This window comes from Gasterosteus aculeatus, chromosome 15 (assembly GCF_964276395.1).
Source record: "Gasterosteus aculeatus chromosome 15, fGasAcu3.hap1.1, whole genome shotgun sequence".
NCBI classification, from domain to species: domain Eukaryota; kingdom Metazoa; phylum Chordata; class Actinopteri; order Perciformes; family Gasterosteidae; genus Gasterosteus; species Gasterosteus aculeatus.
In genome coordinates this window covers 15,193,161-15,337,339 of record NC_135703.1, presented here as the reverse complement: position 1 = coordinate 15,337,339, position 144,179 = coordinate 15,193,161, and the positions used below count along the sequence as shown (strand labels likewise).

The following is a 144,179-nucleotide window of genomic DNA, read 5'->3' as shown; positions in this document are numbered from 1 at the left end:
ATGAGAAATGAACGCTCATCTACTTGCAAAACACCAGCCAAACTGATATGAAGGAATTACTTCTAAAAGCGTTGCAAAGAGCCATGAACTGCTTTTCAGTGTATGAACTAGCTATCGGGGGGACGTACATTACTCTGTCTAACAATCTTTTAGGACTTATTTTGTTAAGACCTCGTTCCAGCATAGAGCCTTCCAATACGCGCCACCAACCGCCCTGTGTGATTTTTTGGTTCGGAATTATGTCGATATAAGAACGTTTTTTATTGCTTGTAAACGGTTTAATCTTCACCTTTCCATGTTGTCACATGATAGCAAACAGTGCAAATGCCCAAAGCATTCCGAAGAATTACAAACGCACTTTGCACTGACCCTAACCGCGACAGGTATGGCGTACTACACAGGCAGAAGCTTGCGGGTAAGCCAAGAGTGTTTGGATAAGCAGCGTAGAAGATGACTGACTGACAGACATCCATGTCCTCATTTACACTTTATGTACTGTGATAATTGTGTGTTAAGAAAAATATATCATGCTTTGTGCATTTCAGGAGGAAGACACCGTCACCGGCGCGGTTGATTGAATCCTGAACATCAGAGTCTCTATGTGGTAGATATCATTTTCTAATCCTATTCCTTTTTAAAATACCGATGATAATATATGAAGAATGCGTTTTTTTCTATTCTTGCTTCTCATGAATTCTCAACTCGTCCACAATGAGACCCTGCAGAGGTGCAGTAAACTTTGCCTTTGTATTGGCTGTGTCATGTCCCTTAACTCACCACACCTTAACTTTTAAGGTGTTTGATGCTGAATGCAGCCATTTACAAACAGTTTGCATTAAACAGATATTGCATTAAACAGATATTGCATCTTGAGATTTGTGAACATTATTCAGTAGATATAAAGATCTTGAGTCTTCTGTGGTCGTCTGTGAAATCACGGCTGTACATGTTATAAAATACCATTTGCATATTGGAAACTGTCACCTGAAAGTCCAGAGGTCCCTCCATCAATCTGATGCCCCTCAGATTCTCCTTCCTTTCCCTTCCCCCACTCATCCCAAGACCTGATACCTCTTCCCTCATCTGTTCTCTGTGGCCTTACCAGAACAAATCCTCAGCAGCATCTCCTCCCCTAATCCCCTCATCAACCACCCTCGACACACCATCTCAGGCCCTTTTAATCCTGCCAATTCATCAAAGTTGCCTCGTGGTTTCTGGTCACTGCATTCAGAACTCTGATTCCAAGTATTTTGCTAGTTCCCGGTTAAGTCTGTCAACTTTGTTTTTAACCTTTGTCTGTTCAGAGAAGGTTCACTGAGTTGCTGGAATGCCCCTGTAACAGGTATACAGTTACACATATCTATTTTATTTAAGTTTATGGTATCAATTGGGTTTATTTAATCATGGCTTAGCTCTTTCTTTGTCATGCTTTGTTGGGCCTCACTGTTGAGATTTCTGCATTTTGTATTGCCTTCTTTTAGCTTTCAACTAAAGCACTTTCTGTTTTTAGAGGTGCTAATTAAATAAATGCATTATTAATATTAATATTCTCCCCTTCAAGCTGCCCAGTACAACTACTGTCTGATCCACTGGAGCGGTTGGTATCAATGCCTTGCTCCAGTGGCAGCTGTTTTATCCTTTACCCAACCTACCGACCTCCTCTTGGTCAACTGTGTGTGTTTCATCACCAAACCACTGAATGTGGCTCCTCACCACTGTACCTCACTACCAGTGTGCTATAAAAGCCACACCCTTGATGCCAGTGTCATAAGGTGTTTTGTACTATTGTAAGAGCTGTGTCAAAGGATAACACAGTATAAACCATGCAGCAAACTTCACTTCTAGCTGCATGATATCCTCATTCATCCACCACTCCGACCCTTTGCAAAAGTTACCTACCTTTTCATTCAATAGTGTCACATTAGTCCACCGCACTGTATGAATATGCATAACCCCTGAATGTTTTGAAATTGGATGCAATGATTGCCTGTTGTTAACTCTCACTCATTACAGGTTCTCGGGGTGCTTTAACACTCCAGGTAATTCATCATTTAAACTAAACTGGGGGAGCACTTGACAAAGTCGTGTTCCGGCACAATCACTGTCTAATTTGACCGTGACATGCTGACACACACACCTACAGTGATAACAAATAGCAGAGCGCATTGTCAGAATGTTGAATAACAGATTACATTTTAATCACATCCAGCACTTGAACCCTACCTCCATTTAACTAACTTCATTTTACCAAGCGATACTTCCCCTCGTGTGTTTCCTCACAACGGGAAAGTTACTGGAGACGGCACGTGGCTCTCACTCGTACTTGCTCTCTTTGTCTCACATCTCTGTTGATACTTTCAGCCTCTTCCATCTCCCCTGTCTCCAGCGTACAAGAATAGTCCTCCCCAACCCGCCACTACACGTAGCTTCCAAGTTTAACTCTGCCAGGCTCATTTGAAAGTCAAATGTGCGCCTTCACTTTTCCCAACACACTTCTAGCGCGTCACGTTGGCTGAAAACACTTCATCAAGCCACTGGCACAGAGCTGCAATCAGAGATAACAGGCCGGGAATATGGGTCATCCCGTGCTCCACACTGAGCTTACTGAGCGTCACCAGACGCACAATAATGAGGTGGACCCCACCTCTACTCTTGTTGTCATGGCATGTGTATGTCGCCCAACTGGTGGTTGTTCTTGAGACAACATGGTAGAGTAGAAAAGAAAGGACAGTAGAAAGAGACGGGTTGACCTGCCAGGTTTTGTGTTTCATGTAATAATAATAACAACAACAAGTTACATTTTGTGTAGAGTGTAGAGACACTTAAGACACAAACTCTGATTGATTGTATTTCATTTTGCAGTGCATGTGTGGCATGCTTTGACGAAATGTTTCTATATTTATCCCCAATGTCATGGTGGAATCATCTTGTCACGGTGTGGTTCACTTCCTGTATTATTTTGTAGTTTTCTGCCACTCGTGTCCCGGGTAACTTCACTTCCTGCCTGGTCCTGTCATCCCCTGTGATTGTCGGATTGTTTCCACCTGTGTCCAATCACCTGCACCTCCCTAGTCTATTTAAGTGTGTGTTGTTTGTCACTTGTGGCGTCATTGTCGTTTGTCCTGGATGTTCCTTGTTCCTGCCAGCCTTTTTCCCTTCGGTACTTATGTGTTTTTTGCCCGTTGGCATTTTGCTTTGTTGGAGTTTATGAGTATTAGTCTTTTTGCTTTAAAGTCTGCGTTTGAGTCCTGAATCCCCACAGATCCCTGACACATCTACCATAATAAGCCCCCTTCTCTAGTTAAAGGTACTGTGGAGGTGGTTTGGCTCAGCTGCAGAGGGGGCAGGGTGGGTGAGTGGCTCAGGGAACGGTGCCAGGTGGAGGTGTAATTGGCCTCAGCTGCATTTGATTGCTTGAATTATTTGTCTTCCTGTCTATTTAAGCAGTAGTGGTGATCTGGGCGGAGAGGAGGACAAGTCCGACGAGGAGTACAGGCGCCAAGATTAAAATTACTGCTGCCAGATGATCAAAATATAGTTTATGAACCAGCAATTGCGTGTACTTTGTTTCTGTGAACCCCCAACAACTCCCCTGGCAACCACACTCGTACAGGTACTATATATGACACCAGGAACCACTATGGTCCAGCATCTCAGACTAAACACAAGGGTGTTTTCCAGGTAAATAGTAGTTTTTTAGATCCTGCTCACTGAATGTCATGACATCAAATGAAATCCATGATGAAATGTATGATACAGTGAAGCTTAATCTCAAAAGCCAGCAGTAACTATCTTGAATTTCCTAATCATATAAACATTGACGGATCAACGCTCCCAGTCTCTGGTGTGGGCACTGCTCACGTCTCCATTACGTCTCCCTGATCTTCCAGTGTTGTGGGTAAGTGGGGATATATTACTGTCTCTGTGTGTATGAATTTCTATGCAAAAAGGGCACTTGTGCTTGTTGAAAAGCACATGCCAATTTAAGAAATCGTCCTTGTTGGTATTGTTCAAATAGTAAAACTATTCAAAATTCAAAAAAACTATCACAAGGGGAAAGGAGCTACCCAGAAGCCAGGGGCCCCCATTTAGTGCCTGGCCCAGATGGAGGATCCGACAGCGAGCCGGGCACAGCCCGAAGGAGTGACGCGGCACCCTAGAACTCTATTTCCCATGGGCTCATCACTTATGGGGGAAACCTGGGCGGCACATGCTGGCTCTGGGGACGTGGAACATAACCTCTCTAGAGAAGGAGCCGGAGCTTGTGCGAGAGGTGAATCAGTTGGATCTGGTGGGGCTTACCTCTGCTTTAGAACCGCACTCTTGGATAGGGAATGGACTCTATTCTCCTCTGGAGTGGCCAATGGTGCCAGGCGCCAGCGTGTGTGGGGATACTCGCAAGTCCCTGGCTGAGTGCTGCTAAATTGGAGTTCACCCCGGTGCCGTTGTGTTGTGGGAGGAAAAACGCTGACTGGTTTCTGTGCATATGCACCAAACAGCAGCTTGGAGTTTTCTGCTTTTTACCCTGAATGGAGTCCTGCATGGGGCTCCAGTCCAGAACTCCATAGTCCTACTGGGAGACTTCAATGCGCACATGGGCGACGATGGAGATAACTGGAGAGGCGCGATTGGGAGGATTCTGAATGTCTTTCCTGACGAGTTCCTGTGGCCTCATTTATAAAACCTTGTGTAGGATTTGCGCCAGAAGTGGCGTACGGATGAAACATAGGGCGTGCGTACGCACAGAAATATTCAGACTTATAAAACCGTGCGAATGCACGTCCTACGCAGTTTTCCCTTAATAAATCACAATCTATTCTAAATGCAGTGCAGCTTTTGCGGCTTCATGTCACGCCCATAGTTGCCCATATATAGTCTGTGGAACGCCCACAAATTAATATTCATCGATTGCGAAATTATGGCAAATGAAGAAACGTAACTTCACTCCGTGTGAAGTCTAAATGATCATTGCCGAGGTGGAAAGGAGAAGTCAAATGCTTTTTGGCGGGCACAGTATGGGCATTACTAAAGGCACTTGAGTGGCAAAAGGTTGCACAGCAACGCTGCAGCCTCACAACCTCGGGCCGTGGCCGAAATAAAGAAAAAATGGTCTGACATCAAAGTGGATGCAAAAAAGCGTTTAGCGCGCCATCATTGAAGTGTTCCTGCCACGGGTGGGGGAAAGGGGACACTGGAGCTGTCCCCTCTTGATGAGAGACTGGCAGCAATGATTGGGGATCGGGGACAGGGTCTGGGACAACACCGACATCGGCGTCAGGGGGTTGAGGTACGTTTCGAAAGTTTCGAGGCCACATTATGTAGCACAGCACATGCCAGCACAATTTTGCACACCTTTTCAGGAGTAAACAATAATCTCCCTCCAGCGCAGTCGAGGCAGCGCCATCTGCCCTTAAACAGGCCGATGGTGCGCTGCACTACAGCGCGAATCCTTCCATTTGCCGCATCTTCTAAGAGCGCAAGATCAGCCATCAGCGTCATTACGCATTGTGATGGCATCATTTTATTATCGTCCATTTGATTGCATCTGACAAGCAACAGCTGTGTTTTGAGGATGAATTGCATAAGATGCCAATATTATTGCAGAACATATTGCAATTTTCTTTTTGAAAATGTTAATTCGTATTTGTTTTACGCTGCCGATCGATCAAACGGGTGTTTGTGTTATCAATGAGAGGCAGTATTGGCATTTCTTTTACAACCGTGTAGTTTTACACACTTTCACACATGTTTGCGTGTTTCTTGCATTTGCCGACGGTTCTCATTTCACCCGTTTTTGTGCGTACGCATGGGTCCGAGCTTGCGTGAAGGACTGCACATTTTCCCGTCAACTTTGCTTTTTAGAAATACCAATTCTTGCGTAGAGGGCGGCGTACGCCTTCTTTTGTGCGTACGCAACGTTTATAAATGAGGCCCCTGGTCCTTGTCTGCATTTTGCACTAGGCATTTTGATTTCTTGATTAATAAAGTACTTCTTTATTAACACTGCACTTGGGTCCTGCTTCGGCCTACCCGTTGTGACAGGATGTACTTTAGCTCCAGAAAGAACCCATGTACAAATGACGAGAACAATGGAGCTACTCCCTCAAACATGTAAATGAGTCCTTGATATTTATCCTTCCGTGTTGGTTCCCAGAGGAGCGGTTCTCGGCTAGCTCTTGCCCCCGTACTTCTTTCTGTGGTTAATCACGGTGGGACATCCATTCGGGTGTGCAAACCTGCAGCGTCACTTTGGATCTTAATTTCAGGGCCGCGCCAGCAAAAACATCTGCTCGGGGAGCAGCAGCACTGTCCCCCGCTTTGCTTTTGAGAGCATGTCTCCGGGGGCAGCTGTGCCCGGAAGAAATGAGACGAGTAATGGTCACAGGTTACAAAAGCTCTCATCTTTAACATTTTTTCTTTTTCATTCTAATCATTTTAGATTTTCCCACATCCACAGTTTCTTCATATACCCAAATGATTTTCATATAACATTGGATGCATTCCTCTATATTTGCTTCAAATGTAAAGACCCTACACACAAAAATATGCAGGTGTGGGACTGCAGTCTTTGGATAGAGAAGGAAAACAGATTTTCTCATCTGCTCTACCTTTTTTTTTTATTTTATTTTTTTTCAATTAGGAGCGATTCATTCCATGATTGTCCACACGATCAGCTACATATGCACTTTTGTTTCCAATTCTAAACCTGGGGGCCAAAGGATAACAAAGAACTACTCTATATTTACTAGAATTTACATACTCTAAAAAAATAAAAATAAAGTAATTTTTCTGTAATAGGTGGAAAAGAAATACACATACTGTTGAGCTCATGTCTGCATTACACACCGTCAATCTTGCTAAGTGAGACTTAGCACAATAAACACAGATGGCCATGAAAGGCTGTTTGTGAGGGTGTAAAAGTGGGAGAAGGTAACCAAATTAATTTGAGTTTGCAAATAAGCCTCTGGGGGGACCAAGCATGAATTTGGATTTTGTGTCCTGAATGTTTTGTTGCAGGAAGCCTAAAAACCAAGTTTGCTTTTTGTTGGGCGTTTACTTTTTTACGTTCTATATGAGATCATACGCATGGAAAAAAAAAATCTTTGAAAAAGACACAAGGCATGTAAGGACGTTGGAGGGAAACCATGGTTACAATTGCATACAATACAATAAAAACTGGGCCACTGAGCAGACTGTCTCATGTCGGAAGTGAGAACATGTTGATGCAGTTGAACCAGCTGCACTGTTGTCGTTTTTGGAAGACCGTGTCACAGCTACAACAGAAATTGGCCTATTTCTTTTATACTGGAAACGTCAATTGTTTGTAGGATTCGCCACTACGTTTCTCAGCAGGGGGCAGTGATGCTGTGGTGCCAGTGACACCTGAAAAGGCCTGGGTCATACATCTGTCGATAACTTGGCGCAAATTGCAAGCCGTATCTTGTCAGCTTGACCTGTCAATTTGCCCACTCATATTGGCGTCTCAATATTCCTTTGTACTCCGCAATTGCTGCGGTTTACAAGTGAGCAGCTGTCCACGGCCGCCAAAACGTTGCTTCCGCTACCACAACACGATTGAGATAGATGTAGAGGACAAGAAATCCTCCAGCGATACAGCCAGGGCAAAATGAACGTGGTGCAAGTTGGTTTGCTGGATTGTGTTGCACCTGATTCGGCTTTGGCGATATGGGTATCACCAGCATTGGCAGCAGAGCTGTGCTGCAGGGTTGCAGACGCTGGTGCATGGTGAGAGCATGCCAATTACCGTAATGCAGTCAAAAGGAGGGGTAGCATGATATACGATAACTGAGCTTCAAAAATTCTCAACACAGCGTTCTGTCTTGATAAACAGAAAAACTAACATTTACATTTTTTTTTAATACACTTTTTCATTTCAAAATACAGTATTGAGCTTTCGAAGTTAATAACATTAACGGTGTCAATTGAACCCCTAGTTTTTTTGCTGCTGTCCTAGTTACAGAACGGCAATTAAAATGTTGGACATTTTCACTCTCCGCCAGCCATAACCTGAAGAGATTATGTGTCTGGTTTTGTGTGTGGCTTTGGATGATTTTTGTTGGTAGTACAAACAGGGAGAAATTACCTCATGAATATTGTTGAAAGGTCATTTAGGGATTTTTATCAGCACAAAGTTGAAAATGGAAAAGGTTCATACTTTCTAGATGGCCTAATGAGAACACAAAAAGGCAAGCAGGCAAGCAAATTCTGCCGTTCAAATCATCACATGCAATACAGAAAAATATTTGTGAAAAAGGGGGTGGGGGGTTTTGCATCTTCTCTGTAAAAGGTTGAGATTTGCATATATATGACCATTTTAGTTGATACAACTGCTCCTTGCAGCCTTTATTTAATTTGTGGTCATGTTAATGAGTTGTGCAAATATGGCACAATGTGAGGCATTATATTAGAGTGCAGGTTTTTGAAAGATATTTGACTGCCAAGATTAGAAGCATTGAATGAATGTCCCCCAAATTTACCATAAGCAATACATTCAACTGCTCAACTCTTTCTACCTTGAGTACTGCTAAGGATTTAAAGTATTGCACAAATTAGACTCCCCTCATCCGGTCTTGTATTATATTGACTATCAATATTTTATCTCACGGGGTAGTGTCCCAGCAGTGTGCTGCAGTCGTATGGGATTTGCTGCACATTCAAATCCGGATTCACTTGCAGGGCTGTCCTACATCCTTTTTGCTCATAGACGATCTGACAGGAGAAAAAACTACCAAAAAACCCTCGTGAGGAGACAATTGGGAGAGATCCACCGGGGAAGGCTTCCCCGTCCTTCCCCTAAGCTTTAGCTTTACATTATGGCAGGATAAAATATGTACAGGCACTGAAAAACCGCTTACACAACAGACTGATCTATCCCACATAAGGAAAGGAATTGTTTTGTTGTTGTCAGTGACTAATGGAATGGAAGCCAGTAAACCTTTTGATCCCTGTCCAAATCAATCAAAGCAAAGATCACAGTGGACACAAAATCCACTGACCCCATTTGACAAAAAACAAGAAACATGAAACAAAAAAATATCTGTACATGCACGGCCCATTGATTTTCTATGGACACACCAAGAGCCGCCACGTACAGAATGAGTGTTCTGCTCTCCGCAGCATAATGTTAGTATAACAAGCAACACGTAGTTTACTCTCGGCCTAAACACTCACGACCCTGAGTGAAAGTGAAGGCCTCTGGGACACCAAATGGAACAAACCGAGCCGGTGCATTAAAAGTGGTTGGCAAAGAAATGCGGTTGGGCTTGTGCAATTATTGTCTGGATGGCTGTCACGGTCCTCAATTCAACGGAAAGCACCAGTCCCCCTTTTGATAAACTATAATTACGTTGCATTCATTCACGCTGTTAACATTAATCATGAGGCGCTCGGGATCGGCGGTCAAACACAAAGGCGGGTTTAGATTGTGGAGAAAACCCAAAGCTTTTAAGTACACATCACAACTCAGGTAATAAATCCTTGTGATGACCAAGGGGGACAAGGTGGTTTACAGAGTGCTTTATTAACAAAACTGTTCATTCGTATTACAGGCACAACATGGTTATACTCACATCGGTTTGTGAGAAAAGACATTCTTTTAAAGGAAATGAATCTCTGTGTTCGTCCCCATCTGATGTGTTCTTTCCGTGTCAACGAGTCACAAACCCCTCCAGTGTCTTTTGGGGAAGGCGTGTGAGCTTCTCTTCACAAACTGAACTTTTCTGTCGATAGGAAACTGTCTGCTTGTTACATGCAAGGTTTATAAATTAAATTTTCATGTGTCAAATAGTTTTCTCTCATTATATATTTTTAAAACCAAACTTCCATGATGAAAAGAAACACATTTGTATAAAGTAGTTCATGATTGGATAAATGTACAACATGCTGGACACTGTAGGCTTAGATAGTAATGCTACAAATAAGTAAATATTTTTTCCCCCTTACCTTAGGGCATTTTATTTCACTTAATCTGTGCTTTTCAATTTAACCTTCAAGCTTGGCTTATTGTGGGACTGAAATCAGACCCAACGCGCCCACACATGCAGGAATGGATGCAGAAATACATACACTTATGCAGTAATTGTCTTTTGCTCAAGGCCATCTCAATGTGTTACACTGAGAAAGTGAGATTCACGAGCAATTTGACCTTTTCTATCCTTATGGTCAGGAGTATCTTTGCAAATGCAGCTGTGGCGTAATGGTTTCCTATCCTACCGGCAACGCCACTTGGGATAGGCCCAAGACCTTTTAAAGCACACAGGTTCGTTCCACTCAATAGGCAAGGGCTCGTGGTTCCCAGTTTACAAAAACATTTTTATTCAATAAATATACATTACCATAAAATCTAACATTCATCACAAAATAAGAAAAGAAAACTAATTGCTAAGGCCTAATGGTGAGAAGCACCAGTGAAGGGGAAGGAAAATTAATAAAACAAACTTAGAGAAAACAAACCAGAGTTCACCCAGTGATAGCACAAAAATCCAATGAGACACGACACACGAGGAAAACCACCACCACCCGCACCACCGGCGCCACCACCAGCCGCTAGGAAGGATAACAAAAAAAAAGAAGGTTACAAGAGAATTAAACCAAAAATTTACAACACAAAACAGAAAAAGAAAATAATTCACATAAAAATCGTCCTAATCAAACAATTCACGTAACCCAAACAAAAAGAAAATAAGGGAAACAAACCAAAAGAAATAAACTAAAGGATTAACTACTCAGTTAGTTAGCTAGAATCAAAAACTACACCAGGTCCAAGTCTGGTGCCGGCAATAGACATGCTAGGTACGTCGCGGCGGAGACCAAACTGTGCACTTAACAGCATTTAACAGTGCAGACAGTTACGGACAAGGTTACAGTTAGCAGCAGGCAAAGTTGCAGTTAGCAGCAGGCAAAGTTGCAGTCAAAGCAGCAGGCAAAGTTGCAGGCAAAGCAGCAGTGGCCCCAATCAACTGATAGTGTTGTCACATGAATCACCACCTGTGGATTTTGGCCAGCTGATGAGCATTCCCTGTTTCCCAGGTCAAACCTGCACAGGGAGAGGGAGGGAGAGAAAGACCCACACGGCAGGAAGACATCTACCACCGGTTGAGAGGACCAAAGAGCAAAACGGTGCATGGAGCACTCTGTCGCCACTCTGCGCAGACAGACACCTGACCCTGCATCAGTGGGGCGTGAGTAGGGGGGCAGCCTTTATATACTACCGCCGCCCTAGTGGTCGGCAGGCGCAGTTAACTGTAGCAGGACAATCCTATTTCCATACTGCTACACATCCATCCATCCATCCATTGTCAAACCACTTATCCTGCACACAGGGTCGCGGGGGGGCTGGAGTCCATCCCAGCCAACTTCGGGCGATAGACAGGGTACATCCTGGATTGGTCGCCAGCCAATCGCAGGGCTAACACAGAGACATACAACCATTCACACTCACATTCACACATCTACGGGCAATTTAAAGTCCCCAATTAACCTGATCCCCAGAGCATGTCTTTGAACTGTGGTAGGAAGCCGGAGAACCCGGAGAGAACCCACGCAGACACGGGGAGAACATGCAGACTCCACACAGAAAGGCCACTGGGCGGAATCAAACCCAGGACCTTCTTGCTGTGAGGCAACAGTGCTAACCACCACGCCACCGTGCCGCCACTGCTGCACGATGCTACTGCTACACAGCTAAGATAAAAAGAAACATAAAAAGAACAAAACTCAACACTGAGCATGGTAAAATTTGCTTATATTCGTTGTTAATTTAACTCGCGATCAGGAGAATCTTTGGAACTGTGTGGAGACAAACAAAATGTTGCAGTGAAGGTTTTTCCAAAGGATTCAATGGCCTTGTTTTTCCTTCTTTCATCAAGCTATAGCTCCCAAGGTTCTGTTTTGCTCAACCCGAATCCTTCACCGTAGTATCAGCACTTCACATCCTAAAAAAAGCTTGGTATCAATACTGAGTTTCAATACAATGGTTTCATAAGGTTTGAAGAAATATCCACAGCTTAAAAATAAGTGATATACTGTAGGGCTAGTAATTGGTTTGAAAAGGGCTCTGAATTGATACTAGATTACAGTAATTTGAAATATACTGTAACAGACATCCAATTTATCTCTAAGAAACAAAGACCAGCATTGTTCAAAAGAACAATTCCTTGCAGTGGGTCATATGTGTGATTACATTCAGTGGTAAGTCAGTGGTAAGTCCTATACATTAAAGATCCAATTATTTCAACCAATTATTAGCCAGCATCACTTGTTCAAAAAGTCACTAAAAGGGAAAAGACCATCGGCATCACTTTCTATGGAGCACGCCTGTAATGCATTTACACACAAAGAATGTTATAATCTTATGAAAGTAGTGTATCATTGTTTATAATGCCCAATGAGAAGGATCTGCATTTACAATTACATTTTTTGATTCATAAAATTTCATCGTCTTTGACATATTGTTCACCAAGATGTAAATACGTATTGTGGATTGTCTGGTCTTGCTGTGTTGTTTTTGTTGGTAAGCAGCAACCTGTGGCGGGAACAAAGCCGACCTGGGACGATCACACGGCAGTGGCAAAGTGGCACGATGCTATTGGCAGGGTATTCCAGTGATTACAAGATTCAGTCTTGATTGCTCATTAAGTGACAACTGTTCTGTTGTGAGTGTGTTTTGACAAAACATAAATCTCAAAGCATCAAACACAACGGCTGTGAGAAATCAATTCCAGGAATGACTTAATTATGGGACTAATTGTACTAATAAAGAAAGCAACTACCTTATTTAATTGACTCAACCAATATGCTACTCAATACTCAGGGGGGCATTTAATTGCAGCTATTGAAAATGAACGGAATGCATTGTAAAAAGGCCTCCTTTTCTTCTTTGTAGGTTTCTCATTCAACACAAGCACTAATTGCAATTACAGCGTAGTTGTGATTCCATGTAATTGAAACATGACAGCTGTTATGTTTTTCTGTGTGAAAACCAACAAGACTCTTCTCTTCTTTCAAAGCATAAGAGTAGTGCAGTGAGGGAATTAGCCAAATGTCTTGAGTGTTCTGCCTCTCATCTGTACTTGTGTCCTTGCTTCAGTCCAACCGAAACATCTCCTTTCCAACTATTATTAATGCTGATTGATTGGGTGTGGACGGGGGGGGGGGGGGTTGTGGGACATGCCTTTTAAGTGCTCCTAGCCACCACCAATTTTGACCATCCAACACGGATGCTTTAAGGTAAACAAATGCGCACTCCTGTTTACAAGCTTAGACACGGTAGTGCATGAGGGATGAGACAGAATCCGCACGTTGCTTACGGCGAGTCGGGACACGTCATTGGAGGGTGTTCACACCTTGGACACAATCGGTATGACGCTAATTCACTTTACAGAACAAAACGGCGAGACACAGCGAAGCGCTTCTTGTATTGTGTATTAAAATGCATATGTCTTAATAATTGATTTGGAAGCTTTTGTAACTGCTTGATTACAAACCGCTCATCTGTTAATCCCACAGACAGATGACGTCTGGGCTGACAATGGCTTTGACCTAGCACACAGTTTGAATATAATTTGTGAGCTTTTTCTTCTCCTCTCTATAGTTAGAGGGTTAATATGTGAATGGTAAAAGCTAGTACTAAAAAATAGTGATTTAAAAGCCTCAATATCCTTTCTCCTCACAGACCATTCTCATCATCATCATAAAGCAATTTTTGGGCCCAGGCAAAGTCATTCCCAAGAGCACCTGAAGGTTGGAAGAAGGGAAACCGATATGAAATGTTGCTGACAGGTGAGACTTGTTTAAGTATCTTATTTAGTCGAGTTGAATGGATTCCGGATTCCCGTAGAATGGTGCAATAAAAAAAACATGATATTAGAATCCTATTTGTGGGAGTGTAGTGCCTTTTAAAGTAGCCTGCAAAACTGCATGTTCAATCAAACGATTGTGTGCTGTAAGTAAAGTGCAACGGGAGTGAGACACAGCGACGCTGGCGCTGTGCGGTACCCGCTGGCTGTCATCATAGCCGCACCCCTCGGCTAATGCCATCAGAATTGGCTCTGAATGTACTTCGCCAGCCACACTAGACATAAAGCGTGCCTATTGCATGTCGTTTTTTCTTTTAAGAACAACTTATATGCAGTGTAAATGGGTATTAGTTGGTAATAATGTATTGATCCTGAGTTTAAATGCTGTCCACGATTGGGCGTTTAATCAGCAGGGGCTGTCAGTTACTCAAGCTGTTTATGAGGGGAACGAGAGAGAGAGATTTTTAGAAAACCTTTATTTTATATAAAACAACAAAACAATATAGCAGGTATGTAATATAGAATATCCATAGCACAATATAATCAAAATTGATCTGGACTCCGCCGTTCTCCTCCAGCATCTCCTGCTTTGTCAGTAGGCCGCCCCCCCGATCAGGATCCTCCTCAGCTGGACGGACGCTTCACTCGGTCCCAATAGTACTCCCTCCTTCCTTGGCGATCTTTTAGTAGGAGCTACCTCAGTCGGAAGACCTCCTGCTGGGTGTACTCCCCAGCTCCCTTTTTGGTGCTGCCATGCCAAGCAGAGCGAGTGAACATCTCCATATCGGAGAAGTATTCCTACAGCTTCACTCCTCTTTCGTTCTTGGTGGCCAGCAGGAACTCCTTCACTTGCCCCACCCTGTCAGGGTCTGTCAGGGGTGCGGGTGGAAGGCAGGACTCAAACGCAGACTCGTCGAAAACAAAAAGACTTTAATAGTCCAAAGGCCAAAAACACAGGATCCAGGGGAAAAACAGCAGGCAGGAAACTCCGCGACGAAAGACAATGACATGCGTGGCTAAAGACAATGACGCGACAAGTGACACAAGAGACACACGGCTTAAATACACAAGGGAGGTGCAGGTGATTGGACACAGGTGGAAACTATTAGACAATCACAGGGGACAACGGGACAAGGCAGGAAGTGAAGTTACCCGGGGACACAAGTGGCAGAAAACTACAAAATATAACATGAAGTGAACCACACCGTGACAGTACCCCCCCCTTAAGGGCCGACTTCCAGGCGGCTCACACTAGAGCGAAACAAGGGGTGGGGGGGAGGGAAACCAGAGACAATGGTCGGACCACCCAGGAAACTCTGGCGGGCGGCCCGGCGGGCGGCCAGGGAGCCTCTGGGGGTCGGCCTGGCGGATAGGCACACTGCCGGGGAGCCTCCGGTGGTCGGCCCGGCGGACGGTCATTTGGCCGGCTCCGGAAAGTCTCTGGAATTGCAGGCTCGGGGACACGGGAAACCTCCGGGGTAGTCGGCGGCGGCTCGGGGGCACGGGCAACCTCCGGGGTAGTCGGCGGCGGCTCGGGGACACGGGCAACCTCCGGGGTAGTCGGCGGCGGCTCGGGGACACGGGCAACCTCCGGGGTAGTCGGCGGCGGCTCGGGGACACGGGCAACCTCCGGGGTAGTCGGCGGCGGCTCGGGGACACGGGCAACCTCCGGGGTAGTCGGCGGCGGCTCGGGGACACGGGAAACCTCCGGGGTAGTCGGCGGCGGCTCGGGGACACGGGAAACCTCCGGGGTAGTCGGCGGCGGCTCGGGGACACGGGAAACCTCCGGGGTAGTCGGCGGCGGCTCCAGCTCGGGGACACTGAACACGGCAGCAGTAGTCGTCGGCGGCTCGGGGACACGGAACACTTCCGCAGTAGTCAGCAGCGGCTCCAGCTCAGGGACACGGAACACCTCCGCAGTCGTCGGCTCGGGGACACGGAATACCTCCGCAGTCGGCGGCTCAGCCCCCCCCATAACACACCCCATAGCCCCCCCCTCAAGGGCCGGATCCCAGACGGCCCTCAAATCATCAACGGGAGGGTGGGAGAGGACCATGGGGCGGGAGGGAGGGAATCTGAGTCTCGGAGCGGGGACTGGGGGCGTCGGGGCCATGAGTCTCGGAGCGGGGACTGGGGGCGTCGGGGCCATGAGTCTCGGAGCGGGGACTGGGGGCGTCGGGGCCATGAGTCTCGGAGCGGGGACTGGGGGCGTCGGGGCCATGAGTCTCGGAGCGGGGACTGGGCGCGTCGGGGCCATGAGTCTCGGAGCGGGGACTGGGCGCGTCGGGGCCATGAGTCTCGGAGCGGGGACTGGGCGCGTCGGGGTCGGGGCCGAGAGTCTCGGAGCGGGGACTGGCTGAGTCGGGGTCGAAAGACAGAGTCGGGGAACGGGAGAGCGCTGCGGCGGCCCAGCGGGAACGGGAGAGCGCTGCGGCGGCCCAGCGGGAACGGGAGAGCGCTTCTTCCGCTTGCTCCTCCTTGGGTTAAGGAGGTCCCGGAGCTCGAGGCAGGCGAGCTGATAGCTCCTGGGACCAAAAACAAAATTTGTTTTCCGCTGCCAGAAGGGACTTCTTACGTCCAAGTAGTCCGGGCCGTAGTCTGGCAGCGGGTCTGCTGAGTCCCATGGTCGCGTCATTCTGTCAGGGTCTGTCAGGGGTGCGGGTGGAAGGCAGGACTCAAACGCAGACTCGTCGAAAACAAAAAGACTTTAATAGTCCAAAGGCCAAAAACACAGGATCCAGGGGAAAAACAGCAGGCAGGAAACTCCGCGACGAAAGACAAGGACATGCGTGGCTAAAGACAATGACGCGACAAGTGACACAAGAGACACACGGCTTAAATACACAAGGGAGGTGCAGGTGATTGGACACAGGTGGAAACTATTAGACAATCACAGGGGACAACGGGACAAGGCAGGAAGTGAAGTTACCCGGGGACACAAGTGGCAGAAAACTACAAAATATAACATGAAGTGAACCACACCGTGACACACCCCGTACCTCTTGGTGACTGTCCCACCCGAGGAGGTGCTGATGGCAGAGCCCCTCCCGAAGAGGACTCAGACTCCCCACTTCCCACCTCCCCTCTGCTCGCCGCCCCCCCCTCTTTGCCTGAGAGCCTCCCCTGCTGGCCCTCGTCTTCCTCTTGAGGTGTGGGACCTTAAAGACCCCCTCCTCCATATCCTCCTCGCTGTCCGAGCTTCCACCTCGGACAGGACCCCCACCAACGAGCGTCCCCAAGCTCCTTCACCTACCCGCTGGACCCCCATCCCCTTTTTTACTCTGTCAAAACACACACCTGCCCGCTGGGCTACATTCAACCCCCCGTCCACTCCGACATTCATTCCCTCACCCCCCTGACCGACCGGCTGGGCCTCACCCGTCACCTCACTCACTCCCTCACTCACCCCCTCACCGACTAGCTGAGCCTCACCCGTCCCCTCACTCACCCCCACACTCACTCCCTCACTCACCCCCTCACCGACTGACTGGGCCTCACCCGTCCCCTCACTCACTCCCTCACTCACCCCCTCACCGACCGGTTGGGCCTCACCCACCGCCACACCTCAAACAGATTTATCCTCAAACAGATCTTTAGGCATGCAGGTCGTGTCCAAATTAAATAACAGGGCTGCCCACCTGTCTGTGGTGCTTTCCCCAATGCATGCTGGGATGGAGTCTAGACCCCACAGCGACCCCAAACAGGGACAAACACAGAGAGCAGATGGATTGATGGAGTCAGTTAGTCTCACACATTAACACCCAAAGAGCTGTTATTCAAAAGATGTAGTGATTTTAAATTACCAATAATTATCTACGTAAGGCACAAGACAGAGGAGGTATTTTGTGTGCGTGTTTGTGTCTGTCCTTGTCTAATATTGCATAGCAGCACCTATCAGCGTAATGTGTATTTTTTACTTTAAATGCAAGGACCATTAGTGACACTTTTTGAGTAAAAAAAAATAATTGTATTGATTATTTTATACCATTATCTAAATGTGAGATTCGCTTAATGTGCGGGTCTAGTGACTGTGAGAAAGAATGTGATAGTGGCCACACTCAGGCCAGACCAGTGTTGTCGATCGGAGCACAGGGACAGATCAGTAGTGCAGTTGTCTCATGACAGTAATTGTACAGTGTAAGTCGGTAATGTTTCCCTGTGTCTTGATTCCCAGTATCTTGGGAAAAGTGAAGGCAGTTGTCGGTGAAATCACAAACCGGAGACGAGTGCGCTGCTCTGTGGCACTAAATATAGACATATAGAAGAACAAATCACTGCCTTCTGATTGGACAGGAACCTTACATTCTAGTTTTTTTATACTGTGGCTCCAGATGATATGGTATCATATCCTTACATTCTTATTCATCTGGTTCATGGCTTTGGAGAGGAGATAATAAAGGTTCATAAATAATGGCCACCATGTATAGTACTATGTAATAATAGGAGACTGTCTTCCTTAGAGGTGTCTCTTGAGGGCCCTATGATTGTGCCGGTTGTCTGTCAAAGCCTAATCCGTTATTGTTGCTGCAAAATCTCTTGAAGATGAGTTCAGCATGGATGGGTCAAAGAAGCAATAAACAAAGGAGACCACTATTCATTTGTTCACTGCCGACAATCAAGCTTTATTTCTTTCCCCTGTGACTTAGATTTTTCCCCAACCTTGAAGAGATGCATTTAGAAATATGTTTTATGACAGAAATGAATCAAAGCCTATGTATTTCTCAAAATGTGTTGCTCGTTGTGAGAAAACCATTTTATCAACCTCAATAATCCAGTACCTAGTTTCCTGGAGGTTTTCATATTCTTTTTCTTAGGATTTGGTGGAGACCAAAACAGAGCTACAACAAACATTGCTCCGATGGCAAGAAAAATCATTTAAAGTGTATCCATATAATGCCCACCAACATATCAAATAGACAGTTATTGTTTATAGGCTGATTATGTGAGCGTTGTTTTCACAGATTGTTTGGAATGACCGTCTTTAAGAAGAGTATGGAGTCCATGTGACTTCCTCGATTGGTTTATGGATCACAGTTTTAAAGCCTCGTGTTTGGCATCACACAAGGTTGTGACAGGAAAGGGACGAGCTAAGTTCAGACAAAAAATAAATAAGATATTTTTACCCAACCAGAAAAGATGCAAGAAACTTGTAAAAGTAAAACCTGTATCTTAGCAAACGATCTCTTGTATTTTGGTCTTCGCTTATTCCAAAGACCTAAAAAGGCAGAATTAATCAGTTCATTATTCCCACATACCTTATGATCTTTTCCTGACACCAAAGTAAATATTATTTTCGTGTTCATTTTGGCGGCGCCTTTGGGGATGTTTTCTGTTCCTGTGCCACAGCAGTTCTTCAGCGATTTACAATTTCTACATGTCAATACCATAATTCATATGCAAATGTAAACATTATTTTCCATTTACAGGGTGGCTACCACACATTGCCACGTCAGCACTCAGACCTGGAGAGGTGATTGCTAGCTGAAAAAAGCAAATGAAATTGAAAATACAAGGGACAGCATTTTACAAGTAGGTCTGTAACAATGTCCGCACAAGCCCATATACTCATATATAAGATTCTAAGCAAATGTAAGGGATAACACACAATCAGGCCGACAGAGTGGAAACGGGGGAATCCAAATAAGAAAAGTTTGTTTTGTGCTTTGAACTTTACAAAGTACAAGAGTGATGAGTGGAAAACCGTTTAGTTGGCTTTAGAGGGTAATGACCGGTAGATATTAGCATGTAGAGATGTCCCTGGATTTAATGAAGTGGTGGATAGAATTTGACAGAATCTGTGGAATACAATCCTCCACAGCCTACTGTCACTGTGTTTATAAATGTTTAAAGAAATAAATGCAAATCAATCCTTTGGGTCAATTTCCACTACATGCTCTTTTTAAATATTTTGAAATATGCAATAAGTTTTTGGCAACACATCTAGTTAATCAGTGTATAGGAAGTGTGACGCATTGGGAATAGCAGGGACACTCCACACCAGCAGGTGGGTGCGAGGAAATCGTATATAGTGGATGTGTGCATGAAGAAAAAAGAAGAAAAAAATCAGTGTACCACGGTAACTAAATGTGTTCAGTCGTTTGTCAACATACTAGGGGAAGTCATTACAAACTGGCGAGGAGAATGGTGTGATGGAACCAGAGCCCCAACGCGATATTCAGGAGGGAACGAATGCGAAAATGATAGCGCTCATCGGACACATTGATGCCTTCGACGAAGCCGCGGAGCAATGGTCGACATATGTCGAGAGGTTTGAACATTTTGTCCGTGCCAATGATGTCCCTCAAGCGAAACTGGTGGCTGTGTTTTTGAGTGTAATGGGGGCCACTACGTATGGATTGCTGCGTAGCTTGCTAGCTCCGGCTAATCCGGCAACAAAAACATACGAGTGGACACGCTAAATGCTCACTTTTCGCCGAAGCCCATTATTATTGCGGAAAGATTCCGTTTCCACAAACGTAATCAGGAAGAGGGGGAGAGTGTTGCGCAGTATGTGGCTGTTCTGAAAAAGCTCTCAGAACATTGTGATTTTGGCACTTATCTGCTGGATGCTTTGAGGGATAGACTTGTGTGTGGACTAAGCAATGAAAATATTCAAAGGAAACTGACGGAAGAAGTGCTCAAATTCCCGCCTGCTGTGGACACCGCAATGTCGATGGAAGCTGTAGCTAGAGAATCTCAGCATTTGAAAAGTTCACAACGAACGGGATTGCTACTTTAGGGAACAGCAATGCCACAATTGCAAGAAAACAGGCCACATTGCTCGTTTATGTCAAAGTAAAAGGAGTGATCAGAAATACACAAAGCAAAGATTTGAGGCAAAAATTAACATTAACTATTTGATGCTCTAGGGCTACTGCAGTTGATATCGCTGGGAATAGAGTAAGTGGGGAGGAGTTGTGATGTATTGGGAATAGAAGGGACACTCCACACCAGCAGGGGGGTGCGAGGAAATCGTATATAGTGGATGAATGCGTGAAGAAAAAAATCAGTGTACCACGGTAACTAAATGTGTTTGGTCGTCTGTCAACATACTAGGGGAAGTCATTACAGGAAGAGATTGTAGTTTGGATTAAAATACCTATAAAGTGGCATCCTTTTTCTAGCAGACTTCAAATCACCTGACTAAATCTGGAATCTATCATTATGGATAATTTTTTTACTTTTCATTTCCTGTCATGAAGCTCAGTGAAAAGGTGAATCCGGGTAAAAGCTACCATCCTGTATTTATTTCCCTTATTAAATCCATGGCAATCACAAAGGTGAGGCACGGACAATATCAGTGGATGCACTTCTCATAGACTTTCAAAATGACCAACACGCCATCTCTTTATTTGCATGCCACAATGGGTCTCTGTCACTAATTAACACATTTTCCCTGGGGATTGTGGTCAGTGATCAGTAAATAAATCAAAAATCATGGGAAGACGACGGATACCCAGAGTGGCATATCGACTGATTTCGCCACTGACTGTCACTTGGCCCAATAATTCATCATTTTGTGTCAATGACACTGGCTGCTTTGCTTCAGTAATTGCTCTTACAGATGAAAGAGCATGTGTGAAGGATTAATCATAACAGGATACAACTAATGAGGTGATTTTCCCTTGACCTGTAAAAGGGATTAACAGTGAAATATTTAGAAATAACAAATGGTGACAACCCTGGGATATTCTGTCTCTTCATCAAGCACCATTAAGTTACATTTTACTGTTTTTATAATCAATTGCCATTGAAACTCCCCAAATTCCATTCAGCCTCAGCAGTATTTGTAGTTCATGCTAATTAGCAGCCATTATCACTATAAACTGCTATTAAAATAATGACGATTATTGAGATTGTAAACACCAAATTCCAGCATGTTAATGATGTCATTGAGGTCAGGGTAGTGACAATGTGAGAACAGCCCTCCCAAAAAGCAATAGGCACATTAGATGGATGGGACAGACAAGCACAGTCCACAGTTTGGTTCCTTCTTGAAAACCAAAAGTCAAAATTGTTTTTACATCCCCAACTTAGCCGTGAAAATGTACATCTGCTAATAATGACAAAGTCCTTTAGCTGCATGTTAATTCCATTTTTCCAACACTTTAATGTCACGTATACAATTGCTAGTGTAATCATGTTGAAAATATGTTTTCATTGAAATATTTAGAAGAATGGAGTTAAATTGTAATATACCTTAATTTTTAGCAAACAGGGCTGATAACTGATTTTGTAATTGAAAAATGTACGAGATATTTTTTTTGACATTTTTGACATTAAGTACAGTATTTGGCTGGGATCTTTATGGTATCATCGAGCTGAGTGTCTGGCTTTTTATCAATACTGTTTCGTGATATTGACACTGCTGAGAGAGCAACTATGCACTTTCAGACTATAATGCTTAATGTTTACTTTATAATTGGCAAAATAAAATGCATTTAAGAAAAATGTAGCAATTTGTTAAAATTATCACCTTGACAAGTAAATGGGAGAGAAAGGCTTAAACAGAGATGGTGTATACAGGTATATGAAGGTGGACAGGCTATCAAATCGGGACATGACATTTCACACATGGGGAGAGGTCAACTAATATATCGTAGGAGTAACAAGATCTGCCATGGCAACTGGAAAATTTGTATTTTATTCATTGAGTTCATATAAGCGTGTTGCTTAGTGGATTGTTCGGTTACATCAACAGCGCAGATGCCAGTGTGTCAGCAGGTCAGAGACAGCCCATCAACTCCGTGCCGAAGACAACAGATCGATAGAAACGGAATGACAAACTGAACTCAATCCCCGTCACCTTTGATGGATTGCAACGGCGTCCGAGAGGATCAGGGCCATGTATCTTCACAATAACATTGACAGGTTGCTGTAAAAGAGTGAAGGACAACAACTGTCAATGGGTGAAACTGGGAAATCCTTCTTCTATTTTCCGCCAACAAGCTGTGGTAACGGAAATGCAAATCATTTAAAGACGCAATTGATTTAGCATTTTTCCCTGAGGGAAGCTGATGGTTTTGTGAGCTTCCACCATTTTTACATTCAGCTTTTTTTTCCAACAATGACTAAATAATAATTCTATATTGTATAGGGAAGTCTATAAAAGTTTTAAAAAGGTTTAAAGGTCAGACAGACCTATCCGGGGGCAATCCAGCACCACATTAGCCCAGGTAAAAGGACCGGGCTCCTTTAACACACGGCATGTTGCTGTTAAGCGACTAAAGATTCACTTTGACCTCGAAGTCTTCCATTCAGTAGAAAATAGTTTGATTTCAATAGCTTTCAAAAATATGTTACTAAAAATGGTCCTGCACCAGTGTTAATTTCGTCGACGAAAACTATGACGAAAATTTTTCGTTAACGAACCTTTTTTCCATGACTAAGACGTGACGAAAACGATCTTAAAAAATAAAAACTATGACTAAATCTATTCTAACTTTCGTTAACGAGACAAGACGAACATGTTGGTGGTTGACGAAGTCACGATACTTTTTCCCCCTAAATTCGCCTGCAGCTGACAGACAATAGACAGGCAAAGTACGCGGTTATTAACGCGTCATGATGACGTCATCCACGAACCCAGAACGCTCGTAGCGGTGCAGCGGTGGTTCTTGTGCACCGACTACAGACCGCGACAACTATTTTACGCTGCGGCGAGTTTGAATGTGGCTTCGTTAGTTTAGCTCAGCTGTATCGGTTTAGCTGACTGTTAGCAGGCTGAAGCCGCGCTGCTTCACAGAAACATGAAGACCCGTTTAAAAGACTGTCGGACCTTTCTGCTCTGTTCTCTGGCGACGGCAGGCAGCGTTTCCTCGGTGGATGAGACGGCCCGTCACAAACACGTCTAACATAATAAACTCATTGCAGGTTCTGAAGCCAAGAAAATAATGTATTGCACCGATTGTAGGACGTTAAGGGGTCTCTTTTGTTGGGACAAGAAATTTCACAGTGGAAACAATAGAGGACCATGAAGTTTCCGGTGCCCATGTCAAAAGCGTTGCAAGTAAACAGACAAAGACAACAAAGTGTTGCGTTTATGTCCCTGGTCCTCATGAAGTTGTTACACCTTTGCCAATTTTTTTAATTGCCTTGCAAATAAATGCTTTGCTATTTGTTAAAATCCAAATCCTCTCATGTAATGATTTTTCACATGTCATTTATGTTCGCTCACACAAACACTTCAACCATCTGTTCTTGGCCCGGGTCCTCGGTCACATTTTACAACCCATTGTGGCCCGCGAGTCAAAAAGTTTGCCGACCCCTGCTATAGACCTGTCCTAGGAGGGACATCTAATGGACAACCAAGTACTGCAAGCTAGACTATTATGCAGTTGTAGACACAACACGGGGGTCCCTGGACCTGAGAAGGGCTGGAGTCTATCCCAGCCAACTTCAGGCGATAGACAGGGTACGCTTTGAATTGGTCATCAGCCAATCGCAGGGCTGACACAGAGACATACAATCACATTCACACACCTACGGCCAATTTAGAGCCCCCAATCAACCTGATCCCCAGAGCATGTCTTTGGCCTGTGGGAGGAAGCCGGAGAACCCGGAGAGAACCCACGCAGACATGGGGAGAACATGCAGACTCCACACAGTAAGGCCACTGGGCGAGGTCGAACCCAGGACCTTCTTGCTGTGGTTCGACAGTGCTAACCATCACACCACTGTGTCGCCCACTAATAATTGTACGTTTATGAAAATTACCCCTCTGAACTGCATACTGGGTACAGCTCACAACAATAAGTAACTCTGTTGCTACATGAAAACACAGATACAGCGATACAGGAGCCCGGAGATGCACCATCACAACTTGTGCCCAAGAGAGGAGCTGTGTCTGTTTGGAGGGGTTTTGGTTTTGGAAAATCCAATGTTGGATCAGAAAACGATTCATTAAAAAGTCTGTCGAGCCGGTGGTGGCAACACTAGCAGCCACAACAAGCTAACACGCTAACAAGCTAACTAAGAGTTGCTTTGTTTGACAGACTCTGGGCACATGCCTACAAAGTCAAGAGATCAGAGACCATCTTAGGCAGAAATTACATTGATGTTCTTTTAAATACTTGAATAAAGTAATGATTTGATTTTCTTGAGTATTAATACTGCCATTACAGGACAATCAATAAGTATCAAACAGCCGCATGTTGATCCGTTCACAAGCTGAGCGCACGCATCCGAGGGTTGTATCTTCTTTAAGTGGAATCATTGGACCAATATTATTTCTTTACCCTTTTGAAAACAAGACCATCCAATAATTTGAATTATTCTAGAAAATATGTCTTAGTAAATAATATTCATGTGTTTCCTTTGCATTGGCGATGTTATGAAATGTGAAAACCAAATGTTCTCTCTCACCACTCGACCACAATTGCAATGTTTTAAAAAAAAATGTACACATTAAAACAAACCTTGCATATGAAAAAGAGGAGCATTTAGTTGTATATTTCCTGCATCAGCCATAAACATTTGAGTAATATTTAGATACATATTTGAAAAAGAATGTTCATTGTGCAGAACGTCGGTGCCATTTGTCAGTAGATTGTCATATTTAAATATCTGAAAATGTGCATGAAATGAATGTGCTCCAACTTCAGTCAAATATTTATTATATGTACTTGAACTACTCCTTAACAGTTGCAAATCCGCGGTTATCCGGACAGAACGAGAACGCAGACCAAACATACACTTGCCGCATAACTAACCTCATCCCCTCCCCTCCCCCGATAGGCTACTTTTTGTTTACTGCTAAGGCTGAACACTTTGTAGGCTAAGCTCACGCACTAATCCGCGCCTGGTCCGTAATACCCTGCAGACGACAGTGCACCCGCTGCGGAAAGTGCCAAAAGTGGCGCTCTGCCGCGTAATCACCGCCGCGATCTCGCTCCGGTACGTGACGGCGACGAACCCGTTGTAGTTGTGGCTGACCTGCACTTCTCTCTCTCTCTCCCCCCCTCCCCTCCCCTCCCCTCCCCGGAGGGCTTGGTGGCGTCCAGTGTTATCCGCCGATTTGCGGTCTTTTCCTGCGCGCCCACTTCGCACCTCTCCTTCACCGGCTCCCAGTCGGACAAACAAATAACTCCCCAATTATTGAAAACAAGCAGAAAAAACACTTTTGGATGTACTGGTTATTATTTTGAACTTTCGGCTTGGCTGAGTGTTCTAGGAGCCCCTAGGAAGCTCACGACAAGGACATACAGCCCCGCGGGGAGAAACCGGGAAACCAAAACGCCCGACATACATAGGCGACCACACACATACCGGCGAGCTAGTTATTTTTACTTGAAGAGGGGAGGGGTTGAGGGGTGAGGGGGGGCTGTGGACTGCCAATATGATGTGAAGCTCTTAGTCGCAGCTTGGCTTCCGGCAAAAAAAAACCGCTGGTTTCCACAGCATCTGCTGGTGGGTGAAGGAAACAAAAATACAAGGAGAGAAGCGCCGGAGAAGAAGCGACATTCGGGCTCGGTAGGCAGCTGTTTTTGCGGTTTGTATCCTGGAATTAGTGGATGAATGGGAGCGGCTGTAGCCTCGAACCGGGGGAAACCGAATACACCGCGCAGAGCCTGCGGTGGCGCACAACGGATACATGTCCGTCTCTCAAGGTAAGCAGTAACCCATTTTAACTGTGTGATGCATGCAGGAGTTCCGGCTGCTCTGATATCAGATGCTGTAGTTTTACTGTGTTGCTTTTTCATCTTTTACTCGCCATAGTTTACCTTCAAATCGGTTGCCTGCAAATTAGAACGGAATCCCGTTCGCTTTAACAGTAGGCGGCGTGTGCCTGCTCGGCTATCGTTACTCGCGTGGTCAATCACAGGTATATGCAGAGAAAGTAACCCGAGTCGGTGGGATTCTGTTCTACGCAGTGCAGCTGCGTGCAAATGTTGTTTAAATATAATTTAATCCTATAATTTAAAGTTATTTTAGCGTTGCACGGGGGATCCAGAAAAGGACACGGAGAGCTTGGATAGGTGTGCCTGACGCATACTAATTCCGGGAGTGTATCAAGGTGCGCCCTTTTTTTGGTGTGTGGGGGGGCAAGTGTGTTGGCTTGTGTGTGCATGTGTGTGAGAGAAAGACAGCAGAGTGGGGGGGGGGGGGGGGGGGTAGATTAGCCCCGTCTTCAAAAAAATGACCCCTTGTGATTAGAGTAACTACATTTAATAAACTCCCTTAAAGTTGCACAAATTGACTGCTGTGCGATTGCTCATAAGTGAGATGATTATAATCCCCGTGTGCTGATTTATTTACATCAAAACATGCAGTCCCTTTACGTCTTGAGAATATAATCATATGTGCATGCGCTTGGTGCGTGCGTGTCTGGTTGAGGGATCGATGGAAGCCATGAGGCGCAGCGGGGCAGCAGTGTAACGCCACCACCCACTGCAATCACCAGCCTCTCGATGGATTTCAAGTGGTGGCGTGCCACCTTCAGGGATCGCGATATAAGAGAGAATCCGTTTGTGGGGGAGGACGGAGCACCGCCGGAGCTTGTTTCAGGACCGCGGACAGCGCAGAGAAGAAGAGGGAACTCTGACTCCCACACTGGGGCATTCATCGACATTTGGACGGCTGGTGTTCTCAAAAGAAAATCCCCACCGTGAAATGATTTATCTGAAGAGTACAGAATGTGGTGTGTTTTTTTTTTACCAAGCGCAGCCCTTTAGTTTGCTGTGGAGATTTGACTGTTCATAAAAGAAGAGTGAGGCTAAATGACTCACTGACAAGTGCACCCTCTATTGCTATTTATTGACGAGTCAGTGGAATTGATGGGAGTGGAATTCAGTGTGCAGGTGTAACAGAATATCTAAAAAGAAACAAGAGCCTCTTCATTCTCTATATTTACAGTCTGGTGAATTAACCTTCACACAATAGAAAACGTGTGAGCAAACGCTAGCTTATTTACATATTCAGCAGTTCCAGAGCAACACAATCCTTCATACGCAATGTGTGTGTGTGTGTGTGTGTGATGAATGTGAGTCCAAAATTACGTCTTCTTTAAGCTCTGTTTCTGCTTTGCACCAACGCCTGAGGAAAATGGTTTTATAGTTGCTACATGCTCCTCTGTAACCGGAACTTGTGTGTGTTGCTTATAGAAACATACATTACTAAATGTGCAATACTAAATTGATTAGTGTTTTGTGTGTCTCCAAAACTTGCATTGTGTACCAATTATAACACATAAACAGTGATCTATTTCACGTGACTTGAAACTTGACTTCTTTTGAGCCAACATTTCAGCTGAAGGTTGCGTATAAAATACCAGGGAAAACCCGCCTAACAAGGTATTTTTAACCCAGACTATAATCTTATCCCAAAACCTAATCATGAAGGTTTGTTGCCCACACCCAACTAAGTTGTTCCCCATGGGGGATATTTATTTCATAAAAGTGGTTCACGTAAAAAGCAGAAATTCATATGCGCAAAACTAGAGTTTGGAGTGAAGGTGATGGATGCTCTTGCTATTCCAGAAACGGCACAAGCAGAGACTTTCATCCCCTTTGTATTCATCATTAATCAGGTCCTTAGTTTCCCACCGCCATCGGTCTCAGCAGAGCTTACAACAGTGCTCATCTGATATGCAGTTATTGTCTGTCAACGCTTGATACCAGAATGACGCCGCGGGGTTAATGCCTTCTGTTCCCAGACTGCTCGCTGAAATCGATAGGCCCGCCTTGACGGACGAGCTTAACCTGCGTTTGCAGGCAAGCAAAATTTACGGGTGCAGCAGATAGATGCTGAGGATGCACTCAGAAGTAGGCCACTCTTACCTTGGGGAGAAGCCTCGACACACGCATAGGGCGGAGAACTTTAGAACGTCATATTTTTTTGCAGGGGGAAAACTATGAGAGAGGTGATGAATGGGAACTCTGAGGAATGCATTAAGAACCATGAGCTGGGAAATAATAAAAGGTGGGAAGGGTGGCAATTTCTGCTAGCACAGGAAAGCATAGACAGGAGGCATTTAAAGTTTTTAAAAAAATGCAATGGTAAATAAGTTGATAATTGGTCATAGACCCTCTACGAGCTTCTCAGTGTGGCTCTCATCTCCAAATCGGCTCTGAAGAGATAAAAAAAAAAAGCCTGGTTTCTTTTTTCAGAAAAGTCTGACACCCTCCCCTTTACCTTCTCAACGTCTATGAACGAACCACAGGCAGGGACACACACAGTCACATCTGTTTTTAAGAAGATAAACCTACTGGAGCACTTCTATGGGGCGCAGCTGCGGGGCAGATGTCTTTTTTTCGATGGTTCATCTCATGTTGAAGGGCGTTTTGTTAGATAATATCCCTTTTTTCCTTTCTTGTTAGTTGGAGAAAAAACAACCTCACCTCTAAAAAAATCCACTGCGCCCAGTGACATCACCTGTACAGATGGGATCTTACTGTCCTTTTTGTTGTGTTTTAGCCCCACTTGCTACAAGAAACCTTCAATGTTCTGATGAATACAGTCCATTCTGTTCTTAAATAATATCTGATGAGGTATTTGTTCTGAAATGGGTTTAGTAAAACAAACCGGACCAGATGATGTGAAAAGGGATAGTTAGTGTTCAGCTTTAAGAAAAAGACTGCTGTTCTTTGCCAACTACCTCTTTGGTCTCATGTGTGAGACCAGAGCTTCCCACCAGCTGAGCCAAGATGGAGTTCCCCTGAAGCATTTTCACAGCACTGTGGGCTCTACCTGCGTGAGCATTACACGAAACACCTACCGACCTATGCAGCAGCCATCTACAAACCTATCTACTATCTATTACCTATGTCAAAAGTTCAAATGTATTAACATATACAGTACATGAAGCCTTTCATTATACTAGCAGTTTGGCTGTCCCCTTTTCAGTCAGCTTCAGATTTCTGCGGTTGATTAGTCAAGGTTTATGCGTTTTTCATGCTTAATTATTTTCCAAGACTGATTGAGCACATGTGGTAAAACATTTTTTTTCATTGTGTTGCTTTTGTGTAATGCTTTGAAGTCTTTTCTACAGACGAGTCAACATTTATTGTTGAGATTTGTTTGAGCATTATTATTGATGACTCAACAATCATGAACAATACACAAACAAACCGCTCTTATTGTGTTACTATTTGAAGGTAAACTGAAATAGCTATTCATTTCCAACCCTGTGGACTTGTGTATTACTCTCTGCCCTTCAGATAGCTCTCAGTCTGCTCTAAAGCGATGCAGGACATAACTTACTCACAAAGGGCTCTTTTTTGGCACATAAGACGCACCTGCACCTGCGCCATGTCCTCTCGCCTACACTCATGTGATGTGGCTTCTCCCTGTTTGTGTCAGCGGGAAGTGTTTTTGGAGCATTGGTGTGTACCTTTGGGGGTTTACCTGTTGTGAAACCAAACTTCTCCTACAATCCAATCACAACACAGCATTTTGAAAACATTAGGAAAAATCCTACCGTGAGTCAGTTTATAAAGGCTACATTTGTCTTGTTTCCCAACCTTCTGAGCTACATATCCTGTCAGTTTGTTTTTCGGGAATCAAAAGGTCTGTGACAGTTGCCATTCTAAATTTACCGCAGACCCTCTCTCCACTCCCACATCAATTCTCTCTTGTGGTTGTTGTTTTTGTTGCACTTTAGAATACAGTGCCCCGCTTTGTTTAATGGCAGGTTCATTCACCAGAGTCAGCAGTTCCAGCCCACTCAAGCTACTGTGTTTTAAACCAAACTTCAACATTTTAAAAGCCTGGGCTCGTGCAGCTCTCAGAGCATTCAGCACAGCTAATGTGCAATCATGTGATGCTCAGTGTCTCACACGGGACTCAAGTATACTGTGTTTGCTTGACGGTGCAACCAAGTATTTTTGAGTGATAAAAGTGTTTTTTTTATGGTTCAGGGCATCAGTACTTTTTAAAGTTTTGGTTCCAAATGTTTAAATTGAGAGTTTTGATATTGCTGTATCGACCCACCCGTCCCAACATCCCAACTATCCTGTCCAGCGTCTGCAGAGGGACCACAGAGAGAGCCGCTGCATCAGTCCGGTACAGCTACTGGCACAACTTGCAAATGATTGTGAAGTCAACAGTCCATCTTGCGGACGCTTCTCCTTTCCGTTCATGACACTAAAGGCCTTGGGGATCCTAACAGTTCTTACCACGGCAATCTGAAGGAAAAGCTACGAGTGCATTCGGGCAAGATCCCGCAGACACAGCAACAGCTTCATCCTGCTAGCTGTCAAAGTCCCCGGCACATCTGCAGCCCCCAAGCTCATCATAACAAGCAAAAGACCTAACCCCCAGTACTGTCCTGTCTTCAGGCCTTAGCGCCTGTGGCTTTATGTACTTTATGTTTTTACTTCTTCATGACCATTCTTGTGCTAGTTAAGTGATAACTCAGGAAATCCTTGAGGATGAAATCATGACCGGTGACATCCTGCGTAACTCGGTGTGGGTTTCCTGTTTTATTTTCCCGTCTCTTGTGTCCCTGGGTTGATTTCACTTCCTGCCCTGATGTGTTTTTGCCGCCCTCTGTAATTGTCTGCCTTGTCCCTGATTGTTTCCTGGTGTCTCCAATCACCTGCATCGCCCCAGTGAAATTAAACCATATGTGTCTCCTGGTCGGTTTGTTAATCATTGTTGGTTAGTCTGTGTGAACTGTCTACTCCCGTGTTCGTCTGGGTTAAATAAAGTATTTATTTCTGCTTGAATCTGCTGGTCTGCATTTGAATCCTGATTCTCGGCTGTTGAACCGAGGTCCACTGCATGCTGATCTTGGACAATACAGTCTCTTATCTCTATAGAATTTGCACAGTGAGGCAAAGATGTACTAACACACAGTGATCTGCTAGTGATATGTAAGGTTTTATATTTTAGTATGTAAAAACAATGTGCGTTGTTATATTGAGTAAAGTGAAGCTGGGTCGTCGTGGCGCAGGGGTTAGAGAAGGTGTGCAAGGTTGGTGGTTCGAGTCCAGGCTGCCCCATGTTCCACGTCGAAGTGTCCCTGAGCAAGACACCTAACCCCTAATTGCTCCCCAGGCAAAAATGTGAAAAAGCCATGGGTTTAAAGTGTAATGTAAGTCGCTTTGGATAAAAGCGTCTGCTAAATGACATGTAATGTAATGAAGCTGCTGCAAAAGTGCCTTAAAATCTTGATTTAAGAATCAAAACATCTAAATCTCTATTTTCATGTCTCCTTCAAAACAGCATAATCTTTATTCAGTAAGTTATAATTCATTAAGGGTAAAACAGACCATACACCAGAGTATAGTTTCATAAGACCCTTACAAAAATTAACCCTTAAATCCGTCAATGTATGAGCCTTTGGGTTATATTTTCATACTTTTTCATACCTTTTTTTTATGCCGTTGTTGTGGTGGTCACGTCGCCATCATCTGATTTACAGTTTACACCAGTCGCACATCTGTCCATCTTGGCACATCGTTACCTTATTTATCTCTCATCTTTTTCTCTCTCTTAACATGTCGCTCTGTGTCTCTCGCTCTATTTGTTTGGTTTTCTCTCGCTCTACTCGTCTGTAACATGAGCTGCTCTGGGCGTGTTGCTCGAACACAATTCTTATCACGTTGGTTCCGGTTCCGCTTAAGTTGTTTTTATTTCCTTTGTATTTCTTAGGTGCAACTATATGATGTAGTGCCCGATCTTTACAGCTTTATTTCATATCGTCTTACCGATGTGTGTCTGTGTGGGTTCTTGAGGAATTTGTGCCCCGCTACCACTGCATCTATGAAACTCTAACAGTACAACACAGCTTGAGGGTCAATGTGTTTCCTCAAAAATATTTGGAGGGCTTCCACATAACTGTCCCTTGCTTTTTTTCCCACTGTGTTGTCAAAGTTAGCGCTGAGAGCAAGGCGGCAGCTCCGTTACGCCGGCTCCACTAACTTGCCGATGTATGGCGAGCCCCGAGGTTAGCGACAAAGAGGAAATACTGAAGCTGCAGAGAGGTAAATGGAGGGCTCCTCGTGCCGCTACGCAGAGATAACATTCAGGCTCTGTTGGGGATGACGCCATTGTGATGAAGCTGTTCAGAGAGGGGTTGGTAAAAGCTTATCTTCCTAAGCCCCAGAGCAAAATAAAGAAATACTGAAGGGAGAAAAAAAAGACACAAGCAAGGATCCACTGTTACCACTCTTAAGCGAACAGTAGTAAAACAAAAGAACGCTCTTTGGGGGAAGATGCCCCACTTATTATTCATGGGATTTTTGTTGAGACTGGAAGCCACCTGAACTGGGTCCAAAAAGACAATAAATGAGAGAGGCCACGCCCAAGCGTTTGGGCTAACCGAATGCTGAGACAACGTAACCACGTTGGATTAGTAAGCAACAATATTCCCTCTCCCTTTGGTCGGATTTCATGTTTATTTGAATCCCTTTTATGAAAAGTACACAAGCAGGTATTAACTTATTCTGGTTTACACTTATCGTCGCTATAACCAAGTACAAAATCACACTGATATGCAGTTGCACAACTTTGCTCATTATAATTGGATTATAAAGATTGAAGTTTGAGTTCTCCATGCTCTGTTATACATTTCAGTCATTAAAGAAGGAAATGTCCCCAATTCTTCTGTAAAAGTTGAAGTTCCCCCTCTGCAACATCTTTGATGAATTGCTGGCGGGTCTTTAAATCTTGCTGTGCTCCTTTGGGGTCGTCAACAATGATTGCTCTGTTGTTGTGTTCTTTGCAAAGAGCCGTCCTTGTCTCACACAAGTGAGTTTAGGCTTGGTATGCACACAGTGTCCTCGCCGCTGCCTTTTGAACACAGCCTGATTATTAGGTATTCATATAAGAAATTGCAGAAGATTAGACTGTTGACTGGTTTTTATTACCGTGTAAATCTTTTACCCTATTTACTGTGTAAGGTTTAGTTTAGTTGCCACTCATGCCTGTCTGTTGTTTAAACGGTTATTGTTAAAGGAGTTTTCTCTAACATTCACAGCATTAATGAAACAGCAATCAACTGAGTGATGTCGACCCTCGTTGTGTGTTTTACTCTGACCTTCGCTGTGCTTAGTGGACAACGTTGTCCAGACTAAGCGTGCTTTAATGTATGTATGGTACTAAATATGTTTATTTCATAATACATAAATGAATATAGTATCTAGTATCATATTATCATTTCTAGCGCTAGGCGTGCTTTTCTGTATAATATGGCTTATCTGGTTTCGGCATCCTTGCCCCTGGATTATCCTACAGTCTCTTCAGTTTGAAATGTAATTGCCAGAAAACTCCCTAGCAACGGTATAGATGTATGTCTATCATTTTCTCTAAATCCAATGTGCACACTAAATATTGGGAAAATTGATGATGCAATGCACAAAATATGATGTAAAACCTACAATTTACCATTTCATTGATGTCTTTTTTTTGTTTGATGCACATTGGATTCCACATGTACTGTATAATTTCCGTTTCGTACAAGGCACTTATTACATATATTTCTAAGAGTAAGTGAATTGCTATTTTTGTAAACTGTAATAAGCAGCATAGTTATGATTAAAATGTAGTCAGTATTGTATTGTTTACATTTATTTGCGGTTTCAAGTTTAGATGTCTCAGAACGAGGTTCGTTTCTTCAATTATGATTGGATAAGGCCATTCATGATGTTAAACACACTAGAATTTAGGCTAAAATCGTGTAATTGTATTGTGTAAAAGTGTATTGTTTAATTATTTCTATCTATTGTCAATAATTAAGTGAAGAACACCATCTGCCTTTGGCTGGAGACTGTAGAATTTCCTGGAAAAGCTTGCGATGCCTCCATTGGCCAATGCCATGCGTCTCCGTGATTGGCTCAGCTGATTCCGAGTGGTGAAAAACGCTGCATGATTGGCTGACAGCAGATTTATTGATCGATTCACCTTTTAATCTATATCCCACCACAGAAAGCCATTTTGCACCGAGAGCTGCTGCACACACATGAACCGAAAAGACGAAATTTAAAAAAGCAATTTGTAGGCACTATTTTCTCCACTAATGGTGCCCGTCTCCCATTTCACAAATGACTGCCAAAGCCACAAATTGCAGATACATTTGAGAGTTTTGTGCTCATGCATGGCTTTTTTATTGATTGGTCAATATGTTTGCGAGAGGAAATGATATGCTTCATATTTTGTGAAACAAGCATCCAATCTAACCCTAAACACTGGTTGCAGCATTTGCCCATTAAAACTGTGGCCCATAGTCTTCCTTAACGTATGTTGGACGATATTGTGGCCAGCTGTGACTGTTTAGTTTGTTTCTATCAATTGCTGAACAGTAAGTAAAAGGTACAACAGTTTGATTTTGAAAATAGCCAATTAAATTATTTTTTTTTGGAAACCAAGAAGTCAAAAGAACCAATGCCAAGTAGTCAACTCAAATACAGGCCATCATGTACTGGCAATCAAGTCTCGACAAATCAAAAATCCGCTTACCCAATTGGAAATGCACCGGATAATGTTAAAATGTGAACAGCACATAGCTGAAAGAGAGCCAGTTAGTTATCAGCAAGTGAAAAGGAAGTAACAGAGCTAACAGGTAACGAACGCTGCGGTTCGATTACAATGTGTTCAAGCAGTATCCGAGTATAGTGTAGAGTGTTTGTGGAAGTAGATTCATTTTTTATTTAAACAGTTACTACAATACTACCAGCTAGTGGCTACTTAATGTCTCTGTATACATAAATTAGAAGGTTACAATCACAAAGAAAACGTTCCTTGCTGTGCTGTGTCTTTAGGTTTGTGAAATGTGTGACTTATTGTTGTGCCTTGATTGTTAATATGTTCCATTTAAAATGTGTCTGAGCAATTATTATACAGAGATGTGTCGACTGAAGGCTATGATTATACAGATTCTAGTCAGATATTCTTTATTGTTCCTATAGCGTACACACAGTCAGCCCTTGAATTGTAACACTGCATATCCTGTATTCCAAGTCATTACATAAAGTGGTGTAATGCTGTATAATTAGCTTTAATATGCTGCTGGCAAGCACATCATTGGATGCAAGAAAAAACTGCCAAAAAGAGAAATCATAAATAGAATTAGACAAGCTAAAGGATGGGCCTCTGATGATCACTTTGTGCAACTGTAAAGAATACAAATCAAACCCACAGCGAACACTCGTGAGGTGCAGAACGTCCCATCTGATCAATCAACACTTGTGATCTGCATTCATAGTGTTATTGTCAATTGAGATGTCGAGTTTTTGCTCCCAATCTGTGACGGGAAAAAAATGACAAAAGCCCAACAATATTTGAGTTTTTTCTTTTTGTTGGTGAAGCGAACAAAGAAAGAAAAAAAAAGCCACAGGGCCTAAAGCGTTGAGCCCGTATAATCCCACAGCAGGCTCTCCTTTAGATGTCAACAGTGGCAACAAAGCCTCAATTTGTTGCTTGGATGAAGTGGGTGCTGAATAGAAGCAAGCAGACGCAGACGCGACCTCTAAGAAGAAATATACCAAAATATATTGTCAAGAACTATTAAAAATACTTCTCGACAATATATTTTTGGTTTTATTGCTGCTAGTCAGGAACCCAGGTGTACCAGAATCTTATCACTTCAGTAACAGTTTGGCCAAAGTTCTTTGTAGGCCTAAAACTGCGGCCTAACCCGAGGCCGTACCAGTGTCTCTATTAAAACATGGGCAGTGAGGAAGTACACATAAAGCGGATGGGAGTTGAGGTTGGATGGTTCAAACACAGGGCTGTTAACTGGGAGGCAACTCTTCTTATCCCGTGTAAAACAACGTTGCATTTAACTTTTGTTTTGTTCTGAAACTTACCATCAGCGCCAGCTACACAACAAACACTTTTTTATTTAAACATACTTATTTATACCCAACCTATCAGGCATCAGTACACCTACACATTATAAACAAACTAACTTGTGAAGTTTTCATGTATTTTGAAAACAGACTGCAGCAACAAGCAGAAACTGATCATTCCCTGCAAAAACAGTAATTATTTTTCCAAAAGACTCTGGATATGTAATGGGCTTTTTGTGTGTTGTTGAAATTGGCATGCTAACCCGTTGCATTAACCCGTTGCATTAACCCGATTCACTGAGGTGTCCAGCATTTGCTCAGTCCAGATGTGAAAAAGAGGAGGCCCCGCCTTGCCCCCCAGCAGTCAGTCATTTAGAATGGTTAGGTGAAGAAATAAGGTCAAAGATTCTTCTTAAAGATTCTGGAAAAAATCTTGTTGAACCATGTCTGATGTTACACCCACCTTTGTAGTAAGCTAGTGGCATGTATGTGTCTTGGGCATCCATCATGCTGCACATTTGTAATGTGCATCTCACTGCCCAGGATCCATTGGGTGTGTTTTTCAAGCACAGTAAAGTATCGAGCTGTAACCCTGTTACCAATGTCCTCCCTGACGGGAGTTGAGCTCCCTTTGTCCGCATCATTCAGCCTTGCTGAAAGGGAAATTATCCCAGAAACCTTTTCTTGATTATTCAGCTCGAGTAAATTGTTTCCCCCCTCCCTGTAGCAACAATAGCCGTCTCATTGACTTTCTGGACCTTCTCACTCAATGTTTCTCTGGAGTCCATCATGCGGCTTTTTTTACCAAGTGGTGTAATAGTAATGACGCCTCAATACAGAGGTAGTCAGATATTAAAGAACTTTACTTAAGTTGATGTTATAGAAATCAACCTATTAAAACGTAGGCGGTGTACAGTGTTTCATGGTAATCTTGAGGGGTGTTTTTAAGTCAGTGAAAGTAGTAGTAGTAGTATGGAAAATGGGGAAACTAACAGTAATGATAAATGTTGCCATCCGTCAAATTCACTTTGATTATTGCGCATTTTGTCTGACAAATGAGTAACACATTTATAATACAAGTAGAGGGAAGTGGACTAGATTCAAAAGTTGCTGGAATATTTCTTCAAAATTATAATATCTTTAGTCATGAGTAACATGATATCAATGTGTTTATTTTTCATCTAACGTTATTATCAATCTATCACCAGTCTGTCGCAATACTACCAGAGATGGGGGCTTTATAATGTAACAGTATACTGAAACCTCCCCCCAGGTAAACTTTTACATAACTAAAAATGTTAAACTACAAAGCAAAAAACACATTACTTCCAGCTTCTGTTATGACTCATGATTTTGTCTGTTGCAGGAGTTTAAAAGAGGTTTGTGCACCTTGGAAGAGGGTGGGATCTAACCTCAAATCTAGTTGGATTAGGGGACATAAAACAGACGGTATTATTGGAGATTGATACCATTTGTCTACCATTTCTGTCTGAATCCTTTTTATTTTGCACAGCGTGTAAAAGCGGGGACTCTGATGGAAAAAAAACCTGATATTTGCCATGAATTTAGAAATTTATGGGGCGGAATCTGTGTCAGGTGCTGGCCTTGTTGCTTATGTTTGCGTAAGGGTTGCACTGATACCGAATATGCTATTTGAAATCAGTATGTCTGGAAAAGTCTTTGAGTGTAAAACCTAATAATTGGACCCGCATTCAGTTTCTGTAGTGGAGACACTTTCAACTAGTTTATACTCACTAGGAATGTAGTTCATCCTTTGATGGCAAAAGCATGTAACTGTTTGAAATAACTAAATACAAGTCCTTCTACGCAAGAGGAAAATGATGGCCATCGTCACTTTTATCAAATGTTTCAGCGGTGGGATAAATCCATGAGTAATGTTTTTTCTGACACCACAACAGATGTTGCAAAGGCTACTTGAAGCGGCGGGCGGACTGAAGACAACCTGTGTTAGTGATGACAGTTACTGTGCACGTCTCTCGAGCCCCCGACAGAATTGCAAAGGGAGCGCTGGGACGGACTAATAAACATCACAGAGTGCCGGGTCCACCCTGGACTGGTCCACCAAAACACACGGCGTCTTTGTGCCAATGCCTGAATTGATAGCTGTGGTAGTTTGGCTTCTGAGAAAGGCTGCTCTCTGTCTTTCTGAATGATGCCCTTCACCCGCTGTGGCTACAATGGCCTTTTAGATTGGGATGCAAATGTTTCCTGTTCTTCATTCAGTCGTATTTGCTCTTTTTTGAGGCGGTAAAAAAACATAGAAGGCAATGTAAAGTTTAGTTATTAGCAAAATGCCTGCCAATTTAGAGTTGACTTCAAACTGATCTTAGCCACGATTCAGACTCTTTAGGTTCCGGTTCTCAGCCTTCAAAGCGGCGAAACACTCTAGAACCATTTGTCCCGACCCGGCCGCCTGGCTTCAACAACAAAGAGGGGATAACAAGCAAATTGTCAACAGAAATGGGTTTTATTTAACTTCAGGTAGCACAACAGTAGTGCGTGGAGTCAGTAGCTTCTCAGGGCGGATACACACAGGGAGACCACCAGAGGCCTTTTAACACAGTGCACTGCCACATAAATGTGTTGCCAGTGCTGCTGATGACGTCAGGTGTTTCCACTCACCTGGTGACCCTTTGCCACGTCCACCTGTAAGACCTGCAGGGACGACAGCACAGTGGGGGGGAGGGTTTTCACACATTACATAAATATCAACCACTTGAGTGCCAAATGTGACTCTCACCATTACAGCTTTTATGGCTTTACATATTGCTTTACATAACTGTGAACGCCAAAGAAGCAGCCAACAGATGTTATATCACCGGGCCAGATGTGTCTCAATAAGTCTAAAGTCCTTGTGTAAACATCGCCACTGGCGTCGCCATATTTGTAAGATGGGAAAAACAGGCCCAGTGTGCAACTTTACAATGACAGTGATAGCTTGTGATGATAGCGGTTTGTTGATAAATAAAGTGCTCTTCGCACATTCAAGTGAACAGGTCCAGTGAAACAAATAGAGACGGTGGATCTCCAGCATCATTCAATGAGAAGTGAGATTTTGATGAGAAGTCAAATGATTTTTCACAAAGGGAGAACAAGCTCAACTACCTGCAATAATGGAACTTACTGCTGACAGTACAAATGGAAAAGAGAGGGATTAAACATGGCCTTTGGCAGGTGCGCGGCAATATATATATATCACTTTTGAAGACATTATCATTCATTCAAAGTCTGTTTGTGACCACTTGGTGAATTTAAATCCAACATTCTCTTTATTTCCTCTCTCTCTTTTTGTCTCTACCAACTCCTCAAGGATATATTGTTCTTTAGCTACCAAACGCTCCACTATGCTCACCAGCTAGTTGCTGATTGTGCTGACCGACCAGGTTGTGTACTCGAGAGCGGTCTTTACCAGAACAGTAAAGCTTTGGGTTAAGACAATGAGCCAAAACTCTCTACAAAGGGATCTGAAGACTCAAGCGATGGTTCCCTCCAGGTTTGAAAATTGTCACAGTGGTTTCCTGTGGTCATTTCATACATTGTTCATATGAAAATGTCAGTTAGCAATTTTACGCTTAACAAGTAGGCCCACAGTTTCAATGCCTCTTCAACACGAGCTGTAGTGATTTGACGATTCTATTCTGGGCCTTTCCTGGTTTGTGCTTTTCACGCTGTTGGTAAATGGGCTGCTGGCTCTCTGCAGTTCCAGAACACCAAACAGCCATGTAGAATTATGATCAGCTGTATGGACTCAGCGATTGATGAATCAGTGGGGGACAACTTATTCCTCACTCAGCTGACTGTATCTCACGCAAAAGCACAAAATAGTATTCCTTTGTTATTCAAAGTCATACATTCCTTAGTGGTTCTGCATAGAAACAGACGCTATCTGTACTGGCAAGTTTTTTTTTTTCTTTCTCTCATTTATTGAATGCTTTTGGCCTAAATCAAAACTTTACTTCAGCTGTTGATATATTTTCCCTACCTTTAAAATAGCTGATTCCAATTTATCTTGCAATATTAATATGATATTGACTTGATTTCCGTGACTGTTACTTTACGTGCGGATCCCCTTTAAAAAGGTTTTCCAACTGCGAAGTTGGGCAATTCCAAAGAAGGGAATTCTTTTTTCTTATCTACCAAATTAACGGCATGTTTGATTGGCTTTTGTATCTTCACTGAGTACGTTTAATTGCTTGCTTTTTTTCAAAATGCCTCCAAAGAGGGGAGATTAACGTCCCATGGACCAAAGTAGCGCTAATCCGGGCAATTCTCCTCTATTGCCCTCATGCATCAGGTGACAGTGCATGTAGTTGGCCTCGGTTTTCACACTCCAGGAAGGTGGATGAAGTCCAATGTATTTTTTTCCAAATAGTTTTTCTCATTGATTTTCCTTGGTTAAATCCTAGTGAAGTAGTTTGGGTTTGTATGTGTGTTTGGCTTACCCATAATTAAATTGTTTTTTTGGAAAATCAACAGCTGCATGTTTAAACTACAAATCATCCTTAAGTACATCATCATGAAATAAAACACTGTTTCACCAGCATAATAGGGTTCTTAATTTAAAAGACAAATACCATTTACATTTCCATGTCCAGGAATTTTTGCTAAAAAAGGTTTTCCTACTTTAGTGTTAAAAGATGGAATGTATTTCTCCACACTGTCTGTCTGAATATAACTGTATTCACCCCGTCTGTGAAGCTCCATTTTAGCACCGGTGTCTTACAGAGGCAGGTGCTAAAATCAGAGCACAGAGGGTACCCTCCCAAAAAGCCCTGTGTGCTCTGATTCTTCACAGCCTAGTGTATATATAGTAATTGAGGCTGGCGCATGCTTCTGCATCTGCGTCTTTGTGTGTGGAAGTCGTTGGTTTGTTTATTTATTTATCATAGACTTTATTGCCCCGTGCATCGCCACTGCTGCTTTTCATCGCGGACATATTTGTCCCGTATTTTCCTCCACAACCTTGTGCACCTCTCGACCGGCAAACCAACGTTTGCGGAGATCTCCCTCCATGAATCCGACCCGCCAATGACGTTGTAGAAGTGGTCATATTTACGCATTTCTTCCGACAAAAGTTCTTCAATCTGATCCGTTCTCTCGTAAACATTCTTCGTTTTAGTAATGGCGGTATTGTGCTATGAAAGCGGGAATGTGAGACTCCGTAAACGATGTAGTTAGCAGACCAATCGCAGCCTTGTGCGTTTCGAGGCTTGCGGCGCTTTCGACGCAAGCCTCGAAAAATGGGTCGATGCATGCAAGGTGTGAAAAGGCACGCAAGGGACACGCAAGGGGCTCTTGCGTCTGCGTTTCCTTGCGTCGCTCTGAAAACGCAGAAGCATAAACTAGGCTTTAGATCTGCCTTACAATCCTAAAAGACAAAGGAAAAAAAGGCTTTATACAACATGGGACCTTTTAAATATATATTGATCAATTCCACAGTCATTAACACGACTGTATAAACCTTTTAAACTGCAGTGTTAATACTATGATGGCATGGGAATGTGTCAAATAGTAGTATGCACTTAAAGTAAACAAGGCCCTGCCCACTGCTATCGTTAAATGCCAGCCAGCCTTCTTCAGAGACTCCCGCAGTGTGAGAGTGTTGTGCAAAGCAGCAAGCTCACTCCGGAGGGAGATCATGGATTTTTCTTTTTTTCTCTTGGATAACGAGGCTTGACCGACTTGGGTGCTTGCCGGAGTTCGATTGCTTCCCTTTTCTGCTGGTTGTCCATACAAATCTCAGACAAACGCTTCACGACTACAAATATCTTCACGCAGCTGTGGATGTCTTTGTGGATGCTCAGTCTTCATTCAGGTTGAGAAGTAAAGCGTCTGATGTCTACTCAGTGGGACTGGAAGTGAGAGTAAAAATAGGGGTAGAATTTAGCAGCAGCAATCAATAGGAGCTTTGATTCATTAAATGACACCCCTTTGCACCAAAACTGAATTTTTTGAAAGTTTTTCACAGCGCCACATTCAATAATGCAGCCGCAGCTGGGAATATATCACAACGTCTCAAGGGAGGCATTTACAATGCAGTGTGACACACATCAGTGCTAGAGCGTTTACTTTATCATTGATGGTTTTTTCTAGACAGAAATTAAAACCAAGAAACATAAAACAGGGCCATTTGCTGACAAAATTATTCATCATATAAATGAGAATTCCAAAGTCTAAATATTACCATGATGATCTTGATTTCCCAGCATTATAGAATAACTGTTATCATTACATGTCATTTAGCTGACGATTTTATCCGAAGTGACTTACATTACATTTTTGACCCGTGGCTTTTTATATTTTTGCCCGGGGAGCAATTAGGGGTTAGGTGTCTTGCTCAGGGACACTTCGACATGGGACATGGAGCAGCCGGGGCGCAATCCGCCAACCTTGCGGTACCTGGTGCCCCCGCTCTACTCCATGCTAATATGTTAAGGATTTTCATACAAGCAAGTTCCAATTAAAATTTTTCGTAATGTTTTGGGGGAGTTATTTATAGGGCCGCTGTTGATCCATTGGGGCCCAATAAAATGCAACATAGTCATCACAGCAAAATGAGGAAAGAAATGAATGGAAATTGATGAAAATTGTGTTGATAAGATCCTATAAAATTCAAAGAGTGGATGGATTTAATAGCTATGTGTTTGGCAGGAGAAGACAAACATGTTTCTCTCTAGAGGGCTGATCAGTTTTTGAAGGAAAGATGGTGGGAACAGAAGGAGAAAAAACGTGCATGTTAATATTCAGGCATACAAAGCTAAAAGTCTGAATGCTGTCACATGAAGATGCAGCATTTGTTGTATTTTCTGAGAAAAAACACAGTTTGTACAGAGAAGAGTGTAAAATGATATAGGGCTAAAGTGTTTTTCAGTTGTGAGGAAGGTGGTGGTCAGCCCAACATACATTAAACCTAAATATAGTGTGTGGACCAGACTGATGGCTCTCAGCACTCACGCTCCCCCAGTACAAAGACCAAGCATGTTAATCCTATACTGAACAGAAGATGGCTTGACACCAACAACAACAACAGCAGAGTGCTGTCATCTGTCCTTTTTTCCCAGCATGCCCAGCACTCAAACTCCACTGCCAGTTGCTGCATATCGGCTGTTATGAATAATAGAGAGCTCTGTGGATTGGGAATACGTGTACCTAAAACAATTCAGGCGCCTCATTGTTTTGGTCTTGCCAAGTTTACATCGAGCCCCATTACACATTAATGAGGTGCACGGCTCATAACCTGCTTTTATTCTTTGAAAGCAATTTTGATTTTTTTTTCATGGCAGAGTTTTTGACATCCACTGTCTGTGGTAAGATTTTATTGACCGAGAGCTTTTTGTCTGAAGCGGCCTGGTATCAGAAAACAAGGATTCAGCTTACAGCCGTGCAACTTTAATGGCCTTGGCCCGGGTCTGTAAACAAAAGATATACTTTACTGTTACGGCGAGGCCTCCTGCCTGTATCGTGTGGTAAGGGTGTGGCTCCAAACTGAGCGCCCCCATAATCCCTGATTACACCTTACCTGACCTGCCTTCAATCAACAAATCACCTTGCAGTATATCCACTCTGGTTCTTCATCGACTTGTTGTTTTCAACCAACCTGACTGCTCAGTATAAGAGTGACGTCAGAGATCTAGCTTTGTTGCTTTTCCTTTGACCCTGGCTTTGTGTCCTCGTGTCCTCGCAGTCATCCACCCTCCCGGGTCCCCAGTCTGTCTGCCGTTCCCTGCCATTTCCTGACTGTCTCCATAGCTGTTTTCCTAGGATTAAATAAGTTGCCGCCCCCGTACCTGGTCAGTCTGCATTTGGGTTTTCTACCACGTATCGTAACACTACTGCTAGAAAATAAAGATTGAATATAACGGAGTTCAACATCTGCCAATTTAAGTCTGTATGCTCAATGTTTTAGTAGTAGTACATTGCATTTTGCTCTATTGTACAATAAAGCATACAATTGAATGAATAGGCTACCAGTTTTAGAAGAGTAGTCGATACCTTAAGAAATAGCCACCTCTGCTTTTCCCCCTTCAGTTCTTGCTTATCAAAAGCCCAACGGTCCGGCGTTTACCATTTCCGCTGTTTTATTGCAAATGTTGGAAGTGCCAGTCAAAATAGAGGCTGCAATATGTTCACAATATATTTTTAAAAAGTTAAAAAGGGAAGTTGAATCGTCATCACGTGTTTTTCTTTAGCACTTGAAATCTCGTTATTGACCTTGACATAATGTGTACAGCAAGGTTCACTTCCCTGCAATCACCCCCGCCCTCTCACCCCAATTAACTACCCATCATTATCTTAAAATTGTATATAGCAGTAAAGTGCTGTCCTATTCAAATTTCTAAAGACTTTCTGGCACGGTACTTTACTGGCTTGAATACAACTTGAAAGAGAAAGAATACTTTGTCTAGCAAATCAGAGCGGACTGAAAGACATGTAGTGTTCCACAAGGTTCAATTCTGGGGCCTCTTTTGTTCAATATCTATGTCTGTGTTACTGGTAGCGATGCATGCTGAAACGCAAACAAATCCCAGAGGGCCAGGTGGGGAATCAGACGAGGACAGGCGGGGTCAGAATCATGACGGTGATCAGGCAGGCGATCAAATGAAGGAGCAGGCAGGGAATCCGTGGTGAAAAGGCAGGCTAGGTCACAACAAAAGTATAAATCGGGCAAAAAACAAGTGAGATAAAAACAAACTAGGATGTGGTCAAATGTGTGACAACATGCTTTCATTAGCTCAGAATATGGAAGGAAAGTATTCCATCATAATTATGTAGACGGTGTGGCATCACACAGGGACAAGCAGTAGATGCGTGCTACTTCCCCTTTAAGGGACAGCTGCACCCTACAAAATGGCGGCCACAGTCTAACTACAGTCCCCAGAAGGCCTCAACACTTACAAAGGTGTAAGTGTTAAGGCCACCTACTTAAGGGTGTGACAAGGGGAAGGAAAGGGGGAATGTATCGGGAGAGAATCGATGGGAAAGATTGAATACCTCCAAGGAACGTGGGCAAGGACAAAGTCTGCTGAAGTTGAGTGATTTGATTAAGAGCTTGCTATCTCCTCTGGGACGCTTTAAGTTATTTGTGATTTTTTTGGGGATATACATTTTTTTGCTGGAAACTAAATACCTGAGTTTGGATGGGCCACGACAGAATAAAACGTATTTTTCCTCTCTCTATTGAGTTTTTTGGTCAACTCTCATACACTCTGCCTGCCTAACAGGCCGTAAGCCCCCCCCCCCGCCCCCCCCGTGAACTTACAACGGCTTAAAAATTGACATAATTATATCGCTAAGGGACTACAAACCCATACAACGGTTGGGTAAATACATCAAACAAATCCCGAACTGGATAAACCCGGAGTTGGAAAACCATGTCCATGCATTCATTTTAAGTAGGCTGAACTATTGTAATGGTGTGTTCAAAGGTCACTACAGCTGATTCCGAACGCTGCAGGTCGAGACCTCACTAAGACAAGAAAGTGGATCACACCTCTTCAGTTCTGAGGTCTTTACACTGGCTTACTGGCCAACAAAGAATTTACTTAAAAGTCCTGCTGTTGGTTTATAAAGCACTTAAGGGTTTAGGGCCAAAGTACACGTCTGACCTGCTGCGTGCGACCCCTCAGGTCGTCTGGGACGGGTCTCCTTTAGGTTCTTTGAGTCAGAACGAAACATGGAGAAGCAGGTTCGGGTCAGTGTAGCAGCGAGGAACATAAATGAACTTGCTTTATTGTGTTGCATGCCTTATGCAACCTCTTTTCACTAAAATCTACCCTTTTCTGGTCTCCTGGTTTTATTTTATAAATATTTAATTGTGTGATTAAAAGCGCTCCAGGCTGGTAACCGCTCATCTGGTAAACAAATGTGTTTTAGCTGTTTTCTTTTAAGAGTGCTATGGATATTATGGAATCCATTAAGGATAAAGGAAGTTTTCTCGGAAGAAAAGAATGTACAAAAGATGAGTTTTTAAGGATAAGAGCAGAACAACTTATTTGCCAAATTGGATGGTCTCTTATGCACATTTGCATTACCTCTTGATGGCCCATGATAATGCACTGTCACTCCCCAAATAGAACTTCTTACCCCAAACTGGAGAGCTAATGAAGCATGGAAACAAGGCAGTTATATGAAAGCATTGCAGCATAGGGGAGACTGGGGTGATTTGTGCCAGGGGGGAAGTTGATCCACCCATTGTTTCTGGAAAACCATAGAAGAAATTGGTCATGTGACCACTTAATTTTGACAAGCCCTCCATTTTACTCATCCTCCAAAGAAAGGAGAGGTAAGCACATTTTAGCTCACAAAACTGTTTTTTCCCTTTAAAAGTAAATTTCTATGACTAAGGTTTTTTGATTGTAGTGCTTGCACAATTATAGACAAGTTTGAAAACATCTGACACATGTTTTAGTGCTTTAGCATGCTACACAATGAGACTATAGAGTTAGCACTCTGTTAGCTCGTTTCTGCTAGATCATGCTAGTTTTTCAAACTTGTGGGTGTGGGGTGATTTGTGCCAAGGGGCCTGGGTTAAGTTGTGCCAGTGGCACAACTCTCCCCATTTATGATTATTTTCAACATATTATTAATTAGTAATTGTACTCTTACATTTTATCACTTAAACCATGTGACATTCTTAATTTTAGACCAAAACCCGTCATGCCACTCACTTATAAACGGAAGACAGACAGGGCTTCAACTCCTCTTTTGGAGTTGGAAAGAGCAGTTAAAGAGGTGCAACAGGGAAAGACCATACGTCAGGTGGCAAAGGAGATGAAAATCTGCAGGATGACCTTGAAAAGATTCATGGAGAAGAAAAAGGTCGTATCAAAGACAGGATATGAGAGAACATGGCACAAATGATGTGTGAATGTGTGGCAGCAGATGAGCATTATACCTCTAGCAATGATGTGATTTAATCCTGCTCTCTTAAGTCAAAATATATCAACTAGATCAATAGTCCCAATTAACTATATTTAGATCTCTCAAATGAGAAGGTTTGCTGCTGGTTTTGTATCAGTGTTGAAGGATTTCTTGAGTGGCTGTACCACAAATTGATGTAGAATAACTGCTCTTTTTATCATACTTTTTGTCTAGTTGTTTTGGGTACATATTGGTTTGTATTATGTTTTCAACCTCTACTCCATCAAAATAAGCATTCAAAATGTAACTTTGATAAATGTAGTAGGTTTTGGCTATACAACTGACACGAGCTATGAGTAGCTTACAGTACTGATGACGAAAAGATGACATCACCGTCATCAAAGTGTGTCCCTCCCAGCCGCTGTTCGGCTGCTTTGCAGTGTGTCATGGCCAACAGAGCACAGAAATCACCCACGGAGATTCAAATCCGCAAACCATAATTATCAACTAATTGTTGACGGTAGCATTTTAGCTTGAAGCGGTACTGTGGCTCGGCAGAGACTTTAGGGGTTTTCACACCAAACGCGCCCCAAATTTTTTGCGTCCCCTCAAACGCGCCGCGTACTCACAGGGAACCATTAGTGGTCAATTTCCACAAATTGTGTCATAATGTCCCCATAAAAGAGTTAAACTTTCCGCCATTTTTCTTTCCTCCGCACCAACCATGGGAGACATAACGACTATGTACCTATTTCAGACAATCTGGCTCGTTTACAGCCATTTATGTGCTTCTCTCAGTTAGCAGATGTCTAATTGAGGTTAAAGGAACTAGGAATGAATAAACTAAGCCTTGAGGGAAAACACACATCTCTTGACTGGGATTTGTCTGCTAGGCGTAGCCAGTTAGATCTCTGCAAGAGCTTGCTCCGTGTGTTTTATTCAAGATCACATGGGCTCACGAACTGCAAGTGAGGGAGCTAACTGAAAGAAAAGCTTTCAACTTTTCATCTGCCAGTTTATTCCACTGTGAAGGTCAAGTCTAGGATTTAGAGTCCCACAGTAGGCTGTGCAGGAATAAAGACGTGTTTGCTTTTGCAACTATGGAATGACAGTGTTACTGGGTGATTGTGTAACAGTCAGACTCACTAGCAATAGTAATGAACCAAGTTGACAGTTTTCCCTGTTGGCATTCAGTGTCCTTGTTGTGCTCCTGGTGTGTATGTTAATTCTAGTGTGCATGTTGAACAGTGAAATATCCCAGTGGAATCTGCCATCAGAACCACCACCTGTTGTTGAACTGAAATTGCATTCTCCAGTCTTTGTGTAAAATAATATACAGAATGATTTACACAGGGGCTAATGTGGAGGAGGACCGTCGAAGCATTTGACAAACACTGCAGCTTTGTCAGTGGCCCTTGGGGTCTGATACAGAAGAACCAATGCAGCGTCTTTATGAGACCCAGGTAGACCCATATCCACCGGTGTAAGACTCAGACCCAATGTTTAGTATTTTAGATTTTTTAGATTTTAGATAGAAGAAAGTCTGCCCAAGGCAGATGGGAGGAGAGACTGGACAGATTACCAACAGTGACGTTTTTTGTAAACCCAACAAAGTACTTTGTTGCCCAAGTCAACCCAAAAAGTAGTTTAATTGGGGCAAATGCTACTGTCTGAGGAGCAATTGGACTGCCTACCAGTATTTAGGCCCTTTCTAATGTGACCAACTTCTACAAGAAATGTGTGGAAGAATCCGAGCACAGTGAAGGGCTCCCTTCGGCTAACTGGGCTAAGTAGCTTCCTGTACCAGACTGAGAGCCAGTTGCCGAGTCAGTGTGGAGTTCAAGGCAGCTCCCGCACACTCAGTGCTGTGTTGTTCCTCTTTGTTTTCAAAGGAGGGGTTCCAGTCGAACTGCAACAGTTCAAAAAATTAATGAATAAACGAAGACTTGGATGTCTAGTTTACGTTATTTTTTAACTGTTATGTTAAAGGCAGATAACTAATAGGCAGAGGCAGAGAACACTAGAGAGAGGAACTGAGAATCACATTTTTTAATAGCCACATTGTGACAGTAAGCTTGCCGTTCCTTTTACACGCTTTGTCCGACAGCTAATAGAGAGCTGCTGTATGCCACTGAGACTCAGCTAATGAGATCAAACCAGACATTTGATAGTCATATGTGGCTCCGGAGGAGCTAGCAAAGTCAAATCCCCATACTAGGGCCTTAAAGAAAGATCATCCGTGCTTCAAAGGGGTTTTTTCACTCTTTTTATGTGTTACAATTGTTACAATTACTTATCCACATATAACGTCGCGGGTAATGGTGCACAGCTCTCATGAGAGGATAGAGTATATATGTAGGTATGTACAGGAAATGAGAGGTTCAAAGCTGGGTGAGCTGACAGATGAAATGGCTGGACACTAATGACGTCTGTAGCTCCACGCTCGCTGTAAAGGTCGCTCTCCCTGCTGCTGAAAAGCCATTCCACTCAGACAACACTGTTAGATAGTTCTCTTTCTTTCTGTTTCGCTTTCTTGCAGCCATCGGGTTGTCTGTATTATAAGGCGTATGATCATTATTTCAATAATTATCCTCATTTTCATGCTGACTAGGTGTGTCTCTCCCCACTTAACCAACGCAAGAATCGCTGGGCTGCCGTCCCCCTCGACATTGAACAGGATAACCAACTCCAAAAATACATGGAAGTGTTCGCGAGTTATTTAAAAGTGAGCGAGTGCAGAAGCAGGCTTGATATCCTGAGCCATTGTTCTCTGCCAATACTTTGATGCCTTATTAATCTAGATTGTGGAGTAAAATGTACAAACTCCACCCTGCCTGAGGAGACGTAGCTCGATGATCTTCCAGCTCAAAGCTGCAAAATTTAAGCATTAGCTGTGTCCACAGGGTGAACTCTGCAGCTGTTATCCACAAGGATCTCTAAAAAAATTTTTTTAATTCAAGCAGGTTGGATATAATCCACTTTAAGATTCATAAGGGCACACAGGAGTAAAGGCCACATTTCTTCAAGTTTAATCCCAGAACTACACACCAAGGCTACAGTTATGAGCTGGTATCCAGGGCTGAAAAAATGTCCAGACGGTAGAAGAAAATATCCCTCACTTGATGAATGTAAGTACATCAGTCACCATCTTTTCAGCTAGGTTTTGGTTCCAACCAACTCCTTTGAGTAAAGACCTGGCTTTTTAGCTCATCAATGATGCAATATGTCACCAAGTTACTGTTAGTTGTTTGGACCTGGTTTTACACTTTTTGGTCTAAGTGACCAACTTACAAAATGGGTTCAGTATTGCTGCAGCAACCAAACACACAGCAAAGCATTCTGCACTATTTGTTTTCATTCACTAAAAGTGCTGTTTGTTGTTCCAACATACAGGCCAATATTGTTTTACACTGTGGCAAAAACATTACATGGACATGAACCATATTTAGTTTTTTACCTTTCGCATGGTCTGGTCCGTCCATTTGCTCAAAGTCTCATTCTGAAACCTTGCGTCAAATCCACATCGTCAAAATCAGCTGAATAATTTAGCCTTGACATTGAAAACCTTTTGGAGAACATGAAGCAAATGTTTTCTGTACTCCAACAGAACACTCGTCAAACATTAGTCTTCTTCTCTGCGACAATTGCATTTCCAACAATGTCTTCTGGCAACAACGAGACCCCTTAGGGGAGTCTCGGTTATGCATAATGATTGGAAAAAGCCAAAGGAAAAGAGCTGGAGGCTCAACTACAAAAACATCAGCCAGGCAGTGAAGAACTTTCATTGGACGTACATTCACGGTGGGAATTGCTTGATAGAAATACATTGTGGGTCGTTTATAAGCCGTAGGTTGCAGCGCTCTCACCATCGAGTCCATAGAGTCCATGTGAAACATACTGAAATTACCCTTTAGGCAATTCAAGAAGAAAATAAGCCTGCGCCAATTTTTCCGTCAATATCTTTGCACCTTTCCCCAAAATAATTTTGAGATATAATAAGCTGCATAAATATATTCATTTAAAGTTATGAGGGTGTGGATAATGAATTTCATACATCTTCAGCTCATTAAGAGGTTCTTAACTGCAACTGCACAGGCTTACCAGGCAAGTTTAAGGCCATTGAAGCAAACTATTTACATATTTGCTATGGAAATAGCCAGGCTCAAAAATAAAGCTGTCTCTATAGATTCTGAAATAACACTATTCAGAGGGAGATCAATTTCTTCAACCGTAAGACTCTTTTTTCACTCAGAGCAAAGCTACCGTTAAAGTATCCAGCCTGCTGAGCAAATGCATAAGCGACAGCTTCACTACTGACAAAAGGTCAGAAGATACAAGAAGCATTCTGATTTGAAGGGCACTCAGTGCTGGCTCCCACTGGACTTTGGCTGCTTTGAAAAAAGAAAACCTGTCAAAGTAAAATGTCAGACAATATAGCAAGAGGCAAAAGGGAACTGAGCTAAGGGGGCAAAGTCATTACTTCAGGCCATTTATCTCTCAATATGTGTGTTGAGAAATGATTAAACTGCAATAAATTAACGAATGCTCTTAATACTCAAGACCTTCTGTTGCTAGGGCGTAAAAGCAAACCATTCAATATTTTATTTCGCAAAGAGTCTGTGAGGGGGGTCGGCTACTTTTCTGCCCTCCTCAGCGTTCTGTAGGCAAACAAGTCGCGGAGGGACGGCAGATTGCAGACGATCACCTTCTCTGCAAAGCAGATGACACGCTGCAGCCACGTTGAATTTCTTCAGCTGCCTCAGGAAGAACGGCCTCTGCTGAGCCTTCTTGGTGATGGAGCTGATGTTCAGCTCCCACTTGAGTTCCTGGGTGATGATGGAGCCCAGGAAGCGCAAGGACAGCGGTGACGGAGGAGTCACACAGGGTGATGGGGGAATCCACCCACCTCCACTGTCTTTAGAGCGTTTAGCTCCAGGTTGTTCTGGCTGCTCCACGTCACCAGATGGACTCCCACCTGCAGCCGGACTCATCCCCACCAGAGATCAGTCCAATGAGGGTGGTGTCATCCGCAAACTTCAGGAGCCTGAAGGACTGGTGACTGGAGGTGCAGCTGTTTGTGTACAGGAAGAAGAGCAGGGGGGAAAGAACGCAGCCTTGGGGGGAACCGGTGCTGATGGACCGAGAGGCAGAGACATGTTTCCCCAGAGGAGAAGTAGTATTTGTCATTCGTGATTGTAGAAGAGATGAGTGCGTACAACTAGATGCAACTATTACCTACTGCTAGATAATAAACTTCACAACATACATTCCTGGACGCGACGTGGTTTTAGTTAGCACCATTTAACTTTGAGAGTGTAAGATCAAACATTACAATGCATTACACTCAACTGTGTATTACTTCCGAATGAGAGAATATCCATTATTATCGCAAATGCCTTGAATGAGGTTGACAGTGTTGCTTACGTACTGTTAAACAAGTAAAATGTTTGGATGATTTATGTGAAAAGAATATGTTGTCCTTAAATCAACACCAAAAAAATGTATTATGCAGGAAATTGATAATTTTACCCTGAATATCTTGCATAAGTTACATGATGTAACGTGACTGAACATAAAACTTGGTTGGCAACAGATAAACTGCAGATCTGATATCTATGTGCTCCTTTGGGATACTAGCTTGCCTCAGGCCTTATTGTTTTATGTATCTTTCTTTCAGTTTTTGGTTTAGGAAACCTCCTGACGCCAGGTGCTATGAGGGCAATACCGTTTTCCACTGCCTTCCTAAGCTAGCCGAACATTGCAAGGAAGACGGCAGGCGGCCAATTCCAACCTTCAATTTAATCGGCATATGTAGTGTGGCACGCTATTGAAAAACATGTATGCCTACTTGCATGTTAGGGGTGAAGCGCAGGGTTGTGGTGTCCGTTAGTTATTGAATTGAATCGAAGGGAGATAAACAGTAGGAGCACCTCTCTCTGTTTGTGTGTGTGTGTGTGTGACAGAAGGGGAGAGCACAGTGGTGTACGCACGTGGAAATAAATAAGCTTCTTTGCACAAGGAGCCTAATAACAACCGTGAAAATAATTGCTTGCAGCAGAACATTGATGTATGAAATATAACAAAGGCGAGCACGCTGTCTATCTGGTGTTGCTATCAGCTACCCTAATTATCCGCATTAGCCCCAACTGGACAGCCGGAAAGAATCTCAGATTACAAACGGACTTCAAGTCCCCGTCGCTCAAAAATCCCAGTGCCGCCCATAAGAGGCCTTACCACAGACTCAAAGTAGGGATAATTTAATGAAACATCAGGATAGAGCACTCCATAGTCCTTTGGCCTAGTGAAAACCAGCAGTTCAGTGGTTGGATGGATTAGTTCCATAGAAAATACAATTGAAATATAGGCGATGAGGCTGTCCTATCATGGATGATCCCGTGTCTTGGACTGAATTTCTCCAGAACAGATTATGTGCAACAGGAGCCTGTTGCCACTCTCCTATGTTATCGGCAGCCACCTATGGTCACAAACGGGGCTGCAAGGTAATGGCACGTTTTTACTGGCAACGCTGATGTTGCGTTCACAGCAAAAGCGAAGCGAATCATTTGCTGGAGTAGATTCCATGCCAAGTCAATGCACAGACTTACAGACGCCTGTTAGTTAGTTGGTGCCTAACCGAGACACCCTGGCACCGACCCAAGCCAACAGGCTATCAAACTGGCTGCTGGTTAGCCTTAAGAAGCGCTGCAAGCGGCAGTAAATTGATAACTGTCTTTACGGAGACGAGCCACGCCCCCTTTCAGTGCAAATTAAGGCAAATTAACTACAACTAGGAGAGTGAACTCGCGCGAGTAGAACTGTGCGAAAATTCGCTTTGCGTTTAGTGTGAACGAAGCATAAATGATTAAAGGCTGTGCCTTTTATTAAAATGCCGGCAGGGGCCGGGGGAAACGTTTTTGTGCAAAGGAGATTCACCACTCATTACCTCTTTGTGCTATGAAGTGTTCTTAAGCTTGGGATTTTAAGCGGGCCCCTGAATAAAGCCTCAAATTAGCTTAATGAGAGGAGCCAGGGACACGACTTAAACCTTCCGTGGAGAGAGTCGCTTGCAGGCATCCCCGGCCGATATGACTATTGCTACAAAGCTACAAAGGTTTGGTCAAAGGCTCGGTTGGGTTGTGTGCAATCGCAGAAGAGCAACAACTTATATGCAAGTGACTGTTGCGCCCGTGTCTGATTCTGCTGGATGGCTACAATTGGAATATACTCAGGAATATGGATTCTTTCAGATGCCATAATGAGGCAAGAGAGAGGCACACAACCGTAAGTTGTCCGTCTCTATTACACACTGTTGGCTTTACCTGGATCCATTGGGTCCATGACAGAAATGTAGCATTGTTTAGTGCACACGGGAGATGAAAACACTATCCCACCTGCATTAGCAATGGTAATGTCTCACCAAAAAATAAAGAAATAGCCATTTAAATGACAAAATGGAACGTTTAAAACAATGCTGATTGTTTTTCCGTGCCGGGTGTTTTTCTGCACATAACTGAGAAAGCAGACGTTTATTTCTGTGTTTTTGACACTTGTATGGGGCTGCTCCTCTGTTGTGCGGTGCACATATTGGTTGGACTGATGCCAGAAGAGATATCTTGCCCTGTCACATAGAAATAAGAGCCCTCACTGCTCATTACCAGTTGGCAGCAGCAGGGCATATGCATGTTTGTGTGTGCACATATGCAAGAGTGTCTGTTTCGCAGCGAAGCAATTTTAAATAATTATTTGACCTTAACTCTTGATCAGACAAAAAAAAGTGTTTTCTCTCCTCATTATTCTCCTACCATTTTCTCTGTGCATTGCCACTGGGGTGCTGGGAAAAAGAGGTCAGACTCTCCTGTGGCTTCACACTCCATTGCGGGTGGAGTACAACTAACAACGCACACAACGCTGTTTTGTTTCCTTCTGAAGGAAATGAGGAAATGAGCTCAGTCTCATTGCATCGATCAAATGTATTGCTTCACGACAGTTTTTATTTTTATTTTTCAGAGTTGTATTAATGTTGTACTTAATGCCTCCTCTGTGCTGATACACATCTTGCTTTGCAGCAGCTCCACGAGCAAAGAAGTGGCTCCTGAATCAAGATTGGCAAATGGAATCTTGTGAAGCCATTTGGCAAAACCTCTCAGTTTAAGAATACGTCTATATTAACTTAGCTGCAAATTCTGGTGCAGGCTGGTGATCCATCTGCTCACACACGCACACCCTTCACAGATCTGCAATGTGCATGATCTAAATGAGTCCACAGGCTTTTTCTGTCAGGTAACACTGACAAGCAGAACACGGAAATCATATTAAACCTTGCATGTGTCATTATCAATCTGCATTTCTGGCTGTGTAGACAAGCGCTAAAGCCTCCATGGTAGCAGTCACGAGGAGGCATACCTTTGATCAAGAAATGTCCACAGTAAATCCATGAGCGGTCCATGAGTGCAGCCAAAAAACAAAATTTGCGGTAGTATTTTTGGATAGCCTTGGATTCGAATGGGAAGCTTTCAGGGGCAAGACACATGTAATTAATGTAGGGTAATCTGAAAGGCCAGTGGAACTGCAGTGCAAATGTCTATTTGGTATTCACTTTCGTTGGCAATTTATTGCATCCAGTCATTGGGTTGGCATCTCTACAATAAATTCTGGATTACTCTAGTTCATTCACAGATGTTTTTTAATGATAGTCTATTAAAGGAAAATAAAGTGTGGTTGAGATGCATTTGTCTCCGCCTGAGGACCGACTGAGACAATATGGCATCTGAAAATGGATGTGAATAATCCACTAGCGCAACAAAAATGTCTTTCACCTAACCTGTTTCTTTATTTCCGTTCAGTGTAATATATCATTTTGGCGAAGTCTCTTTTCCAAAAGTGGATAGCTGCTGTGGCCCCTTAGTCAATACATCGGTGGTCACCAACCTTTTTAAGGCCAAGATCCCTGACCTCTGCCTTGGTGACCAGTAAGATCTACCAATTGAGGCTGTCTAGACTCTATTTACAACTTTTTATTTGGCCTAATTGTAATTGAATGAAATCAAACACTGGTCTGATCCAGCTTTCAAATTGACGTGAACAAGAACACACTAAATGACTCACTGCAACACAAAAAGGAATTTATTTGTCAACCACAATATGAATCAGATAAAACACATTTGCAATGAGCAGGCTGGATGAACTACAAATGTTAACTGTTGTATTTATCAACTAAAGTCACAACTGAACTATATTCTCAGTTGGTGCAATTAATGTAGGTGCATCAGTTCAGCTCTGTGTCCCATCACAATGTCATGTGATGGCTGTGACTGAACACTGCGCATGTCAGCGCTTTCTAGTTTGGCTCACAAGCCCAGGCCGTCTGTGCTGTCTGTCAGCAAGCAGACTCCTGTACTTTGGTGATTTTCATCTGTAAAAATGCCATTTCAGAAAAGTCCAAAGTAGGCACTCACTTTTAGTGCACACACACATCTACATTCTGCAGCAGTATGTCCCCTCTGCACTGGGAGGTTAAGTCTCAGTTTACTCGACCGATGCTCGTTTGCCAGTTTGACATGATTTTTATCAGTCTGAAGTCGCTTGCAAACCCAGTTACACAAGAACACACGGAAGAGCACAGCTGAGAACACTGTTCGGCACTTCAAAAAATGTTCGAGAATGAGTCCCAATGTGTTCATTTTTTTAATTTTAGAGATCAACAGGGAAAGGCTCTGATATTGACTAGGCTGGCAGCCACTGCCATACATGAATGAATGCCCAAAGTGAACCATTGCCACATTTTTGCAGCTTTGAAAACTCTTTCAATTCTATACTAAAGTTCTGGCAGGTTGTAATTGGAATCTTAGCGGCGAGGACTTGCTCGCAAAGCTTGACTGTATTTGTAGGCACTGTTGGACATTATTGTCAATGTGGAAACTGCTTCATATGACTATTATCAAATATACACACTGGATATGTCATTATATTCATATATTAGCAAAGAAAACAGCATGTTAGCCATTTGTCTCTGAAGGACATGCTTCGGGGGGGTAGTACACAATCCTTTTCAACTTTCTTGAACTAGTTTGTTTAAAAATGTACAAGCCTTCAAATTTCTTCCAAGAGAGACATCGTATTTCAAACATACTGAACCTTCTCCTACCTGATCGCAGTCTAAGGGGAAATGGTCAATAATTTGGAACAATATTTTAAGCCAATAATGATACAAATGTTCTCCAGGACAAGTCTTCCGAAAATGATTGTATATGACAGCAAAGCTTTCTTCTAAATATCGTACCTCAATGGGTTGGAGACCAAGAGTTTATAGCAACCCCTTGAGAGTGATTAGTAAGTGGCAAGTCCCTGAGAGAAGGCGCAGTACAGCAGATTTCTCAGCCAGCTTGGATTGCAGTTGAACCATTACCTGCAATAAGAGAGGCTCAAATGAGGCAGACAATAGACTGGAACATTTGAGTAGGGGAGAGTAGGATGTCCTCAAGCTGATGTGCTCCGAAACGGTGGAACGAGCTCTCTGATGACACCAGAACCGCAGAGAGACTTCACATCTTCCGCCGCAAACTAAAGACACACCTCTTCAGACTCTACCTCGACTAAACACTAACAAATTGGAGCACTTAAATTGTACTTATAATTCCACTTATCTATAGCAAATTGTAAATTGGCTTATTTGATGAAATTGCGCTTTCTTGTTTCTTGCTCTTCTGGGTTTGTATCCCTATAGTTGAATGCACTTATTGTAAGTCGCTTTGGATAAAAGCCTCAGCTAAATGACACGTGATGTTTTATGTGCTGGTTCCCAGCAGATTTCTTTGTCCCCAATGCATAAAACGCTGCATGATTATATCTTTCTTTCTTCTTTTCAAAGAAAGGAAGGATGCTTTCCACTCAAAGCGTTGTTCTGATTGAGAAAAGAGACTTTGCTGCAGCTGAGGCCGCTTCATAAAAGCGCCGATAAAGTAATGTATGGCATATTTGACAGCTTGCCAAGATAATTCATGCATTACAACTAATCGCTTACACATGCTAATTCATTGAAACATCCAACATTCTCTTTTAACCTTTCAGACTACAAGCTGAAAAAGCTTTAGAGGAATTATGACACACGCAGTGATTAGGGCATGTTTCATGATGTATTGTCTTCAAACCATAGAAGAAGGTCTAGTGTGAGAGAAATTGAGCCAAGTGTGAAATTGAAAATTCTTACAAATTATTCCTGAAAATTGCAATATACATTCAATACAAAAAATTTCATTTGAGTAGCAAACTAAAGTAAATCCAAAAACAATTCAGGTTCCATATTTACCAATGCAATTTACCAATATTTACCAATCCAATTTCCTAACCTCTTTTGGGGCGCCCCCCCAATACAATGGTATATACCAAGGGTGCCTTGGCGGTCGACTTGGTGGTGCCGGTAGATCTCTGAATGGAAAACTGGTTAGCAAATTAGCAAATTAGTCATTGCTTACTAATGGCCCACTTCTTTATTGTATTTATTTATTAAAAGCAACTCTGGCGGACTCCACTCAGTGCAAGTAATCCGAGTAAGGTAATGAATGTCTGGAATACTTGTGACGGTTTCCTCCTTCTGACAGATGAGAGGATTGTTGTTTTTTTAATATTGCTTTGTTTGGCGCCTACGCTATGCAGCGTTGTTGTTCGGTTTGGTTACCACTAGTACGCGTCCACCCAACTACTGCTACACCCCCCCATCGGCCGCTTCTTGGGGAGGTTTCGTCTTTCTTGGTGGACAGAATATATGTTCTGCACACAAAATAGAGTGGAGAGGATCTCGGCCGCGGGTTTTGTCTTGAGAGAATACTCAGTGTGTATCTGCATCACTGTTCTGCTGGATGACGCCACACCATAGTAACTACACAGGGCCACTTGAATAAATGACTTGAAGAGAAGCAACTGAGATAGCAGCTGCCAAATCAGATCTCACTTTAGTGGGATAATAGCATTTAGGTCCCTGGGGAAGGGAATGAGTAGGAAGGAGGTGTTATAAATTATGAATTTCCATGAGAACACATATGGATGGCGGTGTCATGCAGTAATTGGCACAGCACTTATCTACAAGTGAAACCGGCCAGAGGCCGAGTGACGCTTGCTGCAGGCGGCGGCACCATGAAGAAAACCCCGTCGTAGTGATTTGCAAAGTCAGCATGACTCAAGAGGCGAACCCAATTATCACGTCGACACGATGATGTATGATGTGGCGACCTCATTTCACAAACAGCAGGGCGGCCCGATGGTTCTGAGGTGAGAGGAACTTCCTGAGATGATGGAAGGGAGACTCAAAAATATTTGAATGCCAAAAGATTTCAAGCTCCAGACTGGTGTTGTAAATGTAGGAATTATCTCATCTTAATGCATATCGTGTGCAAAAAAGGTCACTATCAAAATTGTACCAAAATTGATTTATGTATTTCTCAGATGCAAGAGTTCACAGTCAATCGGTTAGGTAGGTTTTATTTACGTCGTATACTTCCTTGTTTATTATGACATGGATAATCGACGAAAGGATTTTAAGGGATATCTACAATATGGGTGCATTATTTTTTGTAGAAGAGATTCAGTGACTGGATCTCGCGCTCCCTTCCCTTATGGTTGTAGCTGGTTGTCATCTACGGTCCACTAACGTAACGTTTTATCTCATAATTACGACTTTCTATCCCCTTTCTTCAGTGCGGAAATGGGCTTCTATAGTTGTGTGAAGGCATCACTCGGGCCAATCCAAAGACGGGGTTTGTAACCAATCAGGTGTAGAGACCATGGTGACTGGCTCCGTCCCCTTACTGTCAAAAAGAACAGAGAGCGCATAGAAAACTCCTTCGAGCGCGAGCAGAGATTCTCCTCGCGAGCAACGAAGTTTTGCTCGCGCGAGACCGGACTTTTGCTCGCGGATGTTTGATTTATGCGAGCGCATCAACCTGAATTGGGCTCTCGAATTTTGGCGGTGATTTCCCGCCCGCCATACCCCCCCCAAAAAAACTCACCGAATCTACACGATTCACGTAGGTGACCTATTTTGGTTTCAAAAAGGCGAATTTCGCCGAAAGGTGAGGGATTTTCATGCCTGCACTATGAAAAACAAGCTCATTGATTATCTCACCTTAACTTAAAGTTAAATGTGTACACAAATAAGAGCATGTAACCTACTTAAAAAGTAGGTTGTGTTCCACCACCCTTTGCATTATAATCCAAGAACCGGTGCCTTGTGATTCAGTAACCCAATTTATTAAAGCTCTTCCCAGCCTAGCTGAATTAAAATCCCTCCTGCATCTTGTGTCGTAAGATTTTCTTCTTTTCTACAAAAGCAGACGTTTGTAGTGACAAAGCGCACACAGAGAAAAAGTCAAATCAAATCAAAAATAATTCTATGAAACGAAGAAAACTGAGAATGGGTCCGGGGCTTTGGGCACACCTGGTATTCCTACTTCTCCTTTCTCACCTCCCCTCTTTTCCTCTTGTTGCCCCCCACAGGGGAAGAAACGGACCTCGGTGCGCGCACACACACACACACACACACACACACTCACAGACGTCTCCTTGCTCCGTTTGTCTGTGAGAGGGGGAGAGACGTGAGGTTGTTTGTTTCCCGTAGGAGGAATTCAAGGTCAGAACGCACAAACACACTCTGATTCCTGAACAAATTAATAGAAGGAGGGAGCTTCTTCTTCTCCACTGCCTGCGTTTGTATTAAGAGGAGTGAAGGGAGTTGATGAGATTCCACGCACGAGTTGCTTTGCTTTCAACAACAAATAATTGGAGAATACATGAAGAATCTGTTTAATATCTAACAGAATTATAAACTCAAAACTAAATCAGGGTCCAGATGAAACATCCTTTTGCTTGCCTTGCCAACCCTTTGCTTATATCTTCTGTGTTTTTTTTCTTAAATATCAGATATCTAAATGATAATCACCAATCAGCACCTTGAAAACAAATATCGCACTGCCCCCCCCCCCCCCCCCTGAAGTCCTCACGCTGGGTAGAATATAGATTTTAATTGCTTCACCACAGATTGCCGCCTCACTGAGAAACTGGGTTAATTGCATAAGCAGAGAGAGTCAGTCGCGACCTTCGCTGAAAGCCGGAAGCTACAGCGACTGGCACAGCCATGAAGGGAGAGAGAAAAAAGGTGTCTGCTGGTTTTATATGAATGTTGACATCTGTATTAAGAAGTTTTTAAACTGTCAGGCCCTCAAACTCGTCTTGACACGATGCTGTGTTTCCTGTGTGATTCCTTGACGTATGTGTGTCGGCGGCGGGGCATTTGGGCTGTTTGGAGTTTTTCAGTGCTGCAATCTCACTACATAATTTGATTTATCAAAGCAGCTCGAAGGAACGGAAAGTTAACTTAGAAAGTCCAAAATAATAAGAGCTATCCTCTTTAACACCGTGTATTTGTGCAGTGGAAGGATGTAAGGATTAACTCCCGTTCCTGGTTGAACAATCCCCTTTAATTGTAATGTTTTTAGACATGTGTGCATCCGCAATGACTTGGCTGAGTGTCATTTAGGAAAACAACGCAAGCACATTTCAGGTATTCTTTGACTTGAGAAGCTTTCAATACTACTTGGTCCCCTTCAATTGTCGTCCTGACTGAATTTACCCCTAATAAGCGTCATTTTGAAAAATAGGGGAACACACAGATTTGGTGAGAAACTTAATGAATACAAGGGTTTTATTTTTAGATTATTTTTTCTTTTAGTCACATTACAAGACAATGATCAAGTGAAATGAAAACATTTTAATTTTAAGTCGATTCACATCTATTCGGGAGGTTTTGGCTTTGTGCCCTTATTTAAACAGGAATCATTAGACAATTGGAGGAATCAATAATGGAATCTTCTCTATAAAATTGGATCAAGTCCATTCCCCATCCATCTCTCCATCTGACTGATGATACCCCCTCATTCCTGCTTCGCCGCACGGCCAATGTGAACAGCTCTCGAAGAGCCAATGATAGCCGTAGATGAGGTCAGGGCCTCCCGTCAGAGAAGGATGCCCGGCCTACAGTCCTTGTAGAATTTTGCCACATGGCCTCGCTAGCTGAGGATAATAACACCAGTTTTGGGAATCCTGTGTCACTGTGAAGGACACGCAGGGGTCAGGTGAAAACACACGCTGTTCTTTTCGTTTCACTGGCAGGGAAATTGTTTAAATATGTGAGAAAGGGTATTGCCCTTGTAGAGGATTTGATGTCATCATACATGATGATTTGCCGCGAATAATCAAAACAGATTCTTGCTCTTGGAACTGAAGTCGATTGAAAATGTGAAATAATCGGGATAGGAAAGACAAAGAAGAGGCAAACGTTGCAAAATATATAAAGTCTTCATCAGTAGCCGGTAGATTTTAGTCACATTAAAGTGCGGTCTCAAGTTTGTTGACAGCAATGTGAGGCGGTATTGGTGCGGACACAAAGCAGCAGTTATTGTTTAAGCTTGTTGTAAAGATTAGCAAGCTATGTTACTACAGAGTAAAGCAATGTTTGGTCTCGACTTTGAGATCCACCGCCCACAAATCAAAGCTACCTTCAGAAAGCAGATTTTAAATGTCATCTCTACAAGCTCACGTTGCCCAATTTAATAATCATTTTTAACAGTCTTGAAGGCAACGCCGACATTCTTTTCACCTTCAGAGTCTGTGTTTGTAAAAAGTGTTATATATTTCTTCTTATATCTCATATCTGTTCATATCTTACAAAAAAATGAATCCTCAATTAGTGTTTTTCAGTCTTATTTTTAGGGAACAAAAGTACTTGGTTGAGTTTAGGGAAAGCTCTTGGTTTGAGTTGAAATATTTACAGAAGTGGTGCCACTTAAAATCTCAACTTTAGGGTCTATCATGTGATGCCTGGGGGCCCAAAAAATGTGAACTATGTTCTACGTACTACTATGTAAAGATTAGGACAAGACGACTTTAAACTAGGGGATCATTTTTTTGAGTGAAATCAATTCCCCAATGCGAACAATTGAATAACCCCTATTTCCAACATTTGGTATATATTTTGAAAAATCACTGCAGAATTTTTAATTGATTAATGAATATCTACAATATTAGTAGATCAATAATGTATTCTGAAGGGAAAAATCCAAATCCTGCTGCTTTCTGTGCATCCAGAAACCTTAAATTTAACACTCATGACTTATTGATGTGACAAATACAGATGTTCCATTAGCTTACTGCCACACACACTCCATCTTCCATACCATGAATATTAATAGTAGGTAATGGAGTATTGATGTGATCTCAATATGTCACTCAGCATATCGAGAGTGAAGTCTAGCTCTCTGTGGACTGATTGTATTACGTTTTAATAAGATGGATTTAATCACACGGGGGTTTGGACTTTTTCATGAGGAATCTTTAAATTAAGCTTTCTGCATAAGTGAACACATAGATTGGCAATTACAGCATTTTGGTATTCAACACTTTTAAATCACAGTCCGCCATTTAACAGGCAGTCATTTTGTTGATTCCCAGTTAAATTAAAGAGTTGTCTATTCAGCTAATTCAAGGAGCATCAATCATTTGATTGCTACTGAGAGGCTGATGTGTTGTTGGACTTTTTTAAAGTGGGTTTTAGGATGAGTGAGGGATGGGGAATGAAAGGCGCCCTGACATTTGGTTCGGTTTAATCATTATTTGCAGCATTATTTGCACTTTCTGTGGATAGCCTGGTCACCTCAAAGTTTCATCCACGAAACAACATAGGCAGTTACGCTCCGAAACACACTCTGTCCGATGACGATTACTTTTGTCTGCGACGTATTATTGTTCCGAATTAAACATACCGCCCATAGGCCCGCTTAAGCAGGAGTGTGGTGTGATGGATGGGTCTAACAAACGCAGGACTTTCACCCAGGAGACCGCTGTGTGTGTCGATGAAGCAAAGCCTGCAGGCTGGTTTCATCTGGATACAGATGCTACTCCCGCATGGAAAGCAGCAACACGATTCCAACACATGCGCTGTCAGTATTCCGCTCCTTTTCTGCCACACTGCTCACTTGAAAGGTAACATCTCCACTTGCTGCTGGTACTGCTGTCACTTCATACCCCTCCCCCCCAACTGTAGAATCTCCTAGGCGGCAAAGTTAGTACCATCAATCAATACGCCCTGATATGCCAAGCTTGTTTCCTTTTGGAAATTGACAGGGTCAAAGCCTCACCATTAACCGTGTCACATAACGGGGACGTACCGTAAAGTACTGGACATGACAGTATTACGGGGACTTCAGACGTTGGGCTACTGTTGGTCACTATTACTTTTCTCTCTGTGTCTGTGTTTATCAGTCACATAAAGCAGCTGTTTATAGGGAGTGCAATCTTGCTTCAATGCACAGCTGAACAAAACGCATAACCAATTTTACGAGAGGCAAAGATAAATAGCCCTGCTGGGCACATGACATGCTGTAATGGAAGTGATGTGCCATCGTTTACATCTTTTTTTGGGAAAGCACAGACGCATTGTTCCCTTTGCAGATATATTTTGACTGTGGGCGTGCTTGGAAGCCTTTGGTGACAGATCTTTGAGAAAAGACAAAAAGAAGGGGGAGCAATGTGATGCGCTTTAAACATAACTCAAAACAAATTGAGTTCAAAGAAGTAAAAGCAAACTTGACAGTCAAACAAAATCTGCTTCATCCCACAGTCGTGCAGATTATATTTAAAAAATAAAAACTGGCTGATGAAACTGAAGCAGCAGAGCTTCTGTGCTGAAAAATGAATGTTGTTTTTTGGCCTCTTCTGACTGAGCTTTGATCAGAAAATATCTGAATGGTGAGATACTCTGAATAGCTCAGCCTCCTACTGCAGCTGTTTTTATGAACTTGTCCTAAAACTGTCATCCTGGATGATGAACGGACAGACATACCCTTCAAGGGTGTAGAATGTGGGATCGCGTCAAAACCTCAAACCCTCAAAAATCCCTTAATGGACTAAGTGCTAAACGTTTGAGTCGTGCTCACCTGCAGGCTGCAAGTAGGATTTTTTCCTTGAGGAAATGCAGTCCAGCAGATGTCTCAGGTGATGTTTGCATGAGTTAACCATCCAACCCGTTAGCTGGGAGCAAGAACTTGTCATGAACAAACAAGAGCTTCAAAAGCTTCTGATGGGTTGTGATTTTATAATATGCTGTTGTGCATACTTTTGTATACTGAACAATTGCGTTGGCTGTAGATACACACATGTTTGATAATGTAAATCAGATCAGAGGACATATTGTAAGAAGACAACCAAAAAAGAATGCAGTTGGGCCACCCATCAACATCAATTCATGTCAGCTGTGACGACGGCAAGCAAAGTAGCTCCCCGTCACCCAGAAGAAGACATTTTTCTCCAAAAAATTGCAGGCTACAAGGTTTCTGATAACATTTAAAATGTATGTTTACCAGGTTGCCAAGAAGAAATCTTATCAAATCCTATTTAAATGATCGCTACGATAATATGAAAGATATCAAACAGTCTAATATTAATCTGCAATTTCAGTACAGTCAGCTCATTAATATAAATTTTAATGTAAATTCCACCAAAAAAGCAAAGTGATTAGATGAACATGGGAGAACTCTGTTATTCCGGCATAATTAGTCAAACTTTTTAGTAATTATCACCCAAGACTTGTTTTGTCAGGGTCTTAAATTGTTTGGCGCTGACATATTTCACATTTTAAACAGCAGGAAAGTAATTTCACAGAAAAGTCCTGGTTGCTCCGTGATTAGGCTCAGTGTCACGCTTAACGCCCTCGCATAAAAGCTTTGTGTTGTCATGGAGAAGTGGTATTCAATCTCATTTCAATTCATGAATGCCCTTTACACGCATTTCATTTATGACTTTTTTTTCCAGTTTTAATAGAATATCTTGTTATAAAGAAACACACAAAGCCACAGGAGAAGATGTGTGGAACGGTACAAAACTAGAACCAGTTATTAGTTATTGCAAAACTGGTATCTCTGACGAGCAAGATTAACATGAGTCACAACACACACACAGACCACGGATGGATGCATTTCAGTTGGCGATCACTCAAGCCGCCATTCTATCAAATAGTCTAACAGAATGTGAAATTGGGTCTGAAAAATCAGACATCTGGAAGCTAAACTTATTTTTCAACTCATAGTCGTAGTCTGCCTTGATTAGAAAGTATTGATTGAGAACAAGAAGGGGGGGCAGGGCTATTTTCTGTTAGTCATGGAGACAAACAACCGAGCACTGCTCCACAAACCCTCAAGGTCAAAATCTAGTTTTAACACCTGTAGTTTCTTTCTAATCCATTTAACCATTTAAAATTTCACGGCCTTGTGTCTTTTAGATCGAGTCCTCCGTGACTTTCATGGAGGGTGAAACCACGGGAGTTAGAGAGCGTTTAGGTCTTTGATGAACCAATATGATCCTATATTTCTTCTGCTACTCCTGTATTGGATCTATGCTTTCTCACGACAATCCCATTCCTGTTATACAAAGAAAAATGCATTCTGAAATTATATAATAAATGAATCAATTGGGAAATAAAAAGTGAAGGAAAAGTAATTAATACATAAAACGCATTTTACGTCAGTTAAAATAAAGGCCAAAAAAATTAAGACCTTACACGGCAACCATTTCCAGGATTAAATATTCAGAAGAAGGCTGTGTGTAAATTGTAAAATAATTGTTCAACCATTTTTTGAGCTTGCATTTATGGTTTATTAACGGCTGCTATTCAGGATTACATTTTTTAATTGCTTGAAGTGGCTAATACACAAGGCAACACTTACAGCTCACATGTAATCTAATCACTGCATTTCCACTTAATCTAATCTGAAATGCAGATTAGATTAAGTGGAAAGATTTTTAGATCTCTTCTCTTTCAGCTTCAATAAAACCTTTTCAATATTTACATGCATATTCCCATATTAGTCAAACTCTTTGTGCAAGTTTTCGCTTTGGTAGTAATCTGCTTTTTATAGCAGAAATTCATGAATTCCTTTTTACCTGAATTAAGCTCTTCATGAATGCGGCAAGGAGAAGCGCAATTAATCCAAAGTGTGGGCGTACACTGACATTTCATGCTGTCTTGGGAACATTTTCAGCCAAATAGCTTCATGGGGATTTTGTAATGATAATAACACTCATTTGGTTTAATTACAGTGCATGTAAATATTGTTTTATCAGAAAAGGAGTTACAAGCTGTTACAGCATTAACCTGAAATCAGTTTAATGATGCCCAATAATTAACAACAGCTAAAGCTCAGAAACGCCAGGTGACAGTCTGCAAAAGGCAGACTCCTTATACATCTCAGGCACTGTCGGAGATCTCAATGGAGGCACAGTGACACGTCTGATGCAAAGTATAACTCGTATGGGGTTGAAGACTAAATGCTGACATTGAATTGACAATGACGTTCTTGCCCTCACCAATTGGCATATGGACGACAGTAAGAACACCTGTCTTAACTTTATCCTTAATTGAGAATAACATTGATCTGCAAATAATGACTAAAAATTAATTAGCAAATACATTCTGAGAAAAAACCTCAGGTCTCTTTTTGGTACGCAAGTCCACTGATGTCCACGAATGTGCTTCCCTCCAACTGATGACATATATGGTACTGTCAGACAACAACACACACATCATGCAAATGTGGAGCCATTTTTCATTTGCCGCATCACAGCACCCTATAGAGTCAGCCGCTGCACGTCTCTCTGGGGTCCAGCTGCTTGTTGCCGTGAGCAGCTGGTTTCCAGCGGCCCCGTGGAATGTTGTCAGGAAACAAATCAGTATTTCATCATAAAGGGAAACAAGAGCCATTCAGTCATACTTCGCTGTAAATATTTTATGCGTGTTTAGAGAAGTTTAACATACGTGACACACAGAGCAGCAGTGCCGCTCAAATATTTTTCAAAGTAGTAAATAACCGACATCTGTACATCTGTCCAACTCTTGTTTTCACTTCTCCTGTGTTTGATACTTTCAATCCATTCTTGATTCGTCATTCACATAACATAAGTAAATGTTACCTTATCTTCTAATATTCTCAAACTAGAGGTCCGTGGGGGGGGATCATGAGATGATAACCGGGTAGGAGAATAAATTATCCTGTTATTAACAAACACATTGACACAATTCTTTGTCTTGTCCCAGGTTGAAAGCCCACTGCTGGGTATTTGATTTCAAAAATATTTTTGGACGTGTAACAACACTTGCTTGCTGTTGTGAAAGAAATCTTCTTTCCTTCACCTTAAACGATCGGTATAAAAACAATTTTCCATCTACTACACAATTACGCACACGGTTCCTCTGTGTTCTGCTTTGTTCTGCTGTGTTCTGCGGCCGGTCACATCGCAGCAGAGTAAGTGGCAGAGAGAACAGGTGGACAGCTGGTTCAGGACTTGTGCGTTCTCTGTTGTTGGACGTGGTTGATGAGGTTGTTATGGGGTAAACCTGAATGCCTACTCTTCCTAAGCTAAGAGCTGCCAATTTGAGAAACCAAGTTATTAAATCTTTTGACATACTTTAAATTAGAACCACAGTTTAATAATTAAGGGACAGTGTGTAGAATTTTGTAGCATCTAAAAGTTGAGGTTTCAGATTGGAGCTCAGATCACCTCCACTTATTCAAAGCTAAACAGAAGAAATCAATTATGAATACCCTTATATTATTAGTTTATATTGTATCAGATATACATGTGTACGGTCCATCTTAGTCTCAGACGAAAAAAAGATTTCCCAGTTGGTATAAACTCTTTCAACATGTTCAGCCACCGCCAACACAAAGAAGAAGCAGAAGTTGAGGGTTGAATAGGATACGGGGGAGTTTTTTAAACCTCTGTAGTACTGTTCAGTGAGGTGTTTCTTACATGTCTGACAGGAAGCATAGTCTGGCTGGCTGTCACTCATTTAGCAGTCAACATCAGGCGTTTGCAACTTCAATTACGAGTTAAAACACCTTTTTTAATTATCAATTGCCGTGGCTGATGAATGGCCCAATACTTTTGATAATTACAGTCTCCGTCCTGACGACGAATGCATCAGCTCTTAGTGTTGTGTGCACCCGGCCTTACGAGGGTGAACAGTGGGTGTCCAGACTGGAAATAGAGCAGTTGAGGTTATTTGTTATAAACGGAGGTTGAGAGGCGAGGGGGCGAAAACAAACTCAAAAGGTTCACGGGGATGGCCGTGGGCGCCAGGGGGCCCCGCCGGACTCTTCCTGGGGTGAGAGACAGCGCAGGTAATCCTCTTCAGGGATACACAGGCAGGCTGCAAGCCTCTTACCTTGCGGCTGGTTTGCACAACGTCTGGTGCTCACTCCTCTTTCGCTCAAGATCGTCTCCCCCCTCTTTGTCTTCTGGTTGATGTTTAAAAAGGTTCCTGATTTCCTGTTTAATTCACTCAACCTGTGAGGGACAACCAGAGAGACATTGCCGGGGGGGGGGTGGGGTCCCCTATGTGAATCCTCCTCTTGGTGGCCCTCGCCTGGCTGTACCACCCCATGTGGGGCACTGCTCGCCGGCTCGGCCGTCGCAGTGTGCAGGATGTTCTAAAATGTCTGAATGTTGGGAATATACCATGTTTTTAGCCCAAAGTTAAGCTGTTCTTTTAGGTAATAATTCGATATAATTAATCAAATATTGTTTTTGACATGTGCATATCACACCCCTGCTCATGCAGTGTTCATTTGTTGGCGTAAACTAAGCTGTGTGCTATGAGTGGAACTGACCATGTTTACCATGTTTTCATACTGCGTAGGGTAACCTTCTAAAATTCCATCCTTTGTCATCAAGGACCGACCCCCTTCTCTGGGAGAGCAGTGTCACCGTGGCAACGCCACCCACGTAAAATTGTCCTTCGTTGAGATCAATGTACTTCAGGGTCCTGGTCCAACAAAACAAATGTTTTGAGGAGGACTGGCATTAAAGTAATTTACAGTGTTCTGCAGCATGCAAGTATTGCTTTGTGTATTTGGGGGTAGATATAAAAAGATGAACTGATGTTGTATTGGGCGGTTTTTGCAAAGTCTGTTTTTGGATGTATTGCAGTGAGCTGACAGTACCATATACATCCTGCAGATAAACATTGAGCCTGGGGTTGGGGCCTCTGTGTAAGCCTAATCCCCAAGACAGATTTTACATCAACAACATTTCGGAATTTAAAATGCATTAATACCTCTGCAGACAAAATGCAACACTCCACCCCACCCTGTGTACTTGAAAATATTTCAGTTTTTGTTCAGCACCAGAGGGCTCAACTAAATTACTGTATGCAGCTTCATCATATACCTTGAATGCAAATTAGACTATAAATACTCCTGACTAATCTCTTAGACGCATCACCCGGTCTCTATGTTAAACAGTGTGCTTTGACACACCGCGGCTCTCTCACGGTGTCACGGCTCTTTGCTACGTTCCACTTTTATGCTGCTGTGACAAAGTTTATTTTCTTTCATGCAGTGTCTGGACTTCAGCCCTGCAAAGCTGGTGGCTACGGATCTTATTTTTGCAAAAGACGTTGAGGTAGAGATAAGAGAAAAAGTGGACATCTTTAACTCTAAAATCTGTAAGAATATTAGTTTGTCATCTTTTGTGGTTTTTGCCCGTGTCCATTTCACGATAGGACTTGAACATAGAATTAGCCATAAAGTTTGCTCTATTCAAATTTGAAATGTAGACACCAAGGAATGATAGATATACAGGTCCAGAAAATCTTTCCAAGACATAGAGATCGATCATCTATTATAAGTGTATAATTATTCAATATTTTCAGATATGAAGTATCTGACCTTGTGTTATCATCTGGCATACCAGCAACACACTGATCTGGCGGGAAGCTTTGTGGTGAGACTGCTTGCAACTTTGAAAGCACCGTGAAAACGAGTAATTGGATGGTGATTTGAGCCTCTGTGCTCACTAATTCCTCTCAGAGCAGATTTTCCTCACACACAGATGAATTATGAAGCAGAGGCCTAGCAAAGCATTTTACAAGCTGTGGCTGTCGATGATGCTGCACAACTAAAGATAGAGCCGGCAACAGGTCAGGTTCGCCTCCCCTGCACAAAGCCCAGCGTGGTGAAAAAACACAGTAGGTTTTACAAAGCGGAGTTAACCCATTAAGCAGAACACACCGTTCGAAACGTTAAGAGTGTTGGCTACAATCTTCACATACCAGTTTGAAAATTCTTCAAACACAACTCAAAATATGCAAATTAGTCCAGATAATTTGTATACGGCGGTTATGTACACTTTTTTCATCAAAGCTAGCAACGTGGCACTGTATCGCTATCTGCTATCCCACGACGAGTATAAAGACGGGTGTAAAGACAATATCTGGACGCCCCTTTAGCGCTGCTGACGCAGTTTGTTGCCACCGGCTAAACCGTTGCCATGTTGCGAGCCATAGAGAGAAGAATATAAATGCTCTCAATCTTGTACACAGCACCATTACATCTGCAGAGGAGGATAAAGAAATTGAGTCTCTGCCTCTATATTTCTAATTACTGGCTTGAGAATTGAGAACAATGAGAACAATGAGAATTTTAATTGTGCAAGAAATTAAAAAGCCACTAGCTTGATGTCCGCACACAGTCTGTCTTTAGAGTAATGTTGCAGACTACACACGTCACGACAGTATATGGTGACTTTAGGGAGCTACTCCTTTGATAGTATCATTCATTAGCATTCAAAAGGGACAGCCCCAGTGTGACCACACAATGTTGGGATCAAAACATTGTCCAAAGCGGGGCAGGGAGATGTGCACAGCAATCCTTCTGACCTTGAGTCTTTGAAGTGCCTCATTTGCAGCACTGGTGTCATGTGCAAATCCCCCCGGATAGATAATGTCACAGGTACACTCAGCAAGCTGTCATGTTATTATGACAGGTGTGTTTGCCGAGAGAGATTAGATCTGATTCAGAACGACAGTACAGCAACTCTTTGAAGATCCACATCATGCTGCTAATGATGGCAGGAAACGTGTGTATGTGTGTTTAGGTTGTGCGCAGGCTTGTGAAAGACGAGACAAAGTCAATGGAAGCTCTGAGGACTTAGGGATTTCCTCACCCATTGCTGCCTAATGCAAGTATACCACCGACTAATAAGGGCCTGATGACTCATTCTGTGATTTTTATTTCTACTGTGTTCAATATAAAGAGGTACTTCTGAAGATTTTGCAAGTCAAATTCAATTTAGTAAACATGGTAGTACTTCTTATCCTGGGAAAACAGTTTTCCAATATCATATAGTTATGGAGCTTTGTCTAAAGCTAAACTAAAGCCATCATGTAGAAATGCAAAAGAGTATCCAATGCTTTGGTTCATGCCCAAATATGCACTAACAAGACATTCAGCCTCAGCTTTTAATTGTGTTAATTAAATAAATCAATTAATTTGTGCTAATTCCCTCATCTTAGCCCGTAAACACATTAAATTAAGATAATGAACATGATTCAACATATATTATATCCCGTAGATGAATTGCCCTTAACAGTAAATTGCCCTTGCTTTCAGAAAATAATTTGTTTCATTCATGAAAATACTGAAAACTTATGTGTATTGTTTTGGTTTTCTTTTCTCAAAATATTTTGGTAATGATATACTTGAATATATTGCTGACTGAAGACTGATGATGCAAATTGTCTTTTTTTTTCATCAGTCAAATGATGAGGTTTTTTGAATGCATGTTGTACTCATTGACTGACATGCAATAAGTAAATACAATGTAATTCTAGAGGAACACAACTTCAGGCTTTGGTTTGGAATCAGATATACAATAAGATTTAGATCTATCATCATCTGAAGCGCTATCAGCGGTGTCCCGACTGATGTTCCCATACTGACTCGGTTTCCTTTATGCAATCAAGCTCCTAACAGCAGGGAGTTGGTTGTGTGAGCCTGCTCATAATAAACTTGTGCTATAACCGCACACTTAAATTATTTGTTGGTGCCCTCACTCCGCCTTGATTGACCCTTTAAAGAGTACATAAATGGCAGCGTGCATTCCTGATTTATTGCTCTTATGCGGCTTACTTTGAACGAAGCGTTCAAAGACCCTGCAGCTTAATTAATTACCTATTAGGCACCCGGTATCTCTCGTCTTATTTGAGGTATTTGACATTCACGAACATGCAGACGCAGCTTGTTTTACATAAAGAAACAGCCATGACAGAAGCATTGTAGCATTTAGAGCGGGAAATAAAACAGATGAATGATGTTCCGTCAACACCAAAGTACGCAGTCCTTGACTAACATGTTGGAGGTCTCCCTTCGCCACGTGTAACATTCACCGTCACGCACTTAGTAAATCCTTTTTCCATTGTTTTGCTCTGTTACGTCAAACGTAATATATAGTGGCAGCTACTTGACGACCCCCGGGACACGGAGCAGCAGCCACGTCTCATTTACAGAGGCGTGAAATTAAATGTCGGAATTCTGGTTGGAGTTCTTTTTTACGGCTTGAGCCCGTTTGCACTCAAACAATCGGAAGCCCACCACAAGGCTGAGTGGGCGCGCCGGGCTGCTGTAGGTGGAGGCTCTGCATGCAGGCATCCGGAATCTCGTTAAGCACATTGTGTTACCGGAATCAAAAGCAGAGGTGTTCTTGGCGGAGGACAACCGACACAGCCGAGGAAGTCGGGGGGAAATCTCCACGGCTTAGTTACACCCCGCATCGCAGAGAGAGCTTGTCAATGGGATTTTGGGAGCACATTCTGCAGCTTGTCACATACAGAGGAAGAATTAACATGACATAACAACTGCAATGGTTTGTAAGGGAGAACAACATTTTGTGTGTAAGTGTATTCTAATTTAACAGAATACAACCTCAGGAAATGTCAAATATTGTGCCAGTTTTGGTCGTCTTAAACCTATTATTCTTAACTCGTCAAACTATGGCGCTCCAGGTTGTCCTAATATCAGTTTTGTACTTGTCATGAATACACTCTCAAAAAAGAAGTATTTCGATTAAATTAGTATTTGACTTTATGCACTGAACCTAATTTGATGAGGTTTACCAAAGGATTTGTGTACAAGCATGTGGGTTAAAGTAAGTCTATTTAATATGTAAATGTAATATTTAGCCTTTCAGTCAGGAAGACAATACTTTTGAATGATTAGACCCATCTGTTTATTTCTCATATCCTGCCACACACCCCTCTCAATAATGCTCACTCACTGCTGTCATTGTTTGGGGCTGTCAATCATGATAACAGCTGTTCTGATTAGATGGTCTCTTATATGCAATAATAGATGACATAATTACATGATGCTTATTATATTACTGCACCCCAGTGCAAACTCCATGCATTCAAAGATCATCGTTGTTTGCCTTTCGTCATTTATGTTGCTTACTGACTTTTAAGTAAATGTCCCAGTTACTATATAAAGTACACAGTTTTATGCAAACCACTTTCATTTGAAATACCAAAGAAACCGTGCCAATGGAAATTTAAATTTAGAATATTTTCTTTTGTGTGCTGGGTTTAACTTCATTTTCTGCCAGTATGTGTTTCCAACCCTTGAGATTGTCTGCCTTGCCCCTGATTGTTTCCTCCTGTGTCCAATCACCAGCACCTCCCCAACGTGTTTGAACCATGTGTGTGCCTTGTCTATGTTGACAGTTTGCCTGGTTTGCCTTGTCTTGCTGGTGGCCGTATTGCACTCGCAAACAGCAGATTAATTTCATAATTTTGCTCAAAACGGCAGAAGATATTTATGATTCACACACTTTGATAACTTGGTGGGTTTTTACATCTCAATTCGTCATGGTTTGTCTGAGAGAAATGTAAAAAGGTATCTCTGGATTTAGTGTGATCTCGGATAGCGGTTTGCCGCATTGTTTTAAGTACCGTATTTTCCGCTCTATAAGGCACACTTAAAAGCCTTTAATTTTCTCAAAAAACAACACTGGTTGTACAAGGCGGTCAAGGCGCTCTGCCAAACATGCCAAAGCTGTTTGACTGCAGTATTTTATGCGCCTTATAATCCGGTGCGCCGTATAGTGCGGAAATTACGGTATTAGCTTTTAAACAATTGTTCAACTTTTACACCGCTGAGTGCACAATTTCTGGACTATTTGCATAGGATGTTTTGATCTTGAAATACTTGTTTGAGTTGTGTCTTGATCATTTTCAAAAGGATTGATGGGGATTATAGCCGAGACGCTATCACTTCAAAAGGGGGTGAAGCATTTATATATTTGTTCGTGCTGAATACACAATATTCCTGTTGGAAGTTGGATTTTGCGGAGTTTGGAGTTCTTTAGGGCACCCCTCGGGTATAACTAAAAAGCTCACGGAGAAAAAGATTAGATGTCTGAAGGAAGGTGCGTCAAAATATCTTGATGGACTCTTTTTGTCATTTAAATGTCCTGTTCTTCTTTATACAATGCCGTGAGTTGAATTGAAGTTGTTGCAGTGTTTTTTGCAGGAGCAGGGCTAGTTTTCCCCATTGGGATTAGTAAAGTAATTCTTTATTTTCTTTCCCATGACTTTTCAAATGTGATTGAGAATTCAACAGGCATCGCTTCCTTTTACAAATCTGTCTCACTCTGCCTCCTTTTCTTTCAGGTGGCCTGAGTGAGTGACTGAGACAAATGTAACTGACTATCAAGACGAGGCATTGTATGATTTGGACGCCGCCGTCTTGACATGACTCACTATGTGTTTGGATACCTGATCAGGCCAAACTGATCCGATCACTGTGAGTACCAGTACACAAAGTGAACCTGTTCTCTAATGTATTCCTTTTGTGAATTAAACATGTTGTGTTTGACACCACATATAAGCATATTAGCTATTTGTTGGTTGCACTCGTCGCTCAGGGCTTTCACATCCACTTAACTGGGTGAAAGTCGGCTTTTAGCTCAATCCCATTGACATATTTTAAGTATTCCCCTCTGGGGGCAGGACACTCGTGGTCTTGGTGGTGGTGAAGAGTTGATCTGAGATCTGAATGATGGGCTGTGGGGACTAATGAAATTTGGTTTCAGGGGTAGAAAAAATGATAAAGAGGTCGATTAAGTAATGCCAAGGAGGCGCCATACTACGGGCAAACAAAAAAAAAACAGACCTCGGTGATTGAAAGTGCTATCTACCTGGCTAATTGGGTTAATTTCACCACCCCAAAATAGTTTTGATACGCCCTAATGGTGTTTTCTCACTGAAACTGATGCGAAACTCTTCTAAAGACAAAAATTGCAGAATATTACGTACACGCAAGGCAACCACTAACTGTAATATTATGAAATCTAGGGCGAGGAAACTAGACAGAGACCTCTTCCCTCAACAACATCTTTGCGATCATCATCCCATGAGATAAAACACCGCAATAAGACTTCACCCAGATTTCAGATCAGTATCTATGTACTATCTGTGTGTGTGTGTACTAGTCTGCTCGTTCACTGACAAGGAAATGTCATCTGTAAAACTCATGAATAATTCTCTTTCCAGGAGTCTAATTGTGTTGTATGCATGTCGTGTTTTTTACACCCCAGACCAAGCTTAGTTAATTACATCTACACGCTAAAGGAAAGACGGAAAGTTGATCCAAATACGGCTGCACAGTAAAGCCATATTTCTAGTCTCTCACTTACCATTCCAGAAAACATACAACGCAGATTTTATCCAGGGATTTTTGGAGCCTGACCCATACTTTGGACTGAAAGTTGAGACATTTCATACCATGGCTGTATCTTTTACAAGTCAATTGAGTATCGTAACAATTGTTATGAAATTAATATAATGGAATTATCTTAATCAGATTTGCTTTTGGGGCTGAATTTATTTGTTGTGTTCAACTTAAAACTGTCTGGACAGTGTTAACCCTTGAGGCAGACACAAGAGGTATTTAGAGACACGAGCCTGTGAGAACACAATCCTAATATAAAAAGAATAACCGCTTCCTTTTACATTTCAAAATTCCACGCTGTATAGGTTAATGACATTATTTTTCTGCTTTAGCATTCGCCTGGTTTGACCAATATCTTTATGTGGATGTTAGCTAACTTCTGATATGGTTGTGCAACATATTAAAGAAGCATTTCAGTACATTTATCAATCTTCTCTCTACTGTTCCACAACATTTTTCAGTTCACTGTTTTTCAGGGTAAATTTATTTTTCATAAATTAACAAGCTTGCTTAGCGGAGCTAGCTAGTGCGAATATAATATCAGGCCTGTTTGGTAGAGTGGCCAGACGGAAGCCACTCCTCAGTAAAAAGCACATGACAGCCCGCCTGGAGTTTGCAAAAAAGCACCTGAAGGACTCTCAGACCATGAGAAACAAAATTCTCTGGTCTGATGAAACAAAGATTGAACTCTTTGGCCTGAATGCCAAGCGTCATGTCTGGAGGAAACCAGGCACTGCTCATCACCTGGCCAATACCATCCCTACAGTGAAGCATGGTGGTGGCAGCATCATGCTGTGGGGATGTTTTTCAGCGGGAGGAACTGGGAGACTAGTCAGGATTCAGGGAAAGATGAATGCAGCATTGTACAGAGACCTCCTCGATGAAAACATGCTCCAAAGGGCTCTGGACCTCAGACTGGGGCGACGGTTCATCTTCCAACAGGACAACGACCCGAAGCACACAGCCAAGATAACAAAGGTCTTCGGCACAACTCTGTGAATGTCCTTGAGTGGCCCAGCCAGAGCCCTGACTTGAACCCAATTGAACATCTCTGGAGAGATTTAAAAATGGCTGTGCATAGACGCTTCCCATCCAACCTGATGGAACTTGAGAGGTTCTGCAAAGAAGAATGGGAGAAACTGCTCAGAAATAGGTGTGCCACGCTTGTGGAATCATACCCAAGAAGACTTGAGGCTGTAATTGCTGCCAAAAGTGCTTCAACAAAGTATTGAGCAAAAGCTGTGAATACTTATTTACATGTTATGTTTTCGTTCTTTATTTTTAACAGATTTGCAAAAATTTGCAAAAACAGTTTTCACTTTGTCATTGGTTGTTGTGTGTAGAATGTTGAGGAAAATAATGAATTTAATCCATTTTGGAATAAGGCTGTAACATAACAAAATGTGGAAAAAGTGAAGCGCTGTGAATACTTTCCGGATGCAGTGTAAAATTCAGTCATATAATGCTTGTGCTGGAAAAAATAACTCACCATTTGCAAGGCTGAGAAGACATGTCACAATCGCTGAATCACAAGGAATTCCCTTCCTGTCCCAAATCAATTGGATATCAAAAGGAGGATAGCAAGTTAATACTGCGATCTATTGATTGCGCTTGTCAGCTTTTACAATCTGCTTCATCTCTCGGCCTGCACTCCCTCTGTCTCGTTTAAGGTTTTCCTGGGAGCCGAGGTGAGCCTGTCCTCTACCTGACAATCCGTCGGCCATCCAGCCGGTCGCTGCTCCAAGTCATCGGCGCCTCTCTTATACCTGCGCACAAGAGCCCCGTCACGGTTCACTAATTCCCCTCATTAAGAAGGGACCTCACAGCTCTCTGTTACTGTACATCCATTCCCACATGACTTATACCACCTTACTCCAGGCTTTCATCTTTGGCAGCACGTGCATGTTCCATGAATTTGCCATGTGCATAAGAGTATGCGTGTCATGTATTTGATGTCTCTGTCAGCACCGGATAGCACGTGGCAAGGCAGCTTCATCTTGGTGGTGGAGGGTATATTTTATGCAATTGCACTTGTTGTGAACTTGTATCTTACATGGATCTCTTATCTTATTGTTATGCCTCCAGGCTGGGTTGCCAAAGTATCTGTCTTTTCACACCTCCGTACCTACCCATGGACATAAACTGCCACATGACTGGTTGGCAGTGGCAAACAACCATGTACAATTGGTGTATTAACCAAAACGCCGGCTGAGGTGCCTTTCTTTTGCACTACGGTTGATAGTGTCTATATCCCTTTCAAGTTCATGACCAGATTTAGGGATATTTACATATGGTTGCATTTGGCGTTTGATACGCCATCGTCCTCTACGGCGCAGCATGCATCTCTGCGTCATTGGATAGTCACTTACTTTTTTGTACCAATATTGCAGTATTGTTATACCATTGTCGCAAGATTTGAGGGCTGAATGAAAACAACCTAATAGATGTTTTATATTCTCAAAAGATGGGTTTTCTTGACGGATAATGCTTCCATCCCCAGCTTGGCTAAAATTTTTGGCAGTGTGGAAAATTCTCAGAGGATCTATATTAACCTGCCTTTGGAGCTTCTTGAATTTGCTTTTTATAGCCTTCAGATAAATCCCAGAAACAATTGATTGGAGGATGTGTCATCGGGGGCGGCACTTCCATCCAGTCATAACCTCAGCTAAAACAGATTGGGGGGGCGAGGGCTTTTAAAGCTTCTGCCCAGCCGTCATTGTGACCAACACTGTATCTCCTAAAACCCAAAGAGGTCTTTGTCAGGGACACAGAAACGCAAAGAGGATCTCTTCAAAGCCTTAAAGCCATCTGACAAACATTGTTAAAGCTCCACTGACAGACGGCAGGGAAGATGAGGTTTTGAAGGATGTGAATCATATACAGGGAGACTGAATCAAATGGTGAGCAGCTCGGGCTCTCCATCAGAATTGCGCTGTCAGTGATGGGTTGCCCTCCTACGATTTAAAAGAAAGAGAGTTAAATGTGTTAATGCGCGATAAAATAATTGTAGACATTAGTGAGTTCATGTGATACCGTGTTAATGGGCCCGGCACATTTTTTTAATTTTATTAGTTAATGTATATATAGATGTATGTATAGATTATTATAGACAGTAAAAAAGATGTGCACTCATTCAAAGACAATAAGAGACCCACATTCACCCCACAGATATCCATGTGTAAGAGTTGTTTCGAATTTGGAAGAGGATATTGCACAGTGGGAGCTAATCAAGTGTTTGAGCTACTGGATAACAGTTTGCTTTGCATGCGCAGAATGAACCTGTTTTTCGAATTACAAAGGTCAACTAACATCCACCAGCCTCAAATAAATACCCATTCTGTGCTTCATTGACTCAGATTTTTAGTGAGGATTCAAGCCTGCAAGAGGAGAGGAGCTGGAGCTGTTCTGCGGTGCAGAAAATTTGTGATCGACAGCATATCCATCCATGCATCCATCCCTTATCTGTGACTGCTTTTCATAGTGTGGGTTGCGGGGGTGCAACACAGCATATGCCTCACTTAAATAAGCAATGAAATATAGGCCGTGATCCACCGTGGGAAATTGTACGTAGTGAGTCAGGCAGACCTGTCGCAGACAAACAGATTTCTAATAGCCACACCCTCATCACATGTGTTCATGATCGTCTCCTGCTCGTCAGCGGAGAAAAAAGACACTCTTGCTTTAAGTTTATTTGCTGTTGTACTGTTGAAAAATCCTGGTTTCGGTGATCGACTCTTCCGCGTTCTTATATAAGACGTGCATGCACGATTATCCTGATTACTGACATCTGGTTCAAATTAATGAGACATTTGATCGACTTAGTTGAACCACATACGAGGAACAAGACCCTGCAGAGCTATCGATATGGCTGTCTCTGCCAACAAGGTCACTTGATGTAAACAGAGTCCCGCCGGAGTACGCCATTGTGGCCTGGCAGGTCTGACTAGGTGGTCGGCCGTCAGCGGTAATTGTCCTTTCAAAAAAAAAAAATTGAGACAATTTATTTGGTGAACTAGTCAAATTAAACTAGAAACAGCCAAGCCAACAGTGTGTTTGCTAAATAAAGAAAAAGCCAGAGCTGTTTGTTTTGAGATGCTTGCTATGTTTAGGAGATGGCTCTCGACATCTTTGTTGAGTCTAAATTCCCTCAGTTCCTGAATATGCAGCATGGGAGGTGAGCAGTGGCTTTTAATGGTGTGTGAAATAAAACAGCTAATGACAGTGTTTAATAATCAGATTTATTTTTTCTTTTGTTCTAATTCTGCTCAATCTTTCAACACTCATAACGACTTCAAGAAGTGTCAGATGGTGAGCATAAACCACCTTCCCAGATTGTTTTGGCTTCGATATTTCCAGTTGGTAGAGGGTTTGAGTGCTTCAGTTGCTTGCAGTGATGTAAAAACTACTATTGGCAGCCTAAACCAAGCTGGGGACCGTCTATTAACAAAAAAGGCTTTTACTCTGCCCTAATGTGCCCTGTTTCAATAACTTTTCCACCCACCAACCTTATCTCCCCTGTTTGAGAAGCAGATGCTTCCTCATGAGTCATAATACCCCTGCCGCAATTCTAAAAGGTTTCTTGTGGCATATTTTGGCTCACACTGTTTAGTTTATACACCAGGTCGGCAAAACTGCATCACAGTAGAGAGGTTGATACGTTAATAAATACATACATTCGTGGGAATGATTCCACATGAAATGGCTCTTGAAGGACAGCAGCGTTAATTCGCTTCAAAATTAATCACTAGAAGTTAAATGAGCGTGCGTGACCTCTCGTCAGCTCATTTCATCATCATTGGAATTCCCTTCTACGCCGTACCTGCAACGTCGCAACGGGGAAGTAACCTTCTTCCAATAAAGACAATTTTGTAAGAACTGGCCTTTTCTCTTTTACCTTCTCTAGGTTGCTCCTCATCGTGCGTGTTGAGGGTGAATGTTTGGCCTCCAGGTGTTTCCGAGGGACCATATGGCGCAATACTGCACAATATAGGTAATGTCTACTTTGTTTTCACTCGGTTTGTGTTCAACAGAGGGAGGGTTTGAGGGCTGAACACAACCTATTTGTCCTTGACGTTTCTTATCCGAGCACATACAAAAAATCCTCGGGCTTTATATTTTTCGTATTGCAGAGGCCTTTCAACATTATAAGTGACCAAAAACCTTAGGGGCGGTTGTGATGAACCTTTAATATGTGATTTGCTTGGGGAATTCTTCTCAGGCTCCACTTTATCTTTTACCCATTATACTAAGTATCTGGGAGAAAAAACATTGTGTAGTTACCATGAATAAATGGTTTCTTAAGAAAAGAAAATTGCCACAAGACTTAAATGAATCCGTCAGGTTCATGCCCGCCTCTTCAGCATGCACTCTTTTGAACACAAACAAATCAAAAAAGCTATTAGAATCTCCCACATTATGAGCTTGCATATTGAACTTCAGACAGTATATTTCTTTTACTTTCATGCTCGCTTAATGCCTCTGTGCTCCCGGCACCGACCTACATGCGTCTCTTTGCTGGTGAAAATCTAAATTAAATAGGCCTAAAGTTAATGTGCTGCTTTCCTGACTATCTGTAATGATAGGGCGTGGCGCAGGGGTTAGAGAAGGTGTGCTGGGAAGCACAAGGTTGTTGGTTCGATTCCAGGCTGCCCCATGTTCCACGTCGAAGTGTCCCTGAACAAGACACCTAACCCCTAATTGCTCCCTGGGCAAAAATGTGAAAAAAGCCATGGGTTTAAAGTGTAATGTAAGTCGCTTTGGATAAAAGCGTCGGCTAAATGACCTGTAATGTAATACTGTGGGTGAGTGGGGAGCACGGTCGTCCTCCAATCAGAGGGTTGTTGGTTCGATCTCAGGCCTGGCTAACCCGCGTGTCAATGTGTCCTTGGGCAAGACTCTTAACCCCAACATGGCTCCTGTACCTGTAGTGTGTGAATGTTAGTTACTGATGGGCGGGTGGCACTGTGTATGGAAGCTTCTGTCATCACTGTATGAATGTGACACACGTAGTGTTATACTACAAAAAAAAAGGTTTAGCCAATCACTGATGAAGATAAACGAGTGACATATTATATAACATTACATTCAGCCTTGGGCCTGCCCTTCGCCGCCCTACGCCGCGCTCTCGTCATTGCGAGTCTCGAGAGGCGCCATTTTAACAACATAACTTTAACATATGACGACTTTGGTGAGGTTTAGCTAGCTAGTTAGCTACGCGCTAACGCAGTGTTTAGCTTAAAACTATAGAGAACATCAGACACACACGAATGACGCTACTACCACAACCTGTAGTGTATACGCACACGGTGAAAAAGACTGTGTGTGTGGAAGTGTAGGCTGGTTGACCGCAGCAATAAACTCTGTCACATGGCCGTGTGAAAGTTAACATCGCTACACAGCTGTGACACCCTCAGGACTGCGTCGAGGACACACAACGAGGACGTGGATGAAAACAAAAATAACAAAAATACTCCTCGGTAGTATTTTTGTGAGGTGCTCAATGTTATTTGTTGATCTGAGGTGATTCAAATTGTCATTAATAATCTTCATGCTTAATATTAGAGTAGTTTAGTGTGTAGTTTGACATGTTTACGCTAATGAAATGCATATATGATATTACATTACAATAAGAGCATTTCAACCATAAGGATACAATGCCAGAATACCAAGAAACAAGAAAGTGCAATTTCATCAAATAAGATTGATGCCCCTTTATGTCTGTAAGCTAAAGGAGAAAGTGGAGCCAGCGGCTTGTTAACTTAGCTTAGCAGCAAGACCGGAAACAAGAGTCAGATTGTTACAATATACCCCAAACAAATTTAATAACGACTCAACCTTATCTGACAACTGCCCCATAGCCAACCTTCTTCGGAGTTAAAAGGAACTAACAAGCAAAACAACATTATGTCCCAAGTCAACTTTTACTTTGGGTGAACGCAGATCACAAACAGCGGTCTTCTGCCTGACAATGTGTTAGTTTGTGTCTCTTGTGGGTCTATCGTTGTTTCGCATCAGTCCAGCCGACCCTAAGTGTCATTTCTCTTCTTATACTTCTCATACATATAGTATCCTTGTTTTTTTTTAGGCGATAAGCCATTAACACACACACGCACGTATCCTCAGCCGGGGAGGCTGCATGTGCGGCTGCTTGTGAGGACGATGGCGGCTTGTGATGTTGCGATCACAGCTGTTTAACTGCCCCAGGATGAGACTATAACTGCCATCGAGGTCGTCGCTACTCTGAAGCAAGCTGCTTCCGTAGCCTCGCTGAAAGCTGTCCCACACTTTTGATCATCCGTCTGTCTAAATACATCTTATATGGGGAATTTTATGAAGTGCTTTCAAGCTTTGGAAGCTATCTGCTTTCCGACTCAAGTGGTTATTGAAGGTCATTAACATGTGAAAGACAACTCATCAGGATGGTGCTTTGAGTACCTGCAGAATAAATGTACCTCGCTAGATTGTCGCTTTGGACACTACAGAATTGCCTACTCACTTTTGTGTGCACTGCTTTCACCTGCTTGGCGTCTAACCCTCTAACAAAGAAAAACAATACTAAAACTTCTATTGATTTATAAGGAAATAATGTAAGGATATAAGGTAATGAAGAGCAGAACAAAAGTTTTTTAATGCAGTCACCTTGAGTTAAATGATATAAAGTCCAGCGGTTTTATGCAAAAAGACTCTTCAAAGTGATGCATCAAAGCATCTTACACACATTTCCCATTAATATCTTGACTGCGGAGAAAGGCTGGGAGTGTGAAACACAATTGGATGAAGATATATTTTTAGAACAAAATGACTTGACAAATTTATTTGCGCGCCAAGGAGATCCCACAGGCTGCGACTTAATAAAGAAGTCTCTTTCCTCTTAGGAATGTCTCGGGAAATCCATCATGCATTGTTTCAATTAGTTCCCCCTTCATCCCATGATTCTGGGAGTCTGATATCTTAATGAAAAAACTTTGCAGATGCACCGTAGATTTTAACTTACAAATTACTGATTGGTATGACGGGTCCTTTGTTATAGCCTGATAACATCCACAGTTTCCCCTTCACTTGCATTTTTTTATGTGTGGTTCGGCGTTCCTTGACTTACTTTTTGTTGCAATTCTTTTTTTAGTATTTCTTATTTCTGATGCAGATTGTAGACCCTCAGCTGTTTGTTGAAGCTTTTAGTGCTTTTTGATTAACTTAAAAATTCCGTCAAATATTCCGTTTTATGAGGAAATGCTGAAGAAAGGAACATGCTTTGGCCCGCAGTTGAAAAGTGCTACATGTTACAAACTGTAGAATTAGAAGTAAAACAACACCACCAAAGTCAAAGTATTAAGGTCACAATATCTGCTATTTAAAGGGACATTTCACCAATTGCAAAATGTTCACTAAAATGTTCTCTAAAATCAAAAGACAATTATTTGTCGCAAAAACATACAGGCATTATTCATTTTAAAAGATTAAAATTGTGTTCAATATTCAAAATTACTTGAAATAAAACTTACTTTAAATAGTTTCAAACAAGTAGTTTTCCCACTATAACATGGACAGCTGTCTGTGAGGCTTCCCATACTTTTACATGAATTGACCTCTTTTGGACATTATGTGCTAAACAGTTTTCAGGAAAGCGTCTAACTTGTCTTTGCTGATTGTGTTTCACAGCCACGTTGCCACGTGCATGCGGAGGAGGCACGAGGCAAGGTGTGTTGAAAGGAGGGAAGTTGGGGGGCTGATCAGCAAATGGTGTCTGAAAATCAAATTTATTTTTCATACGCCGCTGAGATAGAAAGTCATATATTACCCCATGCAGCAATGTGGCGCCGTATCTCATGCTCACAAAAGGGGGCGAAGATAGCTGCTGGAGTTGCTGCTAGATCTGCTTTTACTGTAAACAATATACACTTTGTTGACATAGTCATCCAGTATGATGTTAATGTTGGTTTCCAGTGTGGGAGAAGTCTAAATGTAGACTTGTTGTCTAGTCATCTACTGTATACATTCTTGGAAGGGGGGTTAAAGAAACAGATTTAAGACTGAATGGATGGAGTTTTATCTGCCAGACCAGGAAACCATACAATCCCATAAAATGCCATGTAAAATAAATTCAAAAAGACATAATGATGTATGTAGTTGTAAAAATATATGGACGATACAGACTACTGCTTTACCGGACAGAAATAACCATGCAGTAAAGCATCCATCATGCACCGATACATGCTGAGAGCTTTCTCTTTCAACCTTAAGTTCTTAATTCACAGTCATGTATTTCCTGCACCAACATGGTGTCTTTCCAACCATTTCCTTGTTTCTGCTTCAAACAGCTGAGAGCAACCAATTACAGTGTCTATTTTTGGTGTTGAAGCTCTTTCCTCCTCAGTGGCTCATAAAAAATGTGTTCTCTGGGTTTCATTATTTTCTTACTTGTATAATTTGCTAGTGGTGTGGGTCATTATCTTCAAAAAGAGAAACGGATTTGCATCGTTGATGTGCAATGTTGCGCTGGCAGGTATACTGTATCTACAGAAGTTTTTTAATGGTCACTTCTGGATGAATAGATGGACATTTTGTTTTTTTGTTTTGCAGTACACTATGCAATTGTGTAATTAGTTATCAAGATCTAACACTCAGCAAACGCACACGGCACTTATTTGCTTAATGAGGATGATTATAACTACCTTGGTGAGCACTGTGGGCAGGTGTTTTTGCCCTTAAAATCGTGTTGATATATTATATCAAATCTATGTAACTCAACATTCACCATACGATTTTAGTATTTTGAGAAATTTCATTACAATACATGCTGATTCATGTCAATGTATTAAGTGTACATTTTCTCACGGTGCCATTTGAGCTTTATTATATGGCCAAGGTTTGAAAAAGACAAGAGGTGTGTGTCCTGCAGCAAAGGTGAACGTTAACAGTGTTCCTTAGAAAGACAAGATTACTAGCATGTAAAGAACAGTGAAACAGTGTTTTTTTGGTATGGACATGTCCAATATTAAGATGTGTCATGGTTGATGAGAGATTATCAATACTTTCGACCAAACCTTTAGAAAAATAAGGCAGAACAATGTGGTGAACATCTAGTTGAATTGTGTCAACCACATTTAATATATTTTACCGGTAAATTCAATTTACTCACTTTTATTAAACATTTAAAGAACTTCACAACCAATATAAAAGGTATATACAATTTAAGATCCACCCGCCCAATCTATGCAAAGCAACTTGTTACATGAATAATTCAATTTTCATTCCATCATGAACTGCCTTCCATTGTTGTTTCATCATCGGGTGCATTGTTTAGCTTTGTTGTACTCTTTCTTAGTCGTGTGTCTATTTTTATGAATTTACAATTTACAATTTTGTGAGCAAAGAGAATACAGACAAACATTCCTTTGTGTGTTTGAGCTTTCTGTTCATTTTTTTCCTTTCAAATTTGATACAGAATGATACTGATGATTGCTTTCTCAAACGTGTACGTGATATTCAAAAATAAAGGTAATTTGAAAAAGAAAAAAAAGAAAATTACATGACATATAACAAATTGCTTATTTTTTTCCGGTATTAACATATTATCTCCTTATTAAGTTAATTTTAACATCAGCAGAAAGGAAACCACCTCAGTATTCATTTGAAGTTGTGCTTGTTTTTTGGATCTTCACCAACGCATGAGGGAAATATCTGTCCCTTTAGTTCTTAAAAGCACTTAATGCACTTTGATAAACTAACTCAACCCCACCTGCCCAGCATCCAGCAGCAGACACCAGAGGTTTTTTTTTAAGGCTGATGTATATTTGAAACCATCCCCACTCATTTTAATACCGGTGAGTGTGTTGGGGTGTTCTCAACCAGATACAGGTGTCTTGTAAACACTCCCACACACCTGTTGTATAGATAGTGTGACATCTGAATTATAAGCTGAGGGTGTAAAGCAGGCAGAGCGTTGCATCAGCGCATTGTGACTGTGATTCCAATGGGCTTTTCTTCTTCTGCTTTTTTTTTTTTATATAGGGTTAGGTTGTAATTAATAAGTCGCAGTCTACTAATGCAACTCCTCCTCAACAAAGCCCATCAGCTTGTTTAGATGACAGGCTTTGTTAGTTTCCCTTAATATCTTTTACACACAAATTCTGTGCCCTCTTTGTCTGATAGGTGTTTTTTTGGGGGGGATCTCGCCTATCCCATCCCCATATTGTTTCCCACCCGTTGTCACTCCATGGACGGTTTTGGCTCTAGCGAGGTTGAAGCTGTAAGAGTACAGAATGATCATGACTTGGAAGTGTTTCCGAGCGATTCATCGGTTCTATTATCTATAAGAAGACGCACACCTATACTGCAGCTGTAGGACAGTGAACTTATCAAAACCATTTCTTGATCTGACCAGAGATTTACCGTACATTATCTTTCTGTCACTGTGTGGCTTTGTGTCCTGTTCTATTTTGTAGTTCCTTGCCTCTTGTGTCCCTGGTTTAGCATCACTTCCTGCCCTGTGGTGTCCCTGATTGTTTCCACCTGTGTCCAATCACCTGCACCTTCCCAGTGTATACAAGCAATGTGTGGCCGTTTCTCAATACCTAAGACGGCGAGAACGGACTCGCGTTCCCGCGAGAATAGACTCGGGAGACAGACTCGGGAGTCCTGACTCACGGGTACGGGAGAACGGAGAACGGACATTTCCGCAATCGGAACAGCAGCTGACTTGATGACGTCACCACAGTAGGCGGTCTTTGTTTACGCACGCAAGTATCTCATCTGCCATCGCAGCTTGCTGAGGTGAAATGCATTCTGGGATATATGTCTCTCACAAGAACAGACGAGCCTGCTTCGATGCATGCCCGGTAAAATGGGCGGGGCGAGTCACATCCGGGTTTTATGACCGTTCTCGGCCAGATGCGGACTTGAGAATTGGAACAGTACTCGGGCTGTGACTGATGACGTTTCACGAGTCCACGAGAACAAAAGTCCACACAAGAACGCATATTGAGAAACGGCCTGTGTCTCTCGTCCCTTGTCGCGTCATTGAATGTCGTCACCCTGTTTGTGAGGTCCGGATCCCTGTCGGCTTTTGATTAAAGTACTTTTGTTTAGAAATCTGCGATTGCGTTCTGCTTCCACAACCCGGATATGAGAACAGTTGGGGGGGGATATAAACAACTAAATCACTCTGAACCGCTACAGCTCATATTAGTCCATTTCAGACTTGTCCTCCAGTTTGAAACCATCGCTGTCACGGAGTAAGGGGAACTTTTCAATGTGCTCATTTGAGAAAAAATGTAAGCGGTTTTATTGGCAAAAAAAGGAATGTTTTCAAATTGACATGTTCAGCATTCAGCCTAATTTTTTCAACATGAGACGTTGAGTATCGGATAAAGCTTGACAGACGTACTGCAGCTGAATGTCTTTATATCACTACCCATTGACTGTCTGGGGAGACTAAAACAACAACAGAGAATTCCTTTGGAAACAAAGGAAAACAGTCGGCACTTTCTCCGGCAACTTGCATCAGCGCAGGGCGATTGAACTGCGGGTATCACTGGGAGCTGAGCTTTGGCACGCGGCTCCGGTGGCCTGAGCGCGCACTAAAGGGGTTTACTAGGCACCATATATGCCTTTGTGGTATGGGATGGGGGATCTTTCTTCTTTCCTTGTCCTTGGGACCAGTTTGTACGATGACAGAGAGATGACAGCAGCATCTGCTCTATGCCAGGGATGCTTACAGCACCCAAATATGCAGAAAAGTGCATCCCACTTCAAAGGGAAACAGACGGTATCTCCGTATCGCACCCTGCTTCAATCCCACATCACTTTGGGTTCCTTTTTTACGAGCGACATTCTCTGAAACTAATTTTAAAAAAGGCACCTTTATCGAGGCTGTGAAAGCAAATCCCATATTGAGATGAAACAAAAGCTAATCCTATTGTTTTCACAGGAATACTGGCTGACTTAATCGCATGCATGCCTTCTTTTATTTGATTTGCATCAGCGGTAGCAGTTAGACTTCCGGCAAATATTAAAACCAAACCATGCTCTGTCCGCCAGGGAAGCCCGACATGTTGCTGTTTGACAAAAGCCAGCTGACGGCTTAGACTCGCTGATTGGTTTTGTGCCCTTCATGTTCTCATTCCTGGGGCCGGGGATATATTTCTCCTCAATTACTTCTTCCTGTCAGCCATTTTGTCAACACGCAGGCAGGCTATATACGAGGGGGCCTATTTCGAAAGATGCTTGTGTCCCAATTCAGGAAGTTTAAGCTCTTCGAACACCTGTAGTATGGACCGTCCTCTGCATGTATACACGCAAATACACATCTGGCTGGTCCCAGCATTCGCAAATGGAGACTAATTCCTCCGTATTGTAAAGAAATTATTTCATAAAAGCATTCTTAGTAACCATAAAGTGCCTTTCAGCATGTGTTGCGCAATACTGGAAATCAGGGAGGGGGTGCGGGTTACGCAAAAACCGCACCCCCTCCCTGATTTTTTACATATTGCAATTAATCGTTTTCTAACTTACGTGGGATTTTTCAAAACAAAACAAAAACAAAAAAACAGACACAGCTCCTCTCTTGGGCACAAGTTGTGTTTCTGGTATCTTTTCCGTGTTTTCATGTAGTTTCTTTTTGTCGTGATAGCGGGCGAGCTGTACCCAGCATGCAGATCGGCTAATGTGTCACAAACTGATGTGTCGTGGTGTTGTACCCTGTTAAAGAGTGTTAGTTGGGTTATAAACATGACTCCATCTCAATACACTTAAGACAAGTAGCTACGGCCAATGGGTCCGTCAAATGTGTTCACATTCTAACGTCACCACAAATAGTGGTTGTTGATCAGAGAACATGAGAGAGTAATACAAAATAGAATTTGGGGTCTGTCAACCAGTGCACTTTCAGCAGCCCGTCAAAATCAAAGGTTCTCTCCCTTTCACTTGTGGAAGGCTTTGCACCCACTGAGAAAGGCTGTCCCTAGGCTTTTGCCTACGCACCGCCATGGACCGTAAACCGTAACAAGGGTGACAAATGGAGCCAGTTAGTGCTTTGATTTGGATCATCTTAACTGCTGCCAGAAAGCCGCCGTTGCATTTTTTTGCTCCTTCATCCTCATAATAGATCTCTCTGTCCAAACTCATCTAAAAGTGGTTTCACCTTTCTTTTCGTATTCAGCCTCTGGGGCATCGTGGTGGGGGGAGTGATCTTTGACAAACACCCGATCCACAGGTTCCCCAGCAGTCCTTGGTGCCAGTCGCCCGTCCTCCGTGCGGCGTTCCGTTTCTCCCCCTGAATATTTCCTGGCTATACGTCTCCTCTCCGCTATCGCTCTCCCTCTACCGTATCGCCCTTGTCCTTCCTTCCCCGATGCGGAGGCTTTGGCATTGCAGTGCACCCTCAGGCTGTGCGTGGGATGGTGTTGTGGGCTGGCGTCTGGCAGCCTCTGATAAGAGAGCGAGTGAGCTGGTTCTACTCCTTTTTGAGATGTTTTTTTTATTATATTCAGAAAGTATCTGAAGGGCCTTGTCAGATAAGTATTATATGGGACATTTCTTTTATGCTAACTGCTTTGTAGTCAAAGTCTAATTTAAGCTTTTCGTGTGTAAATTCTTCACACGCTGCACCAACAAATAAAGCTACAATAATTGATTTATATATACTAAAAACACTACCAATAACGTACCGCTGCATATATTTTGCTAACATGTTAGCAAACAATCACCTGTTTACATTTCCAGCAGACACACAGCAATATTAGTATTCAGTCCTGTGTCTTTCAGTGACAAAAAGTCAGCTTACTCTCCTTTGGTCTCCCCCAACTTGAGACACTTTGAGAGGGATCTACTATTGTTCACTGTCTGCCTGGTCGGCATGACAGGATTGTGCTCCCGTGCATGGATCAACTTTTCTTTTTACAAAGACATAAACAAAGTTTTGAGTGCCCCTGCAAGGTCTCTATCTCAGACATATCTAATCGCTATAATCATATCTGTGGTACCCCTCACATAGGAATGCAATGCATCATGGGCCACAGACTGTGGTTTTCCTGGTGGATGAGTGCCGGAGTGGTTGGCTGCATCTTTTCCACGGTGTGGTTTCATCGACCTCTCACATGCTTGCCAAAATCCCAATTCATAAAAGTCTGTAGTATCTCATAACCTTGTCACTAATGGAGTTTGGGGTCAGTGGTTCCGGGAATAAAAACAGTTTTTTGGAAGGAAAAAATGGCACCCCATCCCAAAGACGCTAGATTTGAGCTGTGGATTTAACATCTGTTTTAGCTGGTATCCATTTAAATATATCTAATCTGCCTTTTACATAGAGTTTTAGCTCCATGTCAAAGTGATTTGGAGTCATAGTCGTGAATAAAATATTTCTTGCTTTAAAACTATTCTTTTGAATAGAAGAATATTGTGTGTGTTCCACTGTTCAAGTGCTCACCCAAGTTAGTAGGTTGCAGAATGTAATAGATATACTAGAGTCTTTGACCTTCGGCTTTCTATTCATTCACGATAAAATGGAGCACTTCCTGAAAATATGGCCAGTGTTTGTCTGTCCCTCCTCAGGGCTGTTAGAAAGTCTTGATAGAAATGATTTCAAAGAAATCATCGAGTATACAAGAATTACATCGTCGGAAAACGCGCGCACACAATCTAGACTTGAATTTATCACCCTTTACCCATCTCATGCTTGAAAGGTTTGGAGTCTCTGGCCGTAAGGTTCAGCAGTCAGGGGTGATATGATGTGCCGGGCATGGAGCCAACCAGATATAAAAATGAAGAGGAAACACAAGTGAGATGCTTTGACTGGATAAGGGGAACAAAAAAGCTGGAGGGGTACGCAATAACTTGTCAATTGCCCTTTTCCGTCCGACGTAGCACATAACCCGTGACTTGGGGGAGTTATGTGTTTGATACGGGAATGCATCCACACTGCAGCTATGGATATGGCCAGCTTTGTGTGGGACCTTAATGGAAGGGCACTGCAAATTAGTAAGCAGTTAAGGGGTTGACGTTATGAAGTCATGTAGTCATGACTTTTGTGCTTTAAAGAGGAACCATGTTCAAAACAGGAAGCATAGAAACCAGACATTGTTCAGGCCTTTTTTAATGATATGTAGGTATTTATTAATTGGGCATGCACTGGATAAGGATTGGATGAGGACAAGCACTATAAATGGATACCTGTACATTCATGCAGAATCAGTTGGCATCATGACACCGTAGTGCATCTTGTCAGGACCGATCCCAGCTTTGGTTGAACATTGTGTGGTGAGGGAAAAAAAAGGTACACTCTTGCTGGCTATCGTTGGACGATTGATTTAGTACCCCTGACATATTGGTATACTACATTGTCTCTGGACTAAGCATTAGTATCTAATGCCCAGGCAATGAGAACAGGCTGTCTACTGACAAATGTTAGCGGCTAAACATTCAGTCATCTCAAATGTGAACTTGTGTAGTGTAACTAAAATGCCAATGACAAATAGTGGTAGGTTGAGTGATGCCAAGCTTTCACAAAGTTTTGCAAACTTTACAGGGTTGGAGCTACATACATCAATATGATGCACAAAATAATATAAAACCCTTTCAAAGCCTGATTCTTAATCTGCAAGATTTGCATCTTCATGATGCATAATATCCATTGCAATTTTTACAACCTACTCTGCTCGAATGATTCAGCACTACTACATTGGCACTTTGGCTGTTTAATATGAATTGAGCTCAGTTATCAGTTATTCCAGACTGCCAGTACACATTGTAATATCATCCGGAAGAAGCTTCTAATTACTTTGCCATTGACCTTTAGATTTTGACATGTCATATATGAACATTTATTTATTTTGTAATTTTTTTTATTTTTTATCTGAATGCTGCTATCACTTCTCTGACCATAACCCTTCCATTCTAAATAGCTTTATAGAATCATGTCCTTCCTGATAAGAAGCATTAGAGACATTTAGGAACGAGGAGTTTTCAGCGACATCACAGCCACAACAAGCTAAATATTATAACACAGCAAAGATAAATAGACTCAGTCTAATCCGATGAGGGTTAATTTGGTCGGCAATGGTTATGTTAAAAACAAACCCAAAAAAAACATTTTAATTAACTGGTGGCCACCAGCAACATCAATTAATTTGATCCTGTATTGGGCTGTGGAGACCTCCCCCCTGCGCTGACATTCATTATTGTGTGCCCGGGGTTTTAAGCAAATACCAAGCAGTGTTGTGAAGCTTTCAATCAATCAACGTAAAACAAGCGTTTGTGACAATGTGTGTCTGAAGTCGGATGTTGGAGGAATGTATGTAATTAGCAGGGAACAATAGTAAACAAGAGGAATGAAGGGGTTCATGGTTTAGATATCTGCCCTTTCCCAACCTGACGGCTATAGACAGGCAGATGTCTCACTTGAGGATCAGAAACGTTGGAGGTGAACAATAAATAAAAAGTCTTCATCGTTGGCTAACCTGTAATTCTTACATATTCCCTTTTTATGCCAAGCAGATGGAATATTATTCACTCGCTGTTGTCATGGCAGCCTGTGCCAACAAACATGGACCATCCCATTCTGAAATATGGAGCTTGGATGTTTTTGTAATGAGACTTGTGTGTAAACCTCCATAAATCAGGAAAAACTGTAAAAACTTTTAAAAGTTGTCTTGTCTTTGAAACTGGAAGACCTTAATAGCTGCTATTATGATGGGTAACTGGTTTATAGTTTTATCTTCAATCTACCGGATAGAAAACCGGACAAAAATATACTTTGCTTGCACAAGGGATGTAGAATGTGGCCTGGTTTTCATTGAATTCTCTTGTTAATCAGGAATCAAACATTTATTGCCAAAATGTCAAACATACAAGGAATTTGTCTTGGCGGTTGGTGCGTGACAGTAGACACAAAACAGACAATAGACAACAAGACAGCAGTGCACAAGTAATACAATAAAATGCTAATGCAGAGGTGTTAAGTAACGTACAAATACTTCGTTACTGTACTTAAGTAGAAATTTTGGGTATCTATACTTTACTGGAGTATTTATTTTTCAGACGACTTTACGTCCACTCCTTTAGATTTTCACGTAAATATCTACTTTCTACTCCTTACATTTTAAAAACAGCATTGTTACTTTCGGCTTGTCGCAGTTCAAAAACAGACAAAAAAAACCTATCTAGATAAATGGCGCTTAAGTAAAAGGCTTGAGTTGGTACTTTTAAACCCTAGTATCTGTACTACTTGAGTAATGAATGTGAATACTTTTGACTCCTTTGTGCTATTGCAATGGGTTAGTAGAATAAGGCTATGGGTTAGTATAAAAAAAGAGAATAAAGTTAAACATTTTAAATATTTAAAAAGTTAAATATAAAAAATAAAGTGCACTATCGAACAAGTGACGACTGAAAAATTACGTTAAAGTGACATGTGCAGCATGAAGCAGAGTGACCGGTGGAATGTTATAGTCAGTCAGTGGGGGACCGGGCTCTGTTGATGAGCCCGACTGCCGACGGGAAGAAACTTTGTGTGGCGGGAGGTCTTAGTCTTGATGGACCTCAGCCTCCTGCGAGATGGAAGGGGCACAAAAAGTTTTTGTCCGGGGTGAGGGGTCGGCTACGATCTTTTTAGCTCGCTTCAGAGACCTGGAAGCGAACAAGTCCTGCAGGGACGGCAGATTGCAGCCGATCACCCTCTGCAGAGCGGATGCTACACGGGCAGGCACAAATACAGCGCCCCACTTAACATGTCACACGTCATCTAACATGTCATGACTCTGGCTACTTGGCTGCAGAGGCTGTAAGATTGTAAAATAAAATGTGTTTTCAGCTGATTATATGATTAAATACATGCTAACATGTTGATATACAGCAATAATGTTTGCGGTGTTCACAGATGCCACAAGTGCCTCTCCAAATTACTAGAAAAATGAATCTCAGTGGCCTCAATGATGGAGTAGAAACTGCCCTGCTACTGGCACTACAATTAAAGAAGCAGCAAATTAGTTACAATCAACACGTTCTCACTCCCAGCCCATCAAATACAGACACTTGTTCAGGGGCGTGATGTCGGTTTTCAATCTCTACATGCATACAGATTTTTTTTTGTTTGGGCTTACTTTATTAGATTCAGGCATCGAAGGAGATTTTTTTGTGCAAACTACATGAATCCCATTTTGCACGCGGGAGATGACCAGTGGTCTCTGTGAATCAGGGCTGCCTTCTCAAAAGTGGGCTTAATCAAAAGTGAGAACCACAGCACATCGTAGAGCGCCAAGACGTGGTCGATTGAAGCAAACCAAAAACAAGTGTGGATGCCCCCGGCCTACAGCTTTGCTCTGTTCAATCACATTTGTGCGGACTTAGCAAAAAGCTAAAGCCTAGTTTATGCTTCTGCGTTTTCAGAGCGACGCAGATGCAAGACCCCCTTGCATGTCCCTTGCGTGCCTTTTCACACCTCCTTGCGTGTGTTGACCTATTTTTTGCAAGCAACGCAAGCCTCCTGCAGCGCACAAGGCTGCGATTGGTCCGCTAAATACATTTACGGGGTCTCACATTTTCGCTTTCATAGCCCGATACCGCCATTATTAAAACGAAGAATGTTTACGAGAGAATGGATCAGATTGAAGAACTTTTGTCGGAAGAAATGCGTAAATATGACCACTTTTACAAGCAGTCATTGGCGGGTTGTAGAAGCGGGTTGGATTCATGGAGGGAGATCGCCGCAAACGCCGGTTTGCTGGTCGGGAGGTGCAAAGTTGTGGAGGAAAATACGGGACAAATGTGTCCGCGATGAAAAGCAGCAGTGGCGATGCACGGGGCAATAAATAAAATAAACAAACCAACGACTTCCACACACAAAGACGTGACTCTAGGTCGTCTTTAACAAAAACACGTTACTCCACCTGTTCTGGCGGTGAATTGCTCTGCAACACACGCAAGACTTTTAGAACCATAAATTGAAACGAGTGCGTCAACGCAGAAGCACTATCGTTGAGCCTTTTCCCGGAAGCTTGTGAGAAAAAGTAGCAGGAAGGCGAGCTCTCAGCTGTTTGATGAAATCCTGTCGCTTCTAAATCCACTGTTCTTTACAACGCGCACGTGGTTAAAATGTGATTGAATGCACAGATTACTTGGTTATCACCCTGTGGTTGTGGGCATGGTTAGCTCAGACGGGAGAGCGGTTCAAGGAACGGTGCCGGCAGGTAATTAACAAACACAGCTGAACAAGATCCGGAGTTCAAAAACTGCTGTAAAAGCAGTGAGCAGGACTTGGAGCTGGAAGAGACTGGAGCAGACGCTCAGGGGCATGGCCGAGGACCGGAGTAACAAATGCAAAGAAACCTGCTCACTGCAAAAAGGAAAATAAAGCATATTACAAAGTAGACCCGTGTGTCTGTGCGTCCTTTGACAGAACCCAACGGTGGTAGCTCCAGCCCAGCTACACACCCAAAGACGAGTCAGGTCTCAGCCACGATGTGCTGCTTCTATTTTCCACTCCGATAAATCTCAATCCTTTGGTTGCCAGGAATCATCTTCTAAACCCTGCAATTTCCTCAGAAAACATGTATTTTCCCGAAATAACCACGACAGCTGAGATTGTAGAATACGCAAGAAAACAGAAACCGGTAGTTGTCAATTTAAAGTCTCAGGAGGGAAGTTTGCTCTGTTGCAGCCTCATTTTGTGATATTATACAAGGTGGTTTTGTGGAATAAGTTGACACCCTACCATGTAATATGGGTCCACAGTATGAAACCTCATGAACACAGCAGTTATGGATGTTTAAGTATTAGAAGCCATTAGAGACCATGACAACAATAACTTTTGGATACTTTTTATTTAACAGATGGCCACACAGCTGTGCACTGATTTTTCCCCCTTGCAAAGCACACCTTGGTTTTGAAAACTCAGTCTCCCTCTGTGTTAGTGTTATTTTTTAAATCTCTTGGGACGTTCCGATGCATCCTCAGACCTACAGGAGCAGCGGAGAAGATTCTCGTGAGTTTATTTCAATATGGCCCCTTGATAATTGTTACGGCCTGCCCATCATGTCCAGGGGTGCACAGGCGTAACACAAAAATGTTGCTTAAAAAAGGTAGGCTTGGCAAAGGTGGAACAGCAGAGATAAATAAGTTGCGTGCAATTTATTAACTTATTCAAATCACAAAAAAGGACAACTAAAGGAAGCAAAAACATCAGGGTCTCAAAGGCCAAGACAATAAAAACCATCCTCCTGGCTAGAAAACAAAGGTGTTCTGACCTACCGTGGGAAAAGGAAAGAAAATACTGACCTCCCTCTCTATCCACAAAACAGGAGAAAAAGCAGTAACAGAAATGGCAGAGAACCCCTACACGCTTCCCCCACACAATGGTGGTCGGTACACAGACAAACACCAACGGTCTGTTAGTTGTCAGCATGGAAAGAGAACCGCTCAACACTGGGTCCGGGAGCCTTTATGTGACCCACTAATTGCCTGATGTCTCTCAGGTGATTTCACCTGGAGCAACACTACCTGAGAGAATTGCCCCCGCCCTCTTCTTAGGAGGGGGCAGAGTCACATCAGGAGACATAACAATAATAAAGGCTTTACAACTCATGGTCAGAAATAGACTGTGAAACTACAAACTGGTTGAGGTCAGGCACCCATTGTTCTCATGGTTTTTGAAGAATGCTGTAGTCATGTTACCCGCTGTTTGTAGAATCTTTAAAAATATCTTACTTCTTACAATAGAAAAATACACACAAGATAATGATTAATAACTAACATGTATCATTTGAACAACTGAGAAGATTACAAGACCAGTATTCTCTCAAGTCTAGCAGGTAAATATGAAGTCACGGCCTGGAGAAAGTTAGCTTAGCATCAACACTTGAGGCAGCTAGAAAACAGTTGTTTGTAACCACCGTTTACGATTTATGGGTAATGGCAGTATTTCAGTGGTTCTGTTGTAGATATCAAGGTTACTGATATCACAGCCAAGAAGCCAAGTTTGTTTCCCTGTTGCAGTTGTTCATATTTATAAGAAACATTTGACCCGGTATTGGAAGTCACTTTTGAAAGTATTTTTAGTCCAAAAGACAAGTTCTGTCCTCTTGGTGAATAAAAATGGGAATAACATTTAAAAAAAGCTAAATTATCTTTCTCAGTTTGCATTCCTGCAAATTGCAATCTGCCTTTTTTGTAGCTTCTGTTCACCTGCCTTCGACCAAGGCCTGTGCTAACATCAGAAACTAGAGCCTTTCTGGAATCAACGTCAACGGGATTCTTCACATTGGTTGGGATCATGTGGAATCTGGTCGACCAGCTTCTTTCTTCTTCTTCTTTTTCGTTTACTGGCAGATCGCACCAACTTAAAGGTGCATATACCGCCACCTACTGCACTGGAGTGTGAGGCCGGTCACGGCCTCCCTTCTATACCCTGCTGTACAGCACCGTGTTCCTAAGAAAAAGAAATACTGCCTTCATTACTGCCTCCTTCCCTTTTCCACCCCCAAGCACCCCACCTAAGTCCCAGCCACGCTTTGTCTCCCTGACACTACCATACAACACCACCCTCTCCTTATCATACCTCCCACAGACAAACAGTACATGCTCAACTGTTTCCACCACCTCACATCTATCACACAAACCTGTGTCATGTTTTGCCACCACTCTCAGCGTGCCATTCAACCCTGTGTGCCCATACCTTAACCTACTCCACACTACCTCTTCCCTCCTGCACCCCATCATTCCCCCAACCTCCTTCACTGACCTATTTATACCCCGGAAGTGCCTCCCTTTACCACCTTCACCCCACTGTCTCTCCCACTCCGCAATCCTTGCTTCCCGTATCAACGACTTAACCTCCCTGCGCCCTAACGACACCCTTACATCCAACTCAGTCCTCCTTACAGCACTCTTTGCCACCATGTCAGCCACCTCATTACCCTCCACTCCAGCATGCGCAGGAACCCAGCAGAACCTCACCTCTACTCCCTATCTCTCCAACCCCAGCAACATCAATTCTCCCAATAGGTCTTCCCTGTCAGACCTACCATCCATAACACTGCTTAACACTGCTGCTGAGTCTGAACATATCAGCACTCTACATGGTGTCACATCCTCCAACCATCTCAACCCAATGATCGTAGCCACCATCTCTGCTGTATACACCGACACATTATCAGTGACTCTTTGACAGATACTTACACTGAACTCAGGAACATGCACTCCTGCACCCACTCTACCACCATTCACTACCTTAGATCCATCAGTGTACACCCTTACAAAACCATAAAACCGTTTACAGACATACTTCTCCACACACACACTCACGTCCCTCTTGCCCCACTCCCTCCTCTCCTCCATCATGCCTACATCCACTCTTGGCATCGGGAACATCCACGGAGGGATGGGCCCCAATGCAATCGCTGGCCCTATCTCTATCCCCTCCAAGCCATACTCTATCACTTTCTGCCCAATTGTCCACCCATACATCCTCAAACTACTCTTGTCCCTCTCCCAACACTCCCTAGTTGCCACAACCGCCGTGTGGCTTTCAGCACACCCCTTCAGCCTGCCCCAATACGCCAGCGCCAACTTGTCCCTCCTCAAGCTCAGTGGCAATTCCCCTGTATCCACCTGCAACACCACTACCGGAGTGGTCCTGATAGCCCCCACACACAGCCTCAGTGCTCGTGATTGCACCCTGTCCAATCGCTGCATCACCGACTTGGCCGCAGCTCCATAAATAAAACACCCATAGTCTATCGTGGATCTAACCAGTGCCTGATACATACACAACAGTGTCCTCCTATCTGCCCCCCAGTCTACACCTGCAACAGCCCTCATCAGATTCAGCACCTTCCTGCACTTCTGTTCTATAAACTCCACATGTTTCCTCCATGTAAGTGGTCGACCAGCTGACACGCTAGTCAATGGATATTGATCAAGAGCCACTAGCAGATGTCTGTTCTTTTCCTTCTGACGGGAAATCAATTCCATTAATAAATGTTCCCTGTCAGGAAATGGAAAAATTGATCAGGGTAATCTGGAGTGTCTCCATGTGTGTCACACAATAGACCACATCATAGTTTATTTTCATCTTCAGTGCATGTTTAATTTAATCTTCACTGCATGTTATCTAACTCCCCTGTCATTTCAGATCCTCCCACATCATCAGCTCATTACCCTCACCTGCACTGCATGAAAAGTGAGATTTTCGTCCCCGTAAACGCCCGGAAATCTCCCTAATTTCCGACAATTTGCAACCCGCGCACGTCGCGTTTGTCTGTGCCACAAATTGTCACAGTTGGACATCAATGAATTTATAGAGAAAATAAATATTTGCCACATGTTTATGCAAAGAAAGAGCTTTATTAACAACACACAAACAACAACTACATACAAAGTGAGGATCTGCCCACACTTGGGTAAAGGCGGTTTAAAAAACTACAGCTCAGTAAACTGTCCGTTTGCCTCCTCGGGTTGTAGACCGTCACTGGCGCCGTGTTTTCCGAGGCAGGTCTGTTGTGCAGGCGCCTAGTGTGTGTGGCGACCGTACAATCCACCCCGAGACCCCGCCAACCACGCCATCCTCTCCGTCCGACGTGAGCTCTACGGTGGCGGATTTCCAGAGTTCCACCTCGTCATCAGCCAGCACACTTTGTCTCGATTCCAGCAGCTGTAAAAACAACAATGAATCAGTACTGTGCGATGCGTACGGACACAACACATCTATCAATGCACCTGAAAAAAGTCAGCAAATAAACTCTGACCCTCTTTCTTCTCGCTCGACTCCGCGCTGAATCCTTCGCAGCTTCCGCCCGCAATGAGTGTTCCGGCTGAACCTGAAGCTCCTGCCAGTTGAGCGCATTGCTAGAAGATGTGTGGTTAATATATCCTCTGTGCATTTAAGTAAGACCAAAGAAAAGGTCACTGTAGTCCTGCCACTATGCACTGTAGTTGAGCTCTAGGAGACTGTGATCTCTGCAGACCCCTCATGCTGATTCAAATGTTGTTTGCATGGAATGCTCATTTTACCTTGATTAAAACAAATTTTTTAAAGAAGTTATTTTGTGTTTATCTCTTTTACATAACATTTGCCATTGCTAATGGTGTACACAGTAATCTAGCATATTTGAATTAAATAAATCAATTCAAGCTCAAATGTAAGAGTCTATAATTATGCTACTGAGCCTGATCTATTTGTACCAGAGATTTTCTTACCTTTTAAAAAAATGTCACCTGGGCTAAAACTCCCTCTGCGACCCTGATTTGCATTTGTATAGCTCACAGCATTTTCATTTACATGTCAAAGCCTCCCCTACAATTAGGAGGAGGGGGGACAACTGCCAAGGGAGGCCCACATCAATTTCTGACAATTTACGGCAGTTTTCGGAATTGCCCGCAAATTGCGGTGAACAGCCGCAAACCTGAAATTCCACGCCAATTTACAGTGCCGCATACTGCCAAAAATCCCACTTTTCATGCAGTGCTGGTTCTCCTTTCCCTCACCTGAAGCACATCCCCCTCATCAGCCACTCACTATTTAAGCCCGTCGCATTCGCATTCGTGCACCGGTACCAGTAACCGTGACAATGTGACTGTGTGAATTCTGTATTCATCCTACATCAATTAAATCTGTTCGGACTCGTGCTCTCCACCAACGGACAGTCGAACATGAGAAACTGAGTTCAGGAACACTGCATATGCGCAAAGCCCCAATTAACGGTATAATTAATGGTATAGTCTCCGACTTACTGCCGAACTATTGAACATTGACAGATGGCCAGATTGTTTTATGAATCTTAAAAGAGCTATCCACAATTTGAAAAAAAATATTTATTTTCTTCATGGGCCCCCACCCATAAGCTTTTCTTCAGCTTCTTTGGGGGACACATTCACCTTTACCCAATTAATCTTGTACCTCCCCAGCTGTATTATGTTTCAAGTGGTATTGTGTGAATAAATAAAATTCATTCATTCAATTCATTCATTAGTAAAATAAACCCGAGGTCAGGTGTTTTTTACTAATCTACAAATTTCCTTTCTGGAATTGAATGTAAATAAGCATTCTTTTGTCAAATATCTAAAAACTGCATGTGGGAAAATTTGAAGGAAACAATTGTCTTGACGTATAATCCATGGTGATCTATATTAATTAAATATTTACCCTGTTCATATGGGGGTAAATCCATTCATGGCTTAACATTTTAAATCTTGTTTCTTTATGCTTTTTGGGTTTCAGAAAGGTGATAAATATATTTTTTAAAGAAACTGAACCCTTTAGACGTGACGTCCCATGCACGCTGCTTCAACATGTGGAGAAATGAAAGTTTTTTCTAGTTAGGAATGCTGCTTGGACATTTGCTGTGAGAACGTTAGCGAAGCGTTTTGACAGTTAGTATAGACTGCATTCTACAAACAAACTGCACAAGTAGTAGCCCTACTTAGAAATTCAAATGCCACAAATGTAATAAAAAGTAGCCTTCCAGTTTTTACCACAGAGGAGATGGAGGCATGCACAGCCATCCCGGAAGCCCCAGTGGTTTGTCAGGATCTCCAATCCCCCCGAGTTGGTTGATGAGAAGAATCGCAGCACGTTGATCAATTAAAGTCAAAAAGTTAACATTTATTTAGAAGAGAAAAAGATTACATGAGCAATTTTCCGCAGATATCTGGCTCTAACTATTGCTTGCAAGCAGGAGGTCCAACACACCAGCACGTATCTCAGCGCTCGGTGTAATGACGTCCCCGAGCAGTAACAACGCTGATTTTTTATACACATGTGAAGGCCATTCTCCGTGCCAGTTACGAGAAGCTACAAAGCAAGTTGAGATAAGAACCCAGGTGAAGCTGAGGGTAGCACACACACACAGCAAGATCCTCCTCAGTGGCCGGTGCAAATCATAATTAATTGACATAAAGTAAAAACGTGGATCCGGAACGAAAGTTCCGAATGAGATATGAACCAAGGCCATGAACAGAATTCCTTTGTTTTGAAGCGTCTATGAGATCGAGTTAACCGCCCTCCCTTCTCAGGACACAGCTGCAAAGCAACATTTTGTATCATGCTTCTCTTTGCACATCAGGGTCAAATACAGGACACTTGAGACACGGCTTTAGCACAAAACAATGTTATAATATATTTTACCACTACATGCATCTCACAGGTTCCAACTAGTCAAACAGGTTAATAAAGAATTTCACAGTTCTGAATGTCATTGTCTTTCTCCCATGCTTTAAATCGTAGATGGCGATTAAGACTCTGTAAAGCCTATGAGTTGTGACGTTAAGCATCCTCAGTGGTTTAATTTATATATTTTCTACCTATTTTCTATGAAAACACTCACGCACCATAATTGTCCCTTTTCATCATGCGAGAAAGATCAGAAGAGAGCATGAGAAAGGCAGCTTCCATGGGTCTGCAGGGCTTTTCAGTTGCTGTTTATAGATGTCTATACAAATACAGTCTGTCTACATTGACACCTCTCACTGTGAGGCCGTATGGGGATTAGCTCCATATTCACCAAACAATATGATTTCAGTCTGCAATTATCTGGTTAGAGGAAAATAAACTTTTCCATAAACTCACCGTTTTCTAGTGTTGATTCGATTTCAATATGATAGGCTGCTCAGAATGTAGCAGCCAACTGTATTTTAGTGGTATGAATGTAAAAAGGAAGATTAACATTGTTTCTGTCTTCAAAAAGAATACTTGCCAATAATTGTTTGTTTTTTGCACTTTCTGTGTGAGAGTTACATTGTTTTTCTGCAGTGGCTCCATTTTTTTTGTTTATTCCTCAACAACTATTTGTTTTATAATCTTCCTGCTTGTCGTTTTGTTCTAATTAAATCTGTGCCACACGCAGTCCAGATGCAGTTGCACTTCAAGACGCAATCACGAACTGTTGTTGAAAAGGAGAGGCGGAGAGGTGTTATTTATTCATATACCCTCTTTTAATTACGATTTATTGCAAAGTGGAGTGTACAGGTGAAGGGCTATTCCCAGGTTGTATGGTCCTTGGGCTGCCACCAGCATCTCTCACACTTATGAATCATTTTGAACGATGGCCCAGATGTGTACTTACTCCCTTTGCATCTATTCAGAACCACGCAGACTAGAAGACTGATATTCTATTAAATAATAAGAAAAAAAGATTGAAATTGATTTTTAGGCATTGAGTTTTTCATGAATTAATGATACAGGGGGATTTAAAAGCTCGTTGGATGAAGCCAAGTGTAGCATCAATGTGGAGGAGTCAGCCAGGTGTGAGGTGAAGACAAGAAGCGTGCCGATTAAGTCAGTCAAGTGTGACGAGTCTCATTACCTGCAACTCAAAAAAGACGGAAGGAAACAAAACCGAAAGAAAAAAACAGGGACAGTAAACCGACGGATCAGAACTATAATCCTACTCTGTTTTTACACTTTGATTGCCAAGATGATGCATCTTTTCAACATACATTGCTTACTGCATGTGCCCCCCTTCATCTAGTTTCCAATGGATGACAGGCAGCAGATTGTGTCTGTAATGACGGTTTATAAATATGTGCATGAATAAAAATAGCTTCTTAGGTGTCTAATGCCGGGCTTCATTCGAGGATCCTTGTGTGAATTCTCACACCTTCTTTGCATTGCAAAATGCATGCATGTGAATGTTAAGATGGAGAATATTAATGTGAAAAAATCCTCAAGGATGATAATCAGACCATCTCATCAAGCCAACACCGTCCAACTACCACATTGGGATTTTATCTGTCTTCCACAGACACACGCACGCACACACACTATTCCTGGATGGTCACATATCATCCTTACATAACAATGAAAGTTTGATCAAAAACCTGAAGCCCAGGGTTGATATCTAAGTGGCACTAAGTTATCCCTTCGTCTTGTGCAACAGAATTTTGTCAGACATAGGGAACCAAAATTAGAGTTTGTCATCTCTAATACGATCCTTGTTGTGTTTTGTTTCTGCAGGTCCCCTTCGTATGAACTAACATGGACAAAGTGGTCATCAGTCTCCTGCTTCTGGGAACCGCAGTTGTGATGGTCCATGCATGTCCCAAATACTGTGTCTGCCAGAACCTTTCTGAGTCTTTGGGGACTTTGTGCCCCTCCAAAGGGCTGCTCTTTGTCCCACTGGACATCGACCGGCGAACTGTGGAGCTCAGACTGGGTGGCAACTTCATCCTCAAAGTCACAACCCAAGACTTTGCCAACATGTCCGGTCTCGTTGATCTTACTTTGTCTAGGAACACCATCAGCGCCATTCAGCCTTTCTCTTTCCTAGACTTGGAGACCCTGAGATCACTGCATCTTGACAGTAACCGGTTAACTCAGCTGGGACCGGATGACCTCCGAGGGCTGGTTAACCTGCAGCACCTAATCCTCAACAACAATCAGCTGAGTCAGATCTCTAACACAGCCTTTGACGACTTGTTAGGGACGTTAGAGGATCTGGATTTGTCCTATAACAACTTGCGCAGTGTGCCTTGGGAAGCCATCCGCAAGATGGTCAACCTCCATCAGATGAGTCTGGATCATAACCTCATCTCCTTCATTTCCGAGGGGACTTTTACTGATCTGGATAAACTGGCCCGCTTGGACCTCACGTCCAACCGTCTCCAGAAACTCCCTCCAGACCCGATCTTTGCGCGCTCCCAGACCAATGCGGTGGTGGGCACTCCTTTTGCACCTCCTCTCTCTCTAAGCTTTGGTGGAAATCCATTACACTGCAACTGTGAAGTGCTTTGGCTTCGAAGGCTGGAGCGTGAGGATGATATGGAAACCTGCGCATCTCCCGCCAGTCTAAAAGGGCGCTACTTTTGGTTTGTCCCTGAGCCAGAGTTTATTTGCGAGCCCCCCTTGATCACTCAGCATACCCACAAGTTACTCGTGCTGGAAGGCCAAACTGCAAGCCTGCGCTGCAAAGCAGTTGGAGATCCGATGCCGACGGTGCATTGGGCGGCACCAGATGACCGTTTGATCAGCAACTCCTCCAGAGCAACGGTATATGAAAATGGCACCTTGGATATCACAATCACAACATCCAAGGATTACGGGACCTTTACTTGCATAGCTGCCAATGCTGCCGGGGAATCTACGGCCTCCATAGAGCTGTCAATCATTCAACTCCCCCATCTGAGTAATGGTACAAATCGTACCACGCAGTCCAAGTCGGGGCTTTCGGATATAACTAGCTCTACCAAAATTAGTAAAGGGGAGCCCAAGCCTCTACCAGAGAAGGTGGTGTCTGTATCTGAAGTGACTGCCGTCTCTGCTTTGGTCAAGTGGACTGTTAGCAAATCAGCTCCTACGGTCAAAATGTATCAGCTTCAGTACAATTGTTCAGAGGATGAAGTCCTCATTTACAGGTAAGAATGAACTTGATTCTTCCAAGTATGAGATGAAACCTTTTCTGGTAATCGTGTTGAATCAAACCTGTAGTGATATTTCACTTCAGAACTCTGGCTGCTCAGCTTCTTTAGTCAATTCCCTAATTGTTTACTTGGAGATCAACATTCCTTTTTCTTGAGATTTTTCTTCTTAAAATTGACATTCGCGTTGACCAGAACAATGAACACCAAGTGCACATTCATCAAAGTGAAATCCTTGCCCTGAGCCATTAAGTAAAAATCCAAAAAGAAAAAGGATTATAGACACTTATTTTAATGGATCCTTCCTAAACTGCTCAAGTTCAAGTATAATCTTGGAGACTGTAGCTGGAGATCTTTGAGGTCTGTGAAATCAATTTCCTACGTCAAATGAGACAGAGAGTAGTTGCATTTGACCAAGATAATTGAGCTGGAACCATGAAAACAGCCTACGCGTTTAGCATTAAATCAATCTGTAAGTTGAAAAAGCCAAAAGGCTTTGCAATCAAGTAGATGCATTTCTAAGTAACTAGAGCCTTAGCATGCTTAAAGGGAAATAACACAACTTTTTACACCAATGACAGTTTCTGGCAAATCCCTTCAGCAACTCCTCATTCAAACACCTAGACTATACCTGTACCATTCCAGCACGAGTGGTTCAATGAAAGACAATTGACAGAATGAGTCTGGTTATGTCTGGGAGTATTAGATTAGATGTGATATTGAGGACAGATATTGCTTTGTTCCAACACTGTGAATGCAATCAACAATAAAGCTGTTTAACTGATTATTTTACTTGCACAAAGCTTGCTGTGTCACATTAATATCCCCCCGAAAAAAAACGTTACGTTTCAGCACCTTTTTCTTTTCTCAACATCGGGTAACTCATAATACTTTAACTCATAATGTGATGTTGTTGTAATTCAAGAATCATTACTTCAAACTTATTAAATTATTAACTGAATTGCCCTTATGTGATTTGTCTCTTAACAGCATTTTGTAACAAATGTATGTGCTACATATAATGATGGCTGTGGAGTCCCTGTTGCATGTGAGATGAGACAAATTATGAGCCTGAAGGGAACGATAGCGTGCACAGAGAAGTACTAACTACCGTCTTTGAATTAATATTACCATTGCTTCATCGCTCCCACGTGCACACATACTGCACTCCTAGTTTGCTGTCTCCCCGGGCACTGCTCGCACTCCACCAATGGCATGATTAAAAATCTGAGCCACGTGGGGAGGACAATTATTGCATGAGTTTTCTCATGTGAGCCAACGCAGTGTCTTGGCGGCCAAGAAAAAAGGCAATTAAGGGGCAATAACTGAGCGCAACCCCACCGCATTTCAGAGCATTATGGATAGACTCCGGGTAGAAGATGCTCTTAAAGACACTATTTTTCTGTTCCACTCCAGCAAGTAACATGGAGTAACAATTTTTGGCTAAAGGGTACATACACCTTTTATCTCAGATATACCCTCAATTTAGCTCAAGTACCCCTTCGGTAATGCCACCCACCCTGTAAAATATTTCAAAACTATTTATCATATAAAAGCTTAACATGCAAGACAAATGAATGTGAATGAGCGTTTTTGTTACCTATAGTGGCGCTGGTTTTGTCACACGGTACATTTGTTGGAACAGAAACTGGCAAAGAGCCACACAGACCTTTTCTCTAGAGATATTTTTATCTGTTATGAGTTATTTTAGACCGAAAAAAAGAGAGTTAATAGTTGTCTCCCAGCTTTATTGGTCGTAATTGGATTACTATTACTACATCACAACTTCCCAAACAAACTGCACCAGCAGTTTCACCACACTAGAGTTTGATCAAAGCAGACTAAAAGTAGGCCCGTAAAAGCATCCTAACTTTGTCCAGAACTCCCATCGCAAGAGGTCTATATTTCTAATGCTGTATCTGTCATTCTTTCTGTATCTTGTCAGGATGATTCCCGTGACTAACACAGCCTTCGTAGTGACGAGTCTTGTCCCAGGGATGCAGTATGACCTGTGTGTCTTGGCCATCTGGCATGACACCGCCACCACCCTGACTGCCACCAACATTGTCGGCTGTGTCCAGTTCATTACCAGGGAAGACTATCCGCAGTGCCAGTCGCTCCACAGTGGCTTCCTGGGTGGCACCATGATCCTCGTCATCGGTGGCATCATTGTGGCCACGCTGCTGGTGTTCATCATCATCCTCATGGTGCGGTACAAGGTGACCAGTGGCATACAGACTAATAAAATACCCGCTTTGAGCAACACATACTCACAAACAAACGGAGGATTGAGCAGGTTCAACGGTGCGCCACCTCAGGTGAAGTCCACAGTGGTGGTTATGCATGAGGAAATGGTAGAATTCAGGTGTGGATCCCTTCAGAGCAGTTTGTCCTCGTCCTCATCCTCCTCTAACTCATTAGAAAGCCAAACAGGAAGGAGGGCTGTCGATCGCCAAAGTATGCAGGGCAGCGAATGCAGCACCCTGCCCAGGAGCAAATTCAGGAGGCACAGGCACACCGCTAAAGCACAGCCAAACCTGGACCACCTTTTAGGGGCCTTCACCTCATTGGAGCTCCGAGGGGTAGGGGGGGAGCACCACGGGACTTTTGGCACCCCCAACACTACCAATGCTGTGATGACGGTGGCTGTGGTACCCCCGTCAGATAAAGAACCCCTGCTCGGGAGAGCGGAGTCCACCACCATGCTGGGACGTCTATTAGGGATGCCGCAGGAAGTTATGCCCAAGAGGAGTCACTCGTTTGACATGGGTCATGTGGGGGCCGTGCAGTGTCGCAGCAGCTACCCTCGCAGGATCAGCAACATCTGGACTAAACGCAGTCTGTCCGTGAACGGCATGCTGCTGCAGTACGACGACAGCGAGGACGAAAAGCCTTTTGAGAGCTCTGAGTGGGTGATGGAAAGCACAGTTTGAATGCTTCATGGCTGAGCGATCTATACCAGGAGCTGAGGGAACAGGAGTTTTACAAGCAGGGTGTTCCAAAAGGAATCTGCGTTTGGGTATTGCATGAAGTTCACCCAAGTGAATACCGTCTGAGTGATTATGTAACAAAAAGACACAATTGAGAGATTCCAGGTCATGATCTCAAACCTCCGACAGTGTCTGACTGTGTTTGAAATATTGTCCATCTTAAAATCAACACCAAACCTTGGATTGTGTGGAGAGGAATTCAAAGTGGATTGAATCATTCTTTGTCAAAAGAACTCAACAAAGACAATGTCCCCAATGTGGGGAACTGGGTGGGCATCACAATGTCTTAGACCCCCCAGTAATGAAATGGGACCGCTGCAACAGTAGAGAGAAAGACCAAAGGCGCAAACATAGAAAAGTCTTCATCAGTCTTCTTTTTCTATAATTTAAAAATTTTATGATTTGAGGTTATTCATCAGCAGGCACAGCTCTTTGGTCAAGTTATAATACACACAAACACAAATCACACCTTCACATACATTTCACATTCAGTCAAATATATTTTTTCCCAATATTATTCTTCTTATAGACAAGGTTTCAGTGACACTCAACCACAGAAGCTGGTCTTGTATTTCTACCTCATGTTAAATATGACGTGAGGTCACTTAAATATGAAAACGAGTGGAAATACAAACAGACCCAAATGCACATGGAAACACGAAGGTATTCCCTTGTTTGAAAATGCGCCAAAGGATGATTCAGTCTCCATCGAATCAAGTTGAGTAATGTTCCCAGCTCAGGTTTAATTCCTGCTGTAAGGGAAATGTATTTTTTCAAAGGCTTTGATACGCTTCCCGTCGGCCAATGCGGATGACAGTGGTCCCTGTAGGCTTAAATGCCATTGATGTAAACCAAGTGTTCGCCTCAGGAAACGGTTTTAGATGCTATCAACCCATATTACTGTCGCCAGACGGAAATAGACTTTGAAACCCATCAAGCCCACTTAATTATTCACTTTTGCCCATAGCAGAATGTATTATACCGCTCCAAATCTCTTTTGGTAACACAAACAAGAAGGTACAACAATTATTTCGCCAGGTCAAACGGCATTATGAGTCAATGGCTTCATAACCTCGTTGCTGCTCAAGAGAGGACGTTCATTTGAGAAAACAGAAGAAAGGGGAGAAACTTTTTAAGGGCCAAACAGCTAAAACTCTCTGGAAATCCACAACAGATTGCATGAAACGGGACCTTTGTTGGTTTATGTATCATTTGAAGTGATTCATCAAAAGGAACCTTTTTTTTTGTTTTCATTGACCCTCATACAGAGATGTACATTGCAGTAAGATACTTTGAAATAGTGGCTATTCTGGTTACTGCCTACGATGAGCACATACATCCTGGTAAATGTGGATGCCTTTATCAATATATTGTGGAATTTTGCTATATTTTGAAGATGTTGGGTGTTCATATATTTTTTCTTTTTCTCTAATTGTTTTCATCCCTAGGTGTAACGTTCTGTATATTGGAATTTTTTTGAACAATAACTGGGTGAGAATGTAAAGGGGGGAATCGTGCAGTAGTACTTTTGTTTTCATGTGAAGCAAACAGTGAGAAGGTCCTTTACTGTGGTGTACCAACTTGCTCTTTGTTAATTAGCTCACTGTGATGGGATTTTACATGATACTACTTGTAAAACACATGGCTGTTCTCAAGGTTCAGTTCATCAAAAATACCATCATACATATATTACCTTGATTTTATTACCAGTGGGTGTTTTAACATTTGTTGGCAATTTTTTTAATCCATGAGCAGGACTATGCTATATAGCACTAATGGATTTCATCTGATAGACATTCCATATTTTCCTTAATGTCAACAAATCCTCGTCGCCTTTTGTCCCAGGATCACCAACATGTAGACAATGACATTATGATGAACACCAGAAATACAGGGTATCTTTGCAGATCGCAGACTGCTACACGGTAGCTGGACTCTTGGTATATGAAGCAAGAGCCACGGGATCACACATCAAACCAAAAGCCAACCTGACAGGCGTCAAGTAATGTGTTTGTGTTGGTAACCTGAGCCCATTTTAGACTTTGAATGACAACTTTACACACGGGTCGTATTAACTATTACCCACTGTTACATTGGAAGGGTGGATGGATGGAGGTTGTCATGAAACATGAAACGTTTTTGCATCACTTTAAATAAAGAGCTGGGAATTCCACTGGGAATGAGCAGCTAATTCTAAACTTACCTAAACTTACTAAACTTATTTAAATATTTAACTCAAATAACTTATTTTTCCCCTTTGAGGTTAGTGTCACATATCCAGAAAAGTTTCCCACTACTTGGAAATATTTATGATTAAAAAGAATGTATGATAAAAAAAAATATGAAATTGCAAGAGCAAATAGCATTCATCTCCATTGTATGCAGCATTGCTGCAAGAATACATTTCAAAGATATCAATGAAACATGGTTCAATGTTTGTTTTTGGTGAACTGAGCCTTTGACCTGCTTTCGCTACCTGTGACATCATGTAACATCGTCTTTCATTCTGCTAACTGACAATTCAATATAATTGTGTGTTTGACTCAACGTAGTCATGACAAAAACAAGGAGAAAAAAATTGTTTCTGTGTGAAAACATTTAGCTACAAAAGATAAAATATTGATGAATTCCTATGAACCAAACTGGCTCTTTTGTGTTTTCTCTTCTTGTGACATCTCACAGATACACTAGTTATTTTGCCTTCCTTTGATTACATTACCAATTGTATTTCTGTCCTTTTTTCTGCCCTCATTGCTCTGAGCCTGAAGTGTTACCTTACCGTTCTGTCCACTACAAAGTACACAGAAGCCAATCGAGTTTCCTTCCTGCCTCGTCTTTGTTTACTGAATGATGAGCCAAGGGTTTTTCTCCTGTGGTCCAGTTACTGTTGTCCGGCTAGTTGCTGCTGACTCACCTCAGCGCTGCCCTTAATACAAATCAGTGCTACATGCAGCTCCTGGCCAGGTCCCATAAAAAGGCCTTAATTCATATAATCTGTCAGGAAAGGTGCTTACGGCAGCACAGAGTAAATACAATCTCTACAGGGGCCAAGCTGTGCATGAGAAGAAAGCCGTGGGCACCGACTGAGGGCTCAGGAACAGCATGGATTTTGAAAAGACTGCATTGCCTCAAAACCCACATTTCACACTGACGTGCTGTTCTGTGGTAGGCTGGGTTTTTAGTGAGGTAAAGTTTGTAGAAAGGTCACGTATGAAATTGTAACATGCTGTTGAGTTTCCTACAGCCGCTGAATGACAAGGACGAAGCTCTACAACTCCATCGTGCTGTCTGCACTGCTTCTTATGAACAGAAATGTACCAACATATATTTATAACAAATAGCTTAACCGAACAGCTCACGTTACTGTGACATAACTCGTCTGCCCGCATCCGCCTTTAGTTATTATATGAAAAGTCACTTAATGCCTTAGTTAATGCCTTAACTTTCAAACAATAGAGGTTGACTAAGATATTCTGATGTTGTGAAAATGTATCAACGTGAACTCAAGCAGACAGGTTATGAAGCTGAAATATCACGTTTACAGTAACCTTACTATTGTTGACAGTAAATACACAAAGAAGGTGGTTGCTTTATTTTTGTTTTGGGGTGTGATTATAAAACAACTCTACATTTTGTTTGGTTTTATGGAGTCAGTAGGAAGCAGCATCAAGGTAAAGAGAACAATGTTTGTGGTGACATTAAGCTAATATTCTAAAATAAAATTCTGTAATATCTTACAGTTAAAATAGCTCGTATCCTACGTAAGAAAAAAATATATGTGTTTGTTGTTGTTCACTGATTAGTTGGTTGATTTCCTCTGCCTTAAGATTGCAATATTACTTTTAGTTAAAAGTACATGGCCTGATTGCGTTTAATTGAATTTTAAATTACCAGAAAATGTTCTTCTCACAGCCAGAAATATATCATGCTCCAAAGGTGAAGCATATCATCCTAATTTAAACCAAATAATAATAAGATTACTATTTGTCCAATTGGCCGTCTCTATCTGCATGTTGTACGTTTTTTGGGTTGTAAGTCTTTCACATAGCAAAAGCTACTGAAGCAAGCAGGAAATGCCCCACACGCCAGACAGTCGAATTTCCGCGACCGCTCAGTTCAGCCCATGCGGTCTTAAAAGGACCCAGCCCACGTGAACCACGAAGGCTGGGTCCTCATGAGGATGCACACAGCCAGAGTGGCAGGGGAGAGGGTACGCTAAACTGTGACTCTCTGAAGTCCCATCAGTCCAAAGTCCAAAGAAAGTCAACAGCTAAAGGTGCTTGCTACCATGGTGCTATTAAGAAAGTTTAACAGTTTTATTAGAAAAATTGAATTCATGTTTATTGATTTTTAAGACCTCCTATTTTTAAAAGATTTCAAGGGTACACATCTGTCAGTTTATTTATCATCAATTAAATTCTTCCACGTCAAAAGGGGCTCGGATCAACTGCAGAAAGAGAACCTTAGAGAACAACGGATCTGATGGCTATCATTGTTAATTTGACTGTGCTGCCTGCTGAGGACTTTACCACTCATTGTTGTGCTCCTCTCTTAACTCTGACCTTCAGTTTTATTCCAACAACTACAACAAAGTTTTCCTTTGTAGGGCAACGACCCCTTTTAGGCTTTGCAATGTTCTTTTTCTGCAGTTCCTTTCATGCAGCATTTGCAGCCACAGCTCATGCCGGGCATCTTTTATTCCTGAGCACGGCCACTAGTCGGAAAGCTGTAATATAATACAACTATATCGGAGGTCATTACTTTTCAGGTCATTTGCAAAGGCCGACTGTCATTTTCTCCCAAAAGTGGGAGTCCATTACAGGGAGGTCTGTGAAAGCAAACTGTATAGGTCCTCATAGGTACTAATGCAGCCTCACAGAATCCAATATTAATAACTTTATTATTAATAATGCCAGAGGGAACGCTTATTTCCCAGACAAAGTTGTCTGTCTGCAGGAAAGTTTGACAGCTTGACCAGAGATTGAGAATTTGAGCGTGCCAGAGTATTTTGTCTCGTCTGGGATTCCTTGACTCAGCCTTAATAAGTATCTTGTCACTCTTTCTGTCTCTCCAAAACCAGAAATTAAGTAACTTCTTCTGTAAAGTGTAATAATGTGTCAGAATGCAATAAAGTGGATGGCTATGAAATGCAATCACATTGCCACATTATGACATATTACGGTATTTCTTAATAAAGGTGCAACTTGTGACTTTACTTGAAATGTAACTCCAATCCTAACAAAAAATGTGCCAAACCTTTTAGATGAATAATTTTTTAGCCGCTATGCTTAATGTACTAGCAGTAGAGGACCATTTACTTTGCTATGTAGAACCAAGATAGTACAATACTGGTAAGTAAAGCATTTGGAACTTGAGTTACTACAAAAACAGCCCCTCAGGAGTTTTACATGTATTCATTAGGTGGTGAATGAATGGTAAAATATGTAAACTTTGATGTTCTGCTCAACCCAAAAAAAACTATCAATGCAGCTTTAAATGAGCTTCACTTTGACCAGCGGCAATAATAATGCTGCTTAATGTGTTGTGATGGCCCAGCCGGTGGGCAGTACCCCACATGACTAAGTACAGCCAAACGAAGGCAATCAAGAGGCATAGTGTTAGACGGGCGGTAACACCCCAGAGGATTCTCATAGGGAACTCTGCCCCACCCAGGTGTCTCTGGTTGTCCCTCACAGGTTGATTGAGTCAATCTGGCAATCAGGGAGGAGAGACTGTCTTGAGCTACTGAGGAGTGAGAACCAGACGCCTTCCAAACGAGGCTCAGGGTAAGAGGCCCTTCTGGATTGCTGAAGAGGAATAATCGCTGTCTCTCTGTCTTGTCACAGGAAGAGCCCGACGGAGCCCCTGACGCCAACTAGCAGTCCGGTGGCGCTTTTTGACTTACTCTTTTTTGTGCCCCCTCCCTTCTCCCCCTCAGTTCATAGAATATTTTTCAATTTGTGAACCCACTGTTTACCCTTGTAAGGTTCCTACAGTGTCAAGAACTATAACCGTGTAATCATGTAACTGCCTGACGGTTCAAGGTTTCCTATAAGGTTAATAAGCTACTTCCTCAAGATTAATTGTAAATGTATACAATTGAGATGCAACGCAGTGTTCGCAATATGACAACGCTTTGCGAGTATTTGTTGTGATAATGCTATATTTACTAAACCCTTTGCTATACTACTTTTATCAAATAAAAGTGGGATTGTATAAAAGAAACTGCAAAGTAACCAGCACTATAGCTGTCAAATAACTGTGGTAAAAGTATAAAGGAGTGTTGCAATTGAGTTCAGGTGCAGTTGAATTCAAGCAATGCACCTTGAAATTCTCCACCACTACATACTTAAAGTATTACTCAGCACCCCTCGGAGGTGCTGTATGAATCAGGGTTGATTCATCTTTCAACACCTTCACCTTCTCATCTCTCTGAGTGAAAGCATGTCTAAGCTCAAGTACCACAGCAATATCTTTTTTTACAATTTAGAGACCTGGCACCAGAGTGTGACCTCTGCCTGCTGCTGATAGTTCTGTCCTGTGAGCGTGTCAATACTCACTGGACTTATCTCCAAGAAACTAAAACAAGAATCTCCCTGCCAAATAGCCTAAACACATTTCAATGACTAAGTCTGTGAGCGAGGTTTAACAATATTCCGCATTGCAGTTGCATACCGGCCAACTTGACTTTTAAATACTTATCGTAACAATGTGATAAAAAGTACTTAACTTCTACAGAAGTGGGTAAAATAAAAATTAAATGATTACCACTTAGTGTAGAAAGCGCTGTCAAAAGTCTTTTGACTGACCGTGAAATGGCATTTGGACGCCGTTCGTCTTTGTTATCTCCACGTGCTGTTCTTTGAAACAGATTGTCGGAGGAAAGGCAGCAGCTGAAGTCAGTGGGACACCAGGTTTGTTTAAGAGAGAATCTGGAGCTTTGACCTTGAAGCATTAAAATGTTTGTAATAATAATAATAAAGCATTAAGATTTTAATTGTCAGGCTGTTTTTTGTGTTCATGAGACATGGAAAAACCTTTTGGATCAATTCTGAGGTAGAACATTGAACACATGATCGATCAGAGGTCCGTTTCAAGAAGCTGGTTTAGTGGAAACTCAGTTTGTTAACCCTGAGATGAGGGAAACTCTGGCTTGTCTGTTTCACAAAGGGAGGTAACTAAAGCTCCGGGTCAGTCGCCATGGTAACTGAGCCTGTGAACCTAACCTGGTCGGCAGCAGGTTTTCTTCAATAAACCTTGAGTTTCTTTCACAGTCTCCTCCCTCTGACAGCAGCCCAGCCAATCACACACCGTGCTTTCATTTCCTCATTCATTCAAGTACTCTGTATCAGGTGTACTTGTTTGAACATCTTTTTTCTTGACAGTCGATCAAATATGTACATGACCTCATCCGTCCTCATATAACTAACGTCACTCATCGTGGACATGCTCTCACGTCCGAGCAGATTCTTGACGTGGTAAGCAGCTTAAAGCCATGTACGGTATTATTCACCCGTCTCCTCTTTCGATACACTCAAATGTATACCTGGCCTATACATTACAGGAGGGTTTGAAGGCCTTCTGCTGGGTGACAGAGGTTACCCATGCCAGCCCACTGCTCACTCCTTACCCTGATCCTGATCCAGGCCCCCAAAGCAACTTTAATGTGGCCCACTGCAGGACATGAGCCAGGGTGGAGATGACCATAGGCCTGTTGAAAGCTCGTTTCCAGTGCCTACACCACCTCAGGGTAACGCCTGACATTATGAGGCATGTATTGTTCTCCATAATATTGCCACAATTATTGTAGAGCAACACCCTGCCCAACAAATAGAGGACCCCGATGAGGACCCCATTTACCCTGCAGATGTCCAGGATGGAAGACCAGTTAGAGACATCATATGCAGAAATCACTTTACCGACTAAAACACATGCACCACCCAAATAAAGAAAATGCATCAAACTTCATTTTGTCTTCTTTATTTCCTAAAAATACAAAAGCAACTATGTTGTTCCGATATTTAACACAAATCACCTGTGACCATGCACCCACCTCTAGCTTTTATTTTAGGATTTTGATATCCGTCTTTTTTATCTGGCGGTCCAGCCATACCATTTCAAGGTCACTTTTTAAAATATTTTTTACTAGGCGGATCCTATAAAGGTCCTTTGCAGGTAACTGGGAATACGTAACATAATGACATTAAAATCATACAGTTGAACATCATAAATCTCATTGTGTTTAGTTGTGATGTGGAGGTTGATGGACCCTCCTCCTGTTGCCCAGCCACGTTCTGTTAAGTAAAATATCCAGTCATATGTCACGCTCCATATCCACACTGCTGTGTGGACAGCAGTGTTAAGAATTGTGAATATGGAGATGACTATCAGTAACATAGTGGTGATAATACCTCTGTAGGCCTCTCTGGATACCTCTCTGTCACAGCAGACAATGTGTTCTCCTCATCGATTTCCTCCTGTGGAGATGAGCATTGTTATAGACTCTAAAATACTTGCATCATGTCTGAGGTATTTAGCTGTCTTACAGCTTCAAGGACTTCTGCTGTGGCATGAGGGTCCACAAGGGAGAGTGCACCATCAGAATCTGTTGGGACAAATGATAAACCTTTAAAGGGAATAACTGATCTATTCAGATTGGAATAAGATGAATATAAGGTCATTACATCTTATAAAGGTACTTGTGTCCTGGGATGTGGCTGCCTCAGATGAGGAGCTCTCTCCAGGGATGCCTTCAGCCACTGGCTTTCCCTTGTTTAGGCTGAGGGCTAGCTCCTCCGCCTCTGTCAGAGGTGGTGGTGCTGGTCCTCTGCCTCCTTTCTGTTGGGTGTGGAAGTCACATGTTATTTTAAATGAGCCATTTACTTTAACACAACTGGATAGGTGAGAGGAAATGTATGTATGTGAAATTGTGTTAAAACTACATTACATTCAAATTTGCCAATGAATATTTACTCTCACATTTAAAATATGACTACAACGAAGTACAGCCATGAGCATGAGCACCGTACCAGTTTGAACTATGTTTTTATACTTCATTTTCAGTTGCTTCCATGACCGTTTCTCACCGGGATTGCACCTGAATAAAATACATTATTAGGTTAAATACCATTGTACCAGTTGTTACTAGCGATATCATTCTTGTGATTAAATATGAGCATGGGTGTGTATTTCAAGCCTGTGTGTAGTGCATTCTAACAGAGTTTAAATTAAATATTATACAACAGTATATTGAATCTTACGCATTGACCCGTGCAGCAATTTTCTCCCACGCCGTTTCTCTGTCTTTTGCTGCAGTAGCGGTGTTTCTTTTCTCTCTAATAACGTGTTCATACTCGCCATACGCTTGCATTAATATTTGCAGCACAATAGCGGTAAAGTACGCCGACCGATGGTTGCCATGGTAATCATGGCTCCATTCATGCTACCTTCATACTGTGGTGGTGCATGCGCTCAACTCTGAATCAACCTACTCAGAGTTGATTGAACCAACTCTACGCATTTATTTAAATTGTATCCTTCCAAGACCAATACTGCTCATTGTTGGGAATATTGAGAAAATTCACCTTTTAACTAGTTCCATTATTTAAATTATTGGAATTATTATTTAATGTATAGTTCATGATAACCCTTGAAAAATAACATCATATTCTCAAAGGGGCAACTTTACATGAACATTTTATATATTCAAGCTATTGTGAGGAACTTCATTTTACGTAGATTATGGCGGTCCACTTGTGTACTGTTTCCGAGCAACGGAGTCCCTTTAGAAAAGCTCTTATTTTACTGCTGCAGGATCTGACAGCCCTCAATGTATTGGTCCCTACTCAGGTCTGCTTCTTTCTTTCTGGCGGGTCAAGCAATGAGGCCTGGGCCGGCCTCAGCGTGTTGCCAGTAGTGGAGCCACTCACATGCTGGGTGGAAGGACTTTTTTTCAAAAGGAAAAAGTGATGTATTGATGCATGTCTGAGCTGTCCTGCAAACCACCAGCAGTGTGTACAGTTTAATGTAGCTCAGTGAGACCTCTAAAGCATGTCCTGATGCATCTTAGCGGCCTCAGCTCACCCCTGCCTCCGACCAACCCCCTGCCTGCCTGACCCAACTGACATCCGCCTCCGTGTCATCCAGCTGGTCAGGATGATGAATGGAACCGAACCATTGCATCCAACTGTAGCAGGGATGTGTAATAAACTTGTTTGTCAAATAGCATGCATAAAAATCCCCCTCCCGTAATTGAGGAGGGAGAATTTCCCTCTCAACAACAAGCATTATTCATATTTTATGGCACACTTTCGATTCTGAAAGGCTCCAGGACATAAACTCCATCCAGGGGTATTCGCACCCAAATTATATTTTCTCATGCCTATCTGCTGGGTAACCCCTCATTCTTGGTATATCAAGATTTTTTGCTTTACCAATAGGGGCAAATTGGACTGGAGACCAGGGCCATTTCTGATTAATTCTGGTGTTTTCTCCACTCATTTTCCCCAGAGACGAAAGTTACCAGGAAGATTCATTTAAAACCGTGTGTCTTATTGTGTAGCAATCTTATATTCTCCTTTTTCCTTTCTTCTATACCTCTATTTCATGGTACTACTACTTGACAATTAGGCCTTCAAATACATATAGTCATAAAATGTATTGCTGGTTTGAAAACACAGTATCTAAAATGTGCATTTGGGGAACAACTGCTTTGGCAGTTTGACACAGGTCCTCTCCTCGTTCCTGCAAGCACATATCCTCTGCCATGTCTGGACCACCTGTGCTGACATACACAAAGCATGAGATAGAGGAGAAGGACATGACCTGGAACTGGTCGAGGTTGAATAACAGGTCTGCAAAAAATCGACCACAGTTTTAAGGCCATTAGTTGTTTCCTAATAAGACTTCTCTGAGGTCTCTTGGCTTTGGCCAAGATGCTGCTATAATGGCGCATAACATTTAGTGGAACTTAATGGCTGGTCTGTATGGTGATTTATTTACACATTCCAACGAGTTTAACCATGTGTTTTTATTTCCAAATGTATATTTCCAGTATTGTTAATAGGATGTCACACCGAATTCCCAAATTCCCAAATCCGTTTTGTGTAAATTAGTTATGCAGCAAGCCAATACACCTTTGCTTCAACCAAATTAACCCTTTACTGTGACAATTTCACTGTGAGATTTGCTTGTTGAACCAGGCTCCTTGGATACAATTGTCAACTGTTCACCCCATGTGCACATAACGTTGTTATTTGCCCCTGATATCCTTATGCTTCTTGACCGGGTACGATCCTCTCCAATGAACTCACTGGAGGTTGATAAAGTTTTATTTTGCTGTTAGAAAACACCCCACTTCACTATTATTAGTTGTCAGTAGTTTGGTCTATGACGATATCCAGCAGCTGATGGGCACTGAGGTGTTGATTGTTTCAAATTAGTGTTGTTTAAGATGCTCAACATTGTTAAAGGTAACCCCAGTGTTTTTTAATGACACCTCCTGCCAACTGCGGGGAAATGAGGACCACAGCAATTGGGAGAACCAGTCAAATCGCAGCGGGGCAACAGGCAGTCAGCCTCATTTGTGATTAAAATTCTGTCTGGATTTAAAACACCGAAGAGGTAACTAGTGCTCCATATGACTGAGGTCTTGGATTCTTTTACTTTTATTGCATCATTAACCTGCATTGTTTAGCTGCTGTATCTATTGTAGGATATTAGAAACAAATATACGACCCGGTTCATAAAATTAATAAAAATGCATATAGTGTACACCAGAATACAGCCATGATTCTGGAACTGTGTAATCAATAAAGTAATGACAAAATTGTAAAACCACTGTAATTCTGCAACTGTAATAGAATAATACCAATCCAGTTATGATTGTATTTGATGTAATGTAATCAACTTGCACAACAACTGATATTGACTAAGGATCATTCGAAATCCGAGTTACATTGAACTCACCAGAAGACCACTCCCAGAGGTGTGGACACTGACTTTCACACCTTTAAGCATTGTTATAAATACCTGTAGGAACCATTGTTCTCGAGTTCGCTGGTGGAGGCGACAGACGGGCACTAGGGATGGTCAAAAGGACTGACCTGGGGCCTGTTGGTTGCTGAGACCAGCGGCTCCTCAGCTGAGATGTTCTTTTTACCACAACGCCATCTCCTTTATTAAATACATTTGATTTTAACCTTTTGATCAGCGATGACCTCTGTCCGTCTGGCGTTTCTTCATTTTTGAACACAACACTATACAGTCCATACATGTGGCTAGACACATGTCAGCATTATGGTGGTAGCATTGGAGTCTGCAGGCAGCACATGCATTAGCCAAGGTGGAAACAGTCAGAAAACTAAACAGAAAATAAAACATATCTTGCAACAACTTTTGCCAAAACAAAATGACCGGATCCCAAATGTGTCGGTGCCTGGCCAGTGTTTGTTCAGTAACAACCTACCAGCAGCAGTCGGAACCAGCATTCCCCGGTCTTAGTGAGGCTGCCTGTGTTCTGGAGTCCCTGTGGACTACCTGTGCTGACAAACACAGCGGATGAGACAGAGACAGTGGAAAGTTAACAGCATTTTAGTTGCCTGATCATTGACGTCAAGGGGCGCATAATTGCACTTTTACCAAAAGAATTGCCCCCTTACGTGCTCATTCAGTCGTTCTCTATGCCTGCTAATTGGAGTCCAGGGTCACCGCTGGAGTTTATTCAAGCAAGTTCCTGGACTGGAGACATCCTGGGCATGTCGGTTTTTAGCAGGACTTCCTTTTCTTGTCTCTTTAACAAGGAGCAATAATCAACAACTCTCTTGAGGGTCATGAATACGGTAATCATCATCAGGGTCTCGGCCTGCTGACGGGTGAGCGCCAGATGAAAGAGAATGCTATCGTCAGAGCTGTGTCGTTAGACTTGAAAATAGCATTTCATATGGTTGCTATTAAATAAATGACCATGTGCTTGAATTCCAATTTTCACTATGGACTTTCTTCCCGTAAATCAGGGGTATAAAACCAGGGACGTAACCACGCATTCTTTGGGGGGAGTCGCGCCAGATATGTCCCCCTTAAAATTATATGGAGGGGTGGCGCTGACGATCCGGCCGGCGGATCGTACGGCCAGCAGGGGGGGTGGCGGACGTTACGGCGGTGGGCCACACCGGATGGCCTGCTGGACTCGCCAGCGGGCCGTACGGGACGCCCTGGCGAGTCGGATGACTTTGCTATTGTGAGGGATGAGGGACGAGAGACTGGTCGTGCCTTTTTTTAATATTGATTCCGCAACACCGTCCGTCGGCGGTCGTAACGTCAACCCCCCCAGTTTGAGTTTGACATATGTGCCTTAAATTAACTGTTTTTATAATGGTAAATATCTAGAAATAGTGACTACAATATTGTTGATGAAAAGATTCTTGTGGAAATATAAATTGTTTAAACGGTCACTGTTTTTGCATTTAGGGAAATTTGAGGGCCGGAATGGGATAATGTCCATAACTACTTTCATTAAAATATAATCACCTAAGAATCATACATCTTCTTTGAGCCGACAACAAATCTTCCCTTGCTACATAGGGTCCTACATAGGGTCTTCTTCAGACTCGGGGTGCTATAAAGCATCCACCGGGCCTTTCAAGAACGGACTAAAGCAGGAAGCGCTGTTCTCATTAGAGGCAAAATAAGTCATCCGTTAACTAAGGTTCTGTACAGTTTCGGTGGCCTTTGATTTGAAACGTGGGGGCGGGGCTTCTCCGTTTGTCCTTCTGTTTCCCAGAACACCGACATTTGGCTTTCCCTGCTCTAAGCCACAAACCTGCAATATGTCACCCCACTTCGCCCCATTCCATTGTTCGTTTCAGGCCATGTGTTCGTTGCAGTGCCTAATCCGCTTTCCCCTGTGCTTCATCCGCCTGCTCTCACCCTGCAATCAGAGCCAGCTCAGCTAACCTCGCCTTTCCCTCCTCATTCCCCTCGCCATCCTCCACCCTAGCTCAACCCTCCCTGACCTCTGCATCCGCCAGCTACGAACTTTGAATTCATCCTCCATTCCCCCTTACAATAAATCCCCTTTGTTGTGATCTACAACTGAGTCTGTATCGGTATAAATGTGCTTCTGTGAAAAGTTTGAAGAAAGATAGTTTTGACATAGTTTAACCAATGCACGTTCTCGGTTAAAGTCCCTGTTAAACAGAAGTCGGATCAACGGCTTCAACAGACTGGTCCTTCCCACTTCTGCAAAGGATCGGATTTAGGTCTCCCTGGTAACTGTGCACCAATCCAATATGAAAGGACAATACAAACACAAAAGAGACAAACAGACAATATTATAATTACCGTCATTGTTCTTGCACTCAACACAGCTAATCAATACTATCCTGGACGAGAGGTCAATCCAACCCCTCTCTCTCTCTCTCAAAGTGATGGGACACAATTTCCACAATTTTTTATTTGTCTCCGAAGTTTGAAAGAGAGGAAAAACCTGTGCATTCCCCTCTCGAGTCTTTCATCGACTTCACTTGATCTCTGGAATCAAGCTGTTCCTGATATTCTCTGTCTCAAGTGTGGCAGTAAATTATTGATTGACAGCACTAATGGTATTCACATCTGCCTTCATTCTCCTTTTCCTTCAGAAACCAGCGGACAACCAGCGGATTAATTGTGCATGCTGGGCGGAACTGTGTAGGGAGGAAACCGCGGGGGGGACCGGTACGTTGAGTGCCTTTTAATATGAAGCGTTATCCTAAAGCAGTCTACAGAGTTTAGGTCAGCAATGTGAATGTACTTGCTGTGTCTTTATATTCAACAAAGCAACTTTTCCCTCCACTTGCTCTGTAAAGCATGAAATAGTGGGGTATTGGAATCAACTTTTCTTATAGTTGGATTTTCGAGGCATAATGCGCTTAAGTAAAAAGTTCAGCAGTTCCTGGCAGAACTGGGACGAATTAAAAGGAATTCATTATTTTGGTTCATTGTGAGCAACCCTATGAAAATAGATGTTTGCTTCTGTGACTGTGCTATTTGCAAACATCACAGGGGGAACTGAAAAAACAAGGGCAAAAAGGGCCCGAAAGTTAGCTAGTTCCTCTGTCGGCAAAGTGCCTTATCCAAAGGTCACGCCAGACACTCATCTATGGGCCGTTCAAGGCAAACAATGATCCACATGATGCATCTTAAGTTGTCGAAGAAAACAAGCAACTCCTCAAGAAAGTATTTCGAGAGGTCTCAAAATGCCAAATAAGAAGCGCTAACGAGCAATGAGTTTAAAAGACTCACCGGCGTGGTCAGTCGCACGATCCCGTAGGATGGACAAGATCACATCTGACTCTTTGAGTTATAGATTTGAGGCTTGTGTGTTTTTTTTCTCCCAGTCCAGTATCTGTATCAGATTTGGGAGTTTACGCTCTAGTAATCACGGCCCAATTGGTCACCTGAGACAGTGCTTTGCCTGACGGACGCTCATCTAGCTCGAGCAGCCCGTTAACCTGAGCAGCAGTTGCTTCCAGGTTTTCGGGCACATGATTGGTGATTTACTGGCAAATATTACTTGGTTTATGAGCTTATTTTAAGCCAAACTATTTTTTTCTTCTTAAAAAATGTGTTTTTGTTGCCTAAACCCTAACATTTATTTGTTACCCTGATGACAGGACTCTTTCAGCAAAGAGTTTGAGTTCCAAATTGTTGTTGAGATGCTTTGTTAGTGACATTTGTAATTTGTTAACGCAACTCACAAGAACAAATTATATATTTCTTCAAATGACAGGAACATTTGAAGAAATATATCTGAAAATTTGCAACAATACAACATCTGCAAAATTGAAATATCTTTTTCCAAATCCTTTTGTACATGAGCACTCAAGGTTTAATATTTATGGAATGTTAGCAGCTGACTTACTGGCTTCTGAATAAGAAGGGGGGAAACCTCTGCTCTTATTATTGATCCCCACAGCGCTCAGTCCCCCCAGATCAAGCACCTTTGAAGGCTCTTCCCCACCACAGCTCTTCATGAAATGAATAAGAATAAATTGAATTGCCTTCAAATGACCCTGTCTAATACACACATATTAATGGTGTAGCAATGGAAAACAAATGTTTCCTTTTTTCCATTGAGTGAAAGTCCCGGGTGAAATACCTAACTTACTGAACTACAGAAAGATACGGTCTCTTTGCAAATGCAAAGGTCAAAGAAAAAAGAAAATCAACACTGTCAAAGATGGGCTGCCAAGGACATAGCGTCCTGGTGCTTCTGTTTACTTAAATTATTTTCCCTTTCTAATCCACAAATACCACCATGTGTTACGACTTAACATTCCCCCATGTGTCCCATTTGGGAATACATGAGACAAAAACAAGATTTAAATAATCGATGGCGTTTCGCTGCTTTGGCTGATAAGTGTACACAGCGTCTCTCTTAATGCGGAGACACTCTTATCAATTATGCTGCAGTGGGATCACTGCAGGTATCACACAAACAAGGTTTGAAGATAAGAGAATGTAAGGGATATTTTACAAATGAATGTTGTATAGTTTAAGCCGACCGCATGTGTGTTCTCTGCGACGTAGAGGTGTTAATGGGAACAATGAGCATGTCAGGGGCTCCCGGCTCAGAACCGACACGTTAATCCTGCGCGCATTGATTCTTGGCCTCATTAATAATGTCAATAACATACAAAACGATATGTCTAATTCTGAATTCTGATCCTGGTCGCTAAAACAACAAGATAAAATGTGTAACATAAAAGGTTTAAAGTCCGGGAACCAATGGATGAATTTTTGATGAATACGTCCAAAAGGTTTATGCTGTATAGTTAGCATGAACTGTAGCAGCCACAATGCCCAAACACAATGCCCAACAGTAAATTAGAGAAGGATTCTCATTCTTTGGGAACATAGGAAGCATTGTAGTGAAACCTACCGCTATGTTATTATTTTGTATCAAAATGGGAACAACTAAGCTCGGAATTGGACAACGTAGTAAAGAAACACTGCCGATCGTCTTCCATCCGAACACTCTATATGAAGCCGTGCTGAGACACACGACCGTGACATGTTACAGCGTGGAAGCTTAATCATGTGGGGCAAAAAGGGTTCCTTTCCCTCCCGTTGCCTCTCCCCATGCCTTTTGGATCTCACCTGACTCCTATTTCACACGCCGTGGGCAGTGGAAGCCTTTATTTCCAGGGATGTAGGGAGCTTTTTTCTTTTTTTTGTTTTATTAAAGAAGAGCCCTGCTGGATTGGAGCCATGCCGGGCTTTGCCCATCACAGAGAGTCCTATCATTTTTCCTTGAGTTATGATATCACAGCTCAACATCTCAGGGAGCCACTCCAAACATCAGCTATTGTTAGAATTTGTTAGAGACAGCAGGTTCAGCTGGTCATCTTGCATTGTACCGAAACAGCGAGAGTGCATCCGGCCTTCCAAAAAAAATCTAGTTTTCTTCTTCCTTTGTCCGCATTAAGCCTTCGATCTAATCGTTTTGCAGAGCAGGCAGTGTGTCATTTGACTTAAAAGATAACAATTCCGCAGTGTCAGAACTAATTTTCCCGCTGCACCGCTTGAGGAGACACCCTGAATAAAAAGCCACCCATGTGACAATCAAATCGGCACAGAGATGTGTTGTGAGGTGTTATTTTTTCTATGAAACTTCCATCCCCCTCCTCTCTTCATCACCTGATTGACAGCGAACAAGTAGTGCAGCACTGATGAATAACAAAACACCCGACAAGACACAACTCTGTTTATCGAGTAAGCCCTGGATTCATTAGAGGTAAAAAGATTGTTGGGAACAGATTTTCTTTTATGTAAATCCTTTTTTTGGTAAATTGTTATGTTTCCCACAGCAAGACGTTGTCAATAAAAGGGGTCCTTTTGTAGTCAGTGAAAGCGATGAAATATGGCAGAAATTGTCAGGGTGCTGCTGACTATGTACCAAAGCACATCTTGGTTTTTTTAAATCAGATGATCAAAATGTGTAACTTGTGATGTCACGGATCACACATTTAGCAGTCTCCTGGTTAAAAGACTTTCCCCTCAGGTAGACATTTCTTACACCATGTATTCAGACAGCTAACCGTTGTTTGCTGTTGTGTGAGTTCTCTGAATGTCAGAGTACCTCTTGAAATACTTCCAATGTAAACAATGGGAGCCTTGTCGTCGATATCTCGCCCCATTGCCACGGACGCACCTCCGCTAATTCCGTGTAGTTCTCGTGTTTTCCTTTTCTCTTGTTTCTCCTATCGTGGACGTAGGGTCTCTCTCACTCCTCAAGCCCCTGATTGAGGCCAAGTTGGATCAGCCGGCGCCGGCTGCACACCTGGAACCAGTCCTTCCATCAACGCTGCTGTGTATGAACCACGTTTCCTTCTTCTTCTGTCTCCTGCATCATCAACAACATGTGAAAATGTTTTTCTTCACAAATCACCCGCATCATCTTTGCATGGTGTCAGAATATGCACATTTATGTCGGGGCTTTTGTTTTTATAACAAGTAACAAGTAACTGGAAGCCGTTTACGTGTGACCTTTGATCCACTCCAATTTCTACGCCACACTTTTCATTAGCGTATCTGTCAATCAAGCAGCGTGGGCCTGCTTGAGACTGTCCTTGGTTTGAATTTTGAACAGTTTACAGCTCTCTGACTTTTGAGCATGAGAATAGCGGCTGTTGTCTTTCAGAAGCAATGGCCAGCGTGATACTGTTAGAATACAGCTACCACATGTCACCTACAAATGCTTATTGTCGTCATCTTAATTATCTAAATCGAATAATTAATGACTGTCTGTGACACCCACCCTCCCAAGAGGATGACACTAAACCTGGTTGCCAAAAAGAAATTTGATTTGACATTAACTATATAGCTATATAGGTCCCTGTGGGAATTCGCCACAGATGCCCAAAAAACTTCGACAATATATCCAGATGGATGTTTCTCTTTGGTAGAAGCACCTAGTTGCCAATTGTAGAAAAGGAAAGCCACTTGAGACACTTTTTTTTTTTAAGTCATTGAGGCTCACGTGCAGAACAACGAAATGAAAGCAGTTGCTGGCAATCAAATCAACGCAAGTTAGAATGGAATCTAGCTTATTGTGCAAAAAAAAACACATTTATATTGTGTATTTAGAATTTAAACAAGATATTTGCTGCAGGCAATATTTATAAAATAAACATACTGAAGTAAATAAAATACTCTTGTGCTAATGTCCTTGTCTGTTGTGTTTTATAGTGGCTATCAATGTCCATGCATCAGCAACAGTCACTTTATTCATCCAACCAACTAAAAAATACCCATTCTCTATGGTAGCCAACCTAATAAACGACAATGAACAGTTATTTGCATTCAAGTGTACTTAACTTGGCTTAGGTTTAATCATCCTCACTAGCATTTCATGAATCTGCACCGATAGTGATGCTATGCAACGTCTCCCACTATCACATCCGAACCTGCAACTCGCTGGTGTCTGTGGATTCCCTCCTCTCTGTCTTCTCATGTCACAGTCTCCTGCCCTGACCAGGCCCCCCGCCCCCTCCTACTCGCACTAAACCAACTCTCCCTGCCAGAGACACATAATCAATGTGGCTCGGCATCCCAAATCTTATTGACTTTTCTAGTTTTTCAGGAAGACTATAAAGAGTTGTCTGTGAGATTCTGTCACTGCCTGCTCCAACCCCTGGTATTAAAACGTCCTTCGCCGCCCGCCAGAAGACAAGAGGTTGCAGATCATCAGGCTGCCCACACTATACCAAACGCCAGGGGAATGGGACTGCAGTGCCACTTTTGCATTGCAAGAGCGAACAGGTTCACCACTGTGTGTGATGAGAATACAAACACCACCCCAGGTCCTTCACAAATTGAGGAAACACTCCTGGGGGTTATTGTCGGATGGGACACTGCAGGATATTGAGAGGATGTCACATGAGCAAAGGAGAGTTTTTTATCGCAAATTACTTTCTCTTTATCGCTTGCTAGATTTGTTTGCCAAGCGTTCTAGCACAGTTAGTTCATAAAGGACAACATTTCCCTTAAAACACAATTCATCCACAACATATATACTCAAATAAAAGCCAGTGGCTGACACAGGGCAATAAAGTCTGGTCCCGAAAATAACAGCAACGGGGTTTGGACTGGTGAATTCACTATACCGCGATGGCTCACGTGGTAAATTCAGCCTACGGTACAGTTCCACAAAACTAATTCCATTAGTCTTCTCGGACAGCTGCAAATCTTTTAATGTGAAGCATCTGTGCAGCTTAGTAAGAAGCTTTCAGTTACAATGATTGTATTTTAACAGCAAAAGAAGAAAAAAGGCCAAAGTGAAGCCAATGCGGAAATGCCTCAAACATCCAAATGTATGTTCTCAATTGCCACTTTAAAATATGTCCATTTAGTGAATCATGGTGCATAAAGCCATACAACCTATTTTTTTTACCCGTTCAATAGGAAATTAAAATCAAATAATGACAAAATAATTGTAAAAAACTGAATTTTACACCTTTCTGACATTTTGCTATCAGTGTAGAAAAATGTAACATGAAAACATTGTTCATACACTTCCATATAAACAGCTGTGAGGGGAGAACAGAAACGTGGCAGGTTTGTTGCCACTCTATTCCTGCAGATGAAAGTACAACAAGATGACGGCCATCTGGTGAGATATATTATCAAACAAAATAATTATAAGAAAATATACTTCTATGGTGAAGAACATTAGGAATAAAGGCAATGTTATGTAAATGTCTAAGGCCTCGTCCTCTCTGTTGTGTATAATATCATATCACGGCAGGAATCTTATTAAGCCACTTACCATAAACAGAAGCCTGTGCAGCGATGATGCACCCAGATGTGGTGGCGGGGTACACAGACGACATAATTCCCAGCAGGCCACTCATTCTCCACGGTGGACAAGTGGGGTGATCGCATTAAAGAAAAAGGCCGCCTCTCATTGCTGTCATGCTGACAGCAAGCAGACCCGGTGACAGACCTTTGACCCTGAGTGGGGATCATCATAATTTGCCGTGGGGCAAAAGCCAAAGGCTCCATTGAGGTTCTTTCTTTTAGAATGCTCCAGTGCTAAATTTTTTTTTAATTCATACTGTACATGGATTGACCTTGTTCGAGCTTGTCTGCCTCCATGATATCCATAACCTTTTCTTTTCAAATTAAGATTGTGTGTGAGGGCTAGTGTGAAAATAAAAAATCCACTTATCATATTGCTCGCAACCTATATGAGCTCACCCGTTCAGTTATGAGCTTCCATAAGCCCTCATGGCATGAGTTTGTGCTTTTTATTTTTTGTGATTGCTGTGTACAATCGGGACAGTAATCCATGCAGTTATATCTTGTTATTGACGGCCCCAAAAGAATCTTGTTAATGCTGAATCTTGTCCTACCGATTGGAGAATGAGTTCAGCTCGACAGGGAGTTGTATTGAGCTTCACTACGGAACGTGTCTCTGTTTTTTGACAAAAATGGATCAGCGTTCATCAATAGCTTGCTATTGTAGGAATGGACACATGCATCAACTTGTAAAGTCAGGTGATCTCAAATATTAAAATGTCATCACACGGGGAGGAGGTATTTACATACATATTTACTTTTGCTTTTGTGCTTCGGTCTAGAATCTTTGTCCACCCTTTAATATAGAAAAATAATTTCCATGGAATTATTGTGTGTTAGTCTAGTTTTTATATTTCGAGGGACCGGCCAATTTACTGTATATTCTCTATCTATAAATAAATAAATAAATAACAAATTGGTAAACACAATATATGTAATTTCAGGAATGCGTCATTAAATACAACAAGGAAATATGTTACCAAAAGATAGTAAGTGATACAGTAAAAAGAAAACTACTTTATAGTGCACTCGGGTATGCTTACAACACGGTGAGGTGCATTTTATTACTGTTTGTGTACTATGGGAATGCTATTTTAATAAAGAATGCTGTTGCTATTGTACGCTTACTGTTTCATGACAATAAAAGAGAATATATACATGTATACTTTCTTCATGTAATATGTATGCAATAAGTTAAAAGAGAGATCATTTTGAGGTAAAATATTTTGCTCAGTCCCCGCTCTCATTGCCTATTACCATTACATTATATTACATTACATGTCATTTATCCAAAGCGACCCACAATAAGTGCATTCAACCATAGGGATACAAACTCAGAAGAGTTTATAGTTGCAAATAGTTATAGTTATTTGCTATAGATAAGTGGCATTATAAGTACAATTTACCAGGATTATACACACACGGTTTAAGTGATTCTATTTGCTTTTACGGTGTTTGTGACGGATAAGTGATGCGTTACAATCTGTGGGCCCTCCTCCCTGTTGTTGTTGTTATTGTTCCAATCTTTTAATATCCTGCAGAGGGTGCAATTCATTTGATAAAGGGATTTGATTTTATAACTTGCCATCATGAGGAAAAGACTCATTGTTCGGTCCGCATTGCTCATCTCTTCAAGCAAGCTTTGTGGTTTGAGTTGATGGAATCCAAGAGAAGAGGCAAAGCTTGAAAAACGCACAGAATCTGGAATCGTAACATCAATCGAAAGTATTGTGCATCGCATGCGTGACAGATTTGAGATATCTGCTCAAACTCTCCAGCGAAACAGGGATGATGTTTATTTCAAGTAATCAGATGTTATAAGTTGAATTATTTTACTAATTAATTAAAAAAGTATGTCACAATAGTCAGAGGGCCACTAGTGTTTAAATGAGTATAGTAAGAATAGTTTTAGCAGACAACTTCCTGTTATATTTTCTGATGCCGATACCTTAGTGCATGACTTTGTTTTCTGGGCTGTGAGGAATTAGAGAAGTTATTAAGGAACCGTCATACCAGCGAAGCGCACGCACCCAGACACACTCTGCAACACATGAAATGTGTGTCAGTGGTTATGAGCGGACCAGACAACAGCGAGCCGACTCCTTGCGACTCCAGCAGAAGAAAGAAAAGAAATGCAATAAGTGACCTTGAGCGTGCAAAGACGGTCTGGATTGGAAAAATGCAATTTGTCCAGGGTAAACCCTTCTCGCTACGTGACTGTTCGTACAATGCAGGGCTGCGGGGTGTGTGAGACAAGCCAGGCTCCTTATGCACAGTCATGATAAGGTTATTATGGAATCCTGCAATGTTCTGAGTTGTCATTATAAAAACATGTATTTCAAATATTCTTCTTTTCCACGTTGTCGGCAAAGGAAATGTAAATACCTGTTTTATCACCCCGCCATCATTAGCTGTCTAATCTCATCCTCTGATGACAATTGTTTACCTAATCTCAGACTACAATGCTGTGAGAAAACATGAAAGACTTACATTTGCATCTCGCACTTGAGTAATATCTCTGTTGTGCTGAATAAGCAGTGGGAATCAGGAGGATGCTCATCTACCAACAACATAGGGATTATTGTCAATGTTGAACAGTGATTTCATTAATAGCATTACAAGACACGCGCTAGCTAGTACCAGCATGGAAATATACTTTGCATAAAACCTTTGATATGTTTGTTTCTGTCCATGACTGATTTCAGATTACTTTATTAGATAATATAATTGCGTACGTTTTAATAGAGTTTGTAACTCAAATTGGCCAAAGAATTATTTACTGAAAACGTAATCCTTACAAACGTGATCATATGGCAACGACAAAAAAAACTTTTATATGAAGACTTGGATCCAATCATGTGGCATATTATTTAACAGTAACATATTCAGACAACTGTTGTCATAACAGTGGTCATAACAGTAAGTAAATGGCAATAATGTATCAAATAATAAAGTGGATTAACTGGGTCTGGGTAGATTTTTTTTGTGGCCTGTTGGTAAAAACCTTTAGCATAGAGCATATATGTCAAACTCAAGGCCCGCGGGCCATATCCGGCCCGGCATGCAATTATATCTGGCCCGCGAGATCATTTTATATTATTGTTACTAATGGCCCGACGATATGAAGCGCTGATAACAAAATAAACTACAGATCCCATAATGCAGCCCTTCAGCTGCCTTGCCGAGCGCTTTCCCTGGCGTTTCTGGCTGACATAACCGCTCGTCTCAACGCCTTAAACCTCCAGCTCCAGGGACGTGACCGCATGATCACTGACATGTATGACGCAGTGAAGGCATTTCCAGTGAAGCTGATTTTATGGGAGACACAAATGCACCAGTGCAACTTGCCCCACTTTCCCTGTTGCCAACTAATGCGGCACAGCGGTGTTCCCAAATACGCACGTTGCTGATAAACTGAGCGCACTGCGCGCGGAGTTCGCGCGGCGCTTTGGTGATTTTGAGGAACAAAAAAAATATTTTGAGTGGTTTCGCAACCCATTTGCCGTCGACGTGGAAACTGCACCTGTGCAGATTCAGCTGATTTAGCTGCAGTGTAATGGGACACTAAAGACAAAGTCCGACACTGTTTATTCACTCCAGTCCCGCAGCAATGTCCCAGCTCCGTCTACATCGAACCTTGTGCATGTTTGGTAGCACATATCTGCGTGAGAAGCTGTTCTCAGTGAAGACAAACAAAACAGCACACAGGAGTCGTCTCACTGATGAACCTTCAGTCCATCCTGAGTCTCCACAACACAGGACCTCGCGCCAAACATAAACCAACTTGTTGCCAGAAAAAGATGCAAAGCATCCAGCTCCGATAAAATGGCATAAGAGCAAAGAAAACTGAATGTTTTGCATCGTTATTTGTTATTTCTGAAAAGCACAAATTTTATTTATATTTCCAGGTTTTGTTTTGTTTTGCAGCATGTTCATATTTCTAACTTGTATAATTTTGACAGGAGATATTTTTATGGAGAGTAAAATCAGTTTTTTTTAAATAAAATGACAAAAGCAAAGAAACTCAAATGTTTTGATTTGTTATTTTAAAGTTTACTTAAAGCGCAAGCACTGTCACAATTTTTATTTTATTTTTTCAGGCGTTTTTTTGCAGCATGTTCATATTTCTAACTTGTATAATTTTGACTGGATATATTTTTATGGAGAGCAAGATATTTTAAGTTAAGTTAAGTTTAAGTTTATTTATTGCAGAATAACATTCCTGTCTGTTTGTATTTATATTTATGTTAAAAGAAACTTTTAGTTTTAGTGTGTTCAATAAATGTTTATTCTGTTCGGCCCGTGACCTGAAGTGTGTTTTGAATTTTGGCCCCCTGTTCAATTGAGTTTGACACCCCTGGCATAGAGGTTCAGAAACTGCTTTGGTGAATTGTTGTTGGTGGTTGGTGGTGAACAACCACGCAATAACAAGCCACTTTGACCTTTAGATGTGAGGAAGCGTAAGAAGAATCATCCTCTGTGTGAGTTCTTATATCCTCTTTAACGGACACTATTTGAGAGAGTTTACAAAAACGGATACAAATTAGAAGCAAACACAATGTTTCATAACCATTAGGTAAATGTGAGGGCTAGTAAAACTGGGATGTATCGAGCTTACAATGAATTATGAATTAATAATAATTTAAATGATTGACAGCCCAACATAATTACAGTGCTTTCTGAAGGGAAGGAAGGTACAGCCTCTCGAGGTAGTGAAAAATGTAATGCATGGAGAGATTTTCATAATTATTTCCCAGCACTTTGGGGATAGAAACACTTGTGCGTATTCTTTTAGAGAGTCGACGCACCACCGTGACTTCTACTCTCGGGTAGGTTGGCCTGCTGTGGCACACCTTCATTTATAAGTCAAGGAAATAAAGGCAGGTTCCCAAAAATGTCAATGTTGTTTTCAATTTAACCCGGTTACTTCTCTTAAACTTTTAGTTACGTTTAACTTGTCTTATTCTCTTTGTCACTATGCGTTTCTATGTTGCTGCCTGTATCGGCCAGGTCTCCTTTGTAAAAAAGATTTTAATCTCAAAGGGACTTTCCTGGTTAAATAAAGGTTTAAATAAAGAATAGATATGACATATTTTTCCAATGGACACAGGGAGAAATATCAGCCGCTCTTGTCTCAGCCTGTCCATACTCTAATAAAAATAAGAAGATGGGATATACTGTGGGAGCGGACAGTGCGCACAGCACTGTGATGGGAACTAATTGGAGGCGGCAGCGAGCAGATGTGCTGACATGATCCGGTGTCACAGGAACCTTCCATTATCCGCCACCGTCCAGCACTGTGGGTAAAACTTCAGAATCCCAAGTGTTTTCTCTGGCTTTGATACATTGTATTCATTGTTATGTAAATTGACTACTTTACTTCTTTTACTACATATTTCAAGAAAATTTGTTCACAACTAGCAGTTTCCGTGTCGTTCAAAGTGAGTATAGAGTCCCCCCTTGATTCAGCATGTTTATCTTCCTTCTATATATTCCCGCTCCGAAGAAGACGCAAGAAGCATGACACTGTGTATGTTAACATTGAAACTAGTGCACTGCACTCATTTCATTGGAAATAATTGGGCAACAATTGGCTGGGTATTTGAGAAGGATCTTTTTTGTCAGGATCCTTGTCTGACCTATTGTGTGTTTGTTTGTTTTCCCCGATCGCCTCTCATTTGTTCTGCCATTCCCCCGCTTGTTGTTGTCTGCCATGTGTTCCGTGTTTTTTCCTCTGCCACCCTCAGTACACCTCCCGTGTTCACGCCTTTGGTGCACAGCTGCAGAGGATCAAGCCAATGGTCAACTGGCCGACACAGCTGATGGTTATCAATTCTAATCTCCTGGCAACATATAAGCCCTGTTCCTGCAGACCTTGGTTCTCAGTTATCAGAGCTGGTAGATTGAGGCACCAGTTTGTGAGTTACCTGTTGCTCATTCCGCTCTCCCCGAAGACCACGCCTCCAGTGTCGGGCAACGGGACACCACACCGTTAGTCAGCTGGGTCCCTTATATTGAACTGTGAGCACATTCAATAAAACCACCCAAAACCCCCGCTTTGTGGTTGCTGTTGGGTCCTGCATCCCACCGCATTGTGACACCCGGGTTCTATAATCCGAGGGTACGATTGTTCCCGTGGTCCTACGTTACCAGGGTCATACGGGCCTTACACTTTGAGAAAATCGATTTGAAGCTGCTATGAAGCAGAAAGCTAGCTACCGTAGTGTCATAAACAAGCCTGCTTCTCCCATCAAAGTGCACAACTTAAACTATATTTGTCTTGTCCAATGAAGACATTTGGAGGTAATATACATATCGGAGTCATTGCCAGAATCTGCACTTATCCGTGTCAAAATACTCAACTCCAACAAGTAAATATGTTGTGTAAATTAGTCCAGATAATTTGCACATGGCTGTGCTTCTGTACATTTCGAAGCTAGAGGTTAACTATTATGAAAATCATCTATTTTCTTCAGAGCGAGGTACGTGCATCGCCTCACAAGCGATTTTTGCGCCTCCTGTGCAGGTTTTAGGGGTCGAGGGGGGGTTCTCAGCCAATCTTTACTCCCCTTTCCCCTTTATACTCCCAGATATTGTCCTGATAGACAATAGTTATTCTAGTTATTTATCATGGGTATGCTATTTTTGGAGCAGAGGCCAAAAAAGTGGAAGAACTTTGTCTTTTTTTCCCCTCTTCATTCAATAAGTCTCCTCGTGTGAGCTGGTTATTAGTTCCTCCTTTCGACACATCTATCTCAACCGTGTGGTTGCACTGTGCTCTATTAAATTGCAGGGCAGAAATAGATTTGCAAACTTTAACAAGGCAAGATGGAGAAGGGTGCAAAGAGGACGTCGCTGTGTGATTAACATGACGGGGCTGGAGGTAGGGAGCCGGTTAATGTGGCACTCACTCTTTCCTACTGTTCATTAGCAGGTTCTGAATTGTGCGCTTTTAGATCTAGTTGCGATAAGAGAAAAGCCATCAACCATTCGCAGACTGTTAGCTTCAACCGCGCTGTGCAATTACTCTTGACTCCGCTGTATTGCTTTGCTTTATCGGTTGGAAAACCTTTTAGCTCAACCGCAAGAGGACTCGCGGAGAGGGCTTACATGTGTCTATGTTAAAAAGGATCCCAAAGATGCTCCCTGGCAGCACAGTGGGCCGTCACATATTCCCTCATACCTGGCCCCTTGAATCATGTAAATCAATTCACCAGTGATAAACACAGGAGTGGAGTTGCTTAGGGAGAAGTGAAAGGGTTAAATCTACCACTCAGACCCATGTGGTGTGGCTGAAACGACATGAGAAACGAATGCTGTCGACCCCATGAGTAAGGCATCTTTGTTTCTGTCCGGCCGCTCAGAGTGGCCGCCGTGGGCTCAAGTGGTTGCTAACAGGCAACAGATTCAGGGAGCTAATTAAAGCGCAATCTGGTGAAGTCTTATGATTTCTAATTGCCTCCCTTGGGGCCCTAAGGCTATGAACTAAAAGAGTAGACTGGGACATTTTTAATTGGAGTTATGTTCCGTATAAAGAGAGACCGAAGAAAAAAAAAAAGAAAAGGACTTCGAGGAACATTGGCAGTTTGGCTCTTAAAAGAACAGTGGACCAAGTTGTGACAATACACACTTAGAGCCAGTTGAAATTGTATGTATTGTCACTATAACTTGCATGTAGAACTAAATCAACATTTAATCTCTAAAAAGACTTTAAACAGAGTTTAAGCTGATTTAACAAGTCGATGATGTATCAAACAATATTTCTTTAATGCATGTTACTAAACATTAATATATTAGGGAGACCATCTTTAAAAATCCCTAAACTGGGAGCATTTTGAAAAGCAGTGTGCTAGTTTCAGTTGGTTGCCTCCAGTTAAACATGATATAATAACTGACTGTGAGATCCCTTTATAAATGAACACAAAGTATGAACAGTGTGCGCAGCTATCGTGTATTTTCCATCTGGCTGTCTTAAATTAATCTGTCATATCAACTATTTAATTGGATATGAACAAAAATGTACCCTGAGCTCAACGCTGCCTTTCTGTTACTCTACGGGGAAAAGATCCATTGGCTCGACGGCTCGCCTGCGCACAAGATCTGTGCCAAGAAAGAGTGGCAAGCTTCAGAACAGCGGCATTGACGACACATTGATGGATTAACCCACAAACAGACAAGTCTGTGTTTAACTCTGCATTGCTTTTCCTTACATATTGGGATAGAGCCAAGCGAGTTGTCGTCAGTGCAGCATCCATGCGTGTGCATTTACCCATTTCTCTGCCTCCATGATAGAAGTTAAAAAACGTTACTTGTCTTCAGACACACTTTTCTCTGATAATTTTCCAACTCAAGTACACTAACGGGCCTTAGCTTTGATGAAGCTAGCCATCCCCTGTAAAACACCTGTGGAACAGCAGTGTAACACCACAAGATGTCGGTGGCTTTGGCCATCAATCAGGGTTGAAGAAATAACAATGAAATCAGCAGTAGTGGCAAAGGGCACGGTGTATCGAAGAGGGAAGGAAAGAGAGGTGGAAAGAGTATATTTTATTGTAGAATCATGCTAATGGAGGAAATAAGGTGTGTTTGTGAGTCGGCACACTCCACAGCCGTGTGCATTTCTTTTGTCATCAGCCCTTTGTTGCTTTGCATATACAACACGGGCAAGAGTAATTTGCAGAAACCTCTTTGCTCTCGTAAAAATTAATGCGAGCACTGCAGAATATCATCAGCAGAGCATTCATTACCGGGCGCTCCCTGGGAACCTGAGCCCTCGGTATTGAGCGGTGACTCGGTTGTTTCTTAGACAATGCCCCACAGCCAAACAGCGTCAACATCTCCCTTATCTCCTGCATCTCTGATGGGCCCCACTTCCAATGATGCAGACTTATTAGTTTTTCTTCACCGGAAGATATTGTATACCAAGGTGACGCTGACTGCCTCATCAGTCTGTGGCGTGTGCTTTTTTTCTCTCACTGGTAAGTGGTGGAAATGCTAACATTTGCATAATGCATTTCTACTTTTTCTTGTGCTATCATCACCAGATTTGGTATCGTGAAGCTATTTCACAAAAGTACATTAATCCAGCTAAACTTTTGCCATCCTGCACCGCCCCTGTCAGGATCCGGGTCTCTCTCTCTCTTCCCCTCTGCCATATACACTCATTGATGCACGCATTTGCCCATTCATCTCACACCTTCGCTCACACACCCACTTCTCTCGTAGCCTTTTCAGCCAACTGCCGCTCATTACAATCTGTACTTGCGCCGCTTGCTGTGACACCTGTTTCTTGTCATGCCTAGTCACCCTGTCTATTTCTAGCATGTGTTCCCTTTGTGTCTTGTTGGATTATTGTATGTGTAAGCTCTTGTCCTGTCAAACAGCTCTCTAACCACTTCTTCCCTCGTGTACAGCCAAGCCTTGCGTACCCGGTCTCCAGCTTCATGCTGCGGTGAGCTGCACCTAGTGGACCCTGATCAAGTTCCTCTCTTCAAGGAGGGGATTCCTCAAGAAGGGGATTCCCTTTTCCAGAGGATTTATTTTCTGTTTTCCCATTGACAAGCTGATCTCCAAGAGAGTGTATTTGAGTTCTATCGTTGTGCCATCGAGCTCTGCTCGCAATTTCTGTTGAACATTAAAGACCCTTGTTTGGACTTCCCTCTGCGTTTTATATCAGAAATATATAAAGAAATTAGTGTTCTATTTGCGCTTTGCTACTTCTGTGATTGTAGTGTTCAAAAATGAAGAAAAGCCGGACGGCTGTATTCTGGTGTACACTATATGCATTTTCATTAATTTTATGAGCCGTGTCGTCAATTTATTTCTAATATCCTACAATGTGATGAACCTGGTGAACAACAGCAGATGAAATATAAGATGTGGCCGCTGCCGTGCTGTGCCTATGCTATATCACAAAGTTCCCTCTCCCAAGTCATCTAATTCGGATGCTTTGACACCAAAATATGATGCTTGAGGTTCCCCAGTGGCGTCAGTTTTGATCGTGGTGTTTTTGGCTCCTTACATGCAGAGTTTAATTTAGAAACAAACTTTAATATACTTGGAGCTTTGTTTTTCCACCTTTTCTGAGCCACGTCACATTTTTTACAGCGACAACCAAAAGAGCATGCTGGATGTGTGCTAACGTGTCACTGTTGCCACTGCAGTTCTCTGAGAAATGGACTAGCTCGTTTGTTTACCGCTTCAGGGCCGAGCATCTCATTCAGTGATTTTGCAGGCAGGCGGTATTAATGTCACTGCCATTTTTGGGGGGGTTTGCCAACTAGTTAGTCTATTAAATAGCAAGCTTTTAGAGATTACTGTCATGAAAGTTATCTCTTTAATAGTTGGTGTTCTTGCTTTGAAGGGGCAGGCGTTTAGTTTGGAGATGGGGTTTGAGCCTGTTTGGGACCATCGCTCTGTTGGATAGATTTTCTACACACTCCAAGCATAACAGAGTCAGTCAGTCCAGTCGGATCCTCGTTTAAAGTAAGTCCAAACAAAACTTCCTCTGTAAGTCTCAAACTCACCGGTCATTCCGTCTTTTGACCACAACCAGACTCAGGTGCGAGTCGGCATTTACCATCTAAGGGTACGTCTACACTACAACGTTTCCTTCCTCTATAGACTGATCGGTAAATAATGTACTTGGTGTTCCGAATTGAACAAAATCAGAAGAAAATTAGATGTGTAGTGTTGGTGAGAAGGTTACATTGTAATTTCACACCAATTTGCTGTAAGAGACCTTTCATTTCAATGTTAAACATGAAAGGACAGTGTGCACTTCATCTCAGAACATGGGTACAGTGTAGTGATCACAATGTAATACAGTTTGTCTCCCAGCATCTTGATCCAATAAAATGATTATTCTTAGATTAATAGTCCTTGCTTGATATGACTAAGCCTAGTGTCATTTCATTTGTTTTAGGAATAGAGTTAAGAACTGATGCTTGGGTCTCTATTTGCTTTCCTCGCTCAAGTATTGATCAGACTTTTTTTATGTGCATTGGAACCAATGCAAACCCGCGCATCAAGGATGAGGCAGCTTCACATGGACGGTTATTAGTAATATGTCTATACTAGACATGCAGGTACAGTCATTACAGTGGCTCACAATGTATGTGAAGCTATTACTGTTACCACATACACTGACTATCAACCTGTTATTAGGTGCGGCTATTGAAGAAAGAGACACCAAGTTAAGATAAATGATACTTGGGCTCCATACAGGTTATAGTACTGCATAGTACTATTAATGTTTTTCCTAATCAGTGTTATTGTTTCTACCCTGTTTTTAGGTGACTGCACACTACACTGTAACAAATTGCTGTAAATTTACGGTGCATTTCTAACGGTATCTTACAGTACGTAATAATAACTGTAACATGCAGTTAAATTTCCATCCCTTGCTTGTAAATTAACGGCCAATGTCATGAATAAACAGTTAAAGCTGTCAATTTACAATAATAGCAGACTACCGTAATTCAACTGCATGTTACATATATTTTATGAAGTGGTGGAAATACACATACAAGTGCAGTGAATCACAATCCATCTACATCTTTTGTAGGTTAATGTATGGAAGCCCATGTCAGCCACTGAAAAACAGGTCCTGTAAGTCATCATAATGAGATACGATACGATGATGACTTTGACTTACGGGACACTACTATACATGCAGCTGTCACTTTTATCCAAAACGCCCATGGTTTGACATAATTTTATGTGGAGTAATTGGGGGTTAGGTGTCTTGCTCAGTGACACTTCAATTTGGCAGAGGGGGCAGCCAGGATTCGAACCACCAACCTTGTGCTGCACAGCACACCCTCCCTATCCCATGCGCCGCCTTTGCTGTCGTTTCAGTGGTCGGAATGTAAAGATTATAAATATTTGTATTATTCAAAGTGTTTATTGCCTAAAAGTCATTTGATTGTTAATCGTGACCGACTGCTCCTGAACGTGACGTCAGACGCGTAATCTCAGTTCATCCAGAACACCTGTCAGTGCAGTTCAACATCGGAGGAGTTTCTCATTGCCTCGTCTCTCCAAGTAACGTTGGTCAGTGTTATTTGCCTAGCATGATTAACATTCTCCTTTCTTACATCTTGTTGTCTTCCTCAACTTTGCCATTTTAATATTTTACCAATGACAGTGTTTCTAAATATTAAATTTTGGTTTGTTTTACAGAGGCACAGGATTAAGGACGCCAGCCGTTTGCTGCGGTAAATTGAAAGTGTTCCATAGCGTATTGTTGCAGATAGTTTACCTTGTTCCTAATAATTTTATGATTCATTTTTTTATTATTGTATACATGCGGCATATTTTATGTTTTGTTCTTGGTTACAAATGCCTAACATTTTTGTCTTAAAGGCATCTAATAAACTCCAACCACTATGATCAAAATGAGTTTGGTTGTCTTTCTTTAATTTGTGGGGAATCAAATGCAAAAGCATACAGTTATAAGTAAACTGTAACATTCTGGTATTTATAACACAAAAACAGTAATCGTATGGTAACAATTTGTAATCCAATATATGACAACATAGCGTAAATTACGGTAGGGCACTGTAAATAAAACAGTAAGTTACTAGTGTCGACTGCCAGTAAATTGCAGTTAATTTACAGAGACAAGAGGGTGAGGAAAGACCAGGACTAATGCAGGGAGAGGCCGTAACCAGACCAAAGACCCGTGGGACATCGCAGCGGTTGTGATGTTGGTGACTCGACTTGTCTTGAAATATAATCCTGGGTTGTCTTTGTCTGAGACCGGGTAAAACTGTGGTCGAGCCAGAGCAGAAACAGAGACCTTCAGAAAGTGGTCTTGAGTACTAAAGCACCGCATTCTTCTATACTGTTATTGGATTTCAATTATTTGTCTCAAATTTTGACAGATCCATAACATTTGGATGAGGCTTGCGTTGTTTTTCATGCAGGATGTGCAGTGGATTCTTGAGACACGAGTGTGTGATTTTGCTTCCTCTG

The 144,179-nt window shown here is 42.3% G+C and overlaps 1 protein-coding gene and 1 long non-coding RNA gene across 2 annotated transcripts; one reads left to right on the top strand and one right to left on the bottom strand.

Moving 5' to 3' along the window:
* Positions 1-25,829: 25,829 nt before the first annotated feature.
* LOC120833149 (leucine-rich repeat and fibronectin type-III domain-containing protein 2) lies at positions 25,830-113,005 on the top strand. The gene is made up of 5 exons (XM_078089069.1): positions 25,830-26,425; positions 75,975-76,107; positions 81,938-82,024; positions 105,974-107,370; positions 109,319-113,005. The coding sequence occupies exons 4-5, from the start codon at positions 105,995-105,997 to the stop codon at positions 110,304-110,306; spliced, it is 2,364 nt and encodes a 787-aa protein (XP_077945195.1). The 5' UTR covers positions 25,830-26,425; positions 75,975-76,107; positions 81,938-82,024; positions 105,974-105,994; the 3' UTR covers positions 110,307-113,005.
* On the bottom strand, positions 101,348-103,748 carry LOC144388406 (uncharacterized). Its single transcript, XR_013452773.1, has 2 exons — positions 101,769-103,748; positions 101,348-101,674 (listed from the first exon to the last, which is right to left on the bottom strand). It is a non-coding gene; the product is annotated as an uncharacterized LOC144388406 (long non-coding RNA).
* Positions 113,006-144,179: the final 31,174 nt, after the last annotated feature.

Coding starts and splice junctions, on each gene's coding strand:
- LOC120833149 (XM_078089069.1), top strand. CDS start 105,995: ATGGACAAAGTGGTCATCAGTCTCCTGCTTCTGGGAACCGCAGTTGTG. Junction 107,371..109,318: donor GATGAAGTCCTCATTTACAG/GTAAGAATGAAC, acceptor GTATCTTGTCAG/GATGATTCCCGTGACTAACA.